At 46.3% G+C, this 144,179-nt stretch overlaps 1 protein-coding gene across 1 annotated transcript; it reads right to left on the minus strand.

The window, feature by feature from the left end:
* Window positions 1-16,295: 16,295 nt before the first annotated feature.
* On the minus strand, window positions 16,296-98,879 carry SNAPC5 (small nuclear RNA activating complex polypeptide 5). Its single transcript, XM_086957994.1, has 3 exons — window positions 98,588-98,879; window positions 45,171-45,248; window positions 16,296-17,008 (listed from the first exon to the last, which is right to left on the minus strand). The coding sequence occupies exons 1-3, from the start codon at window positions 98,675-98,677 to the stop codon at window positions 16,892-16,894; spliced, it is 285 nt and encodes a 94-aa protein (XP_086814120.1). The 5' UTR covers window positions 98,678-98,879; the 3' UTR covers window positions 16,296-16,891.
* Between the last annotated feature and the right edge of the window lie 45,300 nt (window positions 98,880-144,179).

The raw sequence follows: 144,179 nt of genomic DNA on the forward strand, positions 1-144,179 counted from the left end.
CGAGAGCAGAGGACGGCCCGGGACCAGGGTTCGATTCCCAGCGCGGCAGGTTTCTGGACCAGGGTCAGCGGACTCGATAATTCTCTCGCCTCGGTGCCCACTCTGATCAGCGATCACACTCGGCAACTCTGGGCATTAGCTTGCCTCATCTTCACTAACGGCCCCACCAGACCGCCGGGGATGCCTGGTCTCACCCTGGAGATACCCATTAAGGGACCATCTCTCAGGGAAGCCAGGAAGGGTTTCGCAGCGGTCGAAGCGCCTTGGGACCCTACGGGTAAGTAGTGCGCTATATAAATGCCAATACATTACATTACATACATTACATTACATCTAACTACATTTATTACACCTTTTGGTGCTTATAAGTATTTGAGATTGCCGTTTGGGCTGGCGTCAGCCGCAAGCGTCTTTCAAAAGTTTATGGATTCTTTGCTAGGCAAAATTAGAAATGTTCAGGCATATCAGGATGATCTTATTTTTTTCTAAAAGCATTGAGGACCACGTTAGTACTTTGAAGGAGGTTCTGTTGTGTTTCAAGAATGTTGGCATTACTTTAGCAAGGGATAAATGTAAATTTTTAAAGTCAGAAGTTGATTACTTAGGTCACTGCATTAGTTCAGCAGGGATAAAACCAAAATTTTCAATCACAAAGGCCATTTCAGATGTTCCAGCTCCTGCTAACAAAGATGCTTTGAGGTCATTTCTAGGCATGACAGAGTATTACTCTAGATTTGTTTCAAGTTACTCACAGATTGTACAACCTTTACGGCATCTGCTTAAGAAAAATATTAAGTTTGAGTGGTCTGATGTTGTGAATAAGTCGTTTGCAACAATCAAGGAAGCAATTTTAAATTCTCCAGCGTTGTCATCTTTTACCCCAGGAATCATGTGTACCATTTCAGTTGATGCCAGCCAGTTAGGTTTAGGTGCAGTTTTGTGTCAACATACAGGTTCTCTTGAACGTACGGTAGGTTTTGCTTCTAGGTCTCTTTCTTCTGCAGAGAGGAATTATTAGACCATTGAGAGGGAAGCATTAGCCTGTTCGTGGGCTGTAGAGAAATTTAAGAGTTATATTTGGGGCACGCACTTTGTGTTACTGAGTGACCACAAACCGTTACTCAATTTATTGAATGGTAATGGTACTCTGGGAAGGCTTCAGCACGTTTCGTGCGTTTACTGTCTAGGTTGCATGAATTTAATTTCACAATCCGTCATGCGTCAGGAGGTCTCAATGTCAGAGCGGATTGCCTCTCAAGACTTCCGCTTCAGGAGAATTATGTAGAGACAAAATTTAGTGATGTGGAATATGTAGTAGCATCTATTTCTGATTCTAGTGAGGTTTTTCCATTCTTAACTCAAGATTTATGGTTTAAGGCGTACAATGATGACAAGGTTTTACAGGCTGTGGAGAACATGGTTATTAATGGGTGGCCAAGGGAACGTTCTTTACCTGCTTCCCTTAAATCATATGCTCAGGTTTCTGAAGATCTTTCGATTGTAAATGGGATTTTGATGCGTGGAGATCAATGCATTCCACCTTCATCTACACGCATGAAATTGGTGGAATGTGCGCATGAGGGTCACCTACGCACTGGAAGCACTTCCAGGAAGCTAAAAGAGTTCTTTTGGTGGCCTGCATTAGATAAGGATGTTGCCTTATTTACTGATAAATGAGATTCTTGTCTCTTATCGGACAAACATTGGAGAATCAATAAATTGCCTCTTCATCCTGTGTCTGTCCCAGATGAAGCATGGTGTAAAGTTGCTCTGGACTTTTCTGGTCCTTTTGATTTATTGCCAGCCAGTTATCAATTTATAATAGCTTTAATTGATTATCATTCCAAGTGGGTGGATATAGATTTTTGTGACTCTCCATCTTCTTCTGTTATCAAATGTTTGGAAAGAGTTTTTCTTGCAGAGGGTTATCCAAAAGAAATTGTGACAGATAATGGTTCACATTTATGTTCCCTTGCTATGCAAGAATACTGTAAAGCACATGACATTAAGCATTTAAAGGTAGCACTTTATTCCCCTGCTGCTAATGGTTTAATTGGAAGATTTAATGGATTCTTAAAAGAGGGTGTGCAAACAGCTATTGCTAGTAATTTCTTAGTTAAAGATTTTTTGAAGAAGAAAATGTGGTCTTATTTAATCACACCACATTCATCAACCGGGATTTCTCCGTTCAGACTTTTAAAGAAGAGAAATCCGAATGGTGTGATTTGTCCAAATTGGTTAAAAGATTTAAGGAAAGACACTTCTTCTTGTGTTTCCTGCCACGACAAGAGCATTTTTAAGGAGAATGTTATTAAAAAGCAAACTTTGCAGAAGAAGTACTTCAATGCTTCTTCCCATTTTGTTATGAAGGATTTTCAAGTTGGTGATTGGGTTTTGTTTAAGAATCCAAAGAAATGTAAAAAAGGAATGTCCATTTTTTTTCTCCTTTTCAGATTGTGAAGTCTTCAAAAGGGTCAGTTTTTCTTGAAGGAAAGGGGTGGTGGAGTAAAAGAGCTCTTGTGAAAATTTCCAATGATCAAGCTAAAAGAATTCTTGTATATAAAACTGATTCCAATGATGTTGAATGTTCACATTTTCCTTTAGGTACTCCCTCTGATTATCTTCATAACAATGTTTGTTCTCCTGTTTTACCTTCCACTTCGTTTTCAGGTATGGTTTTACAATCTTCACCAATGTCTTCTCAAATGTCTTCTACTTCTTGCGAAGTTCTTGAGTCTGTTAGGCCAAATCGTAATTGTTCTGTTCCCACAAGGTTTAAGGATTTTTATATGTCTTAGTTCTGTTCTTTGATTTGTGTTTTTGTTTATTATAAAAGGGAAGATGATGTAAGGTATTGTCTTTCTTCCACTTCTATTATTGCTATGGTTTCAGTAGGTATTGTGTTCTTAGCCTGGCACGTTCTATTCCCTGCATCCTCTCTCGAGAGAGTGTTTCTTCAAACATGTTTATGTTTGAAGGTGCATCTCTCGAGGATGCTCCTTCAGTTTAAGTTCAGTTTTACTTTACAGTTATTGTAACATGCATTAATCTGTCTGATTACCTGAGAGCGTTGGTGCTCCCGTGAGATGCTGTAACTTACTTGAATAAAACCCTTATTGGATTTCACCTGTACCTGTGGATCGTCTTTCCTGGATTGCCTAACCTCTTCTTTACACTGCCCCCTTTACCTGTGTGCGGTGGGGGCTGGTGCTTGTCCCCTCTGTGGCTTTGGCTAGGAGTGGTGGGTTGGCAGACTGCCGCGAGTACGGCTGCGACGGGGACGACTCCCTGCCCTACGATGGTTTGGCCTGTTGGAGGAGTGGAGCCCTAGCTGTGGTGGAGGCGCATAGGCAAAGAAAAGCAGTCTACCTGGGCGGCGGGTTTTACAGCATTGAAGGAGGCCAGGACTGTGGAGAGTAATTGGCGCCATATGGTGCTGCTTTAATGGGCAGGCCCTAGCCCCCAGACCGACGGTCAGCACCTTCTAGCATCTGCAACCAACTGTGGGTGCTTCGCAGCATGCCGAGGCAGTTCTTCTGCCGATTGTGTACCCCGGATTCCATTCTGAGGCTGGGATCTTCTCCGCCCAGGGATCTGCGCGAAGTGGGCCTCGTGTGCTGTAGCTGGTGGTGCGACTCAGGAGAATGGGGCAACTGGGGTCCCCCACCGAGGTAGGCAGTGAGACAGTGAGGGCCTGGTCGGTGTAGTGGGCCGGTTCTGTTGGGGCAGCGATCACACCGTGCCTTGGCGGGCAATGCAGCTGTGGGGGAGGCTCCTGGGGCTGATGGCGAGCTGAGAGATATAGACCTCGGCTTTGGCCCACGTTCGAGGAAGAGAGGAGACGCTGCTCCCTGCCCCAGGGGGGCTCCGATTGTGGAGTCCCATTTCTACCAGAGGGTATTGTCCCTCCCCTGCAGGCAGAGTGGTGAGGTACGCCGAAGTCAGTACTGATCTGGTAGGCTCACCATGACGTCGGCCAGGGGCCGGAGAGAGAAATCATTAAAAGAACTCCTCCAGAAACAAGCGGGTACTTCGACCCCTCAGACTGATCCAAAGGCAGGATGCATGGAGGGTGACGAAACACCGGCGACCAAGGCCTTTATGGTTGAGCTCTTCTCAGCGATCAAGGAAGACATTCAGGAATTGTGTTCCCAGCTCTCTGCTGACCTGAGAGACGTTAGGCGCGACGTAGATCGCATCAGTGAACGGGTGGCGACCCTGGAGGAGCACGACCTTGGTAGGGAAGAGGACCTCCACCAATTGCAACAGGGGATGCTACACCTACGGGAGCAGAATCTTGATCTACAGGTGCACGCTGAAGATCTGGAGACCCACTCTAGGCAGAATAATATTCGGATCCAAGCGGTCCCTTAGAAGGAGGAAGGTGATGATCTTCGTGCATACGCCGGCGACCTGTTCAATCAGATTTTTGGGGATAAGGAAGCTCAGGAAATCCAAATGGACTGGACCCACCGGGTGGGTCTCCCGCGTGGGGCTAAGCCCCCCCCCCCCACCAAATAAAAGAACGTACTCTTCTGAGGGCACGTGATCTGAACCCCATACAGTTTTGTGGGCATCACCCTGCGCTCTTCCAGGACTTGGCAGCCTCCACTTTGATTGAACGCAGGGAATTTAAACCTTTCACTAATCATCTTTGTGAAAAGAACATTCCCTATTCGTGTACCACCCGTTCAGTCTCATCTTCAAATTTCAGGGTAAACTCCTTCAGATTAGATCTCTGGATGAGGCATTTACCATCTTGGGTCTCGAGAGGACCCCTGCCGAGGAAGGGGAAGACAAGCCAAAACCTCGTTGACAACGACGCTCCTCTGGATGGCAACCAGTGGGGAAACTATCACCAAGCTCCAAACCTGACACAGCCACTAGCAAACTGGAAAGAGAGACAGTCCTCTCTTCGCTGACGCAAGTAACAGATTCCCCCAGGTCTCCTTGAGCTACCCGATTCATGGCATCCATCTGGGCTCTCCAGCGTGCGCCGGAGGGAAGTGACCAATCGTGTGAGGCCATGTCTGAACTGGGGTGGTGGAGTGAGTTAAAGAATGATGATGGATTAAACCCAGATCAGTTGACTGGGGGTGAGTGTTTGATTTGCTCAAATGCTCCATCCATCATCCACTTTGGTATCGCTTTGTTCGCCCTATGTTGGCAAGGCATGCCCAGACGTGGGTCCCTTGCTCACTTTGCCACTGGATTCAAGATAGCCTGGCTGATGAGGGTTATGAACCCGAAACCGGTCCCAGAATGCTTGTTTCCGGTCCAGGGAAGACATGGCTTGGCAGTTCGGGCTGGAATGTTCCCATGAGGCACAGGGTCAGACTGATTTGCATATGGCCATGTCTGAACTGGGGTGGTGGAGTGAGCTAAAGAATGATGATGGATTAAACCCAGATCAGTTGACTGGGGGGGCGGGGGGGGATTGGGGGGGGGGGGGAGGGGGGGTGTTTGATTTGCTCAAACGCCAGTCCATCATCACCTTTGGTATCGCAATCGTGTGACGAGGCCATCTTTCTTCTGGCGTTGGAGAGGTAGGAGGTACTAACTGTTGGACTGGTTGCATTCCAAACACGACCCCCAGGATCTTAATAAGTGAGACAAACTTTTGCCATGTTTACCAGTTTACCCCGCTCCCTCCATTGTTCTTTATGGTTTAGGGATGGGACTTTCTTGGGCTTGTTTTGGGGCTCCGCATAGGTTCCTAAGAGGGTCCTCTCAGACCATGCCCTCATACCCGTGCTCTTGCCGGCGCAGTGCCGTGTTTAGCCCGCCCCCGGGTTGGAGACTCCAAGAAACCCTCCTCCACTCTGAAGAGGTGATCAAACTGATACAGGATACTATAGTACAATACTTTGCGGATAATGATCAGGGATCTACTCTTGCGGCGGTGTTGGAGGCTTTGAAGTTGGTAACATGGGGTGAATTTGCAGCACCCTTTGCGGCTCTGCGTAGGGAGAAGCGTGCTAAGTCGGAACAGGAGGTGGGAGAACTAGAGGCAGTGCATAAACAGACAGGAGCGCCAAGGGTGTGGCTGGACTTGAAAAACCAGAGACGGATGCTGAAGCACTTGGACCTAGATAGGGCGGAGCACGCTCTTCTGAGATTGAGACACAAATTTTATCTCCGTGGTGATAAATGTGGGAAATTGCTGGCTCATAGACTGCGGGCAAAAACTCAGATGTCTGCCATTCAATCTATTCGGGATCGCGATGGGACGGAACACACCACTGATGACCGCATTATTGAATCCTTTCGCAACTTTTAGCAACGCCTTTATGCGGATAGGGATGCCCCTTTGCATGACTCTGACACGTACTTGGACTCCTGCAGTATTTCTCCCATACACAAGCAGACGGCTGATAGCCGAAATTGCGAATGGGAGAATCCAGGTTATCTCAAGGTTCAAGTTAGCTAAATCACCAGGGCCGGATGGCTACCCGGCCGTTTTCTACAAAACATTTTGTGTGGAAATGGCTCCCTTTTTAATGCGGCTTTTCAACTCTTTCCTTGACTCTGGGGAGGTGACGCCTACGATGGCGGAGGCATCGGGTTCTGTTATCCTGAAGGCAGGTAAGGATTCCAGTGATTGTGGGTCATACCGGTCCATTTCACCACTTAACATCGACGCAAAGTTATTCGCGGGCATCTTAGCGTCGCTCCTTAACCCCCTTATGGCCGACATTGTAGGCGGGTTATATTCCTACTAGGCAGGGGGGGCGGGGAGACAATACTAAGGGACTGCTGCACCTCATCGACCTTGTGCACCACTCGCAAACGCAGGCCTTCTTGCTTTCAATAGACGGGGAGAAGGCTTTTGATAGTGTGGATTGAGGAAATCTGTTTGCAACGCTGCTTAAGTATGGATTCGGAGAAAACTTTATCTGCTGGGCCCGCTGCCTATACGCTTCCCCTAAGGCCTCAGTGCGGACATTGTAGGTCTCAAATTTGGAGCAGACGTGCATAAAATCAGCATGAACGCTGACGATGTTATACTTTCACTTTCACAGCCCCGGTTAACTCTACAGTCTTTGACCAAAGAACTTACCGACTTTGGAAACATTGCAGGGTTCAAGGTCAATTTTCGCTAAGTCGCAGATTGGAAACATTGCAGGGTTCAAGGTCAATTTTCGCTAAGTCGCAGATCCTCAACATCTCGGTTCCTACAAGTGAGGTGCTGGACTTACAACAAGACTTCGCCTTCCACTGGGCCCCCACCGACATCAGCTACCTGTGCCTACGGCATACCTTGACCATTGCGAAAACGGCCGCCTTAAATTACTCCTTATTGTTGGGTCACACGGCCAAGGGGCTGGATGCCTGGACACATGTTAAGTTGGCTTGGTTTGGGAGAATAGCGGCGCTTAAAAAGACAGTGCTTCCTCGCATCCTTTATATTTTCCAAATGCTGCCTTTATCCCCTCCGCCGGGCCCAATCAAGAAACTGCAAGCGCTGCTTAACAAGTTTGTATGGGAGGGTAAGAAGCTGCGCCTCTAGCTTCCACTCATCTCTTCTGCGAAAACACAGGGTGGGGTAGGCCTTCCACTCATGGGAACCTATTATTAAGCAGCGTACCTACGCTACCTGGTAGAATGGAACAGGCCCCTATTTAGTAAACAGTGGAACTTCATAGACCAGTCTGTGGCTGGAGCGAATATTTGGCGGGAGCTGTGGTTCCCGCGCAAACAGAGCATGGGGGCTATACTAGTCGCTGGTTACCGCCCCAACCCTCAAGGTTTGGGATAGGCTGGCAGTGGTAAAGGGCTGGACCACATATCCCTCTCCCATGTACCCGATCGTAGATAACCCCGACTTCCGGGCTGGGCAGGCGTCTCCTGTTTTCCATCGTTGGAGGGTGGAGGGTTGCAAGAGGGTGGGCTCCCTTTTTGATACCCAAGGGTTAATCCCCTTTATGCAACTATGTAAGGACTAGGATTTACCGGCCTCAGATGCATGCTACTACCAACAAGTCGCTCACTGGGTTACACAAACTGCGAACTTTGCCAAAATGTCCCAGCCTTTGACTCCCTTTGAAAAATGGCTGCTATGCAAAAAATAGGATCGTAAACTCATATCTGAATTGTATGCTATGATTACAACACGCCCTAAGGGGCACCATACGAAAGAGCAAGTGCGGTGGGAGACAAAGCTGGGGAGGCCCTTATCGTTTAAGGAGTGGGAGCATATTCTATACCGAGCGTATAACACAACAGGGACGAAATCCGCCTATAAGGTGGTAACATATTGGTATTACACACCGGAGAGCGTTCATTGCTGGGATAAATCAAAGACAGACCTCTGCTGGCGGGGGTGTGGCTTATCGGGTACTCTAAGTCATCTACTCTGGCACTGCCCAAAATTAGTGCGCTACCGGGCAGCGGTTATTGATGACATTGACGCTGCATTTCAAGTTAAACTACCCTGAGCCCCTGAATATACATTGCTGGGTCTCCCCCACCATAGGTCCTTTCCACTGAAATCCTTGAGAGGCAGGCAGATCGCGATGGCATTACTTGCTGCGCTGAAAGGTTATTTTAGCGCGCTGGGGATCTTCGACATTGCCTGAACCAATGGACTGGATCCATCGTCTTTGGCAGCTCTTGGCTATGGAGTGACTATCGCTCAGTGTTGAAGGGAAGGGCAGCGAATTTGCGAAGCTATGGGCCCCTTTCTTGCAGATCCTCACCAAGGAGATGAGGGAAGTGACCTGTCCTAAATATTTGCAAGTTTTGCAGCTCGTTCCACTGGAACCACCGGGATCATCCAAGAATCGGGATAAAGGGTAAAGTGCTAATGTTATAAGCGGTTAGCTTGAGGGTATGGATGGACCTACTGGAACTGATGCGGAGAGTGGGTGGTGGGGTGGGTTATTTAATTGTTTTCTTGGTTACTTAAAAGTGGTATACATTGGTATGTGTGCTACGCCATTTGTCATGCTTGAATTTATTGCGGGGTCGCCCTCCAGGATGTAGACCGGAACGCTGTGTCTCCTTGCTCATTTTACGCTCTGCCGGCACACTGGTGTAGGCAGCCAAGATGTGTATGCACTTTCAGGATACCACACAATAAAAATGATTGATTCTAAATATCTTGGGATCATCAAATCTAACATTCACCACATTTAGACTTCTGAACTCCCAATAACTTTCTGGTTGTGTATAATGGAAACAATTAAGATGGTCACAACAATCAACATTTCCTTCTAATTCATTGACAAGATAATTTCCAAATTTAATTGGAGAGAAAAAAAAAAAAAAAGAATCATGAATTTCATTCCACAATCTGGGGCTCAGGAAAGAACTTGGCAGTGTAAACTTTGACAAACAATAACTACCAAACAGCGTGTTAGTAAAATGAGGACTATGACTTCTATCCAACTCCGGGAGAACACCTTTGTGGTCAATAAATTTGTGATACCTGCTCACACCATCATCACAAATACTAGCAGCACAATTTCCACTGCAATGTATCCTACTAGATATTGTCCATGCCCTGAGGCTTGAAACGTAGACAAAAGAGCACAGTACAGAAAAATTACACTCTCCCTACTTCCCAATTAAAAAAATTAAAGCCTCAATAACTCAACTACGCCTATCTCAACATCATAAAACAATACAAAAAACTGTAACAATAACTGAAATCAGTTCCCCCTTCTGACCAATGCGTCCAGATATGGTGCTCAGCATGAGTATCAAAAGAATCGTCCATCTTGGCACAAACTAGACTTCTAAAACTCTACAGGATATACTGTACTGGATAAAACGTAAGTGGTTTTCTTCGGAAAGCTAGAATAACCCGATTGGAGGGCTGGTGGCCCAAGGATCCGCCAACCCGTCCGCTGATAAAGAGAAAGTAAAAAACCTGGGAATAATCATAGACAAAACATTGTCGATGCGTTCTCAGATCCAATATCTTTCTGGTGCATGCTTTGGCATTAAAATCACAACACTGGCTCTGTATTAAAGAGCAGATTGACTTTAAAGCTATGACCATCTTTTATAAAACCTTTCACAACATCCAGACACTTGCATTCTAACGCCAATCTGTCCATTGTGCCAAAAACTCGCTTTGCTCGTACTGGCGGTAGATCTTTCGGTTTTCTGGGTGCTAAACTATGAAACAGCTTGCCGGAGTTCCTGAGGCTTGACACAAACCTACTTTCTTTTAGAAAGAATCTAAAAACATTGGCTTCTGCCTCTCATTTTCTCTCCTCTATCTATGTGCCAGGACACTCCAGGTTGAGTAGCTGTGTGCTCTATTAAATACTGTATTTCATTACAGTCTCAAGAGTACACAAATTAGTACTGCTACCTTCAACAAGTGTTGTCATTGCCAAAACGTGTTAGGTGATTTACTATACACAATGTGGAACTATAAGGTGATACATTCATTCTGGCTAGGGCTCCTGAAGACTATTTATAAGTGCTTCACGCCAACACTACATTGAGCTTCACTAAGGCTTGTCTAGATAACAGCACCATGCACTGCTTACCAAAATGAGAAAATAAATAATTTCCTCCAAGATGCATCATTTTCATGGGACTAAAAATACTACTGAAACTGGAGATGTGCAAGTCAGGTATCAATACATACCTGGGTGGCCTAAATGCACAAACCATAAAACATTGCAATTTCATCAATAGCATAAAAGACCTTTGCAATCCTAGTGTATACCTTAGAACTGGTATCTCATACTCCGGATTCTCCTAATAAGGCCTTCCATGTACTCTGCAAACTAGAAAGCCTTGTAAGTTTGCATTTACGTCTGTCTCCTGCAAACTTTCTTCCCTATGATTAATTTCTTGTCAAAATAACGAATTCAAGGAATCTTACCACGCCGTATGTCTTTATTTTGAGGTATTATCTAGATTATTCACCAACGTTTGAAACCAAGTTGTTTCACCTACAGTCTCCCTTTTTTCACACTGTAGAACAATCTCGTTTCTGTTATCTCACACTTAATTCAGTTTAAATATCTGCAAAAAAACACATGCAGTGGCTTGTTCTAAGATCATCCACTGCTGCATGGCAGAATTTGGACTTAATGACTTTGAGTGCAATAATTACAAAACTGTGGACAACAGCGCACTACTATGTGTAAAGTGTGCAATGATGTGCCCACGAGAGCATTCATTCTGCATACAAAGAAAGCTTGACCTGCTGCATCCAATGCGGTGTCTACCTGGTTACCAAAGACAAGCTTACATTGCTGCTCCTGATATATAAGAAGGAATGAATGTTTCTACAACACACACACTACAAATTACATTTTCTCTAGTCTCAAGTATCAGGCCGTATTGGCCGTGTTATTATTTAATTAATGTCTCAATACTCTGCATTAGAAGAACAAGTTACTTACCTTCAGTAAAAGTGTTTCTGGTGAATGCTCGATATACTCGCAGATTGCTCGCCTTGTGAGACCGGATCCGGAAAACTTTCAGACCAGTTCTTGTGCGTCGCTAGGTGATTTCATACTGCTCTTCACTGCCATTCTGCTCTGGAAGTGATGATTGGAAGTGCATATAAGCGCCACACATGAACACGGACATCAATTGCTTTCTAGACTGTCCACCCCCTCAGATGCGGAGTTCATCGGAAAATTGGTATGACCAATTTGCAGATTTCTAGACTGGGACCTTTTAAAATGGAAAAGAGTCCAGATGACAGAACAGGAGGTGGGAAGGGCGGTGAGGAATCTGTGATTAGACAGAATATCCATCAGAAATATTGTGACCAAAAGGTAAGTAAGTTGTTCTTCTGAAGGATATTTCTAACATATTCCACACCTTGAGAATAGATACCAATGCAGTTCCTCTCAAGGTGGTGGGACTGAACTGGCCCAAACCAAAAAGTCCTGCATGACAGAGGGCAAAATGCCCCTCTCAATGGACCAGGCTTTTACGGCATTAGAGCTTTGTGGTTCTGTGTACTGAAGCCCATGTGTCTGCCTGGTAGATGTCCAGGACAGTCACCCATGTGCCTAATGCACAGATAGCTGCTTTGACCCTGGTGGAATGAACCCACAAGCCTTATGGGGGCTGTTTTTTCAGCAGTGCGTCGCATTTCTTTTTGAAAAGAACAATCTATCTCGAGGTGTGCCAGTTTTGCACTGTTTTACATTCTTTGCTCTGGAGAACCCTCCAAAGAGCTGGTTATCCACAAGGTGTTCCTTGGTCTGATCGATATAGACACTCAAGGCTCTTTAGGATCCAAACTCATCTTTCTCTTAAGAGAGATGAGGGGGGAGCAAAGAACACCAAAAGTGATGGCCTGGCTGATATGAAAGGGCGTAACCACTTTCAGAAGAAAAGAAGCCCAGGGTCCAAAAAAACAATTTATGAGGGAAGGTATATTTACACAGAGAAAAAACTTTGATCGCCTCTAGCTGATGTTATTGCAATGAAAAAGATGGTCTTCAAGGTCATAAGTATCAAGGGACCACTGTGGAACAGTTCAAATGGGATGCACATCAAGTACGTGAGTTCAAGTCCCACTAAGACATCACAAAGGGCTTCAGTAGAAACAGACATTGTAAACCTCTCATAAACCAGATCTCAACTGGTGATTTCAATACAAAGGCAGATCCGGCAACCACAGGAAGGCTGAAAGAACCGATAAATAACACTTAACACCATCGCCGCTGCACCCATTCCCCCCCGGTGCTGAACTTTTCAGATTTACATTGTTTCATGACGAGCTGGGCTCGTCATCAGTGTGCGAGGAGGCTACACCATGACGAGCCCAGCTCGTCATGAGTGTGGAAGGGGTTAACAGTGCCCAAGGCAAATCCTTGCAGGGATCGGGACAGAACAAACAGCAAAACGTCAGACTACTTTGCCTGTAAAGGGTCAATTTATCGGGTGCAGCACCAATCCAAACAGCTGGCGTTCACTGATTTTGTGGAGGGATTCCTTACTGCTAAGAACACATCAACAACCTCAGTATGCAGGTCGAAGGAGGTCAACTGTCACTCCTCAATCTCCAAGCATAGAGATGCCAAATGTGCAGACCCAGGTGCCACACCATGCCCTGCAACAAAAGATCCTCTTGAAGGGGCAGCTTGATCGGAGTACATATGCTAATGAATAAGAGTTCCGAGTACCAGACTCTACTGGCCCAATCTGGTGCCACTAGGATGACTTGAGCTCAGCCATTCTGGATCTATTCCAGAACCCAGGACACAAGAGGCAGTGGCAAAAAGACAGAAATCCTGAGCGCCACTCTAAAATAAAAAGGTGTTTCTGAGGAGAGAGATCTGCCTGGGAAACTACCGTGTGCAGAAGTGCTAACATAGTGCTTTCTCAGTGGTGACCAAAAGATCTAGCCTTTACATTGCTGAAAAACGGCCTGTGCCACCTCCAATGCAATAGTCATTCATGATGTGCTAGGCTCCTGTGGCTGAGTTGGTCTACCCTGGTTTTTAAAGATCCCACCAGATGGCTCAGCACTAGACAAATCCCTTGATGGTCCAGCCACTTCAAGAGGTGCAAGTCCTGTTGGCACAGTGTTCAGGACTCCACCCGTCCTACATTTGGCAGTTCTACATTGCAGTGATTATGTCCGTGAGCACCTCCATTAGCCTTCCTTTGATGGTGGGCAGGAAGGCCTTCAACGCCAAGCAAATCAACTCACTCCAATAAGTTGATGTGAGGTCAAGTCTCCACCAGAGACCAGAGGCCTGCGATCTTCACCTCTTCCAGACAGTCTCTCCCAGATTGCCTCTCCAACCCAGCAGCGATGCATCCGTGGCCACTGTCTGCTCCGTGTTGAGTAAAAAGAGGGCCCTGCCACTGACCCAATCGCTGTCCAGCAGCCACCATTGCAGATCTTTTGTAGTCTCCTCAGAAATAGGAATATGATCTGCCATATTTCCCTGGCTTTGTGCCCATTGGGATTTAAGGTCTCAGGGCGTTTGTGCCATCTGCTATGCGTCAACAGCAGAATGCCAGACGCCAACAATCCCAGCAGCCTCAGAGTCATCCACACTGAGATACAGGACAGATGCAGAATCATAGCCCTATTGTCCTCAACTCTCTGTTACAGGCAGCAAGGCACAAAACATATCAAATCCAGAATGGCTGTGATGAAAGGAAGTGTGTGAAGAAGTCCGGAGCGACTTTGGCTTATGGATAGTGAACTCCAACAATCTTATGTTCGCCTTGAACTACTAGTTGTTGAGGTAGGGGAAGACTGGTACTTCTGACCTCCATAAATGTGCAGAGACCACCACTTTCACTATCGTGAACACCCGAAGGGCCCTGGTGAGACAAAGGGGAACACTGCGAAATGAAAATGCTCCCTGCTCACCGTGAATCGCAGGTAGCACCGGTGAGTATTCAAGATGGTGATGTGAAAAGAATTGTGCTGCAGGTCAAACGCCACAATCCAGTTTCTGAGGTCCAGTGCAGACATGACCAGGGCTAGCAAGAGTGTATGGAATTTGTCTTTAGGCAGGAAGGCCTTGAGAGGGGGATGATCCAAAATCAGCTAAGGCTTCAGTCCTTCGGCACATGGAAGTAGCAGCAGTAACAACCAGGTCCTCCTTATGATGCCAGCACCCGCTATATGACCCCTGTGGCCAAAATGGCCTGCACTTCCTCCGTAAGACAAACGGATCCTTCATCATCCACCCTGAAGGCAGTGGAAGGTGCAGTGGGGTAGAAGGGATTTGCATTGGCCCGGCAGACAATTTGAAGGACCCACTTGTGATAGCCTGCCAACTCTGAAGGAAATATTGCATCTTGCCTACGTCGGAGTGTCTGTGTGCCAGCAAATACACACTAAAGAGATTTTGCGGCTGCTGGAGGACGGGAATTGAGCATTCAAATTGACCCTGCTAGTGGACGCTTGAACCCTCTGGAGTGGGTTGTGGAGTTAGAAAGGTAGGAAGACTGGAACACTAAAGACAGGGGGATGGAGATGGGCAACCTGCCTACTGATATGTAGCTCTGCAGAGGGCATGGCTAAGGAGCCAAAAGGGCATCAGTAAGTGCCCCACTGAACAGAAACAATGGTTCAATGGGAGCCTGGCCAGAATGCTAAACTTTGGTCAGAACATTGGTTGGCAATTGTAAGTATTAAGCTCCATTCAGACAAGTCATTTACATACATTCTACATGTGCTTAACCCAAGAGGATTCTCGCCCTAACCATCTTACGAATGACAACCAACTCTGCTCTCGCGTTTATCCCACACATAAAGCACCCAAAATGTCCAACTTCCACTTTCATACTTTGAAGAAAGTATGGCACCTCATCTCAACTGAGCACCTAGGAACAGTAGTCCACTTGCTAGTCCTTTCCAGACTATAGTTTGGGGACATTACCCTGGCTGGAGCTTCCATTGTCCATTGAATTGGTTTTAAAGTGGTCCTACACTCAGCAGTTAGGCCATCTCACTAAACCAAAAGGTTCAGTTAAATGACTCCCATTCTCTGGGTCTTACAGAGGCTCCTGATTACAGCAGAAGTGCAATTCAAACTATAAAGCCCGGCCCAAAAGGCCATCTACAAAAAAAAAACACCTTACCTTACAGAATGTCTCACCCAATGAAGAGGCTCAAACAGTGAGAATTAAACACCGATTTCTGTTAGAAGTACCAAAGTTCAAATCCTACTCTGCCTGCAAACAACCTTCCTCTGGAGTGGCTACCTCAGCATGAAAGACTCTACCAGGAAACATGCAATAGCACATCACTTTACACGATTCCTCACGCAGCCTCATACTCAAATCAATTCACTCATCTTCATAACGTCATCATTCATGTCAAAAGAGCTTTTTCTTATGCCTCTCCCTCAATTAATGTTTACATCCCAATTTGTAATTTAACCTGGAACCCCCTGCAGGTTCATTGTTGGGTATGCGAACACTCTCTTGGGGGCAGGAAGCGTTATGTAAATAAATATATAAACATACGGAAAAGCGGAAAATGTTTCATGCTTTTCCATTACGAAAGTATATGGACAGTTTTGTTAGGAAGTATTGGATGACATCAATAAGCATGAAACTTACCCTTGATTGTAAGGGATCACAGAATGGTAAAGATTGCTTGGATTGCACAATGTAATGCATCGTATAACTGGTCGAACAACTCAGTATTAAGGAAGTGTGGCAAGGGTTCCTCTCCATCAGTCATGGGGGGGTAGATGCTCAAAAGTAGGATAATAGATTATATTGTCAAAGCCCCAATCTTTGTCGTGTTGAATGGGAAGCTTATAAGGATGTAATGTAAAACAGCAAAAGACAGGATGATGTTTAAAACAGAGGCAAGATTCGGGTACAGCTTAAATGGAAGTATACACATTGTTATTAGGTGTGTTATTCCAATTGGATCAATAAAATGAACCAAGACTACAACTCCCGAAAAGCAATTATTTGTAATAGCAAAGTCCAGGAATGGAAAAGTGGTGTCTCAGAGACATGGAGCCATCTGGTAACCTTAACCAAAAGACCTCGATTATGTGGTCATGTGAAGTTGAAACATTATTGCATTCTTGGATAAGCAATTAAAAACTGCACCACTAACTTTGGTTTGAAATATGCAGCGGAGTTGCATTACTGCCAGTGACTATGAAAAGGTAGTATTTTTCCATAAACTGCAGCTGTAGACCATCAAAGCATATGTGCAAAGCAGATCAGCAAATACGACCATGATGTATAATACTGCCTGGATTTCTTTCCTGCACGCATGTAGGCAGTGCACACTTGACCTTGATCCAGTTCTGAAGTCGGATCCCCGCGGCACTCAAATTATACCATGGTTATTTGCATTTCATTAGGACTCACCCCATCCCAAAAGCCACTCTGTGAAAAATAATTTAACATGTCACTCATTCTTTAGGAAGAATGAATAAGTTCCTAATAATGATCATTTGTCCATTTAAGAATCAGACTCTTCCTCTTCCATTTCCTCCTCCTCACTTTGGCGGAGACCTAGCGTGCTCAACTGCAATTCTGTCTGATTGATCACAGCCTCGTTGTCCACCTGAACCGTTGTCTGCAACAACAAAAAAAATAAAATAGCAGAACATCAGTATCAGTAGTCCATATTACTCAGCACTCACTGCAGCATGGACCCTTTCTTCATTCGTTTTGCAATACGAGTACGACAGTTTGTATATTTTTGTGTGCTCCAAAGCAAAGCTGAACGTCCACATTGTGGTCTCAATCTCAATTCAGGAGGAAAAGACAAGCATTTGTTTAAAGGCCATACATCTGCTATTCAATACGACCTTCCCGCTTGCACTTAGAAAGGGGAAAATAAGGACTTACTTTTAGGGGGTTGTGTTCCAGGTTACTGGCATGGGCTCATAAATGAAAACACATGGAGTTGCGTATTAATTTGGTTTCAGTTCTCCAAGTGCCAGGCGTGTGCGGTAGAGCCTTTTATTTTAGGGCCTGCATTGCGTCATTAAAGAAACCAACAAACAGAACACTGTGGGGTTGTTCACCCGACTAATAAGTAGCTCATGCGCTACACTACAAAAGGATCAGCTACTTTTTATTTATCAGTGTGTTAATATAGCTCAAAGGCATTACCCAGCTTTCTAAGACATCAGGAAGTAAGATCTGGTTAACATCATAAAACCTATTAGCAACAGAAAAACAAGGTAAAGACATATGATACCAACCAAGACATTACAGCGAAGAAAGTAGTTGGGTAACATCATTGGTAATCAGTAGTAAGAAACCACTAAAGCAGAGTAAAGAAACATTTCTTAACGGAAGGGACAGGTCAGGTCAATATTTTAGATACGCAGCGATTCCTCTTTAACCAAAGTGTCTCTCAAATAGAAGGATTTGGAGTTCCCTTTTGAATGTGGGCAGACAAGACATTGAGCTACAGGGTGGTGGAAGGGAGTTCCAAAGTCTTGTTGCATCAGCAGAGAATGCATCTCATCTGGCGTACTTGGCTATGATTTATAGTTTATTTATTTATAGCATTTATAAAGCGCACTGTGCCCAGACTGGTATTCTAGCGCTGAGCAAAGAACTGTTTAGAGGAGAGGAAGACAGGGACATATACTAATGCAAGTAACTACTGTTTTGGGAACAAGGTCTTCAGGGCTTTCCTGAATTTTAGCAGATCTGTGTGCACTCTCTGAGTGGGCGGGAGCTTATTTAAAATTAGAGCAGCTTTGACTGAAAAGGTTCGTCCACATAATCAAACCTTTCAGAACTTGTGTTCCTGAAAAAGATTAGCGGTAGCAGAATGTAGAGACCTTCCTGGGCATATTTTTTCTGTTTACGTTGCAGCAATACAGGGCCCTTCTTCTGAAAGTCCCTAAACACAATGCACATAGTCTAAAAGAAGATCCTATGTTCCACTGGAAGCCACTGAAATTCCCTAAGGGCACTCGTTCCAGAGGATCTTTAAGGTTTGTTTAGTGTTCGTTTATCAGCAGCTGTTTGAACTCTTTGCAGTCTCTTGACCAAGTGGTCAAGAGCTCCAAGGAGGAGAACATTACAATAATCAAGTTGACTTTGTAAAACACTCTGTGCAATTTAGAACTTCGTGTGTACAGGTAGCACTGGGAACAGTTTTCCAAGGCCACGAATCAGTGCAAAACAACCACTAGCCACTTTATTAACGGGCTTCTCAAGGGACAGATATTCATCAAAGGCAACTCCAAGGTAACGAACAACCTCAGAAGAGCACATTTCTGGCTCTGTAGGTAGTGCCAAACATTTGGGGGTAAAGGCATCGTAACCTTTTTCCTGAGCAGCAGAGAAACTCTATTTTATCCCCATTTAAGTTAAGGGAATTTGCATTCATCCATTTTACAATGCCCACTAAACAGGCCTGGAATGAATTTTCTGCATCCTACTGATAATTGAGAGAAAGAATCACCTGCAAGTCATCAGCATAGTTAATTACAGAGATGATGTGCATTTTTATTAACAAAATCAGTGGCTTCCTATAGGTGTTAAACAAACCTGGACTGAAAGCTGAGCCCTGCAGCACTCCGTGTTGGATATATCTGAAGTCTGATCGCTACGGTAGTATTGCTACCACCTGGCAGTGGTCCTGCAAGTAAGATTTCATCCTAAACGTCAGAGGTTCAAGCAGGAGGGACCCAGTGTTTCTTGATCCTCGTTGAGCTCCTGCGACTTTGAATTATATTCCTTCTTACCTGGCTCAGAAACTAAGAAGGGCCCTATGAACAATGCATGCAGTTTTAAAAATGGGCTCCTGGATCAATGGGTAGGCATGGCAGGGAGCGAAGAATAGGAGAGAAGTGGTCCAATTTCCTGTGGCCTGTCCAAGCAGCCAGCAGCATGGAGCACTGCTCTCTAAGACCATAATCTATCCTGGAAGGAACGAGTGTCTGGACCACAGGTTTCAAGTCCTGCTCTGAAATTCACGGTTGGATGCCCCAAAACAGCCTCAGTCATGTCAAAGAGCACATGCCGCCAGTGGAGCTTTGCCTTTGGAGGTTCAGATGATTATCAAGGGTAAAATACAACGAGTTGGCATGCTCCCCAATGGTCTGATTCCAGTTCAGAGAGAGGGATTCCAGCGTATCTTCGATAGGAAGGTTGCATTTTTTTCTGGAGAGATTAATAAAATTTCTGCTTTCGTAAGATTGAATTTTTAAGTGGCAGTTGATCATCAGTTTTTGAACCATGTCAAGGGTGGAGCAAAGAAGACAGATGTCTTCAGGGGAAGAAATCTTTAGGTATACATAGGTATCATCTGCATATTGATGGCAAAGGAGTTCAGATTTTCTCAAAATCTCTCCAAGAGGTTCAAGATACGGATTAAACGTGGCCACGCTGTGGAACTACTTCTGTACTGTTTATGGTAATCCTAATTATAACCGAGGCTTAATTGTTTGAGTGAATTTCAATAAATGCATAGAATGAAAGTAATGCATAGCAATTTTGTGTCTGCATGGTGCATCTGTTCTCTAAGGCCCATTGAACTCATGGGTAACTGAGCAATCATTATAGCAACAATTGGTGCTTGTCTGGTACCAGATACTACTGTGAGATCATGGAACACCAAGCACCTCCGTTTCAAATGGAGTCTCAACTGCGATTGAGTGCAGTCAACGCTTACTCTTGAAGGGTTGGAAGAGGTATAGGTCATGCATAGTTAGCACTGGAATTACACAAAGGCAGGGCAAAAGTCAGAGGCGGACTCAGGCATACGGTGTCCAAAATACTACTTTTTGGAGAGTGCTCTTTTTTTCCCTGTAAAGGATCACAAAGAGGTGTTCCGTTCTGCCCCAGGACCATAGCTGCTTACATTTACCGACATTGCACATGTAACCCCCACCTCTGGGTGTTTTTAAACTTCCTTCCCACTAGTACCACCCCTTTAATTTGTAACAGTGACCCAGTATGGTGCTTTCTTTGAATGGCTCATCTGAAAAGTAACTTCACACCATTAAACTTTCCTTTACCTAAAAAAAATCTAAAAGGTGCAGTGATTTTGTGCTTTGAAGCTGAACAAAAGATAAAGGAACAAATGATGGACGAAATGCTGAACAATGCAAACATTCACCTCCCAGTCACAAAGATCTGGGTTTAATCCATCGCTCACTGCTCACCACGCCACACCAGTTTGGACCCAGCCATATGCAAATCAGTCATGAGTCTGTTCCTCATGGGAACAGTCCAGACCGACCTGCCAAGCTAGGTCCTCCCAGGACTGGAAACAAGCATCCTGGGACCAGTTTCAGGACATCGCCCATCATCAGCCAGGCTAGCTTGAATCCAGTGGCGCAGTGAGCATGGGACCCACGTCTGGACATACCCTTCCCACTTAGGCCAACAAAAGCAAAGGGAACAAATGATGGACGAAATGTTGAACAATGCAAACATTCACCCCTAGTCGCAAAGATCTGGGTTTAAACCTTCCTTTACAAACTCTAAAGGTGCAGTGATTTTGTACTTTGAAACTAGACCAAGCAAAAGCAGCAGAAAGCAACCATGCATAAACACAAATGTGGCAGTTTAAACAAATGCATCATGTACAATTTGTTTACTATCCAAGCTTACTTTAAAATGGATTCTCGAATTCCACACGTTTAAAAAATATAGACTCCCTTGCAGCATAACATTCATTTGAATTTATAAAGGATTTTGTTAACCTGTTTTTCTAAAATAGACCAGTTCCACATTATAAGTGAGGAATCTTATAAGGATATTGCATTACTTATTGCAATGTCATTTACTGTGACATCATAATTTACATACGTTCGCCTGTTTCAAACGCATTTTGCTTTAAATCTGATCCCTCAGAATCGAGCATCCCACAATGTTGTAAGAGCCTGAGCCCTTTGGTAATACCAGATAGTCCAAAACATTACAGGGTTCCTGATGATTCAACACAATCTATCAGTTACCATTTACTGGGTGTCAGTCCCCCGACCACAGATTGGCGAAGAACATCCAGCACACCTCCTTTCTTCAGTTGTTGGTAGCCAGGCCATTTGGCTCTGTATTTGTGAAAATTATGCCCTTCCAGACCACTAGTTGATCCGCCTAAGCAGTTCTGAACCTGTGGGGTTAGCACAAAGGATCCCTTCTTGAACCCATGAGAGATTTGCAAATCAGAACCAGATACACAGAATACAACATCCCGAGGGGGGAGGAGGAGAGAGAGAGAGAGACAGAGAGACAGAGAGACAGAGAGACAGAGAGACCTAGAGAGACAGAGAGACCTAGAGAGAGAGACAGAGAGAGAGACAGAGAGAGAGAGAGACAGAGAGAGAGACATGCAGCACAGAAACAGAAGATAGCTATTTCAATACCTATACTGTCTGTCATAGCAACCAATCATATGGAGGCTACATATTTAGTGCCCCTCCCTCCACACCCTGGGGGCCAAGCCCCCCATGTTCACCTCAATTCATTCTCACAAGTGAAAGGATCCAGTCATGGTGGCAGACGACATGAATTTACCAGAGCCATCAGGTATCGTCCCCAAACTTAAGGGGCAGGTAAATAAACCAATACCCTCACAGCTACATAATCAGAACACCTACCGTTACTCATGTTGTGGCCTGGGCATGGAGTCTGTAGCCACCCATTTTAAAAGGTGCACCGCCCATCGCCAACAGAGTCCAAAATTATGCTGTAACTTTCGAAACCCATCCTGTGCAAGAAGCATACCTCGTACATCACATTGAAAATTGGATGCAGGAAGTCACAGTGCTATTGCGTCTAGGACTTCCAACCATACACTGTAAAAGGGGGAGAAAGTATGAAATTCCCCGAAGCTTTATAAGCTCCTACCCCTCTCCAAAGACCAGCCTCAATGTCAAATAGGTAGGCAGATACGATGAAAGATCAGAAAGTCATTGCTAAGGATGTCCTTGAGTATCAATTATTGGCATGAGTGCTGGTGTATGGTTTGGGTTCAATTTCTAGGAAGCGGGATGCAGTTCAGAACCCATTACACATCTAACAAACTAGTAGTGCGAAACTGAATATGAGCCTAAAGTAACATTTACAACGAATAGCTAGATGCAAACGGCTATGTGACGGAGTCCATATGGTCCATATTTAAAATGCAGCTTTTTGTAAACTCTGGGATTGATCTGCGAAAGTAAAATAAATGCCCTTGGTGGCCTATCAAAGCCACATGTAGTTATTTCAAACACACTACATACAGCAAAAGACAGAGGATGACAAAAACTAATACACAGAAGAAGCCCCGTTTTAAAGTATCTGGTAGTAGCACAAGGCAGATCAGAGGGTTGAAACCATTGCCCAAATCAGGAAGACCTCAAGTCAAATGAAAATACTGTTCCAACACATCACACAATTGACAGATCCAGAAGCAAAGAATGATCTTCTCCACACTGCACTGCAAAAAATGTACCAGCTTTCATGTTGGGTAAAATACCGAAGATGAAGGCGGATACCAAAGATAAACCAGTTATCTCCTCCTTGAATCCACAAGTGCCTCCCTCTTTCCATGATTCAAACATCTTTTGCAGCCTACATGACACAGAGCCTTGAACAGATTTGTAAGGTGGCTGGAAAAACTAAAGTGCCAAGCCTTCCTATCAACACTTCCTCAGTGGATAAAAGAATGGAATAGATTGGCACAAATGCTAAAGACATAAGTTGGATTATCAACATGTGCTCACGAAATGGGCATAGTCCAGAGACTCTAAAATGCTAGTAGAACAGCATTGGTAAAAACAAAAAAGCAAATTACTTAGGATCTGACAAATGACAATGACCAACCTCCTCTTCCAACATAACACCCCGAAGGGTGAGTGTTGGACCCGGCCCGTTGGGCAGGTTCACCCCTAGACTTTTTGCTTTTTCCTAGCCTGTTTATGGAACCTGGTGTTGGGGATTTTAGGCCTCTGCGCACTTTTTCACTGTGGTACAGTGTAAAGTGCTTGAGCTCTCTGTATGTGTGGTGAGTGACCTGCCCTCCCATAGGAATGAATAGGGAATATGCATGCCCATGGTAGTTCCTGATGTGTGGGGAGTGCAGGGGCGAGTTTGGTATGTATGAACTCGTGAGAGTGAATGCTGCAAAATGATGTATGCGGCATGACTGGGTCTAGTCTAGAAGTACTACTTTTGGAAGTTGGCATATTTGTGTAAGTTGTTGCTAGCGTGTGATTGGCTGGTGAGCCTGGCCCAGAGTGCCTGGGCCTGCTTGTGGATTGACTGTCTGGTTTGAGGATGACAGGGGCTGGAGAGCCCAGGAAGTTGTCTGAGTCAGCCCATGGATGAAAGGCAGCATCTGCTGCCAGGGAAGTGGGAGGAGATGGCACCTGATAGTGAAGGGCTGTGCCTGCCCAACTACAAAGCTGGCTCCACCTCCCGCTGGGCGACTGACACCTCTGCCCCTGATACTGAAGGGGACTTCCCTCTAAACCAGTCTAGTTGGTCCTCACACTGCCTGCTTCAAAGGACTTCAAAGGCTTTCTGTGTATAAGAAGGGGCTGTGTCCCCTTCCAAAATGTTCTTGTTTTCAACTTGAATCTGCCAGGGGCATGCTGCTGCTGGGGCCCAGGGGAATCCCTGGGCCCTGCCCAGCTCCTGGACATCTGATGGACTGCTGGGTGACTCTTCCTGGCTGTCCCCCTGCCTGGCTACATCTTTAAGGACTTTTGCTGGACTTCTTGAGCTTTCTGTGGACCCTTCTTGCTGTAGGGGTCTGCTCTGGGGACCTTTGGCGCCTGGGAGCGCTGTGCTGGGATCCTAGCGCTTGAGAGCGCTCCTGGCTGCATTTTGAGCGTTTTGTTGCACGCATTTTGCGTGAGGATGGGCGGGTGCCACCCCGCTTATTGGATTATTTACTTTGCGAGTGCCCCCCTCGCTTATTGCCAACTTTACTTTACCTTCGGCTGCCCACGCCGATATTTTGATTGCCTGTCCGCCTGCCTGCCTAGGAGAAGGGCCGCTGCGCTGCCCGCAGCGACCCGGAAGTGCTTGGCCGGCCGGCCAATCCCAGCGCGGCCGGCCGGAAGTCCCACCCCCGCAGCCCGGGTGCCGAGGAATGGCGACCGCGAGCCCGGGGAAGGAAGGGAGAGAAGAGGACGCATGGCGGCATCTGTGGAGAAGGGCCGGGTGATCACCGCCGGGCCCGAGAAGAGGAGAAGCTGCGTGGCCGCTGCTGGGGGCTCCCGGGTGTCGAGGGAGAGGAAGGCCAGCGCGAGGCTCCCCGAATGGAGGGAGAGCCTCGAGTGCAGAGAGCAGCTGTGCTTGCAGGCGGGGCTCCGTGGCGGAAGAGGAGCCCCGCGCTGCCCAGAAGAGGAAGCTGCCGCCCGGAGGAGCCCCGCACAGGAGAGCCCGGTGAGTCAAAGGGCTGGGGGGCTCCGTGTGGACCGGGTGAGACGGGGGCAGTGCTGTTGCTGCTCCATGAGGGGGCAGATGGAGTTTTGTGGCGTCGGGGCACATTACCGGTGCCCGCCCCCCCCCCCCCCCCCCGTGGGCTGCTAGCATGCAGGGCGGCCCCAGATGGCAGTGGGCCGCCCCACCGAAGAGGGCATTGTTGGTGTTGAGCCCTGAGAGAGGCTCGTGGGGGCATTTCGGTCTGTTTAGAGCCCGAGGGGCTCCCTGCCGCATTTTCTTTTGCTCGAGTCCCCCGTGAGGGACTCCGACGACCCCCGCAGTCTGAGAGAGCCTGTGTGGCTCAGAGGGGCCATATTTTGTCCAGAGCCTGTGTGGCTCCAGCGTGGCGCAGTTTGCGCCTGAGGGCTAGTGAGAGCCCTGCCGCAGTTCTGCATCCCAGCTGCCCAGCAATTAGTGGGCGGCTGCACCGTTTAGGCGCAATTTCAAGAGAGTCCCCCTGTGTGGGACAGAGAGGGCACAGTGGTGCCCGGCCTTTCCAGCTGTCCAGCACTTTGTGGGCAGCTGCCATGTTTAGGCTTTTTGTACTTTTGGACTGGCGCTGCATGGCAGCGCGCCATGACATTTGGACACAGGGCATCCTTGCCCCACCAGGCCAGTTGGCCTAGGGACTGCCACAGGTAGTGGCTTATGTAGGGTTGGCGCAATGTGATTTCTATGCTTTTTAATAGTTATTACTAATGTGAGTTTTTGCGCTATTGATTTATTATGCACCTCTGAATGTGTTATTGCATCATGTGTGTTTTCTTTCCCTTACTACTCCTCTGAAAGTAGGTTTATTGCATCATGAGTAATGTACTCTTTCTTAGACCCCTAAATGCTGAGTGATACTTAGGTGGTTGTCTTTTCTACTCCTCTGAATGTAGGTTTATTGCATCATGAGTAATGTATTCTTGCTTAGACCCCTAAATGCTGTGTGATACTTAGGTGGTTCTTCTTTCTTAGTACAGGTGGTCCTAGTAAGGTCCTGGTTCCTGTTACCAGTGGTTACTGGTGGTTATCTTTGAATATTATTTTATGTTACCTTTATTCTAGAAGTGATTTTATATTCTACACTGTATCTAGAAGTACTATATCTGATTCTGACAGGCGCCCATGTGGCCCTGTCTGGTGTACATAATCCCTGTGAATATTGCCTGTGCCAGTTGGCACACTGTATATGTGTGATTTTATCTGATATGTTTTTACAATACAGAAGTTATTTTTATAATAACCTTGTGTGGAGTCTCTTTTGTGGTGTGCCTAGTATGTTGTTGCTGTTGTGCGCTGGCGCAAATGCTTTACACATTGCCTCCGAGTTTAGCCTTACTGCTTGAGCCAAGCTACCAAGGGGGTGAGCAGAGGTTATCTTGGCGTGTGACTTCCTTGCCCTGACTAGAATGGTGGTTTCTGCCTGGCTTTGGCGTCAGCCTTAGCCTACCAGAAATAGCCAGTTCTAACAGTGAGGTTATGTGCCAACGCCAAAAGTTTGTAGGAAGGCATTGAACAAGGGAAATTTGAAGCATAATATACATCGACCCACTTGATACAGTGGACTATAAAGTTATTTTCAAAAGACTTGAAAAATATATTGAAGTCATAGTTACCGCACTTCAGTAATGCAGCTCAGACGAAAGCATTAGGTTATTGGTGCCAAAACACTACTGAGCAAATCCATCAGATGTGATTTCCACCAAGCAGTTCTTAAGTTTGCATAAACTTTTTTTGTTTTATTGCTTGTGCCCAATTTTATTTGTTTTTGTTATACCACTGTCCACTTCCACCACTAGGGAAGCCCACTTTCACCAGTGGTGCTCTCAGACATCTACCTCAACGCCCAATGGGATCCTTGAATAGCCCCAAGGACCAATCCAATTGCGCTCGAAGTCCAAGCTTCGCCAAAACCCAGAATCATATATGGAGAGCAGCCGACACAGTAGCAAATACTTACCAAACGCAGCAAGGAACACCCCTTCTCCCTGAAGGAATAATAATAAATAAAGAAAAAGAAAAAAACTGTTTTTGCACTGCGCTTCCTACTACATTTCTGTTATTTCTAAGAGTAGCAAATAATTGAATATTTCTAGTACCAATTTATGGTTCTGAATTTAGGATGGCAGTCTGAGTCGGTTCCTTGGCAGTGGTTCAGTAAGGGTACTACGTGCTCAAAAGAGAAAACATTTACAAAAAGGGGTGGTGAGGGACAGAGTCTCTGAATTAAGCAGAAAGCTCTCACCCAGTCAAAAGATCAGGGCTAGATCCAACACCGTTTTTTAGCTCACTGCACCATCCCAGTTTCAGAACCTGGCTGTATGCAAATTAGTCTGTTCCTGTCCCAGTGCATGATGGGAACAGGACAAACCAAACTACAGAAGCCAATTCTTACACTGGGAAGGAAACAAGCTCCCGGGGACCGGTTTCTGGCATTACAGCCGTCTTCGGCCCGGTTTGCTTGAATCCTGATGGTGCAATGAGCAAGGGTCTCACATCTGAGAATACCCTTCCACGCTTAGGGTGGACAAAAAGAGTGGTCTGTTTAACTCAGACACTCTGTTCATCACCACCCCCTTTTCTAAATCGTTTTTGGCCACTATAAGTGTGGCAGGGTATACTCAGACATGAGTCCCTTTCTCACTGCTCCATCAGGATTCAAGCAAGCCGGGCCGAAGAAGGCTGAAATGCCAGAAACCGGTTCCCGGTAGCTTGTCTCCTTTCTGGTGAAGAATTGGCTTGGTAGTTTAGTCTGCCCTGTTCCCATGATGCACTGGGCCAGGGACAGATTGATTTGCATATAGCCAGGTTCTGAGCTGGGATGGGGCAGTGAGATAAATAACGGTGATGGATCAAGCCCTGATCTTTGGACTGGGTAAGAGTGGTCTGTTTAACTCAGACACTCTGTTCATCACCACCCCCTTTTCTAAATCAAAAGAGAAAACAAGCATTGGAAATGCAATAGGTCTCGCATCATTAGAGTTAGTGCTTTTAGAATTGTTTATGGGTTTTTTTGTAAATCTTTAGCATTTTTGTTTCCTGTAGCCAATGCTAAAGATTTACAAATAAAAAAAGCCATAAACATTTCTAAAAGCTCTAACTAAAATGCTCCGAGACCTATTGCGCTGTGTGACGGTGAGGGGTTGAGGGTGAGTGAGGGTGAGGGTGAGGGTGAGGGTGAGTGAGGGTGAGGGTGAGGGTGAGGGTGGGTGAGGGTGAGTGAGGGTGAGGGGTTGAGGGTGAGTGAGAGTGAGGGTGAGTGAGGGTGAGAGTGAGGGTGAGAGTGAGGGTGAGAGTGAGGGTGAGAGTGAGGGTGAGAGTGAGGGTGAGAGTGAGGGTGAGTGAGGGTGAGTGAGGGTGAGTGAGAGTGAGGGTGAGGGTGAGGGGTTGAGGTTGAGGGAGGGTGGGTGTGGGTGAGGGTGAGGGGTTGAGGTTGAGGGAGGGTGTGGGTGAGGGTGGGTGAGTGAGGGTGAGTGAGGGTGAGTGAGGGTGAGTGAGGGTGAGTGAGGGTGAGTGAGGGTGAGTGAGGGTGAGTGAGGGTGAGTGAGGGTGAGTGAGGGTGAGTGAGGGTGAGTGAGGGTGAGTGAGGGTGAGTGAGGGTGAGTGAGGGTGAGGGGTTGAGGTTGAGGGTGAGGGGTTGAGGGTGAGTGAGGGTGAGGGTGAGTGAGGGGTTGAGGGAGGGTGAGGGTGAGTGAGGGTGAGGGGTAGAGGGTGAGTGAGGGTGCGGGGTTGAGGGTGAGTGAGGATGAGTGAGGGTTTGAGGGTGAGAGGGTGAGGGTGAGTGAGGGTGAGGGTGAGTGAGGGGTTGAGGGTGAGTGAGGGGTTGAGGGTGGGTGAGGGTGAGTGAGGGTGAGTGAGGGTGAGTGAGGGTGAGTGAGGGTGAGTGAGGGTGAGTGAGGGTGAGGGTGAGTGAGGGTGAGTGAGGGTGAGGGTGAGTGAGGGTGAGGGGTTGAGGGTGAGTGAGGGTGAGTGAGAGGGTGAGGGTGAGTGAGGGTGGGTGAGGGTGAGTGAGGGTGAGTGAGGGTGAGTGAGGGTGAGTGAGGGTGAGTGAGGGTGAGGGGTTGAGGGTGGTGAGGGTGAGTGAGGGTGAGGTGTTGAGGGTAGAGGCTAAAGGGCGAAAGAAGTGTGCGAGAAAGAGGGGAGGGAGGGGGCCGTCTGAGGCGAGGTGGCGTCGGTGCGGTGAGAGGCGGATGTGGGGCGACACAGCAACAAAGAAGCAGCGAAAACAAAGCAACATATGTACAACTCTGTTTCTAGTGGTTCCAGTCTGTGCCTTGTGATGCTCAAGTTGGTGTGTTTCTAGGCAATTAAGTAGAGCTAATAAAACGACCCTAGAACACGTAGCTACTGAAATATTTCTCATATATGTGGCTGTTGGAGAAGCGCTGTCACAGGAACCTGTTTTTCACGTTAAGGAGTTGGAGGGTAGAGCAGGTCGCTGGCTGCGTTGCTGGCCCATTGCTGAGTCGGAGGTATGCGCTCACTAAGCAAGGCACATTCAGGAAAAGGTGCTAAGGGCGCTCCTTAAGTCAGGGTTTAGAAAAAGAAATCAATGTGCAAGTCATCCTTTAGAATGTGCTTCCCGCCCCTCTGTGAGATCTGAGCCCTATTGCCTTTGCCTGTCTCTAAATTGCTGCAATATATCATCGACTTCAAAGGCTTGTATGTTGACTTTTATTGCAGAGCTGCATGCACTGAGCCCCAGCAGACTCTACTGAATAGGGAAGTAAAAAGCACGTAGACCAGCAACAGCCTGGCCTGGGTAAATTGGCACGAGGGTAAATTGTTATTATTTTATTTTTACATAAGACATGCCTAACGTAAATGAAACAAGATGGCAGGCACAATTTGGAGCGAAAGCATGTTTTTAACACGCATTACACAGCACCCCACATCCTAATGCTGATTGTGGCATGCACGCTTTGGCATTAAACATTTGAAGTTAAAGCACGAGTGCCGGGATTGCTTCAAAAGTAAGGAAAAAGAAAATGTGCCTTTTTTTCTCTTTACTTACAAAGTAATCCCGTCACTCGTGATTTAGCTTCAGATCTTTCAAGCTAAAGCACTGCTACCGTAATTGAAACCAAAAGTAAACAAAGAGGGGAAAAAATGCCCGGCAGACGTTTTTTCATTTTATTTATTTATTTACTTTTGTTGGGGCACCCGCGTGGGTGCCCCATTGTAACAAAAGTAAGTAAACCGGGCAGTAAAATAAAACACGTAATCAGTTCGCCCATTTCTAAGATGCTATCACAAGATGGAGAAGCAGTGGTTTAGCTGTTAGAGCTGCGGACGTGAGACCTGGGGGCCAGTGTTCGTGCCTCGGCATGGCTCAACATTTGTTAAGTGTATGCAAATTACGATCATAAATAAACACAGGGCCCGGGAGAAAAGAAAGTCACACACACACACTTACCAACAATGTCCAAGAAACATTGTTAACATGCGCCCCCAAACATATTCAATAAACAAATCTTAAAGTGTAATGACAAAAAGACGGCCGCAAACATTTCAAGTCTGCCAATGTAATGAGCTTTCCTGGAGAAACTGAAACTGACAATAACGCTTGCCTTTAAGAAACAACGGGATTATGTATAAAAAGAGGACATACTAAAACAATTATTTGAACCGCACATCAACTTCATGTTGGACGGTGGAAAACCCGACCGAGTAATCTATTAACCCATTCCTTTGGCCGGTGTACTTAACACCAAAAACACACGTAAAGCGGCAGAGGTGCGACACGGCAGGCAGGGGAGGAGAGTAGGAGGAGGAGGGGGGAGGAGAGGGGAGGAGAGTAGGGGAGGCACGGCCTAACGGCCGTGCAATCAAGAAGTGAGGGGGCGGAGCTGGGGAGGCTGTAAGAGAGAGAGTAGGCAAGGCAGGCGGCTGGGGGCATGTGCACGCGCTTTAAAGCTCAATGCGCATGCGCATTGAGCTTAAAAGTCGCAGGCACTGCAAGGAATCGCCACGATTCCTTGCAAGTTGGATAAAGAGTGGATAAGCCCCCATAGTCTCGCTTGCTCGATGCGCATCGACAGGCGAGACCTAAAAAAGGTATACAGGCCCCTTCTAACCTGTGGTGTAGTAAAATATATCCATAATTGGGGAACAACTGACCCCTCACACCCTTGGGTCCCAGTCACACTGCACTATTGAAACCTAAGCCTTTTTCATATGCATTAACAGTCCATAAACTTTCGCTCTGTACTACAGAGTATGATGTTTTGTTATGTTCTACAATACGGTTGTGTTTGTGCTGCGAATTAATGTTAATTCTTTATTTATGCAATACTCAAACTAGAGGACCTGAACATTGTTCATAGTGCTTTACTAAAATTAACGTCATAAGATGGCAATCTAGAGCAGGTATAGGGGCAGTAGCCAGAATCTGTGTTCTAACAAAGAAGATGAGTAGGACTCGCACCGCCTTGGTTACTCAAAATATAATCCAAACGGTTATGATCTGTTGCGTGCAGCTTAGGAATCGCTGTCTGGTCCGCACAGCGTGGAAAATTGCAAGAACTATTACTAGGCTACCCCAACATGGGGGCAGACTCCTATGCACACTGCTTGTGTAGACTAAAGAGTCTTGTTCACCGGTGTGGTACAATAGAGATTGCTGAATCCAAAAAGTGTTTTGATTCTAGTGTCATTATACATTCCCAGCGAGTTATCGTTCCTTTGATCGCTCCATCTGTTACTTGGATAACTGTGGTAATTCTGGTGCTAATACATGCAGACGAGCGCTGACCTCCCGGGATGCGTGCATTTATCAGACCAAGACCAATCCGAGCTCGCCCGGCCGCTGGGAATGTATAATGGGAAGGATTATGTATCTGCCGATAACGACATTACGATGTTAACTTTGAAATGAACTTTTCAACAACCATGAAGATAATGTGTTGAAAATTAAAAGACACTGGAATCAAAACACTTTTTGGATTCAACAATCTTGATTGTACCACACAGTGAACAAGACTCTTTAGTCTACACAAGCAGTGCGCATAGGAGTCTGCCCCCATGTTGGGGTAGCCTAGTAATAGTTCTTGCAGTAGCCAGAATGCCATAATCCGTGGTGAATGGGAGGTGGATCGGTAACTCTATAGCAGGCACAGGGCTAATAGAATATTAACAGTGGCCAGTGTTCCTTGAAATCATGCATATTCGGTTTCATCTTGAAGGTGAGAAACTTTGACATGGTGTAGGATAAGAATGGAGTTGCATATGCCTTTCATTTCAAACAGAGAAGCATCTTGGTATAGATTTCAGAAAGTGGATGGGTTTTTGCTATAACTGGTGGTACCTGAATGTGCAGTGCTGGGATAGGTTTTAGCCATTCGGTCATTGAATAATTGTACACCCTACCGCTCTCAGCCAAGTGTGCTGGCTGGCCAGAAACTATTTCTGTGCGGTACACCAGAGTGAGAAGTTAAGTCGTAGACACCCCCTGTGGTCTGGGCTGCACAGCACCCATAATTGAACTACACAGAACAGTTCATCAAGCATGTTGACCAGTGAGTCTGCTAAAATCTGTATGCTGCCATGCAGCAGCAACCAGGAGTTCTATCAGCCAAGGTCGAGGGTATTGCAAGTGGTAACTGTGCTTATTTAAATGTTTCATGTGGGAGCCCAGGGCAACATGCCATCTTTTTGGCTGAAGGAGCTAGGTGAGGAACACAGCCTGATGACGAACAAACACAGCTCTCTCAGGGTTTAGACTATGGGTGGGTGTAACTAGCAAAATCCTGAGTAATCATGTAGAATCACACAAAAACTATGAGAGGAGTAATTCTGCATTTAGCTCTATTTTCTTAGAGCATAAATTCCCCTTTGCATCCACAACTGACGTGAGGATGCGTTTTGCACTAAGAAATAGTGTTAAGTGCAACATAACATTAATAGCAAGAACGAACAGCCACTAACGCTTGCTAAATCTGCACTTAGGGTAGGAATTTCCCCCAATTTACTCCCAGCATTTAGCACCAAGTTATTTTCCAAAATGCATTCCCACACCCAAAAAGGATACGAGAATGCATTTTGGGCCAATAAAATAACGTTAAATGGAACAGAACAAAACAGCAGCGCGGGCACTCGCTAAATGTGCTCTCCTGGTAGGATTTCATCCCCTCCGCCCCCAATTACTCTGAACTACGCAAGGGGTTAATTGTGTTATTGCCTGCAATTCTGCTTCAAAGCTTAACAAAGAATTACTTCGATTACCCCAGCGTAATTGAAAATCCACACAGGCCTAGTTTAGACAGTATTAGAGACCACAGGATAGCAAAACAGCTGCACAGCTCTTTTCTTTGGAGGGGCGTCTTTCAGGGGGAGGCAGCAACTGGTTTTGGCTGCTCACAGGCAATGCCACCATCTAAGCAGGAGGTAGGTAGTTTCCAGCCACATTTAATTAAGTCACTTCATTAATGATGAAAATGAACTCCCAGTTCCCACAAATTAATGACGGCAGGGTTCATCGACTCAAATTAACCACTGCCACCAGGGTTTCCTGCTCTTGCTGCTGTGCTTTATTACCCAGGTAGATGCTCCGTACCAACTCCAACTATAATATAAATGAGCTACACAGAGTTCCACATCCTGTTAGATAACATGAATCAAGAGAATACAACTATATCAAACTACACAAGACCCACATTTAACAGAGGATGAAGGAGATCAGTCTTTGCTTTAATGGCTCAAACACTGAAATACTGATAACTGGTGGCTTTCCCGATCCCAAAACGTGGTCTCCATGGTCTGTGAAACTGGGAGTTCTTCCTTCCTACACCAAAACCATGACAAACCACGTGGTGTGGTTCAACCAACAGCGCACCTTTGCAAATTAGACATCAGGGGACCGTAAAAAGACCAACTAAAAACTTACGGAAGAGCAGAAGGATCCTTCTCAAGAATAGAAGAGTTACCACATTGAACTACCCTATTACTTGATGCTAACCTTACCGGATTTCTGTACCATAATTAATGTGATAATGCCCAAACTTCCATAGAAAGTTTAAGAAAACAAGCAGCCATTTTTTGAAGCAACAAAAAGGCCATATCACCCCCAGGTTTAAAGTCTGGTCCAAATAAATGCATCCAAATAATGCACACCTTTTTCAGAGCATTTGGGTTTTGGGGACCAAACTATTTTGTTAATTCCAAAGGAAATTAATAATGTAGCACCCCAATACATCCCGGGTCATACTGTCATGTGGTAACCCAGTCCATATAAAATTATCAAAAGCACAGGGGCAGAACAAGTAGAATATTGTGGTCTTTAGAGCTCTTGAGGCTTTGAAGCAGAGTAAAGCCCCTGTTAAGAGAGAGTTGTTTTTAAAACCGTACTACTATAACTGCAACCCTCAATTATGCACATTTGTTTATTTCTTCTCCTCACCACAGACGTGGCTTCGGGCGTCTTGCTTCAATCCATCAGAACTCTGCCCCAACTGCAATGTTTACCACTCTTGCTTACGAAACAGCATCACAGCTGCAAAGCAACACAGCACGGCACATGTTCTCCAGCTGGCTCTCTCATAGGACAATCCAGTTTCCTCAGCTCTGGTTCTTGCTGGCATTATATACTCACAAACAAGTGAAAAAAACTAGTTACCTACCTGTACACTATGGTTCTCCAGTATTATCTTTAATAGATTTACATGCTTGTATCTTCCCAGTCGTCATGGTGGGAGTCATACGGTAACAGAATGACCACAGTAGTATCATAGAGTAAAAAAACTGCATAGAAAGTCCCATAAGGAACCATAATATTTGGTAGCCAAACCTCATCATTTTTGGTCCAAAACTCAGCCAATCAGCTGCCAGCCCTGACATCACACTCCCCAGCAGAGCCATCATACCACAGACTTCCAGCCCCAGGTGAGAGCCAAGGACATAGCTAGAGATAAGAGGTCTACCCGAGTAACGGGGAGGTGGGGCCGCATGTGAATCTATGAAAGATAATACTGGAGAACCATAGTGTACAGGTAAGTAACTATTTTTTTTCTCCAGTATTGAATCTTTCATAGATTCACATGCTTGTATCAGAATAGCGATCAGTACTTGTGACAAGGTGGGTTGCTCAGGACAGAACCTCACATCCTCTGTGGGCTCTGCCCCTATTTTTTGTACATGAACAACCATAAGATTAGAATGATTGCCAAGATTTGACACAATGCATGCCTATGACCAGACAGTATGCAAATAATTGAAGATCAACATTAAAATATATGTAAATATATAATCAAATATATATAATTTTGACAAATACCTTAATGAAACAAATGGCGTAGAACTACTTGTCCCACTGCTGCATCATCTCGCCATGATGTGTCTAGACAATAGTGTGTAGTAAAAGTGTGCACATTTTTCCACGTTGCTGCCCTGCAAATGTCTGGCAGAAACACTCCTGCAAATAGGGCCGGAGAAGTTGCAATCTTTCTGGTGGAATGTGCATGTACTCTGGATTGTAAAGGTTTACCACCTTTGTCATGGCACAAGGAGATAGCCGAAGAAATCCATCTAGAAATACTAGATCTGGACAGCGCCAAACCTTTTCTTGGTCCAGAAAACGCCACAAAAAGTTGGTTTGTTTTCCTGAATGACTTTGTTCTGTCAATGTAGAACTTTAAACACCGTTTGACGTCCAAGGACTGAAGAGATCTTTCCGCAGAGGACAAAGGATCTCTAAAAAATATAGGTAACACCACATGCTCGTTGCGATGAAATATGGAGGGAACCTTAGGAATGAACTTCGGATTTGTTCTCAAGATAGCCTTATCTGGTCGAAATTGGAGAAAAGGTTCTGAAATCGAGAAAGCCTGAATTTCGCTGACTCTCCTTGCTGAAGTGAGAGCTAATAGCAAGGCTGTTTTCCATGAAAGAAACTGTAATTCTGTTTTATGTATCGGTTCAAAAGGCGGTTTCATGAGCTGAGCAAGAACCGTATTAAGCTGCCAAGAGACTGTTGGACGGTGAACCAGGGGAAACACCCTGAAAAGTCCTTTGAGACATACTTTTATCACTCTTTGAGACCAGAGAGATGGATGGTTAGGATCCCTTCTATATCTTGAGATACCTGCCAAATGTACTTTTATAGAAGCATGTGAAAGATTCGCTTTTGCCAAATGCAAAAGATCGCAGAATTTGCTCTGAAGAGATATTAAAGGGGTGAAGACTTGGAGATGCGCACCATTGAGAAAATCTCTTCCATTTAGTCTTTTTCGTAGAAATTACCCGGGATCTTACGAGAATATCTCGGCATTCCTGAGAAATATTTTAAGATTGGAATTCATGCTTGTGAGGTTTCATGCTGACAAATTGAACGATTTCAAATTTGGATGGAGTATTTGATATTCGCTCATGGAGGAGATCAAGTTCTGTGAGAATGGGAACTGAAACCTAGGTGCCACAGAGAGCTTGAGGAGATCGGAGAACCAAGCTTGTCTCAGCCACGCTGGAGTTAAGAGGATTAAGTGGCACGGTTCCGATTTCATTTTCGGAATCACTCTCGATATTAGAGGGAATGGAGGGAATGCATACGCGAATATCCGTACCCAGCACATTTGAAATGCATTGCCCCACGATCCTTTCTGATGAAATCTGCTTGCGAAGTGTTAGCATTTTGAGTTGCGAATGTTCCCAACTAGATCGAGTGATGGGGTTCCCCATTGGCGAAAGACTTGGAGAAGTTGACCTTGATCTAATTCCCACTCGTGAGAAACACTTGTTGATCTTCTTAGGGTATCTGCTCTTATGTTGTCCACCCCCGGAATGTGTTGAACTTGCAGTGAGATGTTGTGGAGTAGTAACCACCTCCAAATCTCTTGCGCTTGTTTTGAGAGAAGTTTTGACCTTGTGCCCCTTGTTTCAGTAGGTAAAACATGGTTGTTGTACTGTCTGTCCTGACCAGTACTGTGGAACCGGATTCTGGGTAGAAATGCCTGTAATCCCAAGAACACTGCCTTTAGCTCCAGTAGGTTGATGTAAAGATGTGCTTCTTATTCTGACCAATGAACCTGAATTTCGAGGTCTTGGAGATGTGCCCCCCAACCTTACAGAGGTGCGTCGGTCATCATTACATAACTGTGACGCTGAGGTTCGAAGAGCAGACCTCTTGTTAAGTGTTTTCTGATTTTCCACCATGACAGGGCCTTTTTCACCTGAGGAGAGATAGTCACTCGATCTTCGAATGATCCTTGAGATTGAATCCATTGTTTGTCCAGAAGCTCTTGAAGAGGCCTCATATGTAGTCTGCAATTGGGAAGTCAGGGGATACAAGAAGACATCATCCCCAATAATGACTTGTAGATTCTCACCGAAGTGTACTTTCTTGTTCGTAGATGAGATACCAGATTTATTATTTTCTGAACACGTTCCTCCGAAGGATAAGCTTTCGCTTCTCTTGTGCGGAGCATGGCTCCCAGAAACTGAAGAGACTGAGATGGGATGAGAAATTACTTTTCTAGATTGACTCTCAGACCCAGACGACGGAAGATAGAGAGAGCTGGGTTTTCTGAAAGTAAGTGCTTATGAGCCAATCGTCTAGATATGGGAAGATTTGGTGACCTTGAAGGCTTAAATGAGCTGCCACTGGTGCCATACACTTTGTAAAAACACTTGGGCCGAATGGTAAGAATTTGAACTGGTAGTGGCGCCCCACCACCATGAAGCGCAGAAACTTTGTGATTTATATGGATCGGGATGTGAAAATAAGCATCTAAGAGGTCTAGGGATGCTATGTATTCTCCTTTGTAGAGAAGAAGGAGTATTTCTTGCAGGGATAGTATAGAAAAAGATATATTTTTGATGAATTTGTTCAAACTTCTCAAGTCCATTACCGGTCTCCATTTCCCCGTATGTTTTTTCTTTATTAGAAAGAAATGCCATTCCCTCGATGACGTGGCACTTCCTCTATTGCCTCTTTCTGCAAGAGAGATAAAAATTTCCACCTTGAGTGCGGACAGGTGCGGTTGCTTTCTGAGAACCGGAGGTTGATTTGGAGGCTTCTGAATACATTCTAGGGTATGGCCTTGTTGAATTAGGTCTAGTACCCATCTGTCTGTTGTAATTGTCATCCATTCTTGATAAAATAGAGAAAGATAATACTTTTTGAAGCTTGAACAAGTGGCGGGCGCTTTGTTGAAATCACGATTTTCTATTAGGCTGTTGAGATTTGCCTCTTGCCGTAGATTTTCCCCTTGCCTGCTGATGATACGAGGTATTTGAGGATCGAAATTGCTGGCCACTTGAAAACTGGCGATACCAGTGCCGATTGTAAGGTTGATATCTGCCAGATTGGTATGTGGGTCTTTGATTATACTGTCCTCTAGACTCTCTCTTACGAAAGAACTGAAATCTGCCCTGTTGTAGAGAGCCCAATGCTCGCGCCGTATCAGTGTCAGCCTTGATGCCTTGAAGGACCTCATCGATGTGCTTTTAGAATAGATTTTCTCCGTCGAACGGCATATCAAATATTTTCGCTTGGACTTCTGTTCTAAACAAAGTGGCTTTAAGCCACTTCTGTCTTAGCAGTGCTACCGCTGCTGCCATTTGTCTAAATGAAAGAGAAAACATATCCATTGCGAGATTTATAGATTCAGATGCCGCTTTAGATTCATCCTGAATTATGGCGGCTGCCTCTTCCTTTTTATCCTCCGGAAAATGGGTCAACAATGGAGCTATATCTGACCACATTTGCAGATTGTATCTACTGAGGAGGGCTAACTCATTTGCAGCTCTATTAGCTGCTGCTGCCATCACACAAAACGCTTTTCCGCACCATCCATGCGTCTTCCCTCCTTGTCTGGAGGGGCTGCAGTTGTTGAAACTGGTTTTTAGTAGGAATAATATATTGATCCCATTCTATCCCAACTGGACTTTCCTGAAGAAGTTCTCCTTCTTCTGGTTGATCTCCGTCACTATCCATCAAATCATCTCGAATCGTAATAATTGGGGGAAATCGAATTTTCTGAATTGAAGGTGTAGGTGTAGGTGGAGGTTGAGCCACCTGAGCTTGAGCAGGACTTGCTGCAGGCTTTGAGGCTGGATCATTAGCTTCTGGAAAAAGACGATAGTAGTCGTTAATCATATGGTAGATCAGTCACAAGAGAAATTGGCATGGAGACAGACTCCTCTCTCACCTCCTGCTGTACTTCTTCCTCCTCCTCATAATCATGACTGCTGAAATGACTCATATCTCTTTGATTCAGTCACTGGACGATCTTGGAAAGAAAACACTTCCTGGTACTTGTCATAGTCTGTGTCTTGACTTTTTATCTGAAGCTGGGAAGGACTATGAGCCACTCCAGATTCCTCATCCTCTGACTGCAACTCCAGCAGATTTGATGGTGGTAGCGGTGAAATCTTAGTCCAGCTTGGAAAATCCGCCGATTTCATCGCCATTGACGAGCCTGTCGATGGTGGAAAGGACTTTAAAGTTATGGATGACTTCGTCTTCAGAGACTTGAAAAATGTCGTCGACCGAGCTCCCATCGACGATGTGCCCATCGATGACGAAATACGATTACCGTGGATGTCGATGTCAATGGTGCCGTCGACGAAGAGGTCGTCGACACGGTCATAGTCGGTGTCTGCGCTGTTCTTCCCGTCGACGGAATCGATGAACCCTTTTTCGGCGAGGTTTTCGACGCCGACGCAGCTGTCGTCTTCAATATCGTAGTCGTCGATGAAGTCGTCGTTGACGGAGCCGTCGCCGTTTTTGCAGGAGTCAAAGCCGGTGAAACTCCTACTTTAGAAGGAGCAGAAGACACCTCCTTTGAAACAGATTACTTTTTTAAGGGAGTTAAAGGCAGAGAAGATGAAGAGGCTTCTTTTTCTTTGGGTCTATTTTTTCCTCAAGAGCAGAAGACTTCCTCTTCTTGGAAGATGGAGTATTAACCTCTTCCTCAGAGTCTGAATCTGAAGTGTCCTTCTTCTTTTGAAGCCATAATAATAAATGTGCCTCCCTGTCTCTTAAGGTTTTTGCCGAAAAGGTTCTACAATGCTTGCAGTCCTTAGGCACATGTTTAGGGTGGAGGCAGTACAAACAGTCCTTATGTGGATCCTCAGGATATAGTCTAGGTTTTCCACGGGATCTGCAGGGCCTGAAAAGCCTCTTTTTAGAGCTTTCAGCCATTGTAGGTAAAAGTAGTAACACAGTACCTTAAATCCAGTAGAAAGAAACTTTCAGTTGAAAAGGTGAAAAGTTCACACAGGAACAAAACTGACCAGAGCTCAGGGAGACTCCTTCTCACACTGAGTCGGTTGGAAATCGGAGATATGATGGCTCTGCTGGGGAGTGTGATGTCAGGACTGGCAGCTGGTTGGCTGAGTTTTGGACCAAATAATGATGAGGTTTGGCTACCAAATAATATGGTTCCTTATGGGACTTTCTATGCAGTTTTTTTACTCTATGATACTGCTGTGGTCATTCTGTTACCGTGAGACTCACACCATGACGACGGGGAAGATACAAGCATGTGAATCTATGAAAGAGTCAATACTGGAGAATCTGTGGACACCTGTCTTTCTCCATTTCTTGCAATTCCTAGGTTTTCTATCTGCCTGTGCTCATCTCTAATGCTTCGGTTCCTGTGCCCAGATGTTCTTCAATGCCAACAGATCTGCAGGGTGCAACATCCAATGCTCATCTTACTATGCCAACTTTGAAATGACTTCAAGATGTTCCTCTTCTCGGGTGTATGTCCAAAGAGCTAAATTCTTAATGAAGTCATGGACTCTGTAGGATACCCTAGTGGGGAGAGGCAGGGATTCCCCTCTTCACAAGAGAGCCTCGATTTAGGGAGAGGACTCTACTCCATGAAGGTCTTTGGTGTATCTTAACAAGGACCACTGTGTTCACTGATTTCTTAAGATGATTAGACCAGATCCAGCCACCTACTTATCATATGGGTTCCTTCCATGGTCACCTGTACTCTAGAAAGCGAACATCCAATGACCTGCCAACTCCGCTATTATGATTTCCTATTTAGAAAAGGGGGTGGTGATGAACAGAGTGTCTGAATTGAGCAGACCACTCTTACCCAGTCCAAAGATCAGGGCTTGATCCATCACCGTTATTTATCTCACTGCCCCACCCTGGCTCAGAACCTGGCTATATGCAAATCAGTCTGTCCCTGGCCCAGTGCATCATGGGAACAGGGCAGACTAAACTACCAAGCCAATTCTTCACCAGAAAGGAGACAAGCTACCGGGGACCGGTTTCTGGCATTTCAGCCGTCTTCGGCCCGGCTTGCTTGAATCCTGATGGAGCAGTGAGAAAGGGACTCATGTCTGAGTATACCCTGCCACACCTATAGTGGCCAAAAACGATTTAGAAAAGGGGGTGGTGATGAACAGAGTGTCTGAATTGAGCAGACCACTCTTACCCAGTCCAAAGATCAGGGCTTGATCCATCACCGTTATTTATCTCACTGCCCCACCCTGGCTCAGAACCTGGCTATATGCAAATCAGTCTGTCCCTGGCCCAGAGCATCATGGGAACAGGGCAGACTAAACTACCAAGCCAATTCTTCACCAGAAAGGAGACAAGCTACCGGGGACCGGTTTCTGGCACCCCTTGTTGTAAATATTTTTGTCCACCCTAAGCGTGGAAGGGTATACTCAGATGTGAGTCCCTTGCTCATTGCACCATCAGGATTCAACCAAACTGGGCCGAAGACGGCTGTAATGCCAGAAACCGGTCCCCGGGAGCTTGTTTCCTTCCCAGTGTAAGAATTGGCTTTTGTAGTTTGGTTTGCCCTGTTCCCATCATGCACTGGGACAGGAACAGACTAATTTGCATACAGCCAGGTTCTGAAACTGGGATGGTGCAGTGAGCTAAAAAACGGTGTTGGATCTAGCCCTGATCTCTTGACTGGGTGAGAGTTTTCTGCTTAATTCACAGACTCTGTCCCTCACCACCCCTTGTTGTAAATATTTTTGTCCACCCTAAGCGTGGAAGGGTATACTCAGATGTGAGTCCCTTGCTCATTGCACCATCAGGATTCAACCAAACTGGGCCGAAGACGGCTGTAATGCCAGAAACCGGTCCCCGGGAGCTTGTTTCCTTCCCAGTGTAAGAATTGGCTTTTGTAGTTTGGTTTGCCCTGTTCCCATCATGCACTGGGACAGGAACAGACTAATTTGCATACAGCCAGGTTCTGAAACTGGGATGGTGCAGTGAGCTAAAAAACGGTGTTGGATCTAGCCCTGATCTCTTGACTGGGTGAGAGTTTTCTGCTTAATTCACAGACTCTGTCCCTCACCACCCCTTGTTGTAAATATTTTTGTCCACCCTAAGCGTGGAAGGGTATACTCAGATGTGAGTCCCTTGCTCATTGCACCATCAGGATTCAACCAAACTGGGCCGAAGACGGCTGTAATGCCAGAAACCGGTCCCCGGGAGCTTGTTTCCTTCCCAGTGTAAGAATTGGCTTTTGTAGTTTGGTTTGCCCTGTTCCCATCATGCACTGGGACAGGAACAGACTAATTTGCATACAGCCAGGTTCTGAAACTGGGATGGTGCAGTGAGCTAAAAAACGGTGTTGGATCTAGCCCTGATCTCTTGACTGGGTGAGAGTTTTCTGCTTAATTCACAGACTCTGTCCCTCACCACCCCTTGTTGTAAATATTTTTGTCCACCCTAAGCGTGGAAGGGTATACTCAGATGTGAGTCCCTTGCTCATTGCACCATCAGGATTCAACCAAACTGGGCCGAAGACGGCTGTAATGCCAGAAACCGGTCCCCGGGAGCTTGTTTCCTTCCCAGTGTAAGAATTGGCTTTTGTAGTTTGGTTTGCCCTGTTCCCATCATGCACTGGGACAGGAACAGACTAATTTGCATACAGCCAGGTTCTGAAACTGGGATGGTGCAGGGAGCTAAAAAACTGTGTTGGATCTAGCCCTGATCTCTTGACTGGGTGAGAGTTTTCTGCTTAATTCACAGACTCTGTCCCTCACCACCCCTTGTTGTAAATATTTTTGTCCACCCTAAGCGTGGAAGGGTATACTCAGATGTGAGTCCCTTGCTCATTGCACCATCAGGATTCAACCAAACTGGGCCGAAGACGGCTGTAATGCCAGAAACCGGTCCCCGGGAGCTTGTTTCCTTCCCAGTGTAAGAATTGGCTTTTGTAGTTTGGTTTGCCCTGTTCCCATCATGCACTGGGACAGGAACAGACTAATTTGCATACAGCCAGGTTCTGAAACTGGGATGGTGCAGTGAGCTAAAAAACGGTGTTGGATCTAGCCCTGATCTCTTGACTGGGTGAGAGTTTTCTGCTTAATTCACAGACTCGGTCCCTCACCACCCCTTGTTGTAAATATTTTTGTCCACCCTAAGCGTGGAAGGGTATACTCAGATGTGAGTCCCTTGCTCATTGCACCATCAGGATTCAACCAAACTGGGCCGAAGACGGCTGTAATGCCAGAAACCGGTCCCCGGGAGCTTGTTTCCTTCCCAGTGTAAGAATTGGCTTTTGTAGTTTGGTTTGCCCTGTTCCCATCATGCACTGGGACAGGAACAGACTAATTTGCATACAGCCAGGTTCTGAAACTGGGATGGTGCAGGGAGCTAAAAAACGGTGTTGGATCTAGCCCTGATCTCTTGACTGGGTGAGAGTTTTCTGCTTAATTCACAGACTCTGTCCCTCACCACCCCTTGTTGTAAATATTTTTGTCCACCCTAAGCGTGGAAGGGTATACTCAGATGTGAGTCCCTTGCTCATTGCACCATCAGGATTCAACCAAACTGGGCCGAAGACGGCTGTAATGCCAGAAACCGGTCCCCGTGAGCTTGTTTCCTTCCCAGTGTAAGAATTGGCTTTTGTAGTTTGGTTTGCCCTGTTCCCATCATGCACTGGGACAGGAACAGACTAATTTGCATACAGCCAGGTTCTGAAACTGGGATGGTGCAGTGAGCTAAAAAACGGTGTTGGATCTAGCCCTGATCTCTTGACTGGGTGAGAGTTTTCTGCTTAATTCACAGACTCTGTCCCTCACCACCCCTTGTTGTAAATATTATGATTTCCTAAGCTGTCCCACCAAACAGCCCTTCATCTCAGAATACCAGATTGTAGGGGTCTTGCTATGTCCATCACACACCACTCACTTGCTCCACTTCACAGTTTTCCCCATTCCTGTCTCCTGCAAGGGCAAATGAATGTACCTCCACCCATCCCAACCAGACTTGGCATTACCACCACTTCTCTGGAGAAGCAAATTTAATTTTAATTTTAATTTTGACACCTGTAGGATCAGTGTGGTGCAATCCCTAGGGTCACTCCTCTGCCGGCTCTGAAGCCTAGTTCAAATAAGGCATTGGGAACACCTTCATACAATGCTGCTTCTGCCAGGCTTCTTTTGTGCCAGAAGGCAGCAATAGGATACTGAAGGAGTGCAGCCCACTGCTGAGCCCAGATGGCTCTGCAACAGGCTGCTTGAAGTTTACAAATTAAAATGGCACCCAACAACTTCCGGCTATTTGCCAGAATACCCAAAGAAGATACCATATCCATACAACACCAGTCTGACCCAAGGCCAGGTTGGAATCAAAAGCAGCTCTGCAAACAACGTTCAAACCAGCACAACTCCCTTCCTCCCATCTCTCTTTCCATCTATCCATTTTTCGTCTGCATCTGCCCCCGTCTGCCTCACACTCTCTGCATGTATGCTCCTTCTGTGTTGCTACAAGAAACCGTGGAAAGCTGGAGTAAGTGACAGACGTTCAGCAGCAGTGGGCCATCAAAACCAGCTTCCAAAGGCTCCAACCCCTCAGGAAAATGCCGAATGAGATTCATGGCCAGTCGAGCCCAATCTAAACTGGACTTTGACTTTCTGATGTATCTGAAATCAACTAAGAAGGATCAACAGGTCACAAGTGCTTAATGGACAAGGAAGAATCCTAGCACCTAAAGTATTACGACATGAAGCCCTCCTCTGAAAATATCTGGTGATCAATCTCCTCATCACAGGGTTCATACGAAACATTATAAGGGTTCACTCACCCCTCTAATTATCTGAGCAATAAACAGTAAATAACCTTCGCAAATTTGCTTTATTTCTCCATCTTGTGGTACTCTGGTTTGGGGTAGGGTTTTTCAGTCACTGACCAGAAGCTATGGAGCACTCTGTCCTGGGCCTGCCTTGAGGAAGTCTGACATCCGATCCTGTTAACTCCTGTCAAGGATGTGTTGATGGACACATCAGTTACAAAAATAAAACACTGCTCTACACTCCCTTCGTCCCTTAACACATGCCCGTAAGCACCACAGTGATTCTATGGATCAATATAAACCAGTTTTCTCAAAGATTGGTGGAGGGTAAGAACCTGCCCTTATGACTATGATCAGACTCACCTGCTGCTTATCTGTGTCCTCTATCGGTAAAACCTCTTCTCTAGAGCGGATCATGGACTGTAGAGCCAATTCTTCAACCTAGAGCACAAGACAAGGGGTCAGAAAATGTAGCATCCGTTTGACTAAAGAATAAAAATCACCAAACAAATGATTCAAGTTGGTGAGAACTTCTGGGAAATTGTATACATCAGCTCTACACAGCATATAAAGTGCAAACTGTAAATTTCAATTACATCAACAATGACTGCACCTAAAAAAATTGCATTATATCGATGATGGCTTCATCTAAAAAAAAAAAAAAAAAAAAAACAGCTGGGGCCCAAATTCTGTATATTGAATAAAATACCTATTTTGCAATTTGTGGCCACAAGTTTGAAACATTAATCCATACTGTATGTCTTTATGCTGTTTTTTGTTGTTGTTTTTTTTTTTACTAAAATAACGGAAATGATTTAAACCACTTTTTATTAAAAAGGGGCGGCCTAGTGATTTGCACGGAGTGGTAAAGACATTCAAATAACAGTGAAATTATTTACTCAGACATAGCTCTTCTTCAACTTCGTAAAACAGAGCTTGGTTTCAACAAGGGTTCTCCAATGATTAGCTCCTGAGCTACTTGTAGCTCTCCAGCTACCTGGAAGTAGCTCTTCTGTGTGCAGCACAGCATACTAAATTAAAAACATTTGCTTGGCTGCATTATTGTGTATACCAAAATTGAAAAGGCTGTATTTGAAGCGAAAATGTGTATTTTCAGAACGCTTATTTGCAAAAATATATTTAAAGCGGATATTTAAATGATAAATCATGAAGCATTGGGAAGACTTATTACTAACATTTTTCTCTTTGTGCTAGGGGAGATAGCATCTGTTGTGGTTATATATTACCCTTGTAGAGGTAGTCCCAAACTGACTAAGCCTTTTCATCTCCTGGAGCATGCGCTGCTCTAGGAGATGACCTTTAGAAATCGGTCAGCTCTTTTCAAACACTCGTGCTTGTGCTGGCATTCACCTTGCGGGAGTGAGCAGCGGTGCACGCGCTAACTAAAAAAAACTGATGGCCCGCACACCGCTGCTCGCTCCCGCAAGGTGGATGCTAGCACAAGCACGAGTGCTTGAAAAGAGCTGTTTGCATTGGCCTGCTCTTTTTATTTTTATTTCCACTGCTTGTCTAAAACTTATCATGAGCTGTGTCTGCCCTCCCATGAGTGCACATGCATGGAGCCCCCCTTTTCCAAGAGATGAGACTCTCTTCTCACAAAAACATAAACCCTGCATCACTGTATCTGCCTGGCCTCTGAAATGGCCCAAACCCAACTGTGCTAATTTCCAGTTCTGCTTCACGCCTCAGCGAGTGTTAAGAGTCCCCATTTTCTGCAGGCTTCATCTTGTGTGCGCTACTGCAGCGGTCGGGGTGGGTTTCCAGCTGTCCTGAATGTGCTTTGTTTATGTCCTATCTGTGGGAAGCTTTTCAATTTAAAATTGTGAATAACTCGGTTTGTAATCAGAGCGATTTTGTCAATGTTACATAACAGAAACGCGGTTTGAAGCTGCTCCGGGTGGACCCTGGCCTGCTAGCAGAGCGCTTCCTTCCGCTGACATCACCGACAGAGCTTTTATAGGGTTTCCTGGTGTCCCGTTGGGATGAAAAGGCCCAGCCAGTGCCATGACACTTCTAGAGACACCTACCGAGAGAGCCAGAGGCCTGCTGGGCTGTGCTGACGTTAGAGGACTTTCTGGCAGCACTGGGTCAGTCAGTCGTGTCAGGCTGGTATGTGGGGTCAGTGTAACAGCTGCTGGTGCATCTGTGTAGTTTGATTAACCCTCTTGTGCCACGTGACGTGGTAGCAACCGGTGCAAACATACCTCGGAGCCAATAATATGTTCCTTAGTCTTTTTTTGGAGCCTCCACTTCATATCGCTGTGTTACATCACGGGCGGCAAGCGGTTATTAATAGGTCTTTTTAACATGTGAATAATGCAGCAATAACGCATTTACTCTGGGCAATTACCTAGTAATAACTGCCTGTGAAACAGTTATATGTAGGACAAAGGGCCCTCGCATTGAACCCATATGGGGCCCTCGCATTGAAACACAAAGGGCCTTCGCATTGAACTCAAAGGGCCCGCGCACTGAACTCATAAGGAGCCCTAGCACTGAACCCATAAGGGGCCCTAGCATTAAAACCAGTGCACAGAGCAAAAGCAGCTACTCTGAACACAAGCAGGAGTGTACACAAGCAGTAGTGTAAGTGACACCAGTAAAATCACAAGTAATTAGGGTAGGCCTGGGCGAAATTTAAATTATGCTGGTGTAATTTACATGAATTTCCTGTAATTACGAACAATTTGTGATAAAAATTGACCACAAATAGTGCAATTCATATTTTTCAGTAACTTTTTTCAACGAATACAAGGGAACAAGAGAACGCGAGCAGCTGTTGTTTCTGATGCTACTGTTCAAATGCGTCTTTGTGACAAAAAGTCTAATATTTCTAAGCACTTTTCAAAGTCCAGTAACAATCAAGACTACAACTCCCAGAATACATGAAGGTTTTTCAGGAACACACCTCTTTTCTGTCCTACAATTATCTTATTAACACACTGGTTCGGGAACTCCTTGCTGCAGCTGCATAACACCCTTTTTGTCTGCACAGGAGTGTCTGTCAATAAGATTTATGACACTTGTCTTATGTGAGCTTGCGTGTACCATTGCTCCACAAGTACCCAGCTTCTCGTGCCAGATGCTTTACGTGCAATTTTGCCTCAAGTGCAACCATCCTCTATATGTGCCAATAGCTATTGCTAAACACTTATAAGGTCCCAAAGGCGAGACCTATTGGCTATGCCAATGGTTTTTTACAATACTGCTGACAATCCTGCACAGAGGGCATCACAGATTGTAATCTTGCTTAGGGTGGCAACTAATGTATGCTTGTCTGAAGTGTACTTCACTAATAATTTAGGTAGCTTGGAGTGATTTTTGTTAACCAAAAGTAGCTCAAGCTATTGAAAAGTTTGGTGGCCCCTGCACTAGAGCTATTCAATGTGATGTGCTTTGTCAATGGATCTCAGGCAAGGAGCATACCATTGGTTTTGCTTCCAGAAGCTTAAAGCAGGTGGCGTCCCATTACAAAATGACAAAGAGATAGAGGCTCTTGCCTGTTCCTGGGCTGTAGAAAAGTTCAAAACATTTCTCAGGGAAACACAGTTAGAAATTTTCACTGAGCATAAACTATTATTACATCTGTTAAATGGCAATGGAACAGGCAAGGCCTCTGCAAGTCTGCTAAGACTTTTGTCTCGCTTAAATGAATATAATTATTTCAGATATATTGCTGGGAGTTGAAATGTTAGGGCTGATTGTCTCTCCAGATTACCTTTGCAAAACACTGTCAAGAGAACGTGCAGAATAATGTAGAATGCGTGGTTGCTAGTGTTGATGACCTGTTTTAGTCTCATGTTCTAGTATGTTACAAGGAGTTGTTAGATGCCCACAAAAAAGATGAAGTGTCTCAAACTGTAATGAACCTGGTGAGAAAAGGTTGGCCCAAGCAGTGGTCACTTCCTGCTCCCCTCAAATCGCTCGCCCAGGTTTCTACTGAATTGTCAATAGTTACAGAACTCCTCATGCGTGCTGATCTCTGTATTCACCACTTTCCCTGCGTAACAAACTCATTGAGGTTGCACATTAAGGACATCTAGGAGTTGGTGGTACATGTAGTAATCTAAAACAGCACTTTTGGTGGCCTTCTATGGACAATAATGTTTTGCAAGTGGTCAACAGATGTCAACATGTCTGTTATTTAATAAACACTGGAAAACCACTTAAACTCCTTTACATGTCGTACCCATTCCTGAGGAGACTTGGACTAAATGGGTTTTAGCTTTTGCTGGTCCATTTGATCTCTAGCCTAATTAAAAGTATCTCATGGTGTTAAAGGAATATTACTCTAAGTGGATTGAATTTATGTCTGCTCCCAACACCTCATGTGTGATTACAATTTTGGACAGAACTTATTAACGCTGAGGACAGTCCTAAAGAATTAAATATGGATAACAGTACTAATTTTGTGTCAGCTCAGACGAACGAGTTCCTTTTATCCTATAATGTCAAACATCTTAAGGTAGCTCTTTATTCTTCATACAATGGACTTGTTGAGTGGATGAACAGGTGCATGAAGGAGGGGATAAAATCAGCCTTAGCCTGTTATATACCTGTGGAATACTCCATGCACAGACAAATTTGGTCTTAATTGATTACTCCACATTCCACCACAGGCATCTTACCTTTTTGTTTGCCTTTTCAGAAAAAGGGATCCCAGGGTGAATGTTTGTCCAGATTGAGTAAAAGGTTTAAAGAGAAGAAACCTTCCTTGTTGTGCATGTAGTGACAGAACCAATAGGTTAATCCCCCCCCCCCCCCCTCTATGACAAAATATTCAAAAAGAGTATTATGATTCTAAACACAAGGGGAGAGATCAAGACGTTGTTGTTGGTAATTGGGTCAGGGTCAAAAAAGGGGCTTTAGTGTTTTTGCCACCTGTTCAGGTATTGAAACTTTCAAAAGGTTCAACCTTTTTGGATAAAAAGGGGTGATAGAGTAGATCAATAGTCAAGCTTACATCGGACCAAGAAAGTAGGATTTTGTCAAACAAAAATATACTTGAGAATAATTCAGATGATTTTTCTCATTTATTGTGCGATATGCTATCAACCAAGGACAAGAATGTTGACTTTTGTTTATGACTTACACTCACCTCCTAGATTCAACTATTACTGATAGGGTGGATGAACAGGAAATTATTCTCGGTTCTTCTGAAGTCACTTTAGATATTTCACAAGATACTCTCAATATTAATGCTCCATGGAGATAGTTGACACGGTTTCCAGGGGATCACTTAATAGTGCTGTACCAGTAAAGTACAGGGCTATTTAGCTTTATTAGCGTGTTCCGCCTAACCCCTCAAAAAGATGTAATGATTGTGCTTTGCACTGTCTGTCCTTTGTTTACTTCCACACCTTCCCATGTATTGTATTCTGGAATTGTTTTCGTTTGTGAACTGGGAGCATGTAATATGCTTGTATTTACTTTTCACATATGGCCCGCAACTGTGCTCTTGTCTGGGGTGTTCAGATTGCTCCTGCCAGGCAGTTGCAGACTTTGAGACACCGGGTAAGGAAGCACTAGGCTCCTGTTTTACACGAATAAACTATGAAGAGTGACAAAAAAAATGCTACAGCATCTTCGTTACCTCCACTTTACAGTTGCTCGGGGTGATTTTTAGGGCTCGCCTGTTGTGCGCAGCACAGCTGGCAAGCTCTAAAGGGGCTTATCCAGTCTTTATCCACACCACCACTGGCTGGCGATTCCTTGCAGTGCATGAAGCGCGTGCACAATGCCACCAGCCGCCTGCCTGCCTGCCTCGCATTACCACATCAAAGGCAGCCCTCCCAGCTCATTTCTCACCAGCTAATTATTCACGGCCGGCTCGGCCGGCCGGCCGTACTTTCAGTTTCACGGCCGGAGGCCGTGTCTCCTTTTAAAACTTGTTTAACTTGTTTCTTTGAGGTATAAAGAAATTAGAGACAGGCGTTTTATTTAGGGATTGTGACTTCCATGCATGCTGATTACCCATTCCGGGGACAGTTCAATTTCTATTTTCCACCTGCCCTGAACAATTGATAAATCAGCATCTCTAACCAACAGAATGCAGGGGCTATTCGGGAGATTTCTCTTTAGAGAGCAGGGCAGAGAAAGCCAAGTAAGGCTATGTCTTCCCACCTTTCCCGCGCACGTGAAGGGGCACAGACGTCAAACACCATGCCTTTGAAATGCACCAACCTTTCATTAAATCTCAGATCCCTTAAAAGCAGAGGCCGATACCGCACGTTTTCCCTCCAGCTTGCCATGTGTCTTGCATTTCCGCCTCGTTTCTGGTGCTTTCTGTTTGTTCTTCACAGTCATTAACCGCCGCCTGCCATTAGAAGGCTGTAAAGTATTCCATGTGCCATTAAGGCGTCCGAGGGTCTTTGAATGCTGAGTGCACGCATCCGCCTCTTTCATTACAAACTCAGCTGTGACTCCAGCGCCTTAGTGACAGCTCCAATCTCTCATCATGTTAGTCACACCGAAAATATCTGCACACAAGGAAGGAAGATGGAAAAGCTACCAGGTTACAATGCCACAGACACACAACTCCCTCGAGATTCGGGTTTTAGCACGAACTCGGAGTGTGGAGTAGAGTTGTGTGTGTTGAGTGTGCTCCCCAAACATATCGCATCATAATTTGCACGAAGCATACCTGCAGCTCAATTTCTGTGTCACCCTCCCCTATCAAGGCATTTTTTTCTGAGCTGTGTCATAGCTAAGTGGGTTAATGTGCATGTTGTAGAGAACTGTGTGCAATTTGAAGATCATGGGTCCTGCGCTCACTAATGCAGCTCTCATTGTTAATGTGTCTATGGCCAGTGCTGTAACTTTCGTGAAAGTTGAGGTGTGTTCTCTAAAGGGCATGACCAAAAAAAGTGTAACTAGAAATCCTCTCTAAGATGCATGGCCTACGTATTATGGCTTTGGTTTAAAACCCGTGACCTGGCATGCATGAAGAAATTGAATGAACGCCACATAACAGATTTATTTGTACTGTACTGCACAATTGGAACGAAACTAGTCGTTCCATGGTCAGCAGTTTAACCACTCTGATGCTGAGTGAGTAAGCACTCAGATTCTAATATTGCTAAACAAATTTCTTGAAGTTGATTTGAAATACATCTCCAGATAATGTACTATCCGTTGTTTTATTACAACATGAGTGTTCTGACACCAGGGCCTCCTCGTAATAAGACCATTGAATCCTGCTCCACCGAGGCACCCATCATACAGCTCCACCGATGCACCCACCACCCAGCTCCACGAGGCACCCACCACCCAGCTCCAATAATGCACCCAGCTCCACCGATGCACCCACCACACAGCTCCACGTACACAGCTCCACAGATGCACCCACCACACAGCTCCACCAATGCACCCACCACCCAGCTCCACCGATGCACACAGCTCCACAGATGCACCCACCACACAGCTCCACAGATGCAACCACCACACAGCTCCACAGATGCAACCACCACACAGCTCCACAGATGCAGCCACCACACAGCTCCACTGATGCACCCACCACACAGCTCCACTGATGCACCCACCACACAGCTCCACCGATGCACCCACCACACAGCTCCACCAATGCACCCACCACACAGCTCCACCGACACAGCTCCACCGATGCACCCACCACACAGCTCCACTGAGGCACCCACCACACAGCTCCACCGAGGCACCCACCACACAGCTCTACCATGCCCCACCACACAGCTCCACTGATGCACCCACCACACAGCTCCACCGATGCACCCACCACACAGCTTCACCGATGCACCCACCACACAGCTCCACCGAGGCACCCACCACACAGCTCTACCATGCCCCACCACACAGCTCCACCGACACAGCTCCACCGATGCAGCCACCACACAGCTCCACCGATGCACCCACCACACAGCTCCACTGATGCACCCACCACACAGCTTAACCAACACAGCTCCACTGAGGCACCCACCACACAGCTCCACTGAGGCACCCACCACACAGCTCCACTGATGCACCCACCACACAGCTCCACTGATGCACCCACCACACAGCTCCACCGATGCACCCACCACACAGCTCCACCGATGCACCCACCACACAGCTCCACCGATGCACCCACCACACAGCTCCACCGACACAGCTCCACCGATGCAGCCACCACACAGCTCCACCGATGCAGCCACCACACAGCTCCACCGATAGAGCCACCACACAGCTCCACCGATGCAGCCACCACACAGCTCCACCGACACAGCTCCACCGACACAGCTCCACCGATGCACCCACCACCCAGCTCCACCGATGCACCCACTACACAGCTCCACCGACACAGCTCCACCAATGCACCCACCACACAGCTCCACAGATGCACCCACCACACAGCTCCACCGATGCAGCCACCACAGAGCTCCACCGACACAGCTCCACCGATGCACCCACCACCCAGCTCCACCGATGCACACACCACACAGCTTCACCGACACAGCTCCACCGATGCACCCACTACACAGCTCCACCGAGGCACCCACCATACAGCTTCACCGAGGCACCCACCATACAGCTCCACCAAGGCACCCATCACACAGCTCCACAGATGCACCCACCACACAGCTCCTCCGAGGCACCCACCATACAGCTCCACCAAGGCACCCATCACACAGCTCCACAGATGCACCCACCACACAGCTCCTCCGAGGCACCCACCACACAGCTCCACTGATGCACCCACCACACAGCTCCACCGACACAGCTCCACCGATGCACCCACCACCCAGCTCCACCGATGCACACACCACACAGCTTCACCGACACAGCTCCACCGATGCACCCACCACACCGCTCTACCGATGCACCCACCACACAGCTTCACCGAGGCACCCACCATACAGCTTCACCGAGGCACCCACCATACAGCTCCACCAAGGCACCCATCACACAGCTCCACAGATGCACCCACCACGCAGCTCCTCCGAGGCACCCACCACACAGCTCCACTGATGCACCCACCACACAGCTCCACCGACACAGCTCCACCGATGCACCCACCACACAGCTCCACCGAGGCACCCACCACACAGCTCCACCGAGGCACCCACCACACAGCTCCACCTAGGCACCCACCACACAGCTCCACCGAGGCACCCACCACACAGCTCTACCATGCACCCACCACACCGCTCCACCGACACAGCTCCACCGATGCAGCCACCACCCAGCTCCACCGATGCAGCCACCACACCGCTCCACCGATGCAGCCACCACACCGCTCCACCGATGCAGCCACCACACAGCCCCACCGATGCAGCCACCACACAGCCCCACCGATGCAGCCACCACACAGCTCCACCGATGCAGCCACCACACAGCTCCACCGATGCACCCACCACACAGCTCCACCGATGCACCCACCACACAGCTCCACCGATGCACCCACCACACAGCTCCACCAATGCACCCACCACACAGCTCCACCAACACAGCTCCACCGATGCACCCACCACACAGCTCCACCGATGCACCCACCACACAGCTCCACCGACACAGCTCCACCGATGCAGCCACCGCCCAGCTCCACCGATGCAGCCACCACAGCCCCACCGACACAGCTCCACCGATGCACCCACCACCCAGCTCCACCGATGCACCCACCACACAGCTCCACCGACACAGCTCCACCGATGCACCCACCACACAGCTCCACCGATGCACCCACCACACAGCTCCACCGACACAGCTCCACCGATGCACCCACCACACAGCTCCACTGAGGCACCCACCACACAGCTCCACCGAGGCACCCACCACACAGCTCTACCATGCCCCACCACACAGCTCCACCGATGCACCCACCACACAGCTCCACCGATGCACCCACCACACAGCTCCACCGATGCACCCACCACACAGCTCCACCGATGCACCCACCACACAGCTCCACCGACACAGCTCCACCGATGCAGCCACCACACAGCTCCACAGATGCACCCACCACACAGCTCCACAGATGCAACCACCACACAGCTCCACAGATGCAACCACCACACAGCTCCACTGATGCACCCACCACACAGCTCCACTGATGCACCCACCACACAGCTCCACTGATGCACCCACCACACAGCTCCACCGATGCACCCACCACACAGCTCCACCAATGCACCCACCACACAGCTCCACCGACACAGCTCCACCGATGCACCCACCACACAGCTCCACTGAGGCACCCACCACACAGCTCCACCGAGGCACCCACCACACAGCTCCACCGAGGCACCCACCACACAGCTCCACCGATGCAGCCACCACACAGCTCCACAGATGCACCCACCACACAGCTCCACAGATGCAACCACCACACAGCTCCACTGATGCACCCACCACACAGCTCCACTGATGCACCCACCACACAGCTCCACTGATGCACCCACCACACAGCTCCACTGATGCACCCACCACACAGCTCCACCGATGCACCCACCACACAGCTCCACCAATGCACCCACCACACAGCTCCACCGACACAGCTCCACCGATGCACCCACCACACAGCTCCACTGAGGCACCCACCACACAGCTCCACCGAGGCACCCACCACACAGCTCTACCATGCCCCACCACACAGCTCCACCGATGCACCCACCACACAGCTCCACCGATGCACCCACCACACAGCTCCACCGATGCACCCACCACACAGCTCCACCGATGCACCCACCACACAGCTCCACCGATGCAGCCACCACACAGCTCCACCGACACAGCTCCACCGACACAGCTCCACCGACACAGCTCCACCACCCAGCTCCACCGATGCACCCACTACACAGCTCCACCGACACAGCTCCACCAATGCACCCACCACACAGCTGCACAGATGCACCCACCACACAGCTCCACCGATGCAGCCACCACACAGCTCCACCGACACAGCTCCACCGACACAGCTCCACCGACACAGCTCCACCGACACAGCTCCACCGACACAGCTCCACCGATGCACCCACCACCCAGCTCCACCGATGCACACACCACACAGCTTCACCGACACAGCTCCACCGATGCACCCACCACACCGCTCCACCGATGCACCCACCACACAGCTCCACCGAGGCACCCACCATACAGCTTCACCGAGGCACCCACCACACAGCTCCACCAAGGCACCCATCACACAGCTCCACAGATGCACCCACCACACAGCTCCTCCGAGGCACCCACCACACAGCTCCACTGATGCACCCACCACACAGCTCCACCGACACAGCTCCACCGATGCACCCACCACCCAGCTCCACCGATGCACACACCACACAGCTTCACCGACACAGCTCCACCGATGCACCCACCACACCGCTCTACCGATGCACCCACCACACAGCTTCACCGAGGCACCCACCATACAGCTTCACCGAGGCACCCACCATACAGCTCCACCAAGGTACCCATCACACAGCTCCACAGATGCACCCACCACACAGCTCCTCCGAGGCACCCACCACACAGCTCCACTGATGCACCCACCACACAGCTCCACCGACAGCTCCACCGATGCACCCACCACACAGCTCCACCGAGGCACCCACCACACAGCTCCACGAGGCACCCACCACACAGCTCCACCGAGGCACCCACCACACAGCTCCACCGAGGCACCCACCACACAGCTCCACCGAGGCACCCACCACACAGCTCCACCGAGGCACCCACCACACAGCTCCACCGAGGCACCCACCACACAGCTCTACCATGCCCCCACCACACAGCTCTACCATGCCCCCACCACACAGCTCTACCATGCCCCCACCACACAGCTCCACCGATGCACCCACCACCCAGCTCCACCGATGCACCCACCACCCAGCTCTACCGATGCACCCACCACACAGCTCCACCGATGCAGCCACCACACAGCTCCATCGATGCAGCCACCACACAGCTCCACCGATGCAGCCACCACACAGCTCCACCGATGCACCCACCACACAGCTCCACCGACACAGCTCCACCGATGCACCCAGCTCCACCGATGCACCCACCACACAGCTCCACCGATGCAGTCACCACACAGCTCCACCGATGCAGCCACCACACAGCTCTACCATGCCCCCACCACACAGCTCCACCGACACAGCTCCACCGATGCACCCACCACCCAGCTCCACCGATGCACCCACCACCCAGCTCCACCGATGCACCCACCACACAGCTCCACCGATGCAGCCACCACACAGCTCCACCGATGCAGCCACCACACAGCTCCACCGATGCACCCACCACACAGCTCCACCAATGCACCCACCACACAGCTCCACCGACACAGCTCCACCGATGCACCCACCGCCCAGCTCCACCGATGCAGCCACCACACAGCCCCACCGACACAGCTCCACCGATGCACCCACCACCCAGCTCCACCGATGCACACACCACACAGCTCCACTGACACAGCTCCACTGATGCACCCACCACACAGCTCCACCAATGCACCCACCACACACCTCCACCGACACAGCTCCACCCATGCACCCACCGCCCAGCTCCACCGATGCAGCCACCACACAGCCCCACCGACACAGCTCCACCGATGCACCCACCACCCAGCTCCACCGATGCACCCACCACACAGCTCCACCGATGCAGCCACCTCACAGCTCCACCGATGCAGCCACCTCACAGCTCCACCGATGCACCCACCACACAGCTCCACCGACACAGCTCCACCGATGCACCCACCACCCAGCTCCACCGATGCACCCACCACCCAGCTCCACCGATGCACCCACCACACAGCTCCACCGATGCACCCACCACACAGCTCCACCGATGCAGCCACCACACAGCTCCACCGATGCAGCCACCACACAGCTCCACCGATGCAGCCACCACACAGCTCTACCATGCCCCCACCACACAGCTCCACCGATGCACCCACCACAGAGCTCCACCGACACAGCTCCACCGATGCACCCACCACCCAGCTCCACCGATGCACCCACCACACAGCTCCACCGATGCAGCCACCACACAGCTCCACCGATGCAGCCACCACACAGCTCCACCGATGCAGCCACCACACAGCTTCACTGAGGTACCCACCATACAGCTCCACCAAGGCACCCACCACACAGCTCCTCCGAGGCACCCACCACACAGCTCCACAGAGGCACCCACCACACAGCTCCACAGAGGCACCCACCACACAGCTCCACAGATGCAACCACAACACAGCTCCACAGATGCAGCCACCACACAGCTCCACCGAGGCACCCACCACACAGCTCCACCGAGGCACCCACCACACAGCTCTACCATGCCCCACCACACAGCTCCACCGATGCACCCACCACACAGCTCCACCGATGCACCCACCACACAGCTCCACCGATGCACCCACCACACAGCTTCACCGATGCACCCACCACACAGCTCCACCGAGGCACCCACCACACAGCTCTACCATGCCCCACCACACAGCTCCACCGATGCACCCACCACACAGCTCCACTGATGCACCCACCACACAGCTTAACCAACACAGCTCCACTGAGGCACCCACCACACAGCTCCACTGAGGCACCCACCACACAGCTCCACTGAGGCACCCACCACACAGCTCCACTGATGCACCCACCACACAGCTCCACTGATGCACCCACCACACAGCTCCACCGATGCACCCACCACACAGCTCCACCGATGCACCCACCACACAGCTCCACCGACACAGCTCCACCGATGCAGCCACCACACAGCTCCACCGATGCAGCCACCACACAGCTCCACCGATGCAGCCACCACACAGCTCCACCGACACAGCTCCAGCGACACAGCTCCACCGATGCACCCACCACCCAGCTCCACCGATGCACCCACTACACAGCTCCACCGACACAGCTCCACCAATGCACCTACCACACAGCTCCACAGATGCACCCACCACACAGCTCCACAGATGCACCCACCACACAGCTCCACCGATGCAGCCACCACACAGCTCCACCGACACAGCTCCACCGATGCACCCACCACCCAGCTCCACCGATGCACACACCACACAGCTTCACCGACACAGCTCCACCGATGCACCCACCACACCGCTCCACCGATGCACCCACCACACAGCTCCACCGAGGCACCCACCATACAGCTTCACCGAGGCACCCACCATACAGCTCCACCAAGGCACCCATCACACAGCTCCACAGATGCACCCACCACACAGCTCCTCCGAGGCACCCACCATACAGCTCCACCAAGGCACCCATCACACAGCTCCACAGATGCACCCACCACACAGCTCCTCCGAGGCACCCACCACACAGCTCCACTGATGCACCCACCACACAGCTCCACCGACACAGCTCCACCGATGCACCCACCACCCAGCTCCACCGATGCACACACCACACAGCTTCACCGACACAGCTCCACCGATGCACCCACCACACCGCTCTTCCGATGCACCCACCACACAGCTTCACCGAGGCACCCACCATACAGCTTCACCGAGGCACCCACCATACAGCTCCACCAAGGCACCCATCACACAGCTCCACAGATGCACCCACCACACAGCTCCTCCGAGGCACCCACCACACAGCTCCACTGATGCACCCACCACACAGCTCCACCGACACAGCTCCATCGATGCACCCACCACACAGCTCCACCGAGGCACCCACCACACAGCTCCACCGAGGCACCCACCACACAGCTCCACCGAGGCACCCAACACACAGCTCCACCGAGGCACCCACCACACAGCTCCACCGAGGCACCCACCACACAGCTCCACCGAGGCACCCACCACACAGCTCCACTGAGGCACCCACCACACAGCTCCACTGAGGCACCCACCACACAGCTCCACTGAGGCACCCACCACACAGCTCCACTGAGGCCCCCACCACACAGCTCTACCATGCCCCCACCACACAGCTCTACCATGCCCCCACCACACAGCTCCACCGATGCACCCACCACACAGCTCCACCGACACAGCTCCACCGATGCACCCACCACCCAGCTCCACCGATGCACCCACCACACAGCTCCACCGATGCAGCCACCACACAGCTCCACCGATGCACCCACCACACAGCTCCACCGATGCACCCACCACACAGCTCCACCGATGCACCCACCACACAGCTCCACCGATGCACCCACCACACAGCTCCACCGATGCACCCACCACACAGCTCCACCGATGCACCCACCACACAGCTCCACCGATGCACCCACCACACAGCTCCACCGATGCACCCACCACACAGCTCCACCGATGCAGCCACCACACAGCTCCACCGATGCACCCACCACACAGCTCCACCGATGCAGCCACCACACAGCTCCACCGATGCAGCCACCACACAGCTCTACCATGCCCCCACCACACAGCTCCACCGACACAGCTCTACCGATGCACCCACCACACAGCTCCACCGATGCAGCCACCACACAGCTCCACCGATGCAGCCACCACACAGCTCCACCGATGCAGCCACCACACAGCTCCACCGATGCAGCCACCACACAGCTCCACCGATGCACCCACCACACAGCTCCACCAATGCACCCACCACACAGCTCCACCGACACAGCTCCACCGATGCACCCACCGCCCAGCTCCACCGATGCACCCACCGCCCAGCTCCACCGATGCAGCCACCACACAGCCCCACCGACACAGCTCCACCGATGCACCCAGCTCCACCGATGCACCCACCACACAGCTCCACCGACACAGCTCCACCGATGCAGCCACCACACAGCTCCACCGATGCAGCCACCACACAGCTCCACCGATGCAGCCACCACACAGCTCCACCGACACAGCTCCTCCGAGGCACCCACCACACAGCTCCACCGATGCACCCACCACACAGCTCCACCGATGCACCCACCACACAGCTCCACCGATGCACCCACCACACAGCTCCACCGATGCACCCACCACACAGCTCCACCGATGCAGCCACCACACAGCTCCACCGACACAGCTCCACCGATGCACCCACCACCCAGCTCCACCGATGCACACACCACACAGCTCCACTGACACAGCTCCACTGATGCACCCACCACACAGCTCCACCGATGCACCCACCACACAGCTTCACTGAGGTACCCACCATACAGCTCCACCAAGGCACCCACCACACAGCTCCTCCGAGGCACCCACCACACAGCTCCTCCGAGGCACCCACCACACAGCTCCACAGATGCACCCACCACACAGCTCCACAGATGCACCCACCACACAGCTCCACAGATGCACCCACCACACAGCTCCACAGATGCACCCACCACACAGCTCCACAGATGCACCCACCACACAGCTCCACAGATGCACCCACCACACAGCTCCACAGATGCACCCACCACACAGCTCCACAGATGCACCCACCACACAGCTCCACAGATGCACCCACCACACAGCTCCACAGATGCACCCACCACACACCTCCACCGAAGCACCCACCACACAGCTCCACCGATGCACCCACCACCGCCGAGGCACCCACCACACAAATCCGCCGAGGCACCCACCACACAGCTCCACCGATGCACCCACCACACAGCTCCACCAATGCACCCACCACACAGCTCCACCAATGCACCCACCACACAGCTCCACCAATGCACCCACTAAGCTCCACCGTTGCACACACCACTCAGCGCAACCACAGCATCACTCAGCGCAACCACAGCATCACTCAGCACCACCACAGCATCACTCAGCGCAACCACAGCATCACTCAGTGCAACCACAGCATCACTGGTTCAAATATGTTCTTTCAATGTTTCAAACTGTTTTCAAGCTTTCACGCTTTATTTCAAATCACAAAAAGATGTTAATATTTCACTTCTGTTCTTGGATTTTCGTCGCAATAAAAAACACTGAACATAATCTTCACAAAAGTTATTTACAAAAGTTTAAGCTATTGCCATTACAAATTAAATAAATTATTTAAGTATTATTTAAAAGCCATTGTTATTTGTAATATCAATACATCTAAGTCACGTAAATACAAAACATGTTGCATTACAAATGCTATAGGTGTCACATTTGCGAAAGTTATAACTATTGGCATTGTAAATGACAAAGCTATTATTTAGCTATTTTAAAAAATAACACAAATAAAAAAAAATCATTTGTAAGACCAATAGCTCAAACTTTCCTAATGCGAGCCCTATTGCATTTCCAATGCTTGTTGTTGAAAAGTAGCTTTTGTTATTGAAAGGTTTGGAGACCCCTGCACTAGAGCTATTCAAGACTGAGTGAGGCGAATGGAATTCCCATACCACTCTGTCACTATCAGGCTTCCCTCAGCCTACGGGTCTCTACAGAGCTATTAGCGTTTGCGTGTCATGATGTGTGGTCAAAGCTCATGGCTGGTGGACGCTGCTGCTCTATATTAGGTTTACAAGATAAACAATTGCTGGGCTCTTAAATCTGGAGACGAGACGCACAGGTATTCTAGGTAAGTAAAATATTTTAGTATTAAATCGTTTTATTGAATAAGCAGCTGGCATATAAACAAAAACACTATGCAGATCAAGAATATGCAATACAACGGAAGAGGCAGTGAAATGCGATGACAGCTACGATTAAACAGCCCCAGGGCCTCACGCGGCGCACCCCTTCTGGGAGAAATGTAGAGCCGAGTCTGCAACAAGAAGAAACAAGCATTTGCAATGCAATAGGTCTCGCATTAGGGAAGTTTGAGCTATTGGTATTGTAAATGACAAATTTATTTATGTTTTGTTTTTGAAAATAGCTAAATTAATAGTTTTGTCATTAACAATGCCAATAGTTATAACTTTCGCAAATGTGACACCTATAGCATTTGTAATGCAATATGTGTTGTATTTACATGACTTACTAATGTCCGTCTGGAGAGCTTGCTGTTTAGCATGGTCTTTGCCATTTGAGTTTTGAGTTCCCTAAAGGTATTTGGATGATGAACGGTTTGGTGCATTAACAATTTTTTCCAAACGCTTATGGTATTATCACTTGCTTCACTAGTTTGCTTCATTATAATAGATTGACTGCATGCTGAAATCATTGGGAAGTTTATAGTGCAGCAGTTAAGCACCGACTAGCCATTCAAGTGCACGATACAAGTGATGGACTTATCAAAACACAGACAGCAATAGTCTTTCGTACAGCGAAGAGACTGTCCAACTTGTTGAAAGATTTTTCGTCTTGATATTTGCACCAAAACAGTTATCAGTTCATCGACTAAAGATTGTTTCCCTTGAGTTTAGTGACACAAGGAAAGGGGAAAGTGATGGCTCAAAGCTATTATGATTTCTACCAAGATACCACTGTATAGGCTGGAGAGGTGGATAGGCTCAAGCGCAAAATCACTGATTTGTTATAAAGTTCCCATTACATCTATGGCTCTGCTCATCGGTTAACACTAATTATACAACAAGCCATATCCAAATACCACAAGTGAAAAGTTTCTCTTGTGACTTTTATGACTTTCTGAGAATAAATCATACAGCAAATATTCAGCTAGTGGCCAATTTCAAACCACTTGTGGAAAATGTCTAGTTAGTTTACAGTATAAAGCTGTAGGGAATGGGTGACCTAGATGGAAAAATCACTAATTTCTAACCTGTTGCCACAAGATTCTAAGATTACTCCAATCATTCATCCAAAAGGTTCCGTGTTTGAAGACTGTAGCACAAGAAGGCTGACTGCTGTCCCTTAACATTCTTTAGACTGCTCACCAAACTCAATATATAATTCTTTATAATAAAATCCTAATATCCGCACTGGTAAATCCAGACAGAAAAGAGTATATCCTTAAAGAGAAACAAATTGCCGTACACCAGTTAGGTTGCCTCATCTCACTAAAACAAGGTAATATTGTATGACAATGTCACATAGAGAGCACAGGATAACTGCAACTTGAAGGGGGTCGGAAGCTGCAAGTAGTGTCATATGAGCATCATCATGTGTGGCCAAATTCGTTTGTTAGTCTGTTTCTTTGAAGTTCAAGAAGACTACAAAAAATAGTGCTGGAAAGGTACATGAATGAAGAAGAGTATGTGTGAAGACAACATAGTCACATCTGTACCTGTAAAAGGAAATATTAAATATTCATATTATAAATATCTATAGGAAGTAACATTGAGGTACAAACAATAGCTACTATATACATATTTTAACTCTGAATAATCTGCAACCCATATTAATATACATTCACTGAAGATTATGCAAAGAAATCTAATAATCAGCAGGTTTCCAAAACAATTGGTATAAGGTGGTATTAATAGAATAACCATGAAGGGATAAATGGGCACCTCGTCTCATCAAAGTACCAAAGGAGCACCAGGTATTCACTGTTAAGAGAAGCAATTTTCCAGTTTGATGTAATTGACTTAGTAGCCGAGAATAGTTAATCAAATAATTTACTATGAATATCAGATACATTACATGACAATGCAAGTGATTTGCAAACAATTCATTAAAAAAACTAATCGAAGCTGGGCAGTATTATGGTAATAACATTCCAAACCTTCTTCCAAAATTCTGAAACATGTTTCAAAGAACCATCAACGATATTACAATGCCAGCACAGCACAACAGGTTAAGTGGAGTCCATAAACAGTTGAATAAAAGAAATGTATTTGTTTGGTATAAAGTGACAGGGAGCCAGCCAGAAATATTTCACAATTAAATTTTCCTTCTGGTGTCCAAGGAAAAGTCCTGTAAGAGTTCTTCATTCTAAAAATTACTAAGAAATAATAAATAACCATCACCTGTATGTGGAGAAACAGTAAAAGCAGTTAAGCACATTTCCTAGTCTGGAGAAATGGTTGTGAGGATAGTGTTTGGAAAAGCATTAACCATAGAATTGCATAAAATGTCATGTTTAAAGAGATATCTGCTGATGGCGATAAACATTTGTTGTAAATCTGAAAAAGATAAAAAGGCATTGTCATTATAAATATCATTTAAATAAATACCCATCTCAATCCAAGATTTCCAAAACCTAATATTGCGGTTAAGCCTTATTAATGGATATTGCCGCAGTAAGGCTTTTTTTTAAAGATTTAGGGATAGGTGACTCAAAGAATTAAAGTCATGCAGAATTAATTTTGGATATTTGATAATAGGTGCGGAGTTAACCAGCACATTTGAATTGGGCATAGATCATAATGCTGGTGAAGGGAATGGGAAAAAGTTGTTAAAGTTGAAGCTATTTAGGTGTGTCATTAGTATTGTGTTGTCAGAACTGTAAGGATTCTTGTTTTAATATAAAATCTTTATAATATTTACGGAATTCTTGTAATCCAAGCAAACCATGGATTGTAGCAATTTTTAGCTTAACCTAAACAAATGATGGGGATTTATTATTCCAAATGCATTTGGAAATGATTCTGCCTATTTTCTTTTAGAAAGTGTAAGGCAGTTGCAAAGGAATCATGAATAGTACATACATTAATTGAGGAGCAATGGTCATTTTGATAGATTCAATTTTATCCAACCATGTTACATATAGAAGAGACCATTGATGAATTTTGTCTGAATATTTTAAAAGTATAGAATCACAGTTTAATGTAACTGTTTGACCGAGTGCAAAAACTGAATGCCTAAGTATTTTATTTTATCTTCTTGCCAGAGAATGTAAGTGTTATTTACAAAGTCTGGGGTACAATAACCACATAGGGACAAAATAATAGGTATATAGCTTGGTTACTAATAAATGTTCTCTTCATATGCTGTTGTTTTAATATTAAGTTTTTTGTATTTAATCCTATAATGATTAGCAGGGACTCTCTCCATAGCTTAGAGAAAAAGTAAAGGATATAACAGCCAACCATGTCTAGTTCCTTGTAAAAGGGAAAAAAAGTCGGAAAAATGCTAATTAAAAGCTTTGCGTAAGGGGAGTAATAAATGGTAGAAACCATTTTAATGAATGAATTACAAAATTAAAGGTAGATAAGGTGCGGAATAAACATTTCCCATTAACTTTAACAAAAGCTTTCTCAGCATCTAGAGCTAGAAGGCCAGAAGCAGAAATTAATGAGGGGATAGCTTCAAGTATGTGAAATAAGAGCCTGGTGTTCTATTTTTCATAAAACCTGTTTGATCCTTATGGGTGATTTAACGCAGTATATTGTGTAATTTGGTATCAAAAATGCTTACAAAAACGCTTGCAGCCTTCATAATTAAGGGAGATAGGGCGACAGTTAGATACTTAAGAATGATAGTTATCAGACTTGGGTAATTCTATGAACAAGTCTTGTGTGAAGGATCCAGAAAACATTCCTGTGGTACTGAAGGCAGTAATTAAGGGAAATAAATAAGGGGTAAGATACTCGGATAATGTTTTATAGAATTCAGCAGGGATTCAATCACAACCTGAAAGTTTATGTAGTTTGAAAGATTTAATAGATACGTTCATTTCTTCAATACAGATTGGGATATTGAAGGAAGGCTACATAAGGCAAGAAAAGAATCTATACAGTGGTTATCTATGGTGTCTGGTACACTATATACATGGAATCAAACTCTAGAAACTCTTTAAGGATATCTGATGTAGAAGAGCCAAGTTTCCCATCAATCCCATAAGCAGGATGAATTTGAGATGTCATGCTTTGCATGAAGGTAGTTACCTGACAATTTCCCCAACCTATTTGCATTAAATGAAAATGTAGCTTTGTGGTTGGTAAATTGTAATCCAGTTTTTTCACTTAGCAAAGAATTCTATTTGTTACCAAGCTTCTTCAAGGTATGTTTAAAAACATTGTTACTAGAGATAATAAAGAGACATTTATGTTTAGCAGTTTCGTTTTCTAGGTTGGAGAGTTTAGAATTCTCCCCCTCCTACTTGCCTTGCAGTCATGAATACAGAAAAAGCTACACATGTGGAGAGAAGATGGAAGGAGGCAGAACATGGGTTGGGAGTGCTGAGAGATGAAGGGCGTGAGTTTTGAGTGTCCAGAATTTAGTTCTTGGCACATCGGACATACTATGGTGTCAATTGGTGTGCTTGTATATGATCATTGTTTTTGGTTTTGGTTGTTGTTCCTGTACTTGATTGTTGAGTTTTGCTCCCCTTGAATCTTTGTGCTCCATCGTCTAGCAAATACTTTGTTCACCCAGGTGTATGTTAGATTCCCCATGTTAGACTAATGTTCTGATTTGTTACCTTTGCCTCAAATTGTAAAGCGCTCTGATATCCTTCGGGATCAAGTTCGCGCTATATAAAACTTTATAAATAAATAAATAAAATATATTCCCCAATACATCTAAGAGCTCAGCCCTGCTACCTCTAATCTCCTATCTTCAAATCAATTGGAGCCGGGCCCTAGTATGCTCTATTCACCCTCAGATATATAATTTCGGGCCACCAACTCACGACTCTGAACAAGGAGCACATGCAGATGGCAGCATACTTAGGGCACCGAACCAACTAATGCCCCGATGAAGATATGAAAGGACAAAGTTGAACCTTAGTAGGACATTGCACATCAGTGTTTTCTATCCCGGAAGCACTGACACATTCATAAACAAATCATTATAACGCCAGGCTTCACAACTTTGTGATCCCGAAGGATGTGCTGTCTCCCATGAAGCTTGACCTTGCACAAGCAAGCCTTGACCTCGCCCTACAGACAAACGCAGACTAGTTACCAGGGGATGGTAGGATCAGACCCCAAACACCAGGATTAACAGACCTCTGTTTACACACAGCCTCCGTGAAAGCCGACTGAAAGAGCTAGCTCTTGTCAGGTACCTTATTGTTTGAACTACCTGCACCTGCTGGCAATGGTCATTCAGGCTTATTTTGAAAAAACAGACTAATTGCTATCTGTGGTTATTTTAGTGGATGACATTGGTTCTAATAACAACCTGATGGGACTGGAGGAAATAATAAGTTTCAGTTTCTCAAGGGCATTCCGTGCCCCTGCCCTCTAAAACACAGGTTCAGAAGTATACACACTCGTACTAGCACAGATACCTGTGATTTATAGAGAGACACGGACACGTGCACACACACACACACACACTTACACACACACACTGATGTAGACACCAACACAGGTACACACCCCAGGCATGCGGACACGTACACTTGCAGCAATGCAGAAACATGCATATAGACGAACACTCACAAACAGAAACGCATGCTGAAATAGACACACAAAAATACAGATGCACAGACAAAAAACAACTATACCATTTGGTACGCACCAAATTTAATTCCCTGCACCCTCGGGTCTAGTCTCAATGCCTGTGCCAACGGCTCCATATAACGCGCGAATAACAGAGGCGACAGTGGACACCCCTGCCGCATCCCCCGTTCAATGGGAAAACGCGGCGAGGAGCAACCGTTGACCCTCACCGTCGCCGCGGGGAAGGAAGAGCAGTTCAGCACCCGGGTTCTAAACTTCACACCTATTCCTGCTTTTATCAGGACTTGCTCCAAGTATGGCCAGTTGACCCGGTCAAACGCTTTTTCTGCGTCGATCCAGAGTACCATGTATTCCCCGCTGGTGCGCGTAGCCTTCTCGAGCAGATGGATGGCCCTCTTGGTGTTATCAACTGTCTGGCGCTCTGGAATAAATCCCGCTTGCTCTGGCTCTATCAACCCCTGCATAAACGGAGCCAACCGTGCAGCCAGAATGCCTGTGTAAATTTTAATATCGACATTAACAGTAAAATATTTTATTAGAAGGGACCGTCATGCCTTAAATTTTCACTCAGTCTGGTCTAAATTGCATGCTATAACATAAAACAATGGTTTAATTCACGAATACTTCAATTACTTAAAGAAAATAAAAGTTACCTAGAAAAGTAACCATACTCATCAGACAAAGGTGGGATCAGTAAATGTTAGTCCACAATTTTCAAAAGCATATCAACACACGGTTATGGTCAGCATAAGTAGACTTATCTAAATATCATTGTGAAAACATCTGGTGTGCCAAGTGAAAGAAAGGCACAGAGCACGCTCGTGACAGTGATGCTCTGATATAGAAACAAAAAAAGCAATGTGTGTAAAATTTCCTCTACTAGATTTCTGCAACTAAATTGTTAGGGCAGGGGGATTCCTTTTTTTTTTTTAAACAGTGTAATTAATTGTTTTTCGGCCCCCTGGAGAAGCAAGAACCAGCCATGCAAGCTTGTCTCGTTCATTAACTGATGGAGATCTAACGTGGCAGAGAATATCCTCCCAGAATAATTGAGCAACGGAACAGGACCAAGAAATTTGAAGTAGGATTTCCATTTCTGCTTAACACTGCCAGTAGGTGTCTAGTATGAATGGCAAGATGTGATACAAGTCTATTGAGGGTACCAAAGGAAAAAAACTTTCATAAACAGATTTGCTGTTTGGAATGCAACTGTATGCCTTGAAAATGGCAGACCAGCGTGTCTGCCATGACTTCTACATGACCTATCTCCTACCTCTGCTAGCTGAAATACATCTGAAGTTTGCGGTTATCCTGCTGTGTTCGAGTTGTCAGCATTGAATCCAGTCCATCTCTCATACGGTGTAGTCCAGTGGCGTAATGAAATTTGAGGGGACCCCTCCACAAGTTATAGAAGGGCCCCCCACGCTCCAGATCCATTCAAGCCTGCTGCTCATGCACAGTGCCAGAGGAGGCCCCCTTGAACTCTGGGCCCGCCCGCACCAAGGGGGCCACCGTTAAACCACTGCTGTAGTCTACACCATGTAAATGATTTGATTTGCCCCTGGGGCAGTAAGTCTGCCACGGTTTTCTCCTTTTTTGCATCACCGAAAATTATCTCCTGCAGGGGTGGGATGAAATCTGGGTTATTGTGGATATGAGTGAATGGGGGAACATGCTCAACCAATCCCCCCCCCCCCCCCCAGCCAATAAGTCCCACAATTCCAGTACTGTTTAATAGGGTTTGCACCATAGGCAGTCTGTGAGAGAGGTGTCTTCCTTTACCAGGCTAAATTCCTCAGGGGGCACCCCACTAAGGCCCATTTCAAGAAGAGACATTTTTTGCACTCTCCTTGAATGTCCATTCTAAACCACTACAAAGATGGGCCATGCTGTAGTACTGCGGGAGATTGGCACAGGCATCACGCTCCATTTCTCCCCTTCTCTGGGAGCAACAACGACCCCACTGAGAAACCAACACCCTTCCCATAATCCAAACAAACACCAACCACTGTAGAGCCAAATTGACTGAAGTCAATACACAGACCAGTACTCCTATGAAGACATACAGGAACCTTGTATGGTTTATTTTGATTGCATTGTTAAGTTCCGAATACAGCAGCTACTATCTCGGATCTTCACAGATCTGATTCTATAGAACTTGTCAATTAGCATCCTTCTATTCCTCCAACCCGTTATACTCAACCTCAATTACTGGACTGAGCTCGTCTCCCACGATGGAAGTAATTGCAGGTCAGCCACTTACTCAGAGGATACCATTCAGTTTAAGATCACTGATTTTGCTTACGAAGCCAAAACCTTGCTAAAATTGATCTAGTTCCTCAAGCACCTCCAGCAGGGAGCAGACTAGATCCGTCAAAGGCAGTAGGATTTAATCTGCAAAGAGGAGTAATTTGTGCTCCTCACTGGCAAATGAGATTTCCTTGATCAATGTCTGAGCCCTAACCATCTCGACTAGTAAAACCCCACTGTCAGGACAAAAAGAAGGGGTAGATAAGACCGCCTTGTTGAGTGCCCCTCTGGATGGGAGACGAAGAAAAAACTATTGAGTGATCACTGCCCATTCACTCAGATAGTAGAAGTCAGTACAGTCAGCAGCGTCTTTCTGCCAATCTTCTTAATTAGGTGGGCCAGTCACCAAAGGTTTTAAACTTCCCTGCCTTTGTTTGATGAAGCCCACCTGATCTAGATCTATCAACCTCAGCATCAGATTCCCCAGTCTATTGGTCAGAATTTTGGTTAATAGCATTGTATTACTATTTAGGAGTGCAACTGGGCCTGCGGGTGCACATTTCTCTTATATTTTCACAAGAGTAATGTGTGGCTGCAGCCCCAGAAACATGTGAATGTATTGAAGAGGGCTGCGAGTAGCTTACTCGGCTGGGAGCAATCACTCTGTAAAACAATAATGAGAGGCCACCCAGTTGTGTGGCTTTCCTGGTGTGAATGGCCTTCAAGCTTCACAAAATCATTTGTGTCAATACCAGGGTACCAGATTTCCTCTGAAAGTCGACCAGACACATCCATTCAGGCAGGCCCTAATACCCTCTCTTACTTACACTCCTAAAAAAGGGCTCAGAAGATTATTAATATTTTTTTTAATGATTCCTGATCTCTTAGCTTTGGTGTGAGTTTACTTTTTACTAGCTGCCTTTCCATTGCTATGCAGTAATTGAACAGAATTTTGTTACGAATTTAGAAATGCATCCAAATATGGCTGATGTGGATTCACGTGCAGGGTGAAATCTTGGAATGGCTGGCAGCATTCAAAGCACAAGAGACCTATGGGAAGCGGCCAATGGTAGGGGGTGTTGGAGGAGAAGGTTTAATAAAGGGTGGAGGAGGAGCAGGAAGGAAGAGAAAGGAGAAGAAGGGAAAGAATAGTCCTACATATGCATTGCAATGTCTGAAGTCGATATTGGAAAGCTGCATGCCATCAAATCAAAACACAGAAAAATAAAAATACTTCTAGGGCAGGAAACACAAAAATAGGGAGGAAAGCCATTTAATCAGAAGCAGGGAAGCGAGACAGACAAGAAATCCATACAATCACGAGCAAAGGGCTGACCGAAAGCCCATTCTACGTATTATATGGTACACAATAGTTTGACAACAGCTAAAGCAGCCTTTAGGCTAGACCATAAAAATAAAAATAGCCCTTATATTCAATGGGGGCAGATCTTGTTATGCTCAAGGGGAGCATAGAAGCAAACATTTACTAAGAGCACAATGCTGCTGTTTGCGCTGTGGGGATGGCAGAGCAAGGTGGATTTGTCCATGTGCTGCATCACCTGCTCTGGAGAGGTATCTATTTGAAGACCTTATTGCACAGCACTGGGATGATATACTTCTGAGGCTGGATTGTGTAACTTCTTGGTGTCTAGACACGCCATTAAATAATGCATTAGTAGTTATTCGCTGATGGAGAGATTTAACACAAGTGGTATGGAATCTCGCATACAAAATCAGTTTTCAGTGGAAGAAAGCTAATTGTCCCTTGGATCAAAACACAAGTCTTAATAACCGGTACTTTAGTACAGTCCTTACAAAAATATATAGTCACTATTAGTCTCTGCAAAGGAGCACACTGTTATAATCTTCCTAAAGGTACACATTTTGAAATGACAACGGGTTACCCTTACCCAATGCTGCCCACCTTTATCCATGCAGGACGGGAGAAAATAAATCTAACACAGGCTATTTCCCAGGTGTAGAAAATACTCCATCTGTAGCTCTAGAAGTGGTTCCAAGGCAGAGCGACAGCATATTTTTCACCAATATATGCACCATATTTTTTCTGGCAAATGGATACAATACTTATTTTAACACACCGCTATATTTGAAAAATTACCAGGATTTCAGCCAAGCCAATTTTAGGGATGAAATTCCACACATTCCTTGGACTACCCTGCGATTCTTTTCACCCAAAGAACCCCACAATGTAGGAGTTCACAAGGGCACATTTGTCAGGGCTGCATCAAAATGAATCTCAGGTCCTAGTCGTGAATGGTTGCGACCACCTCATTACTTACTACGAGAAGAAAAATGGACAGTTTAGGACAGCCAATTAAATGTTTAGAGGGACATAATTGTACCTACAGCTCTACGGTGAAAACAGCTTGCTAGTCCCATCTGTAAAACCAGTTCAGTCCCTCACAGCCTCACAGAGTATGGCTTCCTCCTGTAAGGGTAATGTCTAAGGAGTGCCAGTGAGTGGTAAGGTGTGGTTGGGAGAAAGCGCAGGATGAATGGTGTAATAATCGGGACATTATGAATGCTACACAAAATGCTACATAAAATGGCGATTCCTCTTCAGGGTGCCATGACTCATCATCAAGAAGCATGCAGAATAAATACTAAATTCCCTAAGGCACAGTCCTGAGTCTCCATTTGGGTAGTAGAAGAATACCCATCCACATTGTGCTAAGAACATCCACCCTGCAAAACTACTTGAGCTCCTGTCCTTGCCAATGTTGTTCTGGAGGTTATCTAGAACCCCTTCAGTAACCCTGCACAATGATTAATACTAGGAAGATACAAGTCAAGTTGGAAAGCATATATGATGCTCTAAGATGAAGTTCCTCCACACTGGTCCAACCAGCCAAAAAAGTGCTCATTTTTATGAGAAGTCATTCATATCTGTTGGGTTGAGTAGTAGTGCAGAATATGGAGTGCCCTACAGTGGTGTATGGAGAAACAGACAGATGAAAAGTGCAAAGATGGCCAAGGAAAGGAACAGTCCTGACTCACATGGACAACATGCCAATTACCTAGTCAGATAGGAGTTGAATGGTGCTGTAGAACCAGTAGAAACACAGAGGAAGCCATGGAGGCAGAACAGAGTGAGGTGCAAATTTCCCCACAAGGAAGGGACATATCTAGAAAACAAATACCAGTGGGCATTCATGACAGAGGTTCAGTGATGCTTACAGAAAATGTGTGTTGAATGACAGTGTACAGGGTGCAGAGCCTAGCACGAATGACAGTGACAAGCTTCAGGTCAAACTGAAGCAGATAGAGACACATCACTGCACGACAAAAGAAGGACTCCTGGAGCAGACTGCAGCTCTACCTGTGGGGAATGAGGGTGAAATCAGAAAATGGCACACTCTCACCAGGCAGAGGACACTAACTTAGAGAATGGCAGTGTCGAGGAATGCTAATGAAGGCAGATGAAGGTGCACAGAATCAGGTAGGGAAGTTTGAACAGCCATATGCTGCACTGAGACCATAGCAGTGGTCGATTTGTCCAGATTGCAACATCTATTTTTTTTCCTGGCGAGGAAGCATAGAAGCATTAAAGTAAACATTGTTTAACCTCCATAATTATTTCAAGGTCCCCGAGGAAGGACAGTTAATGCTGTAAAGAAGAATGGAATGTTTTTATATAGGCAGGAAGCAATAAAGGCTCCGAAATAATAACTAATTAAACACAAAGCCAAAGAAGGGTCTCAATATCATGCACCCCAGTTTTCAACTAAGTGGCGGAGATAAAAGGGACACTGTAAAAAGTAGTCCATATGAATCAGCCAGTAGTTGGAGAGAGCTATGGAGATAAACTTTGATAGCCAAAGTAAAGCAGTCTAGTGAATCTGTGCAAGATTGTAGAGGATTAAAAGAAAGATTAAAAGAAATATATGTATTAAGTGTAAGAACTTCTATTTACTTTAGCTTCAACACTGCATGATTAAGTAAGATGGAAGGTTTCTGGAAAAAAAATTTAAAGGGAAATTCTGTGTGTTCAGAATGGAACAATAAATGGCAAAATAAATAAGGTAATAAAATAAAATACATTGTTTACAGGGCATTTATGTAACAAAATAAAACACTGATTGTATTGACATTGGATTAGGTCCTTGTTTCCAGTCACGAATGAAGAAATCCTACGGCTATGGGTTGTCTCAATGAAGGCCGAAAAGAAAAATTGCCATACGAAGGAAAAAAGTGAAAACTATTTTAAATCAAGATTTTGAAAAATCTGAAACAAGAAAATATTTACTTTAACATCTCAAATGATTAAAGTAAGCACACTGAAAACAAGTTTTAACATGTCTATAATTAGACAAGTTGTATTATTGATAATATGTAATGCAAGTAAAATGTGTATACGTTTTTCAAATAGAGCAGGTAAATTAATCACGGTGGCCAAATATCTATCAAGCGGAAATAACATATGGAATTTGTTAGCATTACACTTTGATAATGTTATGAGAAATGTCATATATTTTATGGCAGAAGAGTCATCAAAGTAGGCCAAGATTGATGCAGGGCAGAAATTGTAAGATACATTCAAGAAATGTGCATTCATCCCACTAAACATGAGGAAATAATTAGTTGAATGTACTAAAAAGCAAATGTAACAGTGTAAATGGGAATAAATCCTGATGAGTTGGAAGTCACTAAAAACGATGGATGTTGTCCCATACTGGACTGGGGTGAATGTTTGATTGTTCAGCAATCAGTCTATCATCTTTGTTTTGCAATTGTTGACCTGAGTGGGATGTCCGAGCCCAGGGGTGGGTCTCGTGCTTGCTACGCCACTAGATTCAAGGTAGCCCGGCTCAGGATGCTTGTTTTCCGGTCCAGGGAGGGCCTGGCAGTTCAGGATGGACTGTTCCAATGAGGAGCAGGGTCAAGACTGATTTGCATATGGCTAGGTCGAAAACGGAATGGAGTAGCAAAAAAAAAAAAAAAAAAGGATGGATGGATTTTGTCCCAGAGTGGACTGGGGGTGAATGTTTGACACTGTTCAGCATTTCGTCCATCATCTTTCTTTTGATTATATATATATATAATATTTTATTCTATTAAAAAAAAGAAACAAACAACTAGAAGCTTACGTTAGACTATTACACGCCATTATAAGGATACTGGATGTCAACGAGACGTTTTGTGATCGTACAGGCAAACAGGAGAAATTGCAGAGTGCTGTCAGAACTTCAAGAAAATCAGAGATGGCTTGCAATAGCTTTAGAACGTATGATAGAGAGGGTTTCATTCTTTAGAATTCATGGTCACATCATTACCCTTCCACCAAAAACGGTAAATTCTTATTGTCTTTTTTCAACATTTAAAAGAGAACGGGTGCAAATCTGTAGAATAAACACACAATCTGAACTGAAAAATTAAAACACAATAAAATGCACTGGATCTCTGTAGTAAAAACTATTAGAAGCCGTTTTATTCAACTGACTTCCAAGAGCGGTTGCAGTTCAGGTGTGGTAACATGCAGAGATCCACTTTTTTATACAGCGAATGGTTATAGCTGGGCAAAAACAATATATAAAACATGCATGCGATATTAAAAATTTCTCCCACCTGCTGAGGACTGTTAAAACAGCATTGGGCCCTACAGCGTAATCTCTTAGTCAAGTAGTCAAAGATTTGTATGGACCTTTGTTCGTTGACATGAAGCATTGCATCCAGTATATATAAAGGTATTTCAGCTTACCTATTGTATTGTTGTACTTCTTTGACTTATCAGTGATCTGCATATACACTGGAATGATTGGTGATCAGAATACAACCTTTTAACTATATTTGGCTATTCCTTGTCCTTATTGTGGAGTCACATTGGCTTCACAAGTTAGAAACGTATTGTTAATGTCTTCTCCCTTTAAATTCTTCTTGTTAAAGAAATAAGATACACAAGACCAATGGGGAAAAACCTTAAAGCACTTGACTAAGATTTCGTTGTTTAAGGACCATCGCTCTTTCAGATCGTACCTTTGTCAGATGACTGTTACTGAAGCTAAGGGAGTTAAGAGTATCCCCTGTAGAAATTCTAGACTTGCCCAAACCCAGTTCAAGCCCCTAAATCCCATGTCTTGATTTGTAAGATCAACGGCATTCCAGCAATTCAGAAAAGAGTTGCAAAAGCGAAGGAGTGAATATTAATAGGGTCACAAGTTGTAATTGTGTATGTCAGACTGGCAGTATTTTGTTGCGATTGCATGGTGATGATGTTTGAGTTGTGGTATAGATGTGAATGTGCTGAATTCTGAGCAGTTGAAGTTATCAGACTGGACGTAGCCTAAGATCCCAGGATAGATATAGCGTGTTGCAATTTGTCTGCTAGGTTTTGTGGTGCTAGTTGCAAAATTGAGATAGGGACATATATCTTTGTGTGAGATTAAGGTGCGATTGGTGTGGTGGATCCTGTTGTGCCAAGGAGAACCTGCACCTACTCCAGTGAATACCACTCTGGTCGAGGTTTCACTCAAGTGTCTGTCTCTTAGTAGGTCGGAAAGTGTCGCTCCGGGCCATTTCTTGTATGATTGAATACTTTGATTTTTTTAGTGGAGCAGACAAAATTTATTTGTTGAAATCGCTTAGCATTTTGTTCTATGTTTGCTTAGTGTTAAGAAAGGGTGCGCTTGTGAAAAAATGTAAAGGAGGGTAAACTGCTGCGAGGAGTGTGAAGTACGTCAAGTGCTGCGCTGAGATTGGCATTAGTGGTGCATGTTATTGATTGATTACGTCACAGAGGACTGCGCGATTATTGCTTTTTAATGTCGAACAAGAGTTGTGGGAAAAATAAATTTTTTCCGGGTTTGACACAAAAATTCTATTTGTAATTTTTGATATTACTGCTGCAGGGCTATTTGAGATTTTTGTTATGGGGAGATGTGAGAGTCTCTGTTCGAGAAGAAGAGGTGGCACCAGGAGGCATGGCAGGGCAATATATGGCCATAAATGTGGTGCTCCACATGCGCATTTGACTGTGCCAATGGTATTGGATCACTGAAAAAGAAGGGGCTTTGAGATTTCCAAGCTATGGCACATATAATTTGAGAAATATTGAAAATCTGAGAAGGGTATTTTATGAGATGAAGCTACCTCCTAAAGCAGCACAATATGAGGCACCTAATGCTTGGGAGCGGGCTGCTTATTTTACAGAAAAAGATAAGCACCAGGGTAGAGTCAAAAAGGCAGTACATAGTGCTCAAGCTACTTGGGATGGAACAACAAAAATTGAGAGCGGACATAATTGAGGGAACTAGGTTGAACAAAGGAGGATAAAGTACTGAGTGCAGAGGGCTCAGGCAAAGATTGTGATTCTAGTGATGACAATCGGACGTGTTATTGTAGACCCATCCACCCCCTTATAATGTGACCCAACCTGAAAGAATGAGTGGTGTGGTTACCTGTGGAAGCTTAGAGGCAGCCACCGCCCCAGTGAATACGAGTCAGAACCTTATATGAGAGAATTCAGGGAACCATGTCTCTGTTAATTCTACTGTTTCTAATGCATCAGATGCAATAACTGTTCCGCTTACAGTTGGTTCCACAGTTGCCTTATGCAAACCTGAGTCAATCAGAAACGTTGCCGGTTCCTACTGGAGTACCTAGGTCAACTACTGTCTCTGTTGCCACAGGAATAACTCCTGTGGTCCTGAATTTGGAGATTTCAACATACTCCTATATCATCAGCAATGAATCAGTCAGGACTTATCCCTCTAGAAGAAACAACTGAGAGGTCAGTGACAAAATTCCCACCTATTTGGAATTCACATCAGTGTATTTCAATCAGTAGTCCTCAGAAAGGGATATTAGCCAATACTTTGAGTGTTAAAATTGTGTAAATTCAAAGAACTTAGATGATTTCATTAGGCGTTTTAATGGGTTCCCAAGAAAAGGTGAGGGTTCTGAATTGAGAAGGGAACCCCAATATCCAGGAAGGGAGAATACAGCGGATGTGGTCAAATTAAAATTAGAACTGGATAAGAAGATATTAGGAAAACTTGACCTTTCCCAAATAGATACCTATCAAGAATCCTTTATAGAAAGGTTACTGCATATGTTTTGATGAAAATAACAATCAGTAAGAGGACGTCAGGAACGAAAAAGCAAATTAAAGAACTAAAATTGATAGCATCCAGAAATAGAGTGAATTAGATACATGGGGGAGGCTGAAGGGCCAAGAAGAAAGATCAGAAAAAAAGTGAAGGGAGATCCACCTACATCTTTGATAGATGAAGAAGGTGCTTCAAATTTGCCAATTAGAGAAGTGCCTTGAAGTAGGAGTGAACTTGCGCATTCACAAATAATTTCCACTAATTGAGAAATAAGCTAGTGGAGGGGTACACAGAGGTTGATAACTCTGTAAAGATTTCACAGGTATTGTGAGTTGATTTGAGCATCCTCTTTGACATTGTGGGGATGAGTGACTTGTAGATAGAATGTAAAGTGCCCAGAGAAAGAGCGACAGAGAAACCAGATATCTAACGTCACGTCGCCGTTGGTGATTAAAAAGTGTCAACAGGGAAGGGAAAATACCGGCAAAAGATATTAAGTGAGCTAAGATTGATAGAAGAATTCAAGAGACTGTGCATTCTTTTTCTGAGAGATTGTTGCAAGTGTTTAAACAGCACAGTGGAATGGAAAATATAAAATCCAAGTAAAAGCAAAATATTGCAGTGATGAATTGGAGATTAAACAGTAGCGGTTGAAGGAGAAGTTGACGGCACAAATTAAAGCAGCACAGATATGAAGTCAGAGTCAACCGTATGTAGGGAATGTTGGTGCTATGGAAGGTGTTTATCAGCAGGAGTTCCTGCGATGCAAGGGAGAAATGGTTACCCACATCAGGGTGGAGGACGCAGTGTCCCGATTGACTAGAGTACTTGAACTGAAGCTGCAACACTAAAGATATCAAAACCATGTAATTATTGATACAAGTTAACCCCTTCCATGCTCATGACGAGCTCAGCTCGTCATGCAGTACACTGCTTGTGTGCTCATGACGAGCTGAGATCGTCATGAACCATGGGGTTTAAAGACTCCTCAGCACAGAGGGAGAATTGCTGTAGCATTGATGTGGTTAAGGCACTATAGGCAGGGAAATCGTCTCAATCCCAACGGAGTATTGAATGAGACTCCGGTTCGAAATTCAGAGTTTGTACAGACACAGGTTAACAACTCCATACAGCCACAAAATGTGTCGAGACAAAGGACACAAGGTCCTAATGTCCAACAAGTTCCAGTGATGCATGTTCCTCAATCTCCAACTCCACAGCAAAATGTAAATTGACCTACATTTAATTCCTATCAGGTCCCGAATTTTAATCAGAATTCCTTTCAAAACCAGAATCCGTTTCAGCAATTTCCTATTTTTGGCCCACTTGAGAGTTACAATTCTAATTTTTCACAATGATGGTCTCTGGGGGGAGGGGGGTAGATCTTTGAATGCAAGGCGCTTTCCTAGAGGTAGACCAGAGTGGTCCATTTGTGGAAGGCGAAGTGAATGGTCACTCTGTGTATTTCTGATCAACACCCAAATTCCTACTACACAAACTCCAGACCATTCAGAACACCGCTGGCAGACTCATCCTTGGCACCTCACCACATGAGCCCATGACCCAACACCTGCGAGACCTCCACTGGCTACCCATCGAGAAGAGAGTAACCTTCAAGCTACTCACCCACAAATGGAAATCCCTCCACAACATCAGACCCAAATACCTCATCGAAAGAGTCTTTTCACCTACCCAAAAAAACCTTTGCTCCGCTGACCTCGCCCAAGCAGAAACACTGCACAGCCGCAAAACCAGGGCAGGTGGAAGAGCCTTCTCCTACGTCGCAGCCAAGGCCTGGAACGAGCTCCCAGTCAACATTTATTTTATTTTATTTTTTGCTATTTTTAAAGCGCGCAAATACCCATACGGCTGACTCTGCACACCTTCAGGATGAGCCTCAAGACCTAGCGTTTTGGCTGACCAGGTGCTGCAACCACCCCCCTCCCTCCCCCCCCCCACCCAACACCCCCCAGCGCCGTGAGACCCTCACGGGTGAGTAGCGCACTTTAAAAGTCCACTGATTGAACACTAATGCTGCCAGTTCCTCTGTCAGAACAGCGGAAGTTACAAACCTACCCCTCTCTGAAACAAGAATCCAAGTTGTAGGAGTTGCAGATAAACAAATGACAAACCCATTAACACAAGAAGTGTCTGTTAAAATACAAGAAGTGCCTGTTAAAATAGAGTCCTTTGAAGAGAGCCATCAGTTCTTTGCACGTGGTTCTAATTATGTGAATCTTTTAGGACTAGATTTGCTGTGGAAGCTAAATTGCACAATTTATTGCACGCCGAAAGGAGTGGAGTTTCAGACGCATGACGAAGATGTTGATTTCAAATACGTAAGTCAGGGCCAAACATTGGACTGTACCCTTTTATGAGGAATGAGGATTTGCCATCGGATCTTAGAGATATGGTGAAGCCAGAAGTCTGGGACTTCTCTGGAAAAGACATAGGTCTCATAAAAGGAGTTGCGCCTGTCTGTATAAATGTTCAACCTACTGCTGAATACCTAAGAACTCCTCAGTACAATTTGACCCCTGAAACAATTGCTGGGATTAACCTGGTGACTGAGTCAATGATAAAACAAGGCATTTTGAAAGAGAAATGGGAATCCATAGAACTCACGTATCATTGGCTTGCAAAAGCCTAGCGGTAAGTACTGCATTGTGCAGGACATGAGAAAAAAAAATAACAGCGGTTCCCTATTGCCCAGAGTCGCTGAATCCAGCTGTAATTTTATTTCAGGTTGCATGTGAGGCTGCGTGGTTTACTGGGATCGATCTGGGCTAATCCATTTTTATCTATACAGTTGCAGGAGAACAGCCAGTACATCTGTGCCTTCGGGTTCCAGAATCGTGATTCGGCATGGTGCAGAGTTCCACAAGGGTAGAAGGAAAGTCCCTTGACCTTTAATCAGAGAAGTAAAAAGAACCTGGAGTCCCTAATGGCACCCTGTAACTAAGTCTTAGTGCTGTATATGGAAGCCGTAGAAGTAGCATCAGATAACCAGAATGTATGTAAACAAGACACCATTGCAGTGTCGCCGAGTAAGTTGGAGTATTGTCAAAGAAAAGTTCTGTATCTCGGACATCACATTGCGATGTGAGTGGTAAGGTGTCACATGACAGAACTTTGACTATTCTGTAAATTAATCTGCCAACCACCCAGAAAGAAATCAGGATCTTTTTGAGAATAGTGGTCTAATGTTGAAAGTGGATACCCAACTTTTCCCTAGTGAACAAGCTTTTATAGAGGACAGAAAGTCTCTGTCATGCCCCACCCAGGGAATGCCTTATTATAACAAAGCTTTTGCTCTTTTCTGCAGTGACGGAGGGCTGTGCTGTCTCAGTGCTTACACAGATGCATGGAAATGCACGAAGACCTGTGGCATATTTTTCTGCTACTCTTCATCTTGTAGCCACAGGACTCCCCAGATGCCTTAAAGCTGTAGCAGCAGTTGGTGTCAGCATAGAACAATGTGAAAGTATTGTCATGTGACGTCCCCTTACTGTGTTCGTTCTCCACTTTGAGGTGATTCTTTTGATGCACTAAACACCTCACCAACAGTCGATTGACTAAATATAACAGATCATACTTGCCTTAGAGAATATCTCCCTCGAAAGGTGTGCTTTTTTATTTTTAATCCTGCTACATTGCTACCTTTACCTGAAAATGATGGGAAAGTATAGCATAACTGTCTTGCTGTTAGTGAACTATGCACCATGTATCTTGCTGCGTTTCTGAACAGCTAAAAGTAACAATTTTTACTGCTAGTATGCTTCAGTGTTGTTCATGACTTCCGTCAGTTATAGTCACAGAGGGGATTCATGACGTCATCCGGATCCCCTATTAAGAGCATATCATGAAATTGTTGGAGGCATTGTAATTGCCTACAAAGATTGCACTTCAGTATTTGGCCCACAGAAGTGGAGATAACTAGAACCATTGGCAACGATAAACTGATGAGGTTGAGCGAAGAGTATTGTACTCATGGGGACCAAACATTTAATGGGGACTGTAGCAGGGTTTCCGTTATCCCACAGAACTGTGCACAGAGATCTAGAACCTGGGTGAGTTAGGGTGACCCAAAACTCACCTTAGTATCAGAAATCCCCTTACCAAGCTAGCTACAGTGTCTCATTGGTACTAACAACTTCCCAATGACTTAGACAATCCAGAACATGAACTTAGGGTACCTCAGGTATCGTGGAACACATGAACACTCTTTCGCTATATAATCATTTCAAACAAAAACTGGGAGTCAAAGAACACACGTGCAAGTTTGAAATATTTATTTTTCAATGCAAGGTTCTCAAACGCAGTATCTTATATAATATCAACATGCATATTATAAAAATCAGAGTTAACAGCATAGTCAAGCGAACGGTGATAGCATATTATAATGCAAAATCTATATAAAGTTTGTATCGCCTATTATTTCGCGCACCCTATTTAGCATACTATATTATATCTAAGAAGGTCTCATTTGGGTTTTTAGCAGGGCGGGCCCATACCTCTAATGGTCAGTAGGAGCAGATCACATCAACAGCTACCAGCTCTCTGCATGCGAAGCATCAAGTGTGTTGATTCATTCCCTGTAACTCTATCTTAAACCCGCGTAGAGCCCAATGTTGGCAGCAACATTATTTGTGTTATGTCTAATGTGGTGCGAGGATCAGGCTTTCAGCAACCTTGTGTTAGGTTATTCTTAGAGGGTGCAGTTCTCAGTGTGCAGACAGTTGTACCAAGCACGACTGATATCAGAGCAATAACATATTATTCTCAAATAAATCACATCTTTCGTCTAGGTTGAAAGCTACAATAACAATTAGGTGTCGTGTGCAAACTGAACCCGAATGAAAATATGTAGTTTAAACATTTAATAACCTCATGCTAACTTAACACAATATATAGAAACGCAGTAACCATATGACAGGACTATATAAAGGAACTAGCAGCCCGTCCCGACATTGTCCAGGTATGAATTGCTGCCGGACAGTATTATATTGTTTTGTAGGATTTCGTTTAGATAGCATTTCTTTTCTGTGACAGGCCTGTGAAATGCTCCGATTCACAGCGCACTGCTGATGCACTTAAGCGTGCGCGTTCAGTAGTGTGTGAACTCGAGTTTCCCTACTTTATTTTTCCTTGCAATATTATACAGCGCGAACTCAACAACATGGCATCAGCACAATTTACATTACAGAAGAACACATTCATTTGTGGTAGGCACGGGGAGACAAAGCGATTTGCCTGGGATCACAGGATGTTGAGCTGATGCCGAGATTCGAACGTAGCTCCCCAGCTCTAAAGTTCGCAATTCTAGAACTTGTGGCGAGAGGTGTGTCTAAAAGTGTCTGTCGGTGCTGGCCATCAATGAGAGAGACCTGTACATTTTTCAAATGGGTGGTGAAAAAAATATGAGTATTTTGCTGGAGATGTGGGCCGCCGTGCCACCAATTTACTTACCGGGGAGTGTAAACACCCATTATTCTGCAACTTTCTTTCCGCATACCATCACTCCGCATACTTTCATTACGAAAGTACCATGACTCCGCAATGCCATTATAACGCATGGCATTACATTTTATATGCTTTAACCACGCATATATTTACAACGAAATTCGTTGTAAATGCATGGATGGTAAAAGCATGTTTTTTTTTTAATGTTTGGATAAGGTAAGTATGGGTATAGGGGTATATGTTTTGGGGTACTGAGGTATATGTTTTGGGGTGTTTGGGTATTTTAAGGGTTCAGATATAGTTTTGGGTTATGGGTACAGGGGTAGTTTTAGGGTTTAGGGATAGGTATGGGTTTTGGGGTACAGGGGTATTTTTAGGGTTCAGGGCTAGGTTTGGGTTTTGGGGTGTTTTTAGGGTTAAGGGGTAGGTTTGGGTTTTGGGGTACAGGAGTATTTTAGGGTTCAGGGGTAGGTTTGCGTTTTGGGGTACATGGTTATTTTTAGGGTTCAGGGCTAGGTTTGGGGACAGGGGTATTTTTAGGGTTCAGGGGTACGTTTGGGTTTTGGGGTACAGGGGTATTTTAAGGGTTCAGGGCTACGTTTGGGTTTTGGGGTACAGGGGTATTTTAGGGTTCAGGGGTAGGTTTGGGTTTTGGGGTACAGGTTATATTTATAGGGTTAAGATGGGTTAGTGTTTAAGGGTGTTGGGGTATTTTAAGGAGTACGGGTGGGTTATGATTATGGGTTGTAGGGATATTAAAAGGGAGCAGGGTGGGATTAGCACACAATATGAGACATGGCATGAAGGGCGGAACGTACCACATGCCCCCAGCGTTTGTCACGCCCCCCAGCACACGCCCACAGCACAACACAGACACGCCCACAAGGGAGTATTTTGCTGGCACGGGTCTTTTACCTTTTAAATGTATATGGTGGGCGTCTGCATCGCCTATGTCCTTCTGCTGCAACTGCCCTTTCCAATGCTGTATTGGGTGTTGTGATTGGTGCTGTGGTTCCTGAGATTACCCGCCTCAAAGGTTTGGGCTCTCTCTTTATTATATTAGTATGGATATGAAGAGAAGACTAATTACAACCTTTTGTTGACAACAGCAGACACTTGGGAGGAAGTGAAAACGTTGCTGGAGGAAGTGCCAGAGGTAGAAGAGGTGGGTAAGAGCAGGTTGTGTTAAAAGAGAAGATGACATTCGGGTTTCAGTAGACAGGAAGATCTGTATTGCCAGACAGCTTGCTGTCCCTTATGGCTAGAAATGTTCACAGTTCCGCACATTTTGGGAAGGATACCATGGTCAGACTGTTTCAACAGAACTGGTTTAACCCCACATTCAGGTTGACGGATGAAGGATTGTGTTATAGATGTGTTGTGTGCCAGCACATTAATGTAGGGAAAAGAATCACAGTGACATTAGGTCATACAGGAAGATCAGGATGGCCATTCAACAGGATGCAGCTAGACTTCATGGCTATGCCCGTCTGCAACGAGCTGAGAAATCCTGGTGATTGTGTGTATCTTCTTGCATTGGGCTGAAGCATACCCAACCAGGAGAAATGATAGCCTCACAGTAACTAAGCTGTTATTTTTGGGGCAACCTTATTTGTAAGTTTGGTTCCCTGACTTCACTGGAGTCAGACTGAGAAACTCGCTTCAATAATGAGCTCCTGAAATTGTTGTGCGCAGCATTACAAATGGAGCAGAGGCTACATTGGAGTTAGCGGCCCAAGGCTTCAGGCATAGTAGAGCAGGTGAACTGTACGTTGAAATCCAGGTTGGCCAAAGTGAGTGCATCAACGTCTCTGAAGTGCTTTGCCTCTTAAGGAGTCTCTGCAGCATTTCTGATCGGAGGACAGGACTGTCCCCACATTAACCATCATGGATCGAGCAATGACACTACCAGCAGTGCCTGCAAATGCACTTAAGAACATAACAAAGGACACGATTCTCGATTACTGCATGGGGCTGGCTGATGTGGTGCATTCTATGTTTCGGGAGGTTGGAGCTGCTACCACCCCACCGCATCAGGGGCAGTGCCATGACCTCAGTTCCGGTGACTGGGTCTTGGTGAAGAAATACATTCGTAAAAAGTGTCTGGATCCTCGATGGCCAGGACCATTCCAGGTAATTCCCATAACAAACACTGCTGTTAAGTGTAGAAGTTTGCCCAACTGGATCCACACTTGCAGAGTGGAGTGTTCCCTTGGTGATGTGACAGTACCTCTCTCAGAAGTGCAGATCGCAATTGAAAGTCAACAGGAAAGGTTTGCACAAGTTACAGAAACCCAACAAGAACCAGACACAGCACATCTTCAGCCTGAGGGAGGTCTTGATGAGTCGACATCTGAGGTTGAGACAGAAGCATCTTGGCCTTGGACTTAGATTGAGCCAGATTCAGACCCTTACGAAGGGCCGAGTGCTGTGGTAAGCTGAGTGGGAACTGGATTTAGCCGGCTAAGAAGGCAGCAGAGAGACTATGTCTGACTGCAGAATGTGTATGCTGCATTATCCCAGAGGACAATCAGGATTCTGGTCTGAGAGACAACGAAGACAAACAATCTGCACTCAGGCAATAAAAAAAGAGCTACAGTACCCTGCCAGAGGTACTCATTCCCTGAATGGACATTTTGCTGCAAATGACAGCAAGAAGTGATTTTAGGATGTGGAGGATAATAGGGAGATTCCAGTTGAACCTCCATGCACTAAAACTTGTGGCTGAACTGCGTATTGAATTTGCTTTGCCACTGAATGGACTGATGAGATTTGTCACCGACATGATTTCTAAACTGATCTTTGATCTAGGTTTTTAGTAGAGACAATTAAATGAACTTTGTTTAAAAGAATTAAGAAGATTCCCCGAGCCCGATGCTGCAGAAGGAGCGTACAGGTGTCAAGGAGACGGAGTAGGGTTAGGGAAGATTCACAAAGACTTTGTAAATAACTTTCTCATACAATTTTAGACTTGGTTTTAACAGTTGCATAAGTAGAAACGTATCAAAGACAACAGTTTGTTGCTAATTTTCTACTCAAAGGTCTGATTTTAGTGAAAACATGGGAGCTATAAGCAATAACGTAGGCTCATATTAGGAGGTGTATTAATAGATGTAATTGTGGGACAAATTCTTTTGCTTCTAGGATTACATTCACCTACACTTCTCAATTCAGTCGAGATTAGGTCTAAGACTACCCCTAGATCCCAGATTCCTACTGACCGTAGTTTGCATACATTTGATTTGAAAACATTACATGAAGATTCATCAAGAGGAGACGTCTCCTAAACGGGTTATTTTAAGTTACATCTACATTATAGATGCTAAGGTCGGCTACGTCTGTACGCAGTTACCAGCATCAGTTGTAGAAGTGATTACCTATCATCACATCCCTCTTACATAGGAGTCTTTTATATGGGAAGGGTCATTTCCAGGATTCTATTTCAAATTATGATTTAGTGCTTTCTAAAGTTCCCATGTTTAAGCATTTGAATCGTCACCCCAATGCTGAAGAGATAGACACAGCTGATAGCTGCTTCAAACCCATAGTAACGTTAGATACGGTTTATGCTCATATGCAAAATTAGGCTTGTTCCTTGACTAATACTGAAAAGAACTTTCTAGATTCCGTAGAAGATAGGAGGAGGGCAATGGATGCTAGAAAGAAAACAGAGAAGGATCAACAGTATAGAAATCTGCGGGCTAAAGAAGAATTAAAACATCAAGAATTAGGAGTTGTGTGTGCAATAACTTTAGATTGGAAACAAAAGAGGAAATTATGTATAATTAGAGGTAAATAAGTAACACACTAAATTCATGGTAAAACGTGATTGTGATCACATTTTTGAATATGGAGGAAATTTGCCATTTTTCATGAGGTCAGGATCCTGTTATTCCTGGAGTTCATTAGATTTGTGGGGATCATGCATATTTTACGTTGCACTGAGGCTGGTATGGCATAGGTTACTTGGCAACAGCCTTCCCGAAGATTTATCATGTAGAACATTTAAATAATCCTGAATGGGGATCACAAGTTAGAACCTAAAGAAGCAGTAGTGGTTCTGAAATAGTTGGAGACATATTTGGTGCACTGATTACTTCTGTAGCCGTAGTTTTGCATGATATTAAGATTAGAAGTTACTCACTATGGTTGAAAAGTTAGCTACCAATACTTCAAATTCATTGTTCGCCGTGGACACTGAAATGATAGATATATGGTCAATGGTGATACAGAATCGCCTTGCGTTAGACATCCTTCTCACAAAGGAGGGCGGAGTTTGCAAGATGCTAAAGGTTCAGCACTGCTGTACCTATATGCGCAACAAGAGTGTGAGGGTGAAGAGATACATGAAGAGCATTATAGAATTAAAGTGGCATTAAAAAGAGTTGGAAGCTACAGGTGCTTGGAAAGAAATTGATTTGCTGCAGTAAGCAAATGGTTTGGAAACCTTGGCAGTGGAATAATGAGTTCCATTTTGAGACTCCATGGGATAATTGCCCTTTGTGCAGTCTGTAATCTTAAGGGGTACAAATGTGCAATTACGTACATGTCACAGTGTGCCTTAGCTTTATTAACGTGTGCAAGACATTAAAACGTAATATTAAAATGTATTCACTGTAGAGATTTATACACGTGCACGAATGTTCAGTTTAAACATGTAAGCATGCATTCTGTTTTCATATTTTTACACTTGTAGTTTAAGTTATATTTGCATATGTAAACCTGTACTCTTTTACTCAGGTTTTGCATTTATTTTTTCAAGGTACATGTCTGCATCTATAATTATGTATTCGAAGTACGCATTAAATGCTTAGTTAAATAAGCCGGACTGCAGGCCACAACTGAAATGCATTATGCTTTGCCAGCATGGGATATTATCACGACTCTCCTTAGCTAGAGTTAGCTGTATTAAGATTGCCGATAGAGAGGCATGTGGGAAGAACTTGGCAGTGAGTGTGGAGAATTAATAGGTAAAAAGACAGTCTGTACCAGGACGTAGGGATGTTCAAGGTTGAGTAAGAGAAAGAGAAATAAACTCCACTTTCCAAGCAGCAATTAGTAAAAAGACAAACTGGCATTTGACCTCTTTCCTTGAGCAGATAGCAAATGTGTCAAGATAAAAACAAGATTTTAAAGGATCCTTGATTGCTCATTCTCTTTCTGAATAAACAGAACACCTGTTCCTTTCCAGATTATGTTCACTCACCAGAGTGGACCAGTAGGTGCTAACAATAACTCGACCTGATAAAATCTGACTCGCCATTTCGAGTGGGCAAGTAAATTTTGAGGGCTGGCTTGGATTCTTCAGATGATCCAGCCTTTTAAGATAGAGTTCTAAGGACTCCAAGGCAATCAAGGCATCCAAGACCACTAACATAGTCTGAGGAAGACAACTATCTTAAAGGCCAAGACGTCAATGCCTTTTTTCTCAAAGGAGCTTTAGTGTAAACAAAACTGCACCTGAAAGGATTCATGAGCCATCTGTTCCTGGTGGAGAAAAAAGGAGGGGGTGGGGGAGGGTACTGCTCAGACCTCAATCTTCACAAGTTTGATGAGTGGCAGGGTTACTACCACTTCAACAACAAAAATTAAGATTGAATTATGCTCCTCAGAAACATTCTTCGACTGGATGGCAAGGATTGATTTGTGCAATGCCTATCCGTCAGTGCCCATTTTTAAACTGCAAAGAAAGTTTCTGTAGTTTGTGTAGAGGAAGCAGGTGTACGAATTGGTAGCTCTTCTCTTGGGTCTCTTCCCAACTACTTTGTGCTCCACCAAGAAGTCAGTGTAAAAACCTTGAGATTTGGAGTATCATACCTAGAAGACTGCCTTCTGATGAAACAAATGATGGGTAATCTTCAGAAGACTATTCATTTGTTGGAAAGTCTAGGCTTCATTGTGATTATAAAGGCCTAACCCATTCGGAGAAGATACAACAACTATTGGAGGTCAGGATGAAACTCGATGGAGGTTGTGACACATGGCGGACTGCAAAGAGCTATTTTCGGATCCTCTCTGGATCTAGTGATGAGAGTCAGACGCAAATCCACTCGGTGGGGAGGTCATGCAAGAACAGAATCTCCACATAAACTGCCTGGAACATTAGGCAGGGTCTTTCGCAATAAAATGCATGATGAAGTACAAAGCTTCATACTCCGGTGTATCGAAGATAAACAATGTAAAGGCAGTGCGACACATTAACAGATTGGATGAAACAAGGTCCACTGCTCTGGCATAGATGCCGAAGAATTTTTTACACTTCTGCATTGACAATCCGATTTCTGTGTCAGACAAAGATCTGTCAGGAAAGCAGATTACTGTTGTCATCTGGAACTCCAGATGCCGAAGGGATTCCAGTTCATGGAGACTGGACAAGGATATGTTTCAGGGGTTCAAGAAAATGGTTTTCTTGCAAGCTAAAGTTTTTTGATAATATACTAGATTGCCAGTTGTCACTGTTCTACAGTTGGAGGCCAGATATAATAGTGGAGGCATCTGATATTTTCACCAACACTGTAGGCAAGATCTCACCTATGTCTTTTCTCCATTCTCCATCATCATGTCAGGTAAGGAGATGGAAGCAGAGGTGGTTCTATTGATGGTGTTTTGGAAAGCGCAAGATTGGTTCCAGCTCTTCTAGAGCTTTCTTGAGATTGTTCAATCCCCTTAACTCCCAATTGTTCGAACATTCTCATGGACAATTGAGGCAACTCACCAAATGGTACTGCAATGAGATACATTTGCTTAATTGCATGGAGGATTTCAGGTAATGCTAGCAAGCCAGGATTTTTTATTCAAGCTATGGACTACATCAGGACAACTTGCTCAGAATCTACAGTTAAGCGATACAAATCATTTTTGAGAACATGGTCCCATTGGTGCTTGGGTCAGGATTTGGAACCTGTGGGTCCAGAACTATTAACATACTGAATTTCCTTTTCGAGCTGACATGCAATGGTTTCACTTGCAGAATGGCCGATGCCTAAAGATCAGTCATTTCGGTGGGCTATTTGCCAATTGATGGCCTCACCATTAGCTATTATTCTTTGGTATGCAGGTTATTGAAGGGTGTGGGGGAGGCCACCTTTCCCTTCTTCCAGAGCCAAAATATTCTAATCTTTGGGATGCAAATTCAGTCCTTAAAGTAATTTTGTCCTGGGCGGAAAATCAGTTTCTCTCTAGGAGAAGACTTTCAGGCATGTTAGCCATGTTGCTTGACTCATCTCCTCTAAGAGAGTCTCAGACATTCAAGATCTGGTGATCATAACTAGGAAGCATTCCGAATTGGTCATGTTCTTCATTTAATGGAGAATAAAATCCAATACTAGAGGAGTAGCCTAAGAAACTTCCCGGATTGCCCTAAACTTTGTGTGGTAAGGTGCCTCAAGGCCTGCGAGAAGATGGTGGAGAATCTGAGACCTCATCAACTGCTTATTTCCACCCAGAAACCTTTTGGTCCGGTCTCATCTCCTACTATTGCCATACATGTAAAATGGGTTATAAGTTAGGAAGGCATAGAGGTCTCTGCTTTTGGTGCTCACTCTACCAGAGGTGCCGAGGCATCGAATGGCTTTTCTTTAAGCCGACGACTGGAGGATATTCTAACTGGGGCTTATTGGTCCTCAATTATTTTAACGTTTCATTTCAAGTCGGTGATGGGGCTTGCATGATTGATTGCAGGTAAGTTTAAACATGCATACGCCTCACTTCCAGCCCTGACATAGATTAATAAAAGGCAAACTTATCGTGAAGAAAAGCTTCAATTCTATTAAAGACACAGAGGAGAGGATTAGCCCATACTGTTTCTGATAATCAGCATCCACACCCTTTAAGAAAAGAAATAACGACAACTGAGTTGGGTTGGTTATATCTTAATGCAAGTATCTATTCTTTGTTAATGAAATTCCTCTCATCTGTAGCCATTATATTTCATGAGGTTACGATGGTTGCTATGTGCTAATATATTTAGTTTACATGTGGTTTGGAGGTATGTTGACAATTACAATATTAAACATATTTCTTTTTTTAAGGAATGGAACAGAAGCAGGGCTTTCAGTAATTAGGAAATGGGCATCTAAGATAGATTCTGTTTGCACACAGTAAGAGGAGATACTGTTTACTTGATGTCTGTTATATTGTCACTAAGAGATATGTATTCTTCTGAAGTGGTTGTTTATGTGGTTTAGAAGGCTGCTGAGACAAATTAGATAAATGCATAATTATCTGTGCCCTGAATCGAACTGAAACGTTAATTCATTAATTATTAGGACATTTTTGACTCTACCCATGGCCTTCTTGCGCGGTCTGTTGGCTCTGGCAGCAGGCATTAGTATGTCACAACTCAACTTTAATAAACTATTGCAGCTGAGTATCAAAATCACTGTCTTACTGCAAGTGACCAGTCACAACCAGAATGCAATAAGAAAATGAAAGATAGTTTTCTATACAGAGTTCAAGTTTTCCTGTATTGTGAAAAACCTCAAGCAAATTGACACATTGGAATTATTAAATGTAACATTTAACCCCTTTGATGCTTGTGACGGAACCATTCCGTCATCAGTCACGGTTGAGCTGTGCTGATGACGGAATGGTTCCGTCACGACCACACCCAGTTAAGAAATGTGCAGCATCGGGGGGAAATCGGGGCAGCACGCAAGGTGTTAAAGAAATACTAAGAAGGGTGTAAGGAATAAAGGGGAACCCTCAAACGCAAAGGAAGAGCAAGTTTGGATCCTGCAACCTGATACAAGTAATTCTTTTTGAAACAATTATGGAAAAAGGTTTTTCCTAGAGCAGGTTTGCACCGATTCATATTTCAACTAAATCATGAACATCCTTCAGGAAGAAGCACTGCTGCTAGCTCAGCTGAGTAATATTTGTACTGCTTGAGCAGGAGGACACAAGCAAGGCCTAGCAGACTGCATGCATGTGGAGTTCATCTCGAGGAGATGAGCTGCCCAAGAGCTAGAAAGTCTTTCCTGCTCAGCTGGCCAGAACGTATTCGAGGACATCAACATTAAGAAGGCTTGTTGTCTGAAAAGATTATATTGCATCTTTCCCTGACTGCCCCATCATCACAACGATCAGCCCCATAGCATAACTGTTCCCTTTCCAAACCAGGATTGGACAACATATTTACTCATCAACCTGGGTCTTACGTTAGAGTCTAATGGGCCAAACCAACTTGACCAATGCCATAGCCTTCAATCCCAGGCAGAGGTTTGAGTCAACTACAACATTTGAAAACTTTAGGGCACCACATAATCATGCTACGTCAACATGGCTTCCCAGGAGTATTTCCTGTAATAATACATTTTTATCTAGGAAGACGCGAAATAAGGAACACATCTGAAACATTATAATACCACAGGAGATCATCCAGTCATTTAAAATATTATTTTTCCAACAGCAACTATTTTGTTGCAAGGTGTGTTCACAGCAGTAAACGATAGAGAACCTAACCACTCAATACAAAGCAGGCAAGTCTCACTCCCACTGGGCATCACCCATAAACATACTGCATATATGGATTTGAACAATGGCCTACCTACAACATAATTATTTTCAATTTTGTAAACAGAACCAGAAGCAGCATATGCCAAGTGCTAACTTTGATTTTCATGACAACCCTAACCTACTAACTGCAACTTTGTCAATTTGCGCATTCACACTGCCCTCAGTAGTGTTTACTTTCCATGACTGGTCTGGAAATCAGGAACCTTGACCCCACTTAGGTCTACAGAGGCTCTATTAAAACCACATCGAGAAGCTGAACGAAGAATAACTATTATAAATTATTAATGGTTTTAAAAGAAAAAATGTTAACTTTTTTTTTTTAAATCACTGAAATATCTGAGTGATCACCCTACCTGCCATCTCCTGATGTCACTTTCAAGACGTGACATTGACCTGCCCTTCTCAAAAATAACTTTTTATACGCCTGAGCGGTCTCTGTAACACATGAAAGCAAAATGTGAAGGACATAACACTAGTCACAGTGGTGGTGTACTTTGAATCTGTCGGGAGAGGTTACGAGTAGGTAACCCCGTGTGGTGTACCTTCTGACGAATGTGTGACTCCAAAGGACATCAACCTTTATTGACCATAAAGCCAATACCCGCTAAAGTCTAGGGCTAACATATCAAGGTGTCAGGTAGGATATCCTATGCTAAAGGTAGCTTATACGGCATAGCAACAAATGTCTATGAGGCCATTAACGTTAGTGAAGGGATCCATAGGTCCTGAAGAATGCCACAGACCTGCTAGGGTTTAATTGATGGACAGAAACATGTTGGAAGATAGGAGACAGGTTTGATCCACAATCCTCTGTATACCTGCTCATTCTTGTTTTTTGATATTTCCAGACTACCCACCAATAAAGGTGAAATACCAAGGAACTACGAGATATTTTTAGATAGTTTGGATCCGGCCTTGTCCAGTCGTTTTTATCAAAGAACTCCTTACCTCTTTTATGTCTTCGAGGAGGCTAAGTCCACCCCAGTGGCACTAACCTACCAGGGTGGGGAGAGGATGCTGATGATGAAGCATGACACTATTATGTTTGCGAGGCTTCCTCGTCCATAAACGATGACTTTCCTCATAAGCACAGCAGAAGTCCTGTGACATCCAAAAATTGAGGATTCCTGATGGTTGTTGTATGATTATGAAACACCACATCGTGTCTATCTCTTTTCTTTTCTGATGCTACTGTATTCAATTTTGTGTTTTCACTAATTCTCGGGGGTGGGGGGACCTTCAGTGGTCTACCCTCCACCTCTCAGTTAATGTGGTGAAGGTACTTTGAATCTTTACTTGAATAATGCAAAATTCACACAGTCGTTGCTTTCCTTTATGAATAAAGTGTACACCCGGATTAACTTAAATATTCAGTTAGAGTGAAATAGTACCCAAGTCCCTGGGACATCCCCAGTAAAATCACACTACTGGGTAGGTTACTACCTGCTATAGAAGCAGAAGAAAAGAACTTCCAACCCACGAAAAGACATATTTAGCCCTAGGCATTCTTACAGAAACAAAAGCCTGGTTTACATTTGTTAAGTAAAACACCATCACTGCAGATTCGTATGGATGCATTTTGGAAGTATGATCTCAATGTGTCCTATGACAGCACTTCTGTTTTCATATCATGATGCTTGTACTGTAGCATCTGTTGAACTTATAAATGAGAAACAAACTGCAAGTACCAGCATGCAAAGAAGGCAGACTATTAATAATGCACACCAGATATTAGATAAATGTAGATTTTAAATGCCTGGTTTCCAGTTCAGGATCAAAAGTATTTCCATAGGATCAATAACCCTACAGTAACACTAACTGAATTTGTCAAGTCTGATGATCCACTTTCTAGCACTAGAAACATCCAGAAATGTCAGGATTCTCACACATATTATATAACATATAGATTGAGAAAACAGCATTTTCATTTACTGATGTAAGTCAAAATTTGTATGAAGTCAAGCCTCCTTTATTTCTTCAAACTACCCCAGGGCTAACCCCCACTCATTGTTGTTGTTTTGCTGCATACAGTTCTAGCTGTCTTTCGAACACAGCACGGTATACAATACACCAAAAATCCAATTGTTACTCGATACTGGGTGGCTTTCGTGTTAATCAGTGCTCTGGTTATTTTTCGTTTCCCTCTTCCTGTGTTTGATCCACAAACAGGAAATTTTTGGTTTTGCCGTCAGAAGAGGATTATATATCCTGCTCCAAACGCCAATGCATCTAAGAAAACCGAGCCACATTGAAACAACTTCAGTTTGCTGCATTTCAGTGCCACCTATTAGTCACTAGAAAAACTGTTGCGGAAATGTAGAAGATACAACATCTATCTTGACAGGCATTAAAAGAACACAAACAAGCATTGGCAATACCAATTAGACTTGGATGAATGTAAAGGTCAGCAAGCACGACTGGCATGCCAATGCTTGTCTATTCAACTCCATGGCAAATATCACGATATCTAAAATACAAAAAGGTACATAAATCCCCACCCCTCTGCCAGTCACTCATTCTCAATACATATGTTCCACATGTACTATTCAATAAAGTAGTTCCCCTATTCTATTACTCGAAGTAGAAGCTTATCTTGCTTATCCTTCTCATAGTTGTAGCCTTGCAAAAAATAAAAATAAAAGTGCCAAAATGCAAAGCGGAATCCAGAAAAGGATGGATAGCCAACATAGAACGATGTATCTAGTGGGAAAAACTGAATAATTTATTTGCAAACAGCAATACAATACCTGAGAAGAAAATATAATTTTGCCGTTATATTTCAAATTCTGGTGACTAGGTGAAAAATCTAATCTGAATAGTTGTTCTGCCAACAGAATATAATACCTGAAAAGGAAATATACTTATGCAGTTATATTTCAGAAACGGGTAAAGTTCAATTCTGCCACCTAAACCATTTCTAAGCACTGCCAACCAGGAACCAGACCATAACAATCACTTGTAAGAGGAATCTGACTGTAGAGACAAACCAAGGTACCGTTGGTTAGACATTGCTTATGAAATGGATTACAACCAATACCTGCAGGATGAGAGTCTGATCCAAAGTTGCTCTGTTCTTCTTTCAACTTGATAAAACTGCATGTCCTCTGCATTTTCATTCCATTTTTATTTCTGTGAATTGCCCACATCTTAATCCATTTCCCATAATACTCCTATCTTTAGAAACTGATAATTGATTGCTTGCAGTCTATCAATACTATAATCCTTCTCTATATTACCCATTCACACAAAAGTAGCATACCCCTGAATCTCCCACGAGCAATTAAATCTAACTGTTAATTTCACCACAAAAAGGGGGTAAATACATATAAGGATGAATTTTGAAAACACAACCCTAACCCCAATAAAAAAAAACACCAAATGAAGAACTAACCTTGGCTTCTGGGTAGCAAGCTACTTGCCAAAAAACACTTTTATGCTTTCACAGGGGTAGAAAGGGCTGTAAGCTATTACTATACATCGCTAAAATGGATTTTAAAAAACTAAATAAATGTGATAGGTGAAGAAATATCAAAACCGTGTTTAAACAGAATGACAATAGCACTGAATTGATAACCACATGTGACCAGAAAAAAAATGGAAAATGAGATGCATGTGTCTGCTACATGTTTGGGCAGAGAGCGCTCATGTTTACAAGACCGTGCCTTTGTTGCTCGTCAATGTGTTTTTTTTTATTTTAGTCCTATTGATCCATTAGCATTACATACTCCAGAATGCAAAGAAAAAACTTGAACTGGGTAAACTAATCATGTACGGGTCTAGACTTCAGGAGCAATTCCGGGGCTAAGCAGCAGGTGGGTTGAGCTTTGTGATCATGTGATTAAATAACTTCCTGCATCCTCGTCAGCAGTCAAAAAGCAGCTCAGCACAAAGTAGAGGTCTAAGCAAAGTCACGTTTTAAATTCTGTTAATAGCCCTCCTCATCAGGTGTGAGATTCAGCCTGGTTTGAACAAGCACTCGTCCTGACCTAGAAGTTGCCACCTGGCCATTCTGTCGTTTACTGGCCTGGGCTATGACTTTATGAACATGCCAGTAAAAAAAAAAAAATAGAAAAGCAGTGAAATCTAATTGTTTTCCCTCTTGAAATGTAAACCTAAAAGAAACAAGCATTTGCAATGCAATCAGTCTCGCCTTCAGAACTTCATATGTATTTAGCTATGCAGCACATTAACCTGGGTGCTGAAACACCCACTGTTCTTTAACATGGAGGGAAAGTAAGCACCAAACTGCTTGACACGTCAGGTATGGGAACACATGGAGAGAAATATTGCCTTTCAGCAGGAAATGGTATTGTCCAAAGCTCTGTTTTTAATATAAATCAGGGCCTTAGGTGGTCATATCACTGAAAATACAAGATTTGAAAAAAATAGTATTGTCTACAGGCTCTTATGGAAGGCAATTTCTATGGACTGGAATCTAGAGAATGCTAAAGTGATTCTGGTATTTTATTGACCTCTGCTGGTCGTTTTCTATCAAGAAAGTTAAATAGACACAGTTGAACAGAAAAAAAATCCTTAACCCCTTAACTGCTTAGAACGTTCCGCGCCAGTGCGGAACGTTCTATTGAGCAGGCGGGGCCGCGACGGCCAACGGACGTGCGCAGCACTACAAAGGTAGTGCACGCGGCGGCCGTTGGCTGTCAGAAACAGCGATGAGGTTAAGCGGATGCAGACAAGTCCTAGGACTGATCTCCAGAGCCCACAAAATGCATACACATATAAGTATATAATAAGTATATACAAAAGGTCTCGAATGTTTGACCTAACTAAAAAAAAAAAAAAACACATGAAGAAATCACTAGAGATCTGCCTAAATAATTGCTAAACGGTTAAAGCAAGTAAGAGGGGTGATCGTTATTGTACAAAAGAATGCTGAGCAATTTACATAAATGTAATTTTTCTTTTTTTTTCCTCTACCAGCACGTGGCCTTTCCAAAAGGCGCAAAACACAAAGAGATACTTTTTTTTCCCCGAGAAAGATGCAAACCTATCTCACCTCTAAGTCAGTGCGTCTCACTCCTAAAGAGTGTAATGTAACTTGAAGACCCTAACGCACAAGGCTGGGAGCAGAGGATATGAAACTGACTGTCACAAGACAATAACAAAGTACGTAGAGGTTTTTTAGAGGACTGCATCCGTGCCTCCATCACAGTAGTGCGACATCTCAAGCTAAATAAAGGGTACAATTGTGGGAGTTTGCTTTCGCTCACCACACGCCCATATAACTTACAAAGACCCTTGTTTAGGAATTATACTATTTCAGTGCCTTACGTTGGAGGATGTCGAAGAAATACATACCTTTAAGCGATTTAATTGATCGTGCAATGCTGCTTTGATCTTGAGAAGCGTTTCCTCCTCTCGCTTTAGCTCCTGGAGGCGGCTCAGCATCCTCTTCCCCTCCGCTCACCCTCGGGCGTCAGTAGCCCACCTCTCGGCCAGTCATAAACCCCAGCCGCCACCCGGTAAACACCATCGTTCGTTTGGGGTTGACACGTGACTTAAGCGTCACCGAGCCAGAGACAGAGAAAAAAGACTTAATTCGCGAGTGCCGCAAACAAGTCGTCATTCATCTCTAACATCCACCCCGAGTGAAAGTTTGGTAAAACTTCTACGCTGGTACCCTGCAACGAGTGTCTACGATAGATTTCACGGCTGAGGACCAATCAGCAGAAAGTTTCTGTTGTGTTTCAGTGCTCTGCAACGAGAGACTGGCCAGGGAGGCGAACTTCCTATTATCACATCGCAGGACACATTGGGCGCGCGGTGGGACCAAAGTACGTTTTGGCGACCAGGGAGAACTGTGAGCGGCTCCGTAGCATTTTTTTGGAACGTAGGGGGAAATCCAACCCCCCCTCTCCCTCGAAATTAGGCTGTTTTAAGATATATAACCCGGCGGGAGACTGCACTTCCAGTGTAATTAATATCCTCATAATATTCGGGTTCTAAATTAGAACTTCTAATCCCTTTACCACCACCTGGCTTTGACTGCTTGGTGTTGCTACTTTTGAGAGACCATACCTGCCAATTCAAAATTTGCAAACATTCGTGACAAGAATTTTCAATTCTATTAAGGACAAGGAGGCGAGGATTATGCTTTCTCATTTCTTTAATGAAATGCTCAGCAGCCAATCAAAAAACAGAACTACAAATCCCATGAACACTTGGGAATGACCTCAGGAAACACTATAAAAGGTCCACAAATCAGTCTTTCTTCCTCTTTCTTTCTGTAATAAGTTCGATATCAAACAATAATCCCAGATAAAGTAACAGAATCAGCTCCAGGCAGGCCGCCGAAATCCACAAGATCTTCAACGCAAAGGAGGAAACATCCGGGGTCCGTGCACAAGGAGACAGGTGAGGCTCATGATGTAAAACCAAATCACTTCTGGTCGGAACCTGAAACAGAGACAGAGCCGTAATATCCCAACATCAAGGGAGTAAGAAATACAGGGAAGGGAAACAATATAGAATTAGTTACAACTGTAATAATACAAATTCGATATACAGTAAATGCTTATATCAATTAAGCATAGTCCGGGTGGGATAATCCTCGCCTCCTTGTCCTTAATAGAATTGAAAATTCTTGTCACGAATGTTTGCAAATTTTGAATTCTATGTCAGGACAGGAGGCTCCGATTATGCTTGTTCAAAGCTCATCAATTACAACAGAGGCAACACTAACAATAGGTTTATAATAGAATTGCTTAAAAACAGAATCCGAAGACCAGTCTGCAGCCTTCATGATATCAAACAGAGTTACACCCATAGAAAAGGCTTTGGAGGCCATCGCCCCTCTAGCAGAATGCGCCCCAAACACAGAGACATCAATGCCTGCCTCGGACATAAGCCAGCGCACCCAGCGAGCCAATGTAGCTGGGGCTACGGGGCGAAAAGGCTTCTGCAAAGCTATCAATAGCTGACCTTGCAAATCCGCGCGCAAAGAAGCGGTACTCGCCTCGTAATCCTTTAAACATTGCACAACACACAGGTTGGGGTGATCCGGGAATGAAGGATAGGAAATGGATGAGGTGTTGGTTTTAGTCCTTCGAGAAAGAGTAAAAGTAACACCTTCTGGTGTGAAGGAGCGGCCCGCTAGGTCCAAAGCCCGAATATCCGAAACACGTTTGCAAGAAACTAGGCATAATAACATTGTCAGTTTTGCAGACAACTGTTTCCGGGACAAAAGAAGATTAGAAGGCCAGGCCTCCAAGAATCTCAGGACAATCGAAACATCCCACAGAGACACATACTTCGGTGTGGGAGGTTTCGCGAGGCGGATGCCTTTCAAAAGTTTGGACAGCAAGTGATGTTCCCCAACAGGTTTACCATCAATATGGATGTGACCTGCCGAAATCGCCGACCTGAAACTATTAACAGTCCGGTAGGCAAGGCCCGACGTGGCCAAAGAAGTCAAGAAATTTATAACTAGACTGACATCTGCCGAAACGGGATCAACCTCCCGTTGAGCACACCAATCACTCCATCGTTTCCAAGCTCCCCGATACCGCTTGTGGGTATTGGGAGACCAGGCGTTACTGATAAAGGTGGCAGCGTCGCTAGAAATGCCTGGGATCGACCAGCGATCCCCGAAATTCGCCATGCCAGTAATTGGAGAGTGCCGGCGAGAATGAGGGGATGCGGAGATCCGAGAGGATCCTGCAATAGAGTCCGCTTCTGGGGAAGAAGGAGAGGAGGGGCGCAGCACATCTCCAGGAGAACCGGGAACCATGCCTGAGCTCTCCACAAGGGAGCAATCAGAATCAGCTCCGCTCGAAAGCGTTTGGCGTAAGCCAGGACTCTGGGAAGCATCATGAACGGGGGAAATGCATAGCAAAGAGTCGAGGGCCACTGTTGGAGAAAAGCATCCGTGGCCAGAGCTGATGGGTCCGGTCTCCAGCTGTAAAACTGGGGAAGCTGCGCGTTGAGGCGAGATGCAAAAAGATCCAGGTGACACTGGCCCCAAAGATGAACAAGGGCACGGAAGACTCGAGGGTGAAGTCTCCAGTCGCTGTAGTCCCGAAGATGACGGGAGTGCCAGTCCGCCACTTGATTGTTGCGGCCCGGAAGATACTCGGCAATAACTGTGATCTTCCGGTGAAGGCAAAAATGCCAAAAATCTTTGGCAATCTCTGCTAAAATCTTGGACCGTGTCCCGCCCAGTTTGTTCACATAACGGACTGCCGACACGTTGTCCATCCGGAGAAGGATGCAACAATTCGCCTGCATGGGGGAAAAACACCGGATCGCAAAGGACCCTGCCAGGAGTTCCAGGCAATTGATGTGAAGGGACAATTCTTGGGGAGACCAACGACCCCCCGTCGAGATGGACCCGCAACGGGCTCCCCAGCCCCATTGGCTGGCATCCGATTCTATCACCAGCTCTGGAGAAGACCCGAACAGGGCTCGACCGTTCCATGCCTCCATGTGGTCTAGCCACCATTGCATCTCCATCCGCACTTCCTCCGAAAGAGGAATTTGATCTGAATAGCGGAGACCTTTCCGAAGATGCTGAATCTTCAAGCGTTGCATCGCCCGGTAATGTAAGGGACCCGGGAAGATCGCTTGAATGGAGGACGCCAGAAGGCCCACTACACGCGCCAACGACCTCAACGACACAGTCTGTCTGGAAATAACAGACGTCAACTCTCTCCTGATGTAACGGAGTTTCTGGTTGGGTAAGAGTAGTTGACAAGTCAAGGAATCGATCCGAAAACCCAGAAAATCGATAGACTGAGCGGGAACCAAAACCGATTTGGGTACATTGACTAGAAAACCCAGAGATTGCAAAAGGGTGATGGACCACTCCAGATGTTGTAGGAGCTTGAGGGGACAATCCGCCATAAAAAGGATGTCGTCCAGGTAAATAATCAGTCTGACCCCCCTGGAACGAAGATGTTCCACCACAGGCCTCAGCAATTTCGTGAAGCACCACGGGGCCGACGAGAGACCGAACGGGAGAACCTGATACTCGTACCACTGACCCAGCCATTGAAATTGAAGGAATCTGCGATGGGGACCGTAGATCGGGATGGATAAATAAGCATCTTTCAGGTCCAATCGGACCATCCAATCCCCTTCCCGAAGGAGATCCCTCAGAAGATGGATGCCCTCCATCTTGAAATGCCTGTATACAACCCCGCTGTTGAAGTCTTTCAGGTTGAGAACTAGGCGGGAGCCGCCTCCCTTTTTCTCCACCAGAAAGACTGAGCTGACAAAGCCCTGAGGATGGCGTACTGTTGGAACAATCGCCCCCTTGCTGAGGAATTCCTGAATCTCCTTTGACATACTGTCTCGAGAGTGACATGAAAAAAGCATAGGGGTCGGTAGACGGGTCTGATGAATTGGGTGATAGAATTCGATTCTGAACCCCTGAACGGTTTCCAGCACCCAAGCATCGCTGGAGATCAAGCGCCAATTGTTTAGAAAAAACTGTATCCTGCCCCCCAGCATCACATCGCATGCTGGAATTAAGCTCACCTGTAGCTCCGGAATCCTGGTACTGTCCCTGGTGACCACCAGATCGTCCCTTGCCGTACTGGCCTTTTCCTTTCCGGGAAGGATAGAAATTTGCGCGGGTGGAATAACCGGCGTCATACTGACCGCCGCGCTGTTGAGGAACTCCCCTGTGGGACTGCTGCTGTGACCCGCGGCCGAACGACCGTCCCCGTCGTCCGGCCTTGCCGAAAACCGGACGCATGGCCCGGCGCAAAGACGCCTGCGCCTTGTCAATGCCGCTAAAGGCGGACACGAATTTGGTCAACTCTTTGAGGAAAGGCTGACCAAAAAGAAGACCTTGCGCCTCCGGACCGGCTTCAGACGTGGCCAATTCCGCCAGTTTTGGGTCAAGCTTGAGGAGAATGGACCTGCGTCTCTCCGCGGAAATGGCGCAATTAACGTTGCCAAACATACAGACAGCTCGTTGAGCCCATTCAATAAGTTCGTCAGGGTTGACGGTCGCGGAAGCCTCCTTGGCCTTGAAGCCCAAATCCAAGATCTTAGCGAGAGGACCCAGCATATCCATCAATTTGTCCTGACAGGACCTCCACGAGCGGTCAAGACCCTTCTTGGGGTCCTTGGCGTACTTCTTGAGGTACGTTACCATCATTGGATCCACCTCTGGAGTCTCCGCCATGTTGTCCGCAAGATCTGGCCTCGGACACTCCGAGCGTAGACGAGCCCTGACAGGGGCCTCGAAGGGGTGGCGAACGTGCGCCTCAAGATAGGCGGCCACAGCCGGAGCCGGCAACCATGATGTTGAGTTGGGGTGGATGATATCCTCCGGCTCAAAGTTCAAGAGAAGGGGACGTTCAGGTGCGTCCACAAAACGTTCCTTACGGAGACGCTTCTTTGAGGGTGAAGAATCGTGCTCCGAAGAAGCCTGAGCCTGGTCCGACTCGTCGACAGGATGAGACACAGAAGCTTTGGTTTTGTCCGAAGACAAGGCCCGTGCCAGCCTTTGAAAATCCGATTTATGCGGATTGAGAGGGGACTTCGTAGCCTTTTGAGAAGGCGGCAACCACCCCTGCTGCACAGCATAGTCACTGAGGTGCCTTTTAAGAGGGGTAATGGCTCGAACCAAGGCCTTGTTGACTGAAAATTGGACTCCCTTGTCCAACTCCTCGACCAGGTTGTACTCCATGGAGTCATCCTCTTCCTCATCATAATAACAGTCATCGTCTGCGTCGTAGTATTCAGACATTGTATCAAAGTACAAAAGTAAATGCCCACTAGATGACTGACTGAATATGGGGTATCGAGATACCAGTAAGGGGGAGTGAGAACCCCAAAGCAGGCCCAAGAGATGGTCGAAAGAACCAAACTCCGAAGTCAATAGAACGTGGAGGGAGAGAGCCTGCCAATAAACCACTCTAGGCAGAGCCTATGCACAATTATCAGCCAAAACACCTCAGCGTGCTCCGGCGTAGACGGGGTCGAAAGTTCAGGGCTGTGGGCGTGAGCGCTGGTGAGAAGCGTTCCTTCACTCGACCGGCGTGAGGCAAACAGCCAGAAACCGGAAACAAGCAACGCGCATGTGCGACGTTGCTGCCACTGAAACACCGGCTCGAGAGCGCTCGCGCTCCCCCAAGAAGCCGACGACCCCTGCTCCCACTCCACTAAGGCAACCGGGCACAAAGGACGCGGCCAGGCGCAGGGAGGTGAACACACGCTCCCAGGAAGACACGCCGCTAACGGACGCAGGAAGGAATATCGGTAATGAAAACCGAACAAGAGTACACAAGCAATTCGCAACAAAGCCCAAACAGCGCAATACAAGGCAAGTGTACACACCAAAGCAGAGCAATTACAAGAAAAGCAATGCAAGTAAGGCAAAATAGACTTAACTGGCTGCGGAGCAGCAAAGAAAGAGGAAGAAAGACTGATTTGTGGACCTTTTATAGTGTTTCCTGAGGTCATTCACAAGTGTTCATGGGATTTGTAGTTCTGTTTTTTGATTGGCTGCTGAGCATTTCATTAAAGAAATGAGAAAGCATAATCGGAGCCTCCTGTCCTGACATAGAACTCAATTTACCCCCTTCAGGGGGTCACTTCGGGGCGCACAGCAGACTGGCCGGCTCCCTCTAATCCAGTACCTTTCCCACAGCTCCGAGACAATGACTACCTTTCCTCTATTTACAAACTCCCTTACTTTTATTTATTTATTTAATGCGATTTTATCGAACAACCTGAAGGTGTCAGAGCGCTTTACAAAATACCCAGTTGCGTTACATAAGTACTTTGGATTACATGAGTTACATACGAGATACAAACAGAAAAAATTGCAAATGTACAAATTGTAAAGACACTCAAGGAGGAGATATAAACAAGAAAAAATTGCAAATGTACAAGTTGTAAAGTCACTCAAGGAAGAGATACAAACGGAAAAACTCTAAAATCACATAGGAATGGTAGTAAATACAAAGGTCTACTACATATACTAGTGGTTAGAGTTCTATATATACAAATAGTACGTTCACTAAGGATTACATTTTAACAGCGATTAGGCTTGGACGATTATATATTTACGTACATATATATTTATGAGTTACAGAAGCATGGCTCGGGCAATAGGGAAAAAAGCAGGCAAGAGGAGAGAAATTCAGGGGAGAGAGGAAAGGAATAAAGGGAGGCAGAAAGAGTGAGTAAGGGAAGAGGTAGGGGAGGTGGTGATGAGTGATGGGACTCGTCCTGTCCATGCCGGACCCCCAGGCCCCCTGCCCTGACCCACCACAGTGCAACGCCCACTCCTCAAACCCAGACCGGGTCATGCCTTGAAAGCCACCATCTTGAGTGCAACAGGTTGCGGGGAAGATCGTTCCAGGGAGCACACCATGCTGAGATAAGGTCCCCAGAGCCGTCGCTTTGTGATCGGAGTACGTTGCGCCGCATGAGAAATGTTTTATGTGGCTTCAGGAGTCATCTGTGCCAGCTGACACGATGGAAGCTCAACGGAGCTTAAGGAAACGCTGCTGTGGTGACTGGAGTCACGGGGGGCAAGGACCACCTATGCCACAGAGTGGGGCCTAAATATACTATAATGAAACACGCAAAGGCTGGCTACTTCTCTGGGTCGAAGACCACGAGCGGTCTCGCGCCCGTTTATTTATACCCTCAGGTGAGCCAGCCCGAGGGGTGTGTGTGTGCGTGCATGCGTGTGTGGACGGGCCGGGTGGCTCCGTCAGTACATCCCTCCAAACTCACGGATACATAGTCCCGCCTAGGGTGATCCTGGAGCCTTGCCCAGGCACCGTCTTTTAGTCTTTGGCTGGGAATCGGATTTGGTCAGAGACAGTATCTCAGACTCCGGGGATTTCCGCTGGCATCCGATGTCTCAGAGCGTTCCGCAGGGTCTCTGGGGCTTCCCGAGATGCTCTGTTGGCTGCCGGTTGGTCCATGTTCGGTTCTCGGTGGGGTTACCGCTTCTCCGCATTGGCACTGTGGTGTCTCAGCACATGCAGGGCCATCCTCTTCATACTCTACATCTTCAGTAGGCTGTTCGGCGGCTTCCCGCTCTCTCGGGACTCATTTGAACCATGGCGCGTTCCGTGTGACTGCTCGCGTGCCTCTGGCTGCCGATACCATGGTCCCTTGGATGTTGACGATCTCCCATACCTCCGGTTCATACGGTGTGCGATACTTCCAATTCGGGTACCGGTCTTTGAGAATCACTCTGTCCCCGACCACGAGGGACATGGGTCTGGCCCTTCGAGCCCGACTGGCTCGGTCATTGGTGAGTTGTCTTCTGTTCTGGGTGGCATTCTGATCCAACTGAGGTGGATTCCAGGTGGGGCCCTCCGGCACGCAGCCCCTAGGGATTTTCCGGAACAGTAAGTGTGCCGGAGCGCATCTGGTGGTGCAATGAGGTGTTTGCCGGTAAGCGCTAAGGAATTGAGATAAACATTCCTCCGCTTATTCTCCTTTCTCGACCCCGATTCGAAGGGCACGGTTCAGCGTGCGCATAAACCTCTCGACTTCTCCGTTTGCCTGTGTCCACTGTGGAGTGATTTTCTTGTGGCGGATACCTCTCGACGCCAGATACATCTGAAAGTCTTTGCCTTGAAACGGCGGACCGGTGTCCGAACGTATCTCCTCGGGTAGGACCATCATCGCAAATGTCCGTTCCAAAACTAGCTTGACATGTGGGAATGCTGTGGAGGGCACCACCTCCACTATTGGGAATCATGAATGAGAGCCAATGAGCACGAGAGTGTTTCTCCCGTCCGGGAATGACCCGAAGTCAATGCTCAGTTTTGACCACGGCTCCTGGCATGGGTCCTCCGTGATCACCGTGTGTGGTGCTGGATCCTGGCTAGTGATGGTGCACGAGTGACAGTTTCGCACCTCTTCTTCCACCGCCGTGTCCATTCCAGGAAACTACACCTTGCTGCGTAACCGTGCCTTGGTTTTGGATGCTCCCTGATGTCCTTGATGTGCTAGTCGTACTACCTCCTTCTGAAGGGCTGTGGGGACCACAATGGCCGTACCTCGTTGTATAACCCCGTGGGGTCCTTCGCTGAGTTCACTCTGGGCCCTCTAGACTTGCTGCCTGAACGTCTTTTCTGCGGCATTGAGAGCGCTGACGCCATCCAGGAACCATTTCCAGCTCCGGTCCACCAACGTGGCCTTCACCTTGCTGATGCACTTGTCTTCTTCGGTGGCTTTTCCAATGTCCTCCAGTGTAAGGCAACAGAGCATCCGGACGAACTCTTCGACTTCCTCTGTCTCATCTGCAGTGGAGTGGAAGGTGTGGCATTCGGGTGGCGTGACAGAAAGTCCCCCGGGTTGTCAGCCCCTGGTCGGAAGATAACGTCAAAACGATATGTCTGTAGCTGGACGGCCCATCTCTCTATCTGCGGAGGGGCAAGTCTGGTGGTCCCCGCGAACAGTGGTAGCAGCGGCTTGTAGTCCGTAACCACCCGTAACTCGTGGCCATATAGGTATAGGTGAAAGTGCTGGCACGCCCACTTGATCGCCAGGGCCTCCCGTTCAATCTGCGCATAGCGTATCTCCATGGCTGTCAGCGCCCGGCTGGCGTACGCGGTGGGCACCCACTCCCGGGCCTCCGTCTCTTCCATGAGAACAGCCCCCAGTCCAACCGGGCTGGCATCTACAACAACCTCTGTGCGTCTGTTGGGGCGAAAGTAGGCCATGACCTTGTCATCAATGAGGGCATTCTTGACCGCTGTGAACGCATCATCTTCCTTCGCAGACCATGTCCATGGCTGGCCAGCCTTGGTTAGGAGCCGAAGAGGTTCGGAGAGGGACGCCAGGTTGGGGATGAAGCTTCTGACTTCCGTCGCAGACGTCGGTCTTGGCGCCGAGCGGATGGCCTTTGCCTTTTTTTGGGTCGGCACGTAGCCGTTCTCTAGAGAATATGTAACCAAAGAAGTCTACGGATTCTTGGTAAAAGGAGCACTTGGCTTTGTGCAGGGTGAGGCCGTTGTCTGCTAGGCGTTGAAGAGTGGCTCTGAGGTGGACGTGATGCTCTTCCAGTGTCTTGGAGAAAACCAGAATGTCATCACTCAAGTTGATAACGCCTGATAGCCCTGAGAGTGTTTCTCTTATTGCGTTCTGCAAAACCTCAGCAGCCGAGGAAACGCCAAAACTTAGTCTTTTGTATCGGCGTAGGCCGACGTGTGTCGAGAACGTAGTGATGTTGCGGCTGTCTGGGTGGAGTTCCAATTGGTGGTATCCCGCGTTGAGATCCAACTTGGTGAACCAACGGGCTCCGTTTAGATCCGTGACGATGTCATCCATCGTGGGCGTCAAATGTCGTTCCCTCTTCACTGCTTTGTTGGGAAGGCGCATGTCCACACACAGGCGAATAGCGCCGGGCTGCTTCGGTTTTGGAGCGACTACAAGAGGTGATACCCGTGGTGTCGGGCCTGACACCTTTTCGATGACCCCTAGTTCTTCTAGTTTCCGCAGTTCCTCCTCCACCTGTGTCCGCAGGTGGAACGGCACTCTCCTGTGACTCAATGCTGTCGGCCGGACTGTATGGTCCACGTGCAGTTTGAAGGTTTTCTCTTTTAGACATCCTAGGCCCTGGAAAAGCGCGGGAAAGTCTTTTAGCATCTCTTCCGCGTGTAGCTCGTGTACTTAGTTCGTGAAGAAAACTAGTCGAAGATCCTCCGCTGTGGGGCAGCTGAGCAGGGTCCCTCGTTTGCCTCCTGTAACGTGAAATTTTGTTTTCACCTCTTGGCCGTTGCTGGCCACCATCACCTCCATAACCCCTCGTAGCGGGAGCGGGTCATCGCTGTCGTAGGTGTAGATTTTGGCCTTGGACGGCCAGAGGGGCGGGCGAGGAGACAGTTTGTCGTATTGGACGCTGTTCAACACATTAACCGAGGCACCCGTATCTATTAGGGCTTGCACCTGAGAGCCTGGGATGGTGATGTCGCACATCGGTGGCGGTCGCCTTCGGGAGACTTCTCTGCTGACAAATGACACAAAAAATATGTTGTCATCGTCGTCTTCCAAGTTGAACGCAGAGCGCGACGTGTCACTGCAGGGCCCCGGGTCTTCGAGCGTTAGCTGGCGCACTCCCTGAGTGAGTGCTCTCGCGCTAGGATTGCGACAGCGACCGCCGCTACTTCGGCATACCTTTGCGAAGTGGTTGAGCTTTCCACAGTGAGAGCATGTCTTTCCTTTTGCGTAACACCTTCCCCCAGCCGGGTGGTCCATCCCACAGTTGCCGCACGTGGAGCCCTGTGCGGTCTTTGCACCTCTTCTTGGTGGTTGCTGCCGTTTGCGGATCATGTCGAGCCTCTCTTCCTTGACTACTGGTGTGCGTGCCACCGTTCCTGGATGGTTCAGAGTGGCCTCCATCTCGTCCGCATGTGCATTGGACAGTTCGTGAGATCTGGCGAGGACGAGGATGTCATCAAGCGAGATGCGGGGTTGCCTGAGTATGAGGCCCCTGGAATGGACAGATCTGCAGCCTTGAATGAGATGTGAACGAATCTCTAACCTTTGATCAGGCAGTTCACAGGCTGTAGCAAGTTTCCGTAGCCGGGCATAGTAGGCGTCGACGGTCTCAGTCTCTCCTTGGCGGGCCTAACGCAATTTGAACCACTTGTAGTCGGGGTTGATTTGCGGGTCAAAGTGTCGATTCAGGACGTTAACCGCTCCGGTGTAGTCATCATCATTGCCTCTATCCGGTAGCGTCTCGAAGAGGTCGTAGAGTTCGGCTCCGCCATAACACATAAGGAGGGACCGTTTCACTTTCCCATCCGTTTCCCTGACTCCGACAAAATAATGGTCAAGCCGACCGATCCAGGAACGCCATCTTGCCGCCGCAGTGGATGGGTCAGAAAGTTCCCTAAACGGCGGTAGCGGGGCAGCGATTCCGTGGCCGGAGGGGGCTGGCCCATTGGGCGCGGCGTGGGCCGCGGCTTGTTGAGGCGCAGGATTCTGAAGCACAGCTTGCTGATGGGCTGGTGCTGTTGACGATGCGGCGCCCCCAGTGGCGGCAGGAGCGGACATCTTGTGGGCTGTCCGGCCACGTGGCCCAGCGGGGACTCCCTGTGCGTGGGCGCTGCTGTATTATCTCTCCTCCCTCCTTTTCGGACTGGCGCAGGATTGGTTGTCACGCGGAGCCACCGGGGTGGTGGCTAGGGCCCTGCGGGCGCGACTAGGTGTGCCATGCAGCTCTGGGCGTGGTGCTACGGCAGGGGACGTCCAGGGTCTTGCAGCGCGGCTGGATGCCTGAAAGTACAGCGCACGGGCGTAGCCTTGCTGATGCGTGCCCCTCCTCCTTCTCTCTGGAGTTGTCCCCAGGCTGTTCCTGGACCCACAGCCAGTGGGTGGGGAGCTTGACTTAGGAACACCTATGCCACAGAGTGGGGCCTAAATATACTATAATGAAACACACAGAGGCTGGCTACTTCTCTGGGCAGAAGACCACGAGCGGTCTCGCGCCCGTATATTTATACCCTCGGGCGAGCCCGCCCTCGGGGTGTGTGTGTGGATGGGCCAGGTGGCTCCGTCAGTACAGCCGCCATCTTCTTCATCGCATCAAGCCACGCCACGCCACATACAACAAGGGCCCATATACCACTGCGATCCCTAGGGCCTGCTTCTCGCTGAGCCTTGGCAATCCTCCCACCTACGCTCCACACTCACCGCCTCCTGCTGCATGTGTCCTGTGAGGTGAGCGCAGGGGGAACTACAGCACCTTACCGGATGCTCTGGCCCACATCACCCGGTCAGCAGTCTCTGCCCCGAAACCGTAGTCACTTCTGTGCTCTCTACTCAGGATGGGCCTCACTACAGAATCCGCCCACCTGGGCACCCGGGCTGTTCTCTGTAGTTCCGTACCGGCCAACAGCTCCTTGTCCTAACTCACTTCTGCACAGATGTCCGCACTCTCACCTCTTCGAAGTCAGCCTGCATATCGTTATGCGGGGAGATCAAGACTTCCTTCTGTCTCCTGCGGGCCTCTCGCATCTGCCCCACAGACTCTCATGTCGCTGCGTCACTGTCTGCTGGAAAAACAAAGGTTTACAGCATCACAGAGCACCTCCCTCGGCCACCGGGTGCTGACTCGGGGACATCGCGGCTCAAATCTCCGCGATGCAAGATCGGAGAAGGGCGACTTCGGGCTTCAGGTGATCCACCTGCATTCCGGTTGTGGAATCATTGTTCTGGATGGGACAACAGCACAGCAGAATGCTTCCCTGGAAGCCGGTGAGAGGGTTTACTACAGAGCATCTGCTCCGAGCGGCCACCATGGCGCCCAGCTACCCTCCTTCCAATAGTTGGCACCTAACATGAGTTCAAGAACTGGCCCAGCATTACGCCTTCGCCCCCCACCACCCGGCCTTCTACACCTACGGCCATCACCAGCTCAGGGATCCCTCCAGGCCCTAGATCACTGCCTTTGAGTGCAACAACACCCTGAAGGCCTGGATAAATGAGCACCGCAAAAACCCCAGCAATGGCAAGAAGTTCTTGCTCTGTAAATATGTAATATATATTTGTCCAACCATAATCGCCTCAACTTTTCTTAAAATATAATCTTGGGTGAATTCACAACTTGTACACATGTAACTCTAACCACTGGTATCTGTAATAGACATATGTACTTACTACCATTCTTCTGTGAGTTTAGAGTTTATCTATTTCAGATCTTTTATGTAATTCATGTACTCTGAAGTCCTTATGTAATGCAACTGGCTCTATTGTAAAGCGTTCTGACACCTTTGGGTAAATTTCACGCTATATAAAAATGCATAATAAATAAACATGCAAAATTACTTCACTGTGTGATTAGAGTGTGGGCCTTGGTGCCCAGAGTTATCGAATAGGAACTCTGCCCCTCACCCCCTCTCAAAATCACCCAACGCAAAGGATCATCAAAGCTATGGCCAATGTCCTGCTGTGTTTTCACACCTTTTAATGGACATTGTCTGCTTACAGCCTCAGAAAACAAGCTGGAAATCTACTTTTTACAGTGGTTTTTAGCTCATTTTCCCTGCCAGCGTATGACTTTGGCTCCTCACCGGGTGACTGTGAGAAAGGAGCCGAAATCGTTTGATACACAGTGGCGCTGTGTAAGTTGGCAGGTATTAAGAGACCATTGCAGAAAATGAACAACTCTGGTATCAAAATAGAGTTGAAATAATCTTAACACTGAAAGAGGAATGGTAAATATTATCCACCATGCATATTGCCCATTCTAAACCTGGGCGGCCCACAGCAGAGAAGTATTTACCCTGAATGGGCAGCCCCTGGGGCTTGTCATCAGAATCACTGCCACCTCATCGGAGTCGTGGACTAGTTGGAAACATGGAACCAGGAGACTTGGGGCCTCCTTACGAGTGGGTTGTTGTTTTCTGACCCTTGTGTAAACCCCTATTAGCGCATAGGTCGGAATTACAATTTTGGTTGTATTTAACACATCTGATAATTATCAGTGTATTAAATACCTCAACTGTTATATTGTATTAGAGATCGTCCTGATAGGCTGGATGACGCACATCTTTGATGTACCTAAGGTTCCATGTGGGTGATGTCATTTCTGCTGGGTGACAGTTGGGCCAACTGCGTCTGGCAGGGATTGTTTGGGGTTCTCCTAGAATAAACTTCCACTTGAAGATCAAATACCATTTCCTGGCTTTATTTCCCAACAACATTTTTGGCGACGCTGTCCAGATGTGGCAAGCTAAAGGAGATCGTGTGACCCTGAACAGAGAGACGAATCGACGTGTGTGGGCTGCTCTCGGAAAGGAGAGTCAAGGCGTGGTGTCACGGAGGCTACATGACATCGGGAGAGGAGTGTGGCGATCTCTTTAGAAAAGTAAGAACTGTGCCTTTTAAATATTCCCCGGAAAAAGCAAAGGTCAATGTGAATCATCTTGGAACTGCACAAGTAAGCGAACTTCATTTAAGTATTGCGCAGTGGTGTGGATAGATATCGCAACTTGCCTGACTTCTGATAAATTGAAAATGGTTTCACCAAGTTAAAAGATATTAGATTCACTGTCACATTGCGCGAGGCACAGTTGGCATCAGGAACAGGTTTGCCTACTGTACTGCGTCTGAACTCTTGTTGAATTTGTTAGTGCGTAGTTACGGTATCACACAGAGCGACTTGAACTGACTTCATTTTTAATAATGAGGATCACTATGTTAATGTAATAAACCTATCAACTGTCAACTGAAGATAAAGCGCTGTGAGCCGTTGTATTGAGAAGTTGAGCGGGGCGCGAGCCAGCGTGTTGAGCAGTTACAGTGCAGCGCGAGACAACGCGTTACGAAGACAGTGCATCGCGTGTGAACGAGTTGTGAAATCACAGCGCAGTGTGTGCTAAGATGTTAATTTATTTATTTATTTACTGACATTTATAGAGCGCGAACGAATACCCATGGGTGTCTCGGCGCTAGACTGCAGTAATGTCTCTCCTTAGAGGGGAGTTCATGCGGGCTGGTATACTGTATTATTGGTTGAATAACCACGTCTTCAATCTTTTCCTAAACTGTAGGAGTGAGGGGCTGGATTTGACGTGGTGTGGTAGGGTATTCCAGATTTTGGGAGCCGCAACTAGGAAGCGGCGGTCGCCCCATGTGATTGTTCTGCTACGTGGGACCGCCAGTTGATTAAGTGATGAGGATCGGAGCTTTCTCGCTGGGTTGTAAGGTATTAATTGATCTTTCAGGAAACGTGGCCCCTGATCCTGCATTACTTTGTAGACTATGCACATTGATTTAAACTTTATCCTGTTTTGGATAGATAGCCAGTGGTAGGTCCTCAGAGTATCCGAAATGGATGCGAATTTAGGTTTTTTGGACAGCAGGCGTGCGGCCGCATTCTGTACCGTTTGCAGCTTTTTTGTGACTCTAGTTTGTGCATTTAGAAAGAGTCCATTGCAGTAATCTAGTGAAGTTAAAACCAATGATGTGACCAGGGTCTTAGCAGCCGTGTCAGGCAGAAAAGGCAGAATTTTCCTTATCATTCTGAGTTTAAAATGGGCCGTGGACGCTACCTTATTGGCATGTGCCATAAAGTTGAGCTGGTCGTCAAAGGTAACTCCCAGATTTCTAACCTTGGGGGTAGGACCAGGTGGAGTGCCGAATGCTGCTGGCCACCAAGTTGTCGACCAGGATGGCGAGAGATTGCCGAAGATAACCACCTCCGTTTTCTCGGAGTTGAGCTTCAGGCAGTTTCCTGCCATCCACTCACCGATAGCTGTCATGCCTCTTTGGAACCGTTCTGCCACCTCCTGTCCGTCACCCTTAATGGCCAGCACCAACTGCGTGTCATCTGCGTATGAGGTTAGGCTCATCCCATGTGCTTTGATGACACTAGCAAGGTCCGACGCATAGATGTTAAATAGTGTCGGACTTAGGGATGAGCCTTGAGGAACCCCACACGGTAACGACAGATTGGCAGATTGGAATGGTCCCAGAGTGACCGCCTGAGTTCTATTAGCCAAGAAGGAGGCAAGCAGGTTTCTCGCAGTGGACTGGATACCCATTTTTTCGACACGGTCGACCAAGGTCTTGTGGTCAACCGTGTCGAATGCTGCCGAGAGGTCTAAGAGTACCAGCAAAGCTGTCCCTCCTTGGTCCGGGATGAGTCTGATATCATCCGCTGCTTTGATGAGAGCGGTTTCCGTCCCATGGTATTTACGGAACCCAAACTGGGTATCATCAAGCAGGTTGTTTTTCTCTATGTGTTCCGACAGTTGCTGGTTCATGGCCTTCTCCGTCATTTTGGCCAAAAAAGGGAGACTTGCTATAGGCCGGTAGTTTTTCAGATCTTGTCTGTCAAGATTAGGTTTTTTGAGCAGAGGTTTGATCAGCGTGTTTTTTAAGGAGTCAGGATAAGTCCCAGAACTCAATATTGTGTTGCAGACGTGGGTGATAATAGGAATAATTGTGTCTGAAACCATGGCTAACACCGACGTGGGGCAAGGGTCCAAGGCAGAGCCTGATTTGATGGAACTCAGTATGATCTTTGTTTGATCGGTCGTTAAGGGTTTAAAACTCGTCATGGTATTGCTCAGGACAGTCTGAGAGGGGGGGGCAGAACTGATATTTGGTTCTGAGGTAAAAGCTTGGTATATATTATTTACCTTCGCGAAGAAGAACTCAGACAAGGCATCGCATAGCGATTGCGATGGGGGGGGGGTTTAAGTCTGGTGTATTACCCGATAGGGTTTTGGCTATGTTGTACAGCTGTTTGCTGGAATTTTTGGCTTGTTCTATATGCAGAGAGAAAAAGTGCTTCTTTGCTGCCGTTATCATAGTTTTATAGGTGGCTAGAGCTTCTTTATATTTGTTCTTACTTTCGCTGTCATAAGTTCGTCGCCAGTGTCTTTCCCTGTTTCTCGTTAATTGTTTTTGTATTTTTAGCTCTTCTAAGTACCACTGAGCAGTCGGGGTACTCCTATTTCTTGAATGGGACTTGGTGGGTGCCAATTGCGACGTGGCATCACTCAGCCATTCATGGAATTGGTGGGTAGAAATACAGGGATCGTTGGATAGATCAGGTCTAGTGTTATTTAAAAGTATATTTAAGTTGTTGTAATTTATGTCCTTCCAAGCTTTGAAAGTACCTCGCTTAGGGTGGGAGACCTTCTTCCTCGACGATTCTTTAATGGTCAGACTACTGAATATGGCCGAGTGATCCGTCCAAGTCATGGGGAGAATTTCGGTCACATGTAGGTCTTCAACGTTAGTAAACATGCCGTCTAGCGTGTGTCCTGCCTGATGGGTTGGGGCCGCTACCAATTGCCTGAGACCTATTATTTCTAGGTCTGATGTGAGGGTAATAGTATCTTTATCATTATTTTGTTCAAGATAAAAATTAAAATCGCCCATAACAGTGGTGGACTCATCTGTGGCTATTGATTCTGTTATGGTACTCAGGTTCGTTAGGAACGCTGCTCTGGACCCTGGAGGTCGATAGAGGAGCACTCCCTTGAAGCTAAAAGAAGGTGTAAATTTTATGTTAAAATGTATAGCTTCACATGGCTTGGCAGGTATAGGGGATATGCGGGCCTCACATTGGTCTCTTACTATGATGGCCAGGCCTCCGCCTCTGTTTCTCGCCCTATCCTGCTTATAGGCATTGTAGCCAGGTGGAACTGCCGTGACCAGGTCGGGGGCAGATGCCTCGTCCGTCCACCTTTCTGTGATATACAGAGCATCTAAATTGTGATCGATGATGAGGTCCGCTATCTCTTGGCAGTGTTTGCCCAAGGATCGCGCGTTGATGAGGGCCATAGTGATGTGCTTCTCCTTAACATGCTTAGTGACCTGAGTGGGGGTAGTGCAGTTGTTAAAGGGAACAATGGTATCACAGTGAGTGCATTTTGCGTTGGCACCCGTGGGAGTTTGTGCCAGGTCAAATTTAGTACAGCGGGAGGCGTGGGTTGAGCGAAGACTCAGCAAAGTACTCCGTTTGTACGGGAAGGACCGAGCAGGGGTCGTGGCCCTGGGCCCGGTCCCGGCGCGGACGGGCGCAGACGGGCTTGCCTTAGGCGCGCCCGCTGCGCTCGTCCGCTGCGCGTCCGGAAAAGGCACATTTTTGTAGTGATGGAAAAACGTAACTAGAGGGCGTGGCCTCGTCAAGGGGGCGTGTCCGTGCTTCGCGCCGGTGACGGCGGGGGAAGCCTTTCTGATGCTTTACAGTCCGAGCCAGCGATAATATCCGCTGCGCGGCTAGTTTCAGCAACGTGAAGTCAGGTAGGCAGGTTATGAAGAATTGTTTTAAAACACAAAGTAAGGTGACACTCAAAGGTTAAAATAAGTGCTGGCCTAGCTCCTGGCTTCCGCCTCAGGAGACACGAATGCTATCAGGGTCGCTAGTGATCAGCGGCGCCTAAATAGCGAGTTGTAGTGGGCGTGGCCTCGTCAAGGGGGCGTGTCCGTGCTTCGCGCCGGTGACGGCGGGGAAAGCCTTTCTGATGCTTTACAGTCCGAGCCAGCGATAATATCCGCTGCGCGGCTAGTTTCAGCAACGTGAAGTCAGGTAGGCAGGTTATGAAGAATTGTTTTAAAACACAAAGTAAGGTGACACTCAAAGGTTAAAATAAGTGCTGGCCTAGCTCCCGGCTTCCGCCTCAGGAGACACGAATGCAATCAGGGTCGCTAGTGATCAGCGGCGCCTAAATAGCGAGTTGTAGTGGGCGTGGCCTCGTCAAGGGAGCGTGTCCGTGCTTCGCGCCGATGACGGCGGGGGAAGCCTTTCTGATGCTTTACAGTCCGAGCCAGCGATAATATCCGCTGCGCGGCTAGTTTCAGCAACGTGAAGTCAGGTAGGCAGGTTATGAAGAATTGTTTTAAAACACAAAGTAAGGTGACACTCAAAGGTTAAAATAAGTGCTGGCCTAGGTCCCGGCTTCCGCCTCAGGAGACACGAATGCTATCAGGGTCGCTAGTGATCAGCGGCGCCTAAATAGCGAGTTGTAGTGGGCGTGGACTCGTCAAGGGGGCGTGTCCGTGCTTCGCGCCGGTGACGGCGGGGGAAGCCTTTCTGATGCTTTACAGTCCGAGCCAGCGATAATATCCGCTGCGCGGCTAGTTTCAGCAACGTGAAGTCAGGTAGGCAGGTTATGAAGAATTGTTTTAAAACACAAAGTAAGGTGACACTCAAAGGTTAAAATAAGTGCTGGCCTAGCTCCCGGCTTCCGCCTCAGGAGACACGAATGCTATCAGGGTCGCTAGTGATCAGCGGCGCCTAAATAGCGAGTTGTAGTGGGCGTGGCCTCGTCAAGGGGGCGTGTCCGTGCTTCGCGCCGGTGACGGCGGGGGAAGCCTTTCTGATGCTTTACAGTCCGAGCCAGCGATAATATCCGCTGCGCGGCTAGTTTCAGCAACGTGAAGTCAGGTAGGCAGGTTGTGAAGAATTGTTTTAAAACACAAAGTAAGGTGACACTCAAAGGTTAAAATAAGTGCTGGCCTAGCTCCCGGCTTCCGCCTCAGGAGACACGAATGCAGCGCGAGTAAATCTGTTGTGAAGTAGAAGCACAGCGCGAGTCAACACGTGACAAGAGGAAGGCTCCTGTATATGCTGGCTAGCACGGAAAATAGAGGAGAATACTGCCGCCTTGTCAGCAACGTTTGTTGGTGGGCAGATAAACAGCATATCTAGCAGCTTTTATTGTGACATAAATGTGGAGAAAATAAAAGTACTTGGAGCAACTTACTGTGAGTGCAGCACATCGTTCTGAAGTGAGAGCTTGGCCTTTGGTGAAACTAAGAAGCTACTTTCATGCTCATTGGTTGAGTGGATCTGAGCAGCTACGGACATTCTTATTGGTTGAGCAACACCAGTGCAAAGGCATTCAAGTTTACAAGTGTGGAGCAATCTCTGGGGGTGTCTGCTGCCATCTGCTGGTGGTAAACGGAAATGGATGTTAGCAATGCAATTGCTGTTATGCCAGCGTTTCTAATGTCACCTGGAGAACCACCCATTGAATGAGAGGAATGGATAGAGACCTTTGAAAACTATTTAATAGCGTTGGATGGCACAAAATTTCCACCAGTTAGAAAGAAGGCTTTGTTTTTAGGGTCATTGGGAAAGGAGGGGCAGCATATTTTTAAATATTTGCCACCAGAGGGTAATGCACAAGCAGGAGCAATGGAGGATGTGTATTAAAGAAGCTGTGTTAAGATTACAAAAGAAGTTTGCAAAGCAAGTTAATGTGGTGATGAGGTGACACAAGTTATATACACAACCACAACGTGCTAATGAAAGTATAGATGATTTTGTCGTAAGGTTAAGAGAACTTTAGGCGAAGTGTGAATTTGGCCAGATGCAGGAAGAAATGATAAGAGACCAACTGATTGTGCAGTGCTCATGCAAAAAGACTCAAGAGAGTCTTTGGGCGGCTAACAATCCTACGCTCAAGAATGCCATAGCCATTGCAAAAGTTGTGGAGGAGTCAGAAAAATGTATGAGGGAAATGATAATCTTACCTAACAAAGGGAAGAATGATGATGTAGCAGCTCTGGAGGATGATACTGATACTATAAATGCGGTAAAGGGAAAATCACAAAACAGCTCTGTTGCCAGTGGAAAGAGCAAATATCAGAGGCAATGGAGTAAAGTGTCTGGAAAAAAACATTGTCAAGCAGTGTACCAGATGTGGTAGTAGCTATCATTTAGCTAATTCGAAACAATGTTTTGCGGTAGGAAAAGACTGTCTAAAGTGTGGGAAGAGAGGTCATCTGGCGAGAATGTGCAAACAGCAAGGAAACAAAGTGAATGCTGTAGAAGAAGCACAAACCTCATACAGGGTGGTAGTTGCTGATGGGGGAAAAGAAGTCGCAGAGGTCGCAGGAGAAGAACGGAGGAGACTGCGTCCAAAGGCGGATTTCGGAATTAATGGCAGTAATGTATCATTGATGGTTGATACTGGATCACTCTATACCATCATTCCACTTGTATTGTTTCAGGAGACTTGGCCAGAAGCATCTTTACCTTCATCGGATGTCGTTTTGAAGTCTTACCAAGGCAATGATATAAGTGTCTTGGGATTCTTGGACGCAGAGATCAAGTTTCAAGGGAGAGCTACTCAAGGGAAAGTGTATGTGGCGGAGGAAGGACCACCCATTTTGGGTTGGCCACACCAATTTGATCTGGGTATAAAGGTGGATTCAAGGTCAGATGTCCCTGTTCTGGCTGTTGAAAATCTGTGCTTGGATGATATTTTGGAACAACACAAGGCTGTTTTTGAAGCTAGAGTGGGTCAATTTAAACATTATGAACATGACATAAAATTGAGGAAAAATTCTGTTCCAGTGAAACATGTTGCCATGAGAGCCCCATGGCCGCTAGAGAAAAGGTAAAAGAGATCATTCAACAGTTGTTGGACGACAAAGTGATAGAACCCGTTGAAGTGACGGATTGGTTGTCTCCAGTAGTCATTACTAAGGAGCCGGATGGCTCACTTAGATTTTGTGAGGACCTAAGAAGTCTAAACGAGAATGTAATCATGGACAGATTTCCAATCCTGAACATTAATGAATTGGTGTTGATGCTGAATGGTGCCAAGTTCTTTTCAAAATTGGATATGCGGAGTGCTTATCATCAAGTTAAATGAGCTTCGCATTCTAGACATTTAACTTTGTTCATTACTGGAGAAGGCACCTTTCAGTTTTGTAGGCTTCCAATCGGATTATGTTCGGCTGCGAGTGTGTTTCAACGATTAATTCCTCTTCTGTTCTTGCAGGTGTGGAGAAAGCAGTAGTATTCCAAGATGATGTTTTGGTGTTCGGAGCGAGTGAAGTAGAACATAACCTGTCTTTAGCAAAAGTATTAGGATGCATAGCCGAGGCGGGGTTGACTTTGCGAAGGGAGAAGTGTACATTTTTCACGAAGGAAGTGGAGTATTTAGGTCATTTGGTTACGAGTGAGGGTATTAGACCAAAGGAAAATCTAGTTAGTGCAATTGTCAATTCCCAAACTCCACACAATAGAGATACCTTAAGATCCTTTATGGGTCTTGTCGAATATTATGCCAAATTTGTGTTTGATTTTGTACGGAAGACTGAGCCACTGAGAGAGTTGTTGAGACGGGGAAGAAAGTTTGTTTGGGAGGAACAACAGCAGAAAGCCTTTGACGTGATTAGGCATGATATTACACATGCTGGGGTGTTAACTCCATTTAAGACTGGCATTGAGAGTGTTGTCACTGTGGATGCGAGTGCTGTTGGAATTGGCGCCGCTTTTGCACAAAAGCATGGAAAAGAGGAGAAAACGGTTGCTTTTGCATCCAGATCTTTGACTGAGGTTGAGCGGAATTATGCAGTGATAGAAAGGGAGGCTTTGGCAGCAGCTTGGGCAACCAACTATTTTAGAGTATTTTTGTGGGGTAGTCCATTTACATTGCTAACGGACCATAAACCTTTGTTAAAAGTTCTGGGTCCGGGAGGGATTAAGAATTGCTCAGGCAGATTAGCCAAGTTGGCTGTGAGATTACAGGAATTTGATTGTAAGCTTGAATATGTGCCAGGGTGGCGCAACAGGGTGGCGGACTGTTTGTCGCGTTTGCCAGACAAACAAGGGGTAGTGGTGGAATTACCAACTGAAGAAGTGGTGGCGAATATTGATGATGCTTTGGAAACATATGCTAATGCCATTCAAAAGACTACTTGGTATAAACATATGGAGGAGGATGGTGTTTTAGGTGGTGTGGTGCAACTGATCAAAGGTTCCACTCCGAGAGAAAGCAATTTATCGGTGGGTGACAGACCATTTTTCAAGGTTGTAGATGAGCTATCTGTTACTGAGGATGGAATCATTATGCGGAATGACAAATTTGTTCCACCCAATGGTGTGCGTTCTAGATTAATTAGTTTGGCTCATGAGGGGCATCTAGGACAAACATTGACTTTAAAGAGGTTGAAGGGGAACTATTGGTGGCCGAACATGGATGCAGAAGTGAAGGATTGGGTGGAACGGTGTATGGCATCTATGGAGTCTGAGAAGAGATTGAGGGTAGGTTTGGGTGTCTCTAAAGAGCCGCAGCATATTTCTTCATCGGAGAGGGTGTGGGAGAAAGTGTGTTTGGATTTTATTGGTCCTTTTACATTCTTACCTGAGTGTCAGAAATATGCGTTGTTTTGGTTGATGTTAAGTCTAAGTGGATTGAGGTACCCTTTATGAGTTCGGTTACCACTACTGCCACTATTGGTGTTTTGACTGAGGTGTTCAAAAGGGAAGGTTTTCCATCAGTCCTTTTGTCGGATAATGGAACGCAATTGACCTCTTGCGAGATGAAACAGTTTTTGGAATCTGTTGGTGTTAAACACTCCTGTTGTTCAATATACAATCCTCAGGGAAATGGATTGGTGGAACGGTTAAATAGAATGGTGAATGGTACTATGCAGTGGGCACATAGTTCTGGACTGTCTGTGGTTGGTTCTGTTAGTGAGATGTTGTGGGCTTATAGGACAACATCAAACAGTAGTTTGGGTCCTAGTCCTTTTGAAATGATGTGTGGAAGGCCAGCTGGAACGAAGTTACTTCCATCATGGATGCGTGATAGTTCTATTTCTCAGCAGGTGGAAAATGCTGTGTCTAAGGGGAAAGGTGAAAGGTTGTTCATTAATGTCGGTGATTGGGTCAAAGTTAAGCCTGGTCTTCACACTAATTTTTTTAATAAGTTCAGAGGCCCGCTTAGAGTGAAAGCCGTTGGTGGAAATTGGGTCAAGTTGATGAATGGGCAGACATGGAATTTGAGGCGTGTTGCTTTGTATCAAAGGAAAAATGACAAATCAAATGTGAGTTCGCAGGTGGAGGCTGATTTTTCGGACTCTTCGCCTTGGATGCTGCTGTCTGATGATGAGTTTAGGAAGGGAGGTATTGGTGGTGATTTGAACAGGTGTCTGGTTGATGGGTTTCTTGGGGAAGGGGGTGATGGTAGAGGAGGAGATGGGTTGTTGGGATCATCTCGTGTTTTGAGGGAGGTGGGTGAAAGAAGAGTACCAGCGTACCTGAGGGACTATGTTGCTACTGTCTGAGATCTTGTGAGATCTTTATGTTTTTGATGTCTGTTATGAAATCTAGTGAACAGTTATGAAATCTAGTGAACCGTTGTAATTTTATTATTTCTTTAGTTCTTCATCTATTCAAGCTATTTTATCTTTCTTTCTTTCTTTTCTGTATCAATTCTTCTGGGATTGCTTTACTTTTATTGAAATGCAAGATGGGGAGATATGTTATATTGTATTAGAGCTCGTCCTGATAGGCTGGATGACGCACATCTTTGATATACCTAAGGTTCCATGTGGGTGATGTCATTTCTGCTGGGTTACAGTTGGGCCAGCTGCTTCTGACAGGGATCGTTTGGGGTTCTCCTAGAATAAACTTCCACTTGAAGGTCAAATACCATTTCCTGGCTTTATTTCCCTACAACATCAACCTTTGTTAAATTTCAGTATGTCAAACCTGCTAAAATGTAACAGGAGAATAGCATACAGCATTTACTGCGTTGTGCGACTTTGGTGCAACAAACATCAGTTATTGTGGAGTCTGGTTAGCTGCGCTTGCTAACATTCCAGAGGTCCGTATGACAGGTGAAATGTAGCAGAATGTAACTGGCAGCTCGGCAGAAGGTTGTGCTCCTTACAGGCTTGAGAAGTCATAATCAAAGTGTTGGAAAATTATGTTATGACCATTTATTGACACTTTACAATTGGCAACGAGCTATCAAGCCTGTGGCCCACGCAGAACTGGATACTTATGTGGAACTACATTGATCGTGATTGATTAATCTTCAGTAGTGGACTTCAAGCCTCCCGCATGGAAGGTATGTTTTGCCTCTTGGGGGTAATTTTTAAGAGGCTGGTTTTCTCTTTTGTACCTCCTAGCGCTTTTCCAGCATACAGGCTTCCTTGCGCTGCACCATTCAACTCTTTGTTGCCTGCAATTAATGCAACGTCTTTGAAGCGCGCTGGGTGAGCTCCCCGCGTCGTCCTCCCACCCGACGCCTCTGAACACCAGACGGCCAGGGAAGCCATCTTAGGTCGGCCCTAAATTATCTGACCAAGTCAGGAGCACGCTGTTTACGTGCGGATGCAACGTTGGCAGCCATTTTATTTTAGTCAATAGGTTTTGATACATTGTCGAACATGCATTCATGTGCCTAAGGCAACACTGTCTAGCATCTCTATGCAGTCAAATTGTGATTGCTGCACTTTATAACAAGCTTCTTTGCATTTTTTGGAGCGCTTTGGTAGCATGCTATTCGTTTATCAAGATAAAGTGGAATCTTCATATGATGAACTGGGACTCTAGTGTACACTGGTCAACACTTAATTCTTCTGTGCAATTTCCATCTGCCTGTGTGCACTGTATTCTCAACATACATTCTGCTAGTTTCGTGTGGTAATCCTGTGGTGTGGTATTGTTTACTGTTGCTTTAGAAGAACTAGATAAATATTTTCTTAAACGGTATTTGTTGCTATTGACCGTTATAATTTTTATCATAGGAAGCAGGGTGCCAATGAGAAGATTGAAGATTCTGTATCCGCTTTGAAGAAATTGTCTCTAACCTGAAGATTTGGGAATTTACACAGTTGAACTGATTAGGGCCCAAATTATAATGCACTGTAACAATGCTTATATTCAAGATAGGTAGCAGCCTTATTCAAACAAACAAAAGCTTTGTTTCCCATGAACAATCGGGAAAAGGAAGGAGTTCATCCACCAATCAGGAACACGAGTCCCTTTCATATGGTCCTGTCACCTCTTTCTTCGCTGCTTTAGCAGCTGTCAAGATAGGTACTGGGACCTCGGTCCTTTATTTTCTCTCATTATTGCTTTTCATTGTACTGTACTGTATCTCAGTGTAGATTTTATTTGGTAGTCGACCGCGGGAACGCTCCGACACTCCTTTCGCAGCTGCCTCAGTCAATTTCCTCAGCTTTTAATGGGCCATGGGGCCAGTGCGCAGCGGTCTTTTACCGCCGCTAGAGGGCGTGCACCTCTGGTGCCACGCTTCTTCCTACCTCTGCGGGTCAGAGCGTGCATTTGCACTTCACCTCTTAGTCAGTCCGATCACATCGGACTGCGCATCAACACTTTACTCTCTCAATCAGTCCGAGCACCTCTGACCACCTGGTGCATGTATTCGTACCCCTTCCCGGCTAGAGTGTGAGCGCCGCATAGGGGTTTTAATTTTTTTGCGCTTTAGCAATAACCTGCTTTCCTCCTAATCGACACCAACCAAGGCGGCACCAGTTTAGGTCGGTGAATGACAGAGTGCGTGTGGTGTCCTGTGAGGCTCATAGCCACCATCCTCTAAACCTACTCGCTAACGTGATTCTCTGGGTACCCCCAGGAGTAAAATTGCCCTCTATAGTGTATGCCCATACTTGCATCTAATGCAAGAGTTTTTGGACTCTTAAACTGAAGAGTAGGAGATCTCCTTCTTCCCAGTAACTAATGAGTTCTGTGAGGCAATAGATGCCTCTATCCACAAAGCAGTTTCGGAAGTGGTGACGTCCTTGGAGAAGAAACTTCTAGAGATGGCCCAGAGGTGCTTACAACCACTCCCCCGAGGAAAGACTTACCAGTGCCTTTTGCCCCCTTACTTCCAGGGCAGCCTGACAGCAGACACCCCGAGAACCAGCGCAAACTCATGCAGATCCAGGGGGATGACCTGGATGCTTTCACCAGGCTTTAAAAGGCCTTAATGAACCTTGTGTCTCCACCTCCCATGCCAGACCCGCTTTGGGGCCAGCCCCCTCTCACACCCTGCCTCTGATGGATCCCCTACAGGATCCAACAGGGACACAGACCGCAATAGGTCATGGCGGCCATTTGCTACCTCCTCATCGGGGATTGTCCCTGCTACCGATTTGGCCTGTGGCATAGAGTCCGATATGCTAGACCCTCAGGAACGGATGCACCCTCGTTCCTTTGATTGGACCCACGCTGATAAGGTAGCTACAAATGTGGCGGTTGGATGTGCAAGCCCATAGATAAAGAGGCACTTAACCGCCGTATGACAGAGTGGCGCCACCCGTCATTGGATGGCAAATTGGCTTCAACACCGGAGATAGACCCCAGATTGGCCACGTTACTGGCCAAGTACATCAGGGACCCAAAAAAAGAAACAACCGCCCCAGCTGGTCATACCAGGATAAGCTCCTGGACAAGATGGGTCCCCTGACAAAAATCTTTGATATGATGAAGGACAGGCAACTTCAACTCGGCCATCTCTACTGAGAGGTGCAGATCACTCCTAATCAATATAGTTCCAAAGCTGCAAGATCTAGCAACCTCAGAAGCAGGGCAGGTCGTGCAGGGCGGGCTCTTTGGAGAGCCTTTCATAAAAAAGCTTGGCCGGTTTGTCTCTACATTCAACTCCCTGGGCAAGGCCCATTCTTTGATCAAGCGCATCTTCACCTCACAGGTTTTCTCAGGGGCTGGCCGTCTACAGCCTAAAGCCAACTTTAGGGTCAGACCTCCAAGCTGGGTCAATGGGAGGACACCTCAGAAATATGGGATTGCTACCCTACCAGGGGGTACCCTTGCCACAGAGGATCCAGAGGAGGAGTCTCTCCCACCAACACACACGGTGAGCGTTTCTCTCATTTCTCACAGTAGTTGTAGGGCCGTTTGGCTCATTTCGTGTACACTTTAAAAATTCTGACATCCGATGCCTGGGTCCTGCAGATAGTTCAGGGTTTCCACATGGAGTTCTGTGAATCCCCTTTCCAACCCTACCCTCCTCGACCCCTTCTTTTATTGGAGATGGAATCTGCCCATATCCAACTAGATATCCAGGAGCTCCTCTCCAATGGAGCCATCTCTCCGTCCACACCGCATCCCTTGGGCTTCCTCAGCAACTTATTCCTGGTTGAAAATGGGATGGGGGCCACCGCCCGGTGATAAACTTCTGTGAATTCAACAAATGGCTGGTCTTTTGCCATTTCAAGATGCAGGGCATTCACCTCATTCGAGACATCCGAAGACCTAATGACTAGCTGGTAATTTGGATCTCAAGGATGCTTACCTGATGATCCCAGTCTTTCGCCACGTCGTTGATTGCTACAATTGGAGCGGCATGGTCAGACCTCTGAATTCAACTCCCTCCTTTTTGGCCTATCCTCTGCTCCTTTGTGTTTCGCCATGGTCCTCAGACCCGTGGTGGAACATCTACAGGCCAACAGAATATGCATGATAGTGGACCTGGACGATATGCTCCTCACGGACCAATGCCCACAGACGCTATTGACACACCTGCTAAAAACCATTTCGCTTCTTCAATTCCTGGGGTTTATTATTATTCGTAAGAAATCCACCCTGTCCCCATCCCAGACTCTCACATTTCTGGGTTTATTTGAAGGCGACCCTGAGGTTTCCATTCAGGAATATGGACAAGATATGACACGAAGTACGCAGAACCGTGTCCAGATCATCCACCTACGCTGCAGGAGAAAATATAGTTGGCCTCATGTCGTCCTCTATTCTGGCCATTTTCCCGGAGCCCCAGCACTTCTGGGCTCTACAACGATTGAAGGTGTCCCACTTATGCCACGTCTCACATACTCCCAACAGGTCCCAACGCGTTCCAAGGACGATCTACAATGGTGGCTTACACATATGTAGGCTTGAAATGGGTGCGCAGTTTCTGTCTCACAGCTAGATCTGAGGGTTGAGTCCAATACCAGTGGCACTGGTTGAGGAACGCGCTGTGGAAAATTCACCACCGGTGGCAGATGGCCTGCTGCAGAACAGTCCATGCCCATCAATAGCCTCAAACTGATGGCTAGTTCCTTTGTGGTGAAGTGCTGGACCTAGGAACGTGCGCCATGTTTTGTCCTTCTAAAAATGGACACCGTGGACACCGTGGTGAAAGTCCGCTACATATATCATCTGGGGGAGCAAGAGGTCCAGAGCCCTCTCAGATCTGGTCAAAAGCTTTTGGGTATACTACTTCATCAACCCCAATTATGTGATGGCGGAACATCTTCCAGGCACAGCCAACCAGGTAGCAGATAGCAATTACGACACTTAAGAGATGCAAGTTTTTGGCAGTTGCTTCCAGCCCTTTCAGACCGCAAGATCTCCTCCCCAGTTCACCTCTTCATGTCACGACGGTACCGTCAGATTCCCCAATACTTCAGTTGGAGACCAGACCAAAGCAACCAATGTTTTCCTTCAGGATTAGTCGGCAGAGAAAGGTTATGCCTTCTCTTAATTTGCCATGATCATGAGACTCGCTGCACAAATTTGCAGGCAGCTAGCGGATCTGGTGGTGGTGACCCAGATTTAGAAGTTGCAAGTTTGATTTCCAGTTCTGATGGAACTTTCTTGGGATTTTCCAGGCGGTCTACCCCCATTTCCGGATCTCTTCAAGGATCCCTCCGGGAATCCCCACCACTTGACAGTGAATGGCACTCTCCAGCTCAAGGCGTGGAGGATTACAGGTCTTAACCCCTTCGATGCTCATGACGAGCTCAGCTCGTCATGAGGTACACTGCTCGTGTGCTCATGATGAGCTGAGCTCGTCATGACCGCGCCCGTTTTCATTATGGCCCAGCACAGGAGAAGGATATCATCAGAAGGGATGGTGTTAATGGCAAATCCCTGGACTTTCGAGAAATGCTGCAGATCTCCTCTCTTGAGCCTGGGCGGACGGCACGATCAAAGCTAGCTGTCAGCCTGGTCTTGATGGTTAGGTAGGTGTAAGCAGAGGAACATGGATCCCACGGAAATTTTGATTTAGGGACAGAAGTGCAGAGTGCAAGTTAATTGCTGTAAAGGGGCCATCAGTACTTGGTTGGTGAGACCAAGGAGAACTAGGAATGATGTTAGATCCCAACAGTCCAGAACTCGTGCTGTTAGTGTTTTTAGAGCCACTAGTTAATCCATAACCATTAGACCAACAAGAAAGGAATATCATTGTCAATTGTTTTTCAAATGTTTTTTTCTGGGAAAACATCCCTTCTAAATGGATTTATGCACAAAATAATTTTTTGTCACCATGGACCCCTTTCCCTGGAACCCATTGTAAAGATGTCCTACTAACACATACCCTGGGACAGAGAAACTGCAGAAGCATGTTTCCCCCAATCCCCCTCCCTTTGTGCCCATGTCTGTGGAGGCAGGTGCACCAGCTTCAAACCTCCCTGCCTGCACAGGGAACTAAGCACACAAAAAAGGAGCTTGCTCCCCCTGCGGCAGGATCAGGAAAACTGTTGCCAGTTTCTTTGCACTGGGTCACAGGGCCTTGGCGCTACCCCCCACAGCCACTAACGAATGGCCCTGGTTGTTTGTGCCCCAGGTAGGACTGGGGTGGTGTGGAGTGCAAAAATACGATGGATTAGGCCCAGATCTCTGTACTGGGGTGAATGTATGACATTGTTCTGCATTCTGTCCATCAATTGTTGTTTTTCGGGTATGCTCAGACGTGAGTCCCGTGCTCTCCATACTACTGGAGTCAAGCTATCCTGGCTGATGATGGCTTATAGCCAGAAACCGGCCTTAGGATGCTTGATTCCGGTCCAGGGAAGACATGACTTGGCAGTTGGGGCTGGACTGTTCCCATGAGGCACAGGGTCAAGGCGGATTTGCATATGGCCATGTCTGAACTGGGGTGGTGTGGAGTGCAGAAAAAACGATGGATTTAGGCCCAGATCTCTGTACTGGGGTGAATGTATGACATTGTTCTGCATTCTGTCCATCAATTGTTGGTTTTGCATTTGTCACCCTGAGTGGGACGGGTATGCTCAGACGCGAGTCTCGTGCTCTCCACGCCACTGGAGTCAAGCTATCCTGGCTGATGACGGCTGATAGCCAGAAACCGGTCCTAGGATGCTTGATTCTGGTCCAGGGAAGACATGGCTTGGCATTTCGGGCTGGACTGTTCCCATGAGGCGCAGGGTCAAGGCTGATTTGCATATGGCCATGTCTGAACTGGGGTGGTGTGGAGTGCAAAAAAGCAATGGATTTAGGCCCAGATCTCTGTACTGGGGTGACTGTATGACATTGTTCTGTATTCTGTCCATCTATTGTTGTTTTTGCATCCAGGTAGGACAGGGGCACTCAGAATAAACAAACAAAAATAGTACCATGTGGCACAAGGCCACAATGGAAAGAAAGTACGCAGCGGCAATCCACAAATCACATATTCACAGCTCAGCAAGGCAGTATCCAAAAATGCTCTACAAGGGGCCTTTTGCATAGGTTGTTATTGCCTCAGTGGTGCTCCAGAATGGGCTGATGCACCACTAACATTCTCCCAAAGTGTTGTGGGGCGGCTTCAGGAGATGTGTCAGCTCCCCAGGAATGTTTTATGCAAATTTGTCCTAAGATTCTGGGAGCATGGAAATTATGATTCCCAGGCAAGTCACTTCATTGGTAAGTCACTCCATGTGCAAGTACTGCCCGAGTTGAATCTTTTGCTCTTGGGATCTGGAGTCCGAGAACCCCTTGTGTTTGTCCTAATGTTTCATTAAGTGGCCTCTAGATAGTGATAAAAGACACATGTTTCTGCTTGAATTTAAATGCTTTATTTAAAATACTCTATTGACCATGACTATTTGCCCCTTTAGTGCAGGTGTCAATTGACTACCTCCCCAGTGTGCCTGTTGGCTAATGGCCGACACTTGGGAGGTAAATAAAGGCCCCTTTGGTGTGAGTGCCAGTGGAATTGCTTTATTATTTTTTAACCTCTGGCTGTTCAGAAGAGCTTCTCGAGCTCACCCTGCCGATGGGCATATTTTACTTTCACTGCAGCAGTGGTCAGGAACATATCTCAGCCCCCTAAGCATTGAATGGGGTGGGGGAGGTATCAGTGAAAATGTAAGAATCTCTCCATTCCAATGATATATCGACCAGTGGATCCCAAGCAGGGATCCGCCCATTAGACACCAGGGATTTTTGGGGAGTGGCTCCTTGGGCAAGGGTTTGTGCTCCCCCACCCTCTTTGAGAACAGTCTTTCTGCCCCCTGAGGGGCATCTGGGGCTAATTACCTCCAATATGTCCCCTGGAGGGGGGGGGGGGGCAGAAAGCCCACTAGGCCCTATAGAGTTTATTTGCCCACTACGGGCATGACCATGCCAACACCCCACCCCCCAAAAGACAGTCTTTCTGCCCAGATATGGGTGATTACCCCCAATCTGCCCCCAGGTGGCAGAAAGCCTACTAGACACCAGGGATCGCTTAGAAAAAAAAGAGTATAGAGGCTACACATCATGGGGGTGGCCATGACCCCACCACTACGAGAAGCTGGACAGTCGTTCTGCCCCACTTGGTGTGGAAGGAAGCCCACTAGACACCAGGGACTAAATTTATGCATTATTTTTGTGGCAAAATAAAGTAGTGCAAGTATTGCATTCTGGCATTGGCCTCACCCCACCCCTAGAAAAGGAACAAACCAGTCTTTTGCCCCCCCCATATGGGGCAGACAGGAGGTTTATCCCAATTTTCCTGAGTGCCAGAAAGTCCTCTAGATGGTAGGAATATATATTTTTTAAATAAAATAATAGGGTGGGTCCTGCCCATCCTAACATCTACCCCACCCTCACCCTTAAAGCCTCAACAGTCTTTCTGCTCTTCTGCAGACTAAGAAATCCCATCCCAATGGCAAATGAGAGGACATTTGATTCCTTTGGGTGTTGTTTTTACATATGGGTCAGGAGAGTCTGGCTAACTCCCAATATCATTCCACTTGCAATGGTGAATGGCTGCATCTGTTGGGCTTGGGTAGGTTGCCACTTGGAAAACATACCAGAACCAGACAGTTCTGAAAACTAGACACCCGAAGTAGTCCTGGTTGGTCTGTTTTGCATGGATCCTACAATATTCTCTTGCCAACAATTTCCTGAAACCCGCAAACTTTGAGTAAAATCACACACTTTCCTCACATGGCTGTGAGGAAAACCTCTAGAATCTGCGGGGAATCACAAATTTCCTAGAACCCAGCATTCTCCCAGGCCTTCCAATAACAATGGTACCTCCCTTGTGTGGTTAGGCCAAGAGACCTTGACACAAAAGGCCCTAAAGCGATATCTGGAGAGATCAGCAATAGGGGTAGCTGCTGTATTTGTGGCCGTGCTCGGCCGCCCCCTTTGGAAACCTACGAATCACAGACAATTTTTAAAACTAGACTACCAGGGGGTTCCAGGGTAGTGTGCTTTGCTTGGATTCCATGAGGTTTTCTTACCCACAATGCCTTGCAAACCTCAAACTATGCCTAAAATTACACATTTTTCTTACATTTAGGTGATGGAAACTTCCGTAATCCAGAGCAATCCACAAAATTCCTACAATCCAGTTAACATACTTGTGCCGATAAAATCACTAGCTACGAGCCCGCCAGCAATGCTACGGACATTGTTCCGGCATGCCGCGGATTCTTTTAACCTCAGGAACCGCTTGCTTCTAACTAGGATAACCCATACAGGGCTCAATTACCACAAACGCGTGGCCTTATTGCACCCATCGAGGAAGCTGGCCTTTCACATCCGAGAGGAAAAAACTCTTCAGAACCATCTACAATCGGGCTCCCATACCCGCTCCAAAAGAACAAGCCGCCTCCGTTACAGCTAATTGACTACCATCCCTCGCGGCGAATAATCTTTTCGACCACAACGCCGAGGCACATCATCATTGTTTTTACCAGGCTTAGCTTATATGTATAGTCCTGATGATGATCCCACTATATGTGTGAGCCCGGGATCGAAACGTCGACCTTTTAAGTAGCCATACAGTGAAACCAATTTGTATTAAGTGCTGTATAAGACCACTCTGGCAAAACACTTGCTAGCACTGATCTAAAAAGCGTCCAGCCTGCTCACTTTTCCTCTGCCTGGAAATTCTCTTTCTCTCTCTCAAATCCTATTCCTGACCTCTTCTACTGTCCCGAGTTTAAACACAGGAATGTGCCCTTTATCTTAGAAATGTTGCTGATGCACTAAATTCAATTATTGTTATGTCAATAAATTCCTTGTCCGGCTGGACCTGGATTCATATACAATCCCGAGTTCTCGCCAAAGATTTGCAGGATGCGCAGGAGACGAGGCCCGACCTATTGAGGTCTGTTAAGAAGAACAGGACATTGTCTGCGTACAAAGCGATCCTGTCCGATAAGCCACGGTACCACTCAAACCCCTTCATCTGCGCATCTATTCGGACCCATGCAGCCAATGGCTCCATAGCCAAGGCGAACAGGTAGGGCGAGAGGGGGCAGCCCTGCCTGGTGCCCCTCCCGATGACAAAGCTCAAAGACTGAACCCCCGCTATCCTGACCAAGGCCGTCACGTCAGTATACAGCAACCGCAAATAAGACATGAACTTAGGTCCAAAATTTAGTCGGGGCAGAAGCGAGAACAAATATGTCCATGTCGGCTATGAAAAGCGCCGCCTGCAGGCCCGCAGACCGAGCCACCGCCACATGTGCCCGCCTAATATTATGCCGTGACCCCCGTTGGGGCATAAAGCCAGCCTGGTCCGGTGTACCAGCTCCGTAATATATAGCAACGTGGAGGCCAACACCTTGGCCTCCACGTTTAATAAGGAGATCGGGCGGTACGAGGCATGCTGCTCCGGGGACCTGCCGGGCTTGTTGAACACTACCACCTCAGCATGTCTCCAGTCCGGGGGCAGACTGCCCTGCTCCCTTGCCTCCACCACCACCGCCCTATAATGGGCCCCGAATTGCAATTTTTTTTTTTTTTAATTTGCTGGGGAAGCCGTTGGGGCAAGGGGCCTTGCCGGTATTCAGCTCACCCAGAGCAACACCCAGTTCCTCCTCTGTCAATGGGAGTTCAAGACGGTCCCGGGCTGCATCCGAAACTGCTCGCGGCGGTAGATCCGCTATAAATTTGTCAACCAACTCTGCGGAAATGCATTCCTGTGGGGCACATAAGTCCGCGTAATAGGCAGCGAAACCCTCAGCTAGCGTCTTGGGATCTGTGATAGGGGTCCCCGTGTCATCTTGAATCCTCGGGAGGGTCTGAGCTTGCAAGAGGCCCTGACACAGTCTATGGAGCATCGTCCCCGATTTGTCGCCCCATTGGTACACTCTACTTCGGGTCGCCAGCCACATCTGCCTCGCCTCATCCAACAAAAGCGAGGCATATGACTGCTGTGCCAGCAATAACTGCTCAACCGTCTGGTCCTCTCCCTCGTTGCCACTACGATGCTCTAGTTCCCTGATCTCCGCCTCCGCGTGGTCCAGGGCCTCCCTGCGCCTCCTCCGAGCCGTGGCACACCAAGCAATATCTATGCCCCGCAGTGTGGGCTTCATCGCCTCCCACAGTGTCGTCGTATCCGCCACTGTCCCCAAATTATCAGACCAGTAGTGAGCTATGGCCTCCCTCATATGCTTTTGATAATCTACCAGTTGCAGATGCCAGACGGATAAGCGCCAGCGAAATGGCTGTCTCCGCCTATCTAGTCCCTCTACATATTTTACCATTTGAAATGGTCAATACTCTGTACACAATGAATAACCATTGTATGGTGAAGCTCAGTTGTTGGCTTTGGGCACCTAGAGCATACAGGAACCAGAAGGGTCTAGCGGATAAAATAGCATATTGCTTTTGTAAATTGGCCATTGTGACAAAAAGTTACAGATTAAAACTGTGTCACAAATAGCAGTTTTTTCCTACTTATTTTCAGTATTTCTTTATTTCAACAGTTTGTTTCTTTATGAAAACCTTAATGGATCTACACATATGACCCCTTTCTGAATTCAGAAGTTTGTCTACTTTTCAGACATTTATAGCTTTTCTGGATCACTCATGGGTTTCACACTAGTTTCTACCCCAGACTGGAAGTAGGTTGTGAGAACAAAAAAATAGGAAAAATGGGCAACCGCTTTGAAAAATGCCAAAACAGCGGCAACAGAATAATTTTCTTTTTATTCAGCTCTGCTTGGTTTTGAATGCTAGGAAGATGGTGACTTTAGCACAGCAAACCATTTGTTGATTCCATTTATGGAAGAACAGAACCCAGAGACTTTTTAAGAGCGCTTTTTCCTATTATTCCCAAAAAACACAAAACTTAGCTATATTTTGTTTATTTTCTCCATCCCTTCCCAGGGAATCCACAAACCATGGGTACATTTAGAATCCCCAGGAGATTGGAAAAAAGGACACAAATTAAATTTGGTGTGGATACCTTATGTGGAAAAAAGTTATAGTGACCTATGAGTGAACGACCGCAAATAGCCAAAAAAGGGCTCTGCACTGGGGCGGAAAAGCCCCAGCAGTTAAGGGGTTAATTAATGTTGCAATGGTTTAATTAGTAATGAATACATTTGAATATGGCTATTTATTCCCTTGTTTTTAATGGTAAATCCTAACATGATTACCATTTTTTTAATGCGGTGACCCCTTGATAAAGCCAGTAGGCCAATCCTATTTAAAATGATGCACCAGATGTTGCATCTGGTTTGGGTGGGGGGCATTATTATTATATGGTTCAGAGCCCACTACAAGTGAAATGCGATATGAGGGTGTCATTAAGGGTATTACCATCTACTGAATGTATATATTTGTAATTTAATGCATTGTATTTAGCAGTGTGTGTGATTAAAAGTAATTTTCCGTTAACAAAAACAAAACAATGTGACTGGGTAATAATTTGTTGAGGGTTGTTTTTGTCCGCAAGCGAATTGAGCTTATTAGCAGACACCACCGTCCCTGAACAGACCTTTTATTATTCTGTTACCCTATCCTGAACGTCAAGGGCTACAATTGAGTATTCCGGTCTGATTAAGCTAACAATTGCAAACGCATTAATTGTGCAGGACTTATTTGATGTAAACTGGGGCTCCATTATATTTTCTCTGGAACCCTAGGTTGACCACCGTAACCTTGACTAGGTCCTTCAAGTTATAAGGACTGCATTTCACCATGTCTTTTTAGCTTGGGCAAGTACTGGAAGTACCTCTCAGTGTTAGGAAGTTTTTGACTGATTGATGTCCTCCTCACTGATGTGGAGTTTAATTTTACTGTGCTGCACCAACCTTTATATTACTGCATGGTTCGCAATAGTGTAGAATTGGAGGGAATGTCTAGACATGCTAGGGCTCTAGGTTGGGATCACCTGGGGTGTCAACATAGTCTTACTCAAAAGGGTCATACCCAAGTGTGACAGGGATCTGTGGAGAGAGAATAAGGAGTTCCCTGGTCTGAGTCAAAGTGTTCTGAGTAGAGAACTGAAGAAGTTGAGTGAACAGGTGAATCACCTTAGGAAAGGCATATACCACCTCTGATGTTTGCTCCTCAAAGGGGAGCTTCCTCCTCTTGGGTATGTGAGGTGGGCACCTCAGGGAGCTTGAACAGGAGTGGGGGTTTCACCCAAGTCAGATTTTAACATCGTCCTGTTTTACAGCTGATCTCTGGGTGGGTTTTAGAGACCATTTCAAAGCAGATTTGCACTTGGAGGGTGGCTTCTCAGAGGCTCAGAGACAAGCCAGCATGAATTTCAGATGCTCTCCCTGGTGAGGGGAACTGGGGCTGCGAGCTGCTGATGAGCTGGATAATCGCGATTTGAGGCGCATTTATTTCAGCCTTCCCTGCATAGCAATTGGAGTGTTTTTATACCTTTTTTAAATCCGCCGCTTTTTAACTTTGGGGGCTGTTAGATTAAGGGGAATTGAGAAGACAGGCACTCTGACACCTCTTACACCTTCTCTTCCTCTTGTTTCAGCCCAGCCGCTTTTAATTCAACATCACTCGGCGGTGGGCGCCATCTTGAGTGAGGAAGGTGAGGTCAGCGCTATAGTCGCGCCGTCCTCCCGCCCTCCCATTGTATTTAGGTGTGCCCTTTCCCAGCGCTCCCTGCCTTACAGATGCTCTCCCTGGTGAGGGGAACTGGGGCTGCGAGCTGCTGATGAGCTGGATAATCGCGATTTGAGGCGCATTTATTTCAGCCTTCCCTGCATAGCAATTGGAGCGTTTTTATACCTTTTTTAAATCCGCCGCTTTTAACTTTGGGGGCTGTTAGATTAAGGGGAATTGAGAAGACAGGCACTCTGACACCTCTTACACCTTCTCTTCCTCTTGTTTCAGCCCAGCCGCTTTTAATTCAACATCACTCGGCGGTGGGCGCCATCTTGAGTGAGGAAGGTGAGGTCAGCGCTATAGTCGCGCCGTCCTCCCACCCTCCCTCCTTCCTATATAATGTGTCACTCATTCAGACGGCGCAGCGGGCTGGCGCAGCGGGCGCGCCGGTCGCGCGCCGAAGCCGCGCCTAAGCCAAGCCCGTCTGCGCCCGTCCGCGCCAGGAACGCGCCGGGCGCGGGCCATGCTGCTCCTATACTCCCAGTCCTCAGGTACGACTCTATTGCGCTGCTATCTATGCGCCCGACCTTATCTAGTCCTTCTTGTCATGTTCACTCCTTCACAGACTACCTCTGGGGCCCGTTTTCCTGCCGATCATGCGGTTGGTCATCCTCTAGTCCCGTCAGCCCTATCCCTCCCCTTCCCCTCCTCCCTCGCCACAAGACGACCTCTTTCAACTGTGGTCTCATCAATGCCAGATCGTTAGCGCGTCACGGACAAGACATCTATGACCTTATTGTGTCAGCCGATCTTGACGCCCTATTCATTACTGAATCTTGGCTGCATGATGCTTCCAATCCCGATCTCGCAACCGCCCTCCCTCCTGATTTCACCATCCTCAGGCGGGACAGACCTATTGGTCGGGGAGGCGGGCTGGCTATCATTGTAAAGAAATCCTTCAAGTGCCATATATTCGACCTGGCCTCCCTCAAGGATTGTGAGTCCCTTGGATTTGTTATCCAAATCAGTCCTTCTTCCGCCTTCTCAGGAGGACTCGTCTATCGCCCCCCCGGGAATGCCGCACCATTCTTGGACTCCCTCGACGAAACTCTGGCAGCTCTTCTGACTCACTACCCCACTTTTACCCTTCTTGGGGACTTCAACCTTCACTTGGAATCCTGCACCGACCCCCACACTCTTAATTTCCGTCACTCCCTTGAGATTTTTGGTCTTTCTCAATCAGTCTCCTATCCTACCCACTGTGCCGGGCACACCCTGGACGGCATCTGCACAAACTTGGCTTCCTTAGATGTTTCTCCACCATCACCACAAATATGGACAGATCATTGTTTCATTCCCTTCTCCATCAAAACTAAATCTCTGCTGTCACCTACCACCAAACACTCCCACACCCCCTTCCCCATCAATTGGAAGAAGGTAGCTGAGTGCATCAAACTTAATCCCCAACCGGCTGTCCCCCCCCCCTCCCATTACTGGAGATGCATCACAAGACTCCATAAACCTTCATCTGTGGATTGACAGAGTGGTCTCCGCTAATTCAAAATCTGCTACTCAAAAATCAGTTCGAGGTAAAAAGAAGCCCAATGACCCCTGGTATACTCCGGCCCTCACTGACTGTCATCTCAAGTGTAGGATTTTGGAGAGAGAATGGAGAAAAACCTATGATCCCACTTCCAGATACATATACATTCTCCAGACGAAACTATATCTTTCTAATATAAAAAAAGCAAAAAAGGCATTCTTCACTCTGGCAATAGACTCAGCCAAACAAAAACAACAAACGATTTTCAATATAGTAAAATCTTTCACTCACCCCAAGGCATTGGCACTCGAAATCCCCCCTTCACAAACTCTCTGCGATCAAATCGCAGATTTCTTTGAGGAAAAAATCAATAATATTCATAAGGACTTCCCCCCTTTACCCACTCCAACCCAAGAGACTGACACAACCATTCCCTTACTAAATCAATTTACAACAGTTTCTCTGCTGCAAACGCAAAAAGCCATCTTGGCCTGCAAATCAGGTGCCCCTACGGATTCTTGCCCCCCAATCATCCTACACTATCTTATCGAGGCCGTCAACCCTCTAATTAATGCCATTGTGAATGAATCTCTTAACTCTGGCATTGTCCCTACTGAGTGGAAGAAGGCCATAGTTAAGCCCCTCATGAAAAAGCAAAATAAATCCCCAACTGATTTGTCTAATATGCGCCCAATTTCCCTTCTCCCAGCGCTAGGTAAAATCACCGAGCGATTAGTTCATGAGGAATTAAAAATTTTTGTGGAAGACAAACGCATCCTGCACCCACAGCAATCCGGCTTTCGCCCTGGCCATTCTACTGAAACCGCTTTGATTGAATTATCAGACACCATCAAGTTCTTGCAGGATGAGGGCAGGCAGGCTGTCCTCATCCTGCTCGACTTAACCGCGGCCTTCGACACCATCTCACATGTCATTCTAATCAATAGAATGAGTGAGATTGGTGTCTCGGGTTCCGCTCTTGCTTGGATAACATCATTCTTGTCCAACCGCTCTCAAACGGTTTCCTTAGGCCCCTTTCTTTCTGGCGAACGACCCACCATCTCAGGTGTGCCCCAGGGTTCCATCCTGAGCCCTCTCTTCTTTAATATATATATGGCCCCCCTTCTCACGTTGATCGAGTCCCATGGGATCCTTGTGACATCCTACGCTGACGACACCCAGCTAGTCGTCACCATTGACAAAAGACTCCCGGATGCTGCCCTTAGATTTCAAAACTGCCTTTCACAAGTCTTCTCCTGGCTTAACCTGAATCATCTTAAATGCAACAGCGCCAAAACCGAAATAATACCCCTAGATAAAGGCACACTCTTTTCCCCCAAAGACTGGTGGCCCCATAACTCCGAAGCACCACCGAGCGCGGTCTCTTCAGCCCGCAATCTTGGAGTTCAATTTGACGCATCCCTCAGCTTCGATGAGCATGTGCGCATTACCGCAGGGCGCTGTTTCAGTCTGATCAGGCAACTAAAGAAATTTTTCAATTTTTTGCCTATTTCAGCCAGGAAATCAGTCGCGGTGGCGCTTATCCTCTCCCGGCTGGATTATTGTAACGGCCTCCTAGCAGGCATCAAGAAATCTTCCCTTAAAAAATTACAAAGTGTTCAACACGCAGCAGCCAGGCTTGTTCTGAAACTCCCCCGTAGGTCCTCGGCCTCTGCAGCCCTCAACGCCCTTCACTGGCTGCCCCTCCATAAGAGAATCTTATTCAAGCTTCTAGTCACTGTCTTTAAATCCACCAGGAGCACGGGTCCATCTTACCTGATTAAGCGCTTCCAGCGTTATATTCCAACTCGCTGTTTGAGGTCATCAGGTGCTAATTTAATCACTGAACCCCGAATAAAACTAAAAACCAAAGGCGGAAAGACCTTTTCATTCCTGGCTGCTAAGGCATGGAATCGTCTTCCCCCCAACCTCAGGCATGCCCCCTCAGAAAGCCTTTTCAGGAAACTCCTGAAGACTTGGATTTATTCTCAGTCTGACTCATCGGTCCTCGCAGCTATCTGATCCTTGCTCCCCACAGTTGATCTTCTGTGTGCTCAGCGCCAAGATGCTCCCTCCGGAGCGAAAGTAGCGCTTTACAAATGCTAATAAATACCAAATATCAGAGACAAGCCAGCATGAATTTATGCTGAGGTGTGGTGCCCTTTGCAGAGGCTTACTTCAATCTGAGGATACTTTCAAGGTCACTTTTTAATTTTATTGGCGGGATGGAGACTCTAGGACAGCGGCTCTTAACTTTTTGACATTTGTGGACCCCCAGTTCATCATTACTTGAATCCTTGGACAACCATTGAGTCATCATTGGAAGTCAGGGACCCCCAACCAAATCAAATTCTATAATTTAGACCTCAAAACAATATATAAAAAATACAAACACAAGTATACACCAAACAAATGCTCAGATGTTGAAATATTTTGCGTAAGTCGCTATCATATTCAGAAAAAGTTTTAAAATGTTCAGTGTTGCTTCTTTAATGTTTCTTAATTTTAGGTTATTAATTTTAATAATACTTCATTTTGTTAAAGAGTTGCAGACCCCCTGAGTGGGCCTCAAGAACCCCCAGGGGTCCGCGGACCACAGGTTAAGAACCACTGCTCTAGAGGGTAGTTTGTGTTCCCAGGCCTCTGCTCTGGCATGATTGGAGTTCTTGTTTCTCCAAAGTAGCAGAGGACAAAGCTTCCAGGCTTCAGTCTTCCTGCACCATCTGGTTTCATTAAGACCCAGGCTCTTCTTTTTCTACACCCATGATGTCCTCGGGTCCAAATGGTTTCGGGCATCTCAAATAAGTTTTGCTATTGCAACTTGCGGTGTGCCCAACAGCATTCATGTCAGTCATAGATGTTCTGTTTAGACTTTAACCCCTTACAAACCAAGCAGGTTGCATCCTTTTAGTCCAGAGATAAGCAAAAGTTACAGGCCTGATGCTGACTGTACAAGAGAAATTTCAAGTTACATTTAAGACAGAATCGAACGGATTTTTACCCATAACACCCTCCCCCATCAGTTAATCCGAAGGCAACCGAAGTTTCTTCTAGAAAGTCATGTTGCTGCTGCTTGAAGTGGAGTCCTACATAGTCATACAAAATTCTGAGGTCCTGCTTTTCGGGGGTGCCCATACAATTTGGGACAACAGTTGGTGGCCCCAGACATTGGGCACCGCCCCAGTACCAAAGCGGGCTGCAAGAAACTTTAGCGTCATTTTTGACGATACCCTATCTATGCAGGATCAAGTACGCACGTTCTGTGGAAAAGGCTTTGCCACACTAAAACTCTTCAGAAGACCTTTCCTCTAGATCCCTCTGAATTGCAGAAAAATGGTGACACAGGCCCTGTATCTGAGCAGGCTGAACTATGGCAATGCCCTTTATGTTGGCATAGCCGACTATCTCTTCTCCCATTTTCAGGTGGTTCATAACGCCGCCGCCAAACTAATCTGCAATAAAAAGAAATACAGTTCAGCCTCCCACTGCTTGAAAGAGCTACACTGGCTACCAGTGCGCCAAAGAGACAGTTTTAAGCTCTCTTTTTTGCACACAGAACCCTGTATAAAAAAGGTCTATACATCTTACGCGATAAAATAGAATTCCATGTTCTATAACGCAACTTGAGATCGCGCCATCAGGCCTTTGCCTCAGTCAAACGTACGACCAAGGTCAGGATGAGCGATCGATCCTTCTTCAAAGCAGCTGCGATCCTCTGGAACAACCTCCCACTTGACCTACGTCTGATAGACGACAACTTACTGTTCAGAAAGAAGCTGAAAACCACTTTTTCTCTAGATACTGACCCTGCTAATGGTTAATCCTAGAGTAAACTGCACTGCATTGCATTCAGCCCTAGTACCGTGATGTCCCTCGGGATGATTGATACCCTTTACAAGTACCCAAAATACAAATACAAAATTGCTTGAGGATCAGGATTAAGGGAACTCCCTCTGATAGAACCGGTGCTTCCTTGACGTTGATAAGTTCTGGAGAACTGACTGCAACCTAATTTAAAAATATCAAAGACGGCCCCATTAACACCGTACACTCTGCACTCCCCTATTGAATTGGATACACTGCCTCATACAATCTTGGAATCGCATTTCTATTTGTTACACCCACGAGGCAGAGTGCACCTCTTTGTGCCCCTGGCTGCACCTAAAAGAACGGAACATTCGTTGTAGTCCAGCTTGTGCGCCCCTCTATTTTGGGGTGTGGTGCAGTCTGACCTTTTAGGGCTGTGAGCCCCAACGTTTGTGGAGCTGCATTGTACTAAAACTCTGTGCACACGCCAAAGAAGTGAGGGCAGTTGCTCCATGGTCCTCCTAGACCTGCTTGTGCCCCCTGTGGTTGACAAGGCATGGCGGTGTCTGAATTCTACTTTGAACTTCCATAGCAGCAAACAAACAACAAGAAGTTTATTTCTTTTTATCTTCAATCTGGTGTTGATTGAGGTGACTCCTTACTAGGTCACCTGGAATAACCTGCCATTTTTGTGCTCACTGCTGCTGCACCTTTCACATTCAACCTTGAGTGGTAGAGAGGCTGTTGTAAATGAATCTAGGACCCTAGTGTAAACTTTTTCGATTCATGCCCTTATATAGGTATACTTTATTATATCCTTATATAGGCATATAAATCACTTCCATATTTGGCCTAAGCCTTACAGCCCAAGTACGGCATTGCTTCTTCCACTAAGTTCTGAGAATCAACAACGAATTCTTGGAAAAACCCGCCTCCAGCAGCTAGGGACTTCCCCCTGCTTGAATATTGAGTTCTCCAAGAAATTCTGGAGTTTTCAAAGAATCTAGCGTTTGAGTGACGTTATTAAGTCCAATCATGCGTCAAACTCGGCACCTTCAAAGTATAAATATGCCTAGGTTTGCCCAGACAAACACACACTGGTTTGGAGCAGATCGACTATCTACTTGCCCGACGCCCTGCAGCAGCAAGTGCCGAAGGAAGCCGACCCTCCAGCTGACGCACTGAGAGACTCTGTCTTTTCTCCTGCCGAGAAATCCAGCTCCAGTGTTTCCGGGCTACCCTTGCGGGTATCTGGGAAATCGAGTCCTGAGAGAGAGATACAAGACCTCCTTCATTCTAAAACCAAGGTACGGAGCTGATTAGACCTCTTAGAGAATTCTTGGAATAGATTCCTGGCAGAGAACTACTAAACTTAAGCTACTCCTCACTTACTTCTTTTCTTGTACTAGACTTAGGTTAGGTACACCGGGGTAGGCGTATTTTAGAAGCACCAGTTGAGTACTTATAGTCATTATTTATTACTGTATGTATTTTACACATTTTATGCACTTTTATGGCTTAGAAACCATATCTTGCTTTTACAATACTACTTTATAATACTGTTCGTATTATATGCATTTTACTTCATGACAAGTATTACGATTGTAGCAGTACATTTCTTATGCTTGAGAAAGAAGACTGTTCAATAAATACTTTTATTGAAAACGCCCGTCTCTCTATTTTCTCAGGTCCTCTGGTGAAACGAAGCATGCACGATTGACTGAGTAAAATAGGTATCTATTGTTTTCGCGACTCTAGAGTTACGTTTCTTATCCTGGGGAAACAAAGGTGTCATGTTTATGCGGTTGTCAGAAACGAATCCCTTCTCGTGAATTCGAGAACGTTTCTAGTGACCTCTGAGCTAGCTGGCACTCACTATTAAGTTTAATATATTCGGTAGAGACCTAGTAGACTTCAGACCTACCTCTAAACTACAGTATATATTATTCCAATGCGCAGAGCCTATTGGGAATATAGGAACTACACTACATGGTGCCCAACGTTTGCTAAGGCAATAATTTAACGCTAGATACTAGAGTATCTCAGTCGTGCTTTTCACACAGACCCCTTTTTCCCGTAAAATACTCCAATAGACGTCTGGAGTGGGTAAAAGGTTAATATCAGTCAAAACTGAGTAGGACGAAAATCCTATGTATTAGTTTTTGGTTTATTCAACATTGAAGGATACAGTGTTCCAAAATATTGTGCACCTGATCTTTGTTTCCTTGAACCTATTATGCAATACACTTCAGTCGGAAAAATAATGATGTCTGACGAAGAATTAGCTGCAGCTGCAGCTCAAGTGGTTTTAGATGACAGAAATAGTCCGGATAATG

This window comes from Lissotriton vulgaris, chromosome 2_1 (assembly GCF_964263255.1).
Source record: "Lissotriton vulgaris chromosome 2_1, aLisVul1.2, whole genome shotgun sequence".
NCBI lineage: Eukaryota > Metazoa > Chordata > Amphibia > Caudata > Salamandridae > Lissotriton > Lissotriton vulgaris.

Coding starts and splice junctions, on each gene's coding strand:
- SNAPC5 (XM_086957994.1), bottom strand. CDS start 98,677: ATGCTGAGCCGCCTCCAGGAGCTAAAGCGAGAGGAGGAAACGCTTCTC. Junction 45,249..98,587: donor ATCAATTAAATCGCTTAAAG/GTATGTATTTCT, acceptor CTTGTGCTCTAG/GTTGAAGAATTGGCTCTACA. Junction 17,009..45,170: donor AGGACACAGATAAGCAGCAG/GTGAGTCTGATC, acceptor TTGTTGTTGCAG/ACAACGGTTCAGGTGGACAA.